General features: G+C 40.4%; 1 protein-coding gene and 1 long non-coding RNA gene across 2 annotated transcripts in view; one reads left to right on the top strand and one right to left on the bottom strand.

Annotated features, from left to right (window-relative positions):
* The first annotated feature begins 27625 nt into the window (after positions 1 to 27625).
* LOC139757576 (cytochrome P450 3A31-like) lies at positions 27626 to 93631 on the top strand. The gene is made up of 7 exons (XM_071678185.1): positions 27626 to 27760; positions 40022 to 40205; positions 47315 to 47996; positions 63123 to 63341; positions 63479 to 63539; positions 74553 to 74743; positions 93306 to 93631. The coding sequence occupies exons 2-7, from the start codon at positions 40023 to 40025 to the stop codon at positions 93473 to 93475; spliced, it is 1506 nt and encodes a 501-aa protein (XP_071534286.1). The 5' UTR covers positions 27626 to 27760; position 40022; the 3' UTR covers positions 93476 to 93631.
* Positions 93632 to 140325: 46694 nt separating this feature from the next.
* LOC139757482 (uncharacterized) overlaps positions 140326 to 144179 on the bottom strand; it is an 85954-nt gene continuing 82100 nt past the window's right edge. The window contains exons 2-3 of the long non-coding RNA XR_011714641.1: positions 140761 to 140978; positions 140326 to 140546 (exon numbers count right to left, since the gene is read on the bottom strand). This is a non-coding gene — a long non-coding RNA (uncharacterized lncRNA). The remainder of the gene's footprint in view (positions 140547 to 140760; positions 140979 to 144179) is intronic.

Raw genomic sequence — 144179 nt, 5'->3', positions numbered from 1 at the left:
TACCTACACAGCTTTCCATGGTTTACCCCACACGCTTCACATGCCCTAGTTCAATCCACTGATAGCACGTCAACCCCGGTATACCACATCGATCCAATTCACTCTATTCCTTGCACTCTTTTCGCCCTCCTGCATGTTCAGGCCCCGATCACACAAAATCTTTTTCACTCCATCTTTCCACCTCCAATTTGGTCTCCCACTTCTCCTCGTTCCCTCCACCTCCGACATATAAATCCTCTTGGTCAATCTTTCCTCACTCATTCTCTCCATGTGCCCAAACCATTTCAAAACACCCTCTTCTGCTCTCTCAACCACGCTCTTTTTATTTCCACACATCTCTCTTACCCTTACGTTACTTACTCGATCAAAGCACCTCACACCACACATTTTCCTCAAACATCTCATTTCCAGCACATCCATCCTCCTGCGCACAACTCTATCCATAGCCCACGCCTCGCAACCATACAACATTGTTGGAACCACTATTCCTTCAAACATACCCATTTTTGCTCTCCGAGATAATGTTCTCGACTTCCACACATTCTTCAAGGCTGCCAGGATTTTCGCCTCCTCCTTCACCCTATGATCCACTTCCGCTTCCATGGTTCCATCCGCTGCCAGATCCACTCCCAGATATCTAAAACACTTTACTTCCTCCAGTTTTGCTCCATTCAATCTTACCTCCCAATTGACTTGACCCTCAACCCTACTGTACCTAATAACCTTGCTCTTATTCACATTTACTCTTAACTTTCTTCTTTCACACACTTTACCAAACTCAGTCACCAGCTTCTGCAGTTTCTCACATGAATCAGCCACCAGCGCTGTATCATCAGCGAACAACAACTGACTCACTTCCCAAGCTGTCTCATCCCCAACAGACTTCATACTTGCCCCTCTTTCCAAAACTCTTGCATTTACCTCCCTAACAACCCCATCCATAAACAAATTAAACAACCATGGAGACATCACACACCCCTGCCGCAAACCTACATTCAATGAGAACCAATCACTCTCCTCTCTTCCTACACGTACACATGCCTTACATCCTCGATAAAAACTTTTCACTGCTTCTAACAACTTGCCTCCCACACCATATATTCTTAATACCTTCCACAGAGCATCTCTATCAACTCTATCATATGCCTTCTCCAGATCCATAAATGCTACATACAAATCCATTTCCTTTTCTAAGTATTTCTCACATACATTCTTCAAAGCAAACACCTGATCCACACATCCTCTACCACTTCTGAAACCACACTGCTCTTCCCCAATCTGATGCTCTGTACATGCCTTCACCCTCTCAATCAATACCCTCCCATATAATTTACCAGGAATACTCAACAAACTTATACCTCGGTAATCTGAGCACTCACTCTTATCCCCTTTGCCTTTGTACAATGGCACTATGCACGCATTCCGCCAATCCTCAGGCACCTCACAATGAGTCATACATACATTAAATAACCTTACCAACCAGTCAATAATACAGTCACCCCCTATTTTAATAAATTCCACTGCAATACTATCCAAACCTGCTGCCTTGCCGGCATATATATATATATATATATATATATATATATATATATATATATATATATATATATATATATATATATATATTCCCTGCGTGTCGTAGAAGGCGACTAAAAGGGAAGGGAGCGGGGGGCTGGAAATCCTCCCCTCTCGTTTTTTTTTTTTTTTTTTTTTTTTTTTTTTTCCAAAAGAAGGAACAGAGAAGAGGTCCAGGTGAGGATATTCCCTCAAAGGCCCAGTCCTCTGTTCTTAATGCTACCTCGCTATCGCGGGAAATAGCGAATAGTATGAAAAAAAAAAAAAAAAAAAATATATATATATATATATATATATATATATATATATATATATATATATATATATATATATATATATATATATATATATATATATTCTATATTTATATTTATGTTTTATAAATGAATAAATATACATATATGTATATATATATATATATATATATATATATATATATATATATATATATATATATATATATATATATATACATATATATATTTTTCTTTTTTTTTTTTTTTTTTTTTTTTTTTTTTTATAATTTGTCGCTGTCTCCCGCGTTTGCGAGGTAGCGCAAGGAAACAGACGAAAGAAATGGCCCCCCCCCCCATACACATGTACATACACACGTCCACACACGCAAATATACATACCTACACAGCTTTCCATGGTTTACCCCAGACGCTTCACATGCCTTGCTTCAATCCACTGACAGCACGTCAACCCCTGTATACCACATGACTCCAATTCACTCTATTTCTTGCCCTCCTTTCACCCTCCTGCATGTTCAGGCCCCGATCACACAAAATCTTTTTCACTCCATCTTTCCACCTCCAATTTGGTCTCCCTCTTCTCCTCGTTCCCTCCACCTCCGACACATATATCCTCTTGGTCAATCTCTCCTCACTCATTCTCTCCATGTGCCCAAACCATTTCAAAACACCCTCTTCTGCTCTCTCAACCACGCTCTTTTTATTTCCACACATCTCTCTTACCCTTACGTTACTTACTCGATCAAACCACCTCACACCACACATTGTCCTCAAACATCTCATTTCCAGCACATCCATCCTCCTGCGCACATCTCTATCCATAGCCCACGCCTCGCAACCATACAACATTGTTGGAACCACTATTCCCTCAAACATACCCATTTTTGCTTTCCGAGATAATGTTCTCGACTTCCACACATTTTTCAAGGCTCCCAAAATTTTCGCCCCCTCCCCCACCCTATGATCCACTTCCGCTTCCATGGTTCCATCCGCTGACAGATCCACTCCCAGATATCTAAAACACTTCACTTCCTCCAGTTTTTCTCCATTCAAACTCACCTCCCAATTGACTTGACCCTCACCCCTACTGTACCTAATAACCTTGCTCTTATTCACATTTACTCTCAACTTTCTTCTTCCACACACTTTACCAAACTCAGTCACCAGCTTCTGCAGTTTCTCACATGAATCAGCCACCAGCGCTGTATCATCAGCGAACAACAACTGACTCACTTCCCAAGCTCTCTCATCCCCAACAGACTTCATACTTGCCCCTCTTTCCAGGACTCTTGCATTTACCTCCCTTACAACCCCATCCATATTATATATATATATATATATATATATATATATATATATATATATATATATATATATATATATATATATTTGTACGCAAGAGGATGGATGTGCTGGAAATGAGATGTTTGAAGACGATATGTACTGTGAGGTGGTTTGATCGAGTAAATAATGTAAGGGTAAGAGAGATGCGTGGAAATAAAAAGAGCGTGTTTGAGAGAGCAGAAGAGGGTGTTTTGAAATGGTTTGGGCACATGGAGAGAATGAGTGAGGAAAGATTGACCAAGAGGATATATGTGTCGGAGGTGGAGGGAACGAGGAGAAGTGGGAGACCAAATTGGAGGTGGAAAGATGGAGTGAAAAAGATTATGAGTGATCGGGGCCTGAACATGCAGGAGGGTGAAAGGCGTGCAAGGAATAGGGTGAATTGGATCGATGTGGTATACCGGGGTCGACGTGCTGTCAATGGATTGAATCAGGGCATGTGAAGCGTCTGGGGTAAACCATGGAAATTGTTTTGGGACCTGAATATGGAAAGGGAGCTGTGGTTTCGGGCGTTATTGGATGACAGCTAGAGACTGAGTGTGAACGAATGTGGCCTTTGTTGTCCTTTCCTAGCGCTACCTCGCACATATGAGTGGGGAGGGGGATGTTACTCCATGTGTGGCGAGGTGGCGATGGAAATGAATAGAGGCAGACAGTGTGAATTGTGTGCATGTGTGTATATGTATGTGTCTGTGTGTGTATATATATGTGTACATTGAGATGTATGGGTATGTATTACTTGCGTGTATGGACGTGTATGTATATACATGTGTATGGGGGTGGGTTGGGCTATTTCTTTCGTCTGTTTCCTTGCGCTACCTCGCAAACGCGGGAGACAGCGACAAAGCAAAATAAATAAATAATAAATAAATATATACCTTAACCCTGAAGACTGGGAGAAAGATTACTGACCATGTATTTCCTGCGTGTCGTAGAAGGCGATTAAGTGGGGTGGGTGCAGGTGCCTGGAAATTCTCTTTCCGTATTACTTTCTAAAAGCAGGAACAGAGTACGAAGTCAAGCGAGCAATTCTACCCTTAAGGCTCAGTAATCTGTTCTTGCTGGTTCCTTGCTCACACGGGAAGTGGCGAGCATGTTTGAAAAAATATACACTTACCTTCCCCATTTTCCATTTTGTCGGAATGGGAAACATATTTCATGATATAACAGACCGGCTGTTAAAGCTCCAGGAGTTTATCTTTACAACGCCACTATAAAGGTCATTCAAGATAGAAAAGAATCCGTATCCTTCCTTCATATTGCTTTCGAAGAAAAAATCTATCCGGAGGAAGAAATTGTGCGCCGTTAGCAGGCGTCTCAGCGTGACGTATATCTGTGATATATGTTTTCATACTGTCCTCGGGTCATGCAATACGAGGGCGAAGCCGGCCACCAATATTACATCTGTATCTGAGGAAGGACAGCCAGCGAGTCCTTCACTGCAGTTTGTGAGGCACTGCTGGAAAATAGCTTGATATTGTATCATCTTTTCCCGTAATGGCAAAGACAGATACAAAGATGTATATATATATATATATATATATATATATATATATATATATATATATATATATATATATATACATTATCCCTGGGGATAGGGAAGAAAGAATACTTCCCACGTATTCCCTGCGTGTCGTAGAAGGCAATTGAAAGGGAAGGGAGTGGGTGGCTAGAATGCCTCCCCCCTCGTTTTTTTTTTTTTAATTTTTCAAAAGAAGGCACAGAGAAGGGGGCCAGGTGAGGATATTTCCTCAAAGGCCCAGTCCTCTGTTCTTAACGCTACCTCACTAACGCGGGAAATGGTGAGCAGTATGAAAGATTGACCAAATGCCTTGTTTAATCACGTTAAAAACTATGATCATTGTATAGACTGGAGTAATGCCATCACATTTTTTTTTACTCTAACTCTATTACCAAGAGAAATTTCATTGCATCTTCTATTATTGAATACACAGAATTATAACCTTAATATTAGTGATGGTCTATATAAATTAGATAACTTTATTGTTGATAAAAATTGTAAAATGATAGGTTTATGAACACTCGTTGTGTGGTTTGGACAATCACTTGTTTACCAAAACAGCGTCCTAGCTTCGTCTCTTCGATGTATATCAACTAATTTATATTTCTCTCTTGTGTCTCCCCTGATGATGTGATTATTACACGAAAGTGCACTTGGGAACTTATCGTGTTCGATTTTCCCCGTGGACTCATTGGAATATCTAGATAACGCGCAAAATTGTGATCCTTTCCAACATATATATATATATATATATATATATATATATATATATATATATATATATATATATATATATATATATATATACTTATTTATTTATTTTGCATTGTCGCTGTCTCACGCGTCAGCGAGGTAGCGCAAAAAAGCAGACGAAAGAATGGCCCAACCCGCCCACATGCACATGTATATATATACACGTCCACACACGCAAATATACATACCTATACATCTAAATGTACACATATATATACACACACAGACATATACATATATACACATGTACATAATTCATACTGTCTGCCTTTATTTGTTCCCATCGCCACCTCGCCACACATGGAATAACAATCCCCTCCCCACTCATGTGTGCGAGGTAGCGCTAGGAAAAGATAACAAAGGCCACATTCGTTCACACTCAGTCTCTAGCTGTCATGTAATAATACACCGAAACCACAGCTCCCTTTCCACATCCAGGCACCACAGAACTTTCCATGGTTTACCCCAGACGCTTCACATGCCCTGGTTCAATCCACTGACAGTACGTCGACACCAGTATACCACATCGTTCCAATTCACTCTATTCCTTGCCCTCCTTTCACCCTCCTGCATGTTCAGGCCCCGATCACACAAAATCTTTTTCACTCCATCTTTCCACCTCCAATTTCGTCTCCCACTTCTCCTCGTTCCCTCCACCTCCGACATATAAATCCTCTTGGTCAATCTTTCCTCGCTCATTCTCTCCATGTAACCAAACCATTTCAAAACACCCTCTTCTGCTCTCTCAACCACACTCTTTTTATTTCTACACATCTCTCTTATCCTTACATTACTTACTCGATCAAACCACCTCACACCACATATTGTCCTCAAACATCTCATTTCCAGCACATCCACCCTCCTGCGCACAACTCTATCCATAGCCCACGCCTCGCAACCATATAACAATGTTGGAACCACTATTCCTTCAAACATACCCATTTTTGCTTTCCGAGATAATGTTCTCGACTTCCAAACATTCTTCAAGGCTCCTAGAATTTTCGCCCCCTCCCCCACCCTATGATTCACTTCCGCTTCCATGGTACCATCCGCTGCCAGATCCACTCCCAGATATCTAAAACACTTTACTTCCTCCAGTTTTTCTCCATTCAAATTTACCTCCCAGTTGACTTGACCCTCAACCCTACTGTACCTAATAACCTTGCTCTTATTCACATTTACTCTTAACTTTCTTCTTTCACACACTTTACCAAACTCAGTCACCAGCTTCTGCAGTTTCTTACATGAATCAGCCACCAGCGCTGTATCATCAGCGAACAACAACTGACTCACTTACCAAGCTCTCTCATCCACAACAGACTGCATACTTGCCCCTCTTTCCAAAACTCTTGCATTCACCTCCCTAACAACCCCATCCATAAACAAATTAAACAACCATGGAGACATCACACCCCTGCCGCAAACCTACATTCACTGAGAACCAATCACTTTCCTCTCTTCCTACACGTACACATGCCTTACATCCTCGATAAAAACTTTTCACTGCTTCTAACAACTTGCCTCCCACACCATATATTCTTAAAACCTTCCACAGAGCATCTCTATCAACTCTATCATATGCCTTCTCCAGATCCATAAATGCTACATACAAATCCATTTGTTTTTCTAAGTATTTCTCACATACATTCTTCAAAGCAAACACCTGATCCACACATCCTCTACCACTTCTGAAACCACACTGCTCTTCCCCAATCTGATGCACTGTACATGCTTCACTCTCTCAATCAATACCCTCCCATATAATTTACCAGGAATACTCAACAAACTTATACCTCTGTAATTTGAGCACTCACTCTTATCCCCTTTGCCTTTGTACAATGGCACTATGCAAGCATTCCACCAATCCTCAGGTACCTCACCATGAATCATACATACATTAAATAACCTTACCAACCAGTGAACAATCCAGTCACCCTCTTTTTTTAATAAATTCCACTGCAATACCATCCAAACCTGCTGCCTTGCCTTTCTTTCATCTTCCGTAAAGTTTTTACTACCTCTTCTCTATTCACCAAATCATTTTCCCTAACCCTCTCACTTTGCACACCACCTCGACCAAAACACCCTATATCTGCCACTCTATCATCAAACACATTCAACAAACCTTCAAAATACTCACTCCATCTCCTTCTCACATCACCACTACCTGTTATCACCTCCCCATTAGCCCCCTTCACTGCAGTTCCCATTTGCTCCCTTGTCTTACGCACTTTATTTACCTCCTTCCAAAACATCTTTTTATTCTTCCTGAAATTTAATGATACTTTCTCACCCCAACTCTCATTTGCCCTCTTTTTCACCTCTTGCACCTTTCTCTTGACCTCTTGCCTCTTTCTTTTATACCTCTCCCACTCATTTGCATTTTTTCCCTGCAAAAATCGTCCAAATGCCTCTCTCTTCTCTTTCACTAATAATCTTACTTCTTCATCCCACCACTCACTACCTTTTCTAATCAACCACCTCCCACGCTTCTCATGCTACAAGCATCTTTTGCGCAAGCCATCACTGCTTCCCTAAATACATCCCATTCCTCCCCCACTCCCCTTACCTCCTTTGTTCTCACCTTTTTCCATTCTGTACTCAGTCTCTCCTGGTACTTCCTCACACAAGTCTCCTTCCTAAGCTCACTTACTCCCACCACTCTCTTCATCCCAACATTCTCTCTTCTTTTCTGAAAACCCCCACAAATCTTCACCTTCGCTTCCACAAGATAATGATCAGACATCCCTCCAGTTGCACCTCTCAGCACATTAACATCCAAAAGTCTCTTTTTCGTGCGTCCCTCCCCTCCTTGTATTTTAACTTTCTAAAAGGGGAAACAGAAGAAGGAGTCACGCGAGGAGTGCTCATCCTCCTCGAAGGCTCAGATTGGGGTGTCTAAATGTGTGTGGATGTAACCAAGATGAGAAAATAGGAGAGATAGGTAGTATGTTTGAGGAAAGGAACCTGGATGTTTTGGCTCTGAGTGAAACGAAGCTCAAGGGTAAAGGGGAAGAGTACTTTGGGAATGTCTTGGGAGTAAAGTCAGGGGTTAGTGAGAGGACGAGACCAAGGGAAGGAGTAGCACTACTCCTGAACCAGGAGTTGTGGGAGTATGTGATAAAATGTAAGAAAGTAAATTCTAGATTCATATGGGTAAAACTGAAAGTTGATGGAGAGAGATGGGTGATTATTGGTGCATATGCACCTGCGCATGAGAAGAAAGATCATGAGACTCAAGTGTTTTGGGAGCAGCTGAATGAGTGCGTTAGTGGTTTTGATGCACGAGACCGGGTTATAGTGATGGGTGATTTGAATGCAAAGGTGAGTAATGTGGCAGTTGAGGGAAAAATTCGTATACATGGAGTGTTCAGTGTTGTAAATGGAAATGGTGAAGAACTTGTAGATTTATGTGCAGAAAAAGGACTGGTGATTGGGAATACCTGGTTTAAAAAGCGAAATATACATAAGTATACGTATGTAAGTAGGAGAGATGGCAAGAGAGCGTTATTGGATTACGTGTTAATTGATATATATATATATATATATATATATATATATATATATATATATATATATATATATATATATATATATATATATATATATATATATATTTATATATATATATATATATATATATATATATATATATATATATATATATATATATATATATATATATATATATATATATATATATATATATATATATGAGAGAGAGAAAGACAGAGAGACAAAGAGAGATGAAGTTAAAATTTCAATTCAGTAGTACATATGATTTTATTTAACATAATTTTTCTTTAAATGTAACGCTATAATTTTCCCGGAGACAATCCGCGTCATCAGATGCAGACATTTCATTAAGTGTTTTTGTGTGTGTGTGTTTGTGTATATGTGTGTGTGTGTGTGTGTGTGTGTGTGTGCGTATCAATTGCCAGTGCGTATTAGATAAAATAAATAATCTAGACAGACGAGGATAGTTTTTATTGTAGGTTAAGACAGGTTGAGAATTTCAACACTTCTTTGACACCCTGTCTTGTTGAAATTGATGACAAAGCTTTGATAAAAAACGACGTAAAGTCATAAAGCAATGCCTTGACTGATTACCTATCAAAGCCTTCAAGTTGTGTATATTCAATGTAACTGTTCGCTATTGATCACCATACCTCTATAGGTGACACAGTTGGAGAACAAACGAGAGGAAAAAATTGAAGAATTGATTTTGCCAGAAAATTGCGAAGAAGATGGTAGCGAGGCAAACCCAATCTATTATATATCACTTTTCTAAAGGCAATCAAACTCTATTTAGTAACCCAACAGCATGGGAAGTGAAGGTAATTCAATTTGTCCGAAGAGGAATACAACACCTCTGAGTCTATACCAACTAATCCAAATGAGAGGCAAGTGACAGATGTTTCAATCCGACTCGAGTGGAATCGACCCAAGCCTGTACCTATAAAGCCTAATGAAATGCGAGCAGCAAATGCACAGATAAGTCCATCTACACGCGCTTACAGGCTCCTGACAGAATCATTTCAGGCTTGGAGTGGAGAATCAATATGAAGAACATTTAGCGTTCATTGACCCAATTAGTCATGGATATGATAGATGTCTTGGATGTATCTATCATATCATATCTAAGATACATAGTGTAATGTATAAGTTTGGATACGAGACGAAAATACATAGTTGCAGATTGTTATATTTCCAAGGACTTGAGGACATGATTGATATCACTGACACCTTGAAGGAGGATGAAACAATGTTCGTCTTCTGTATCAATTACTCGATTGAGTAAAGAATTTATGAACCCAAAATCTTAATAGAATATTGGAAAGGTCAACTACTACTAAAAAAATACCTTTAAGACCTATTGGGTTAGTAATAGTAAGAAGGATTTCCAACCGTTTGATATTGGCCACCAGGTATTCAGGTTCTTTAAGACATGTGTCAAGATGTCGTCTATAGATAAAACTTTGGTGTGTTCAGGATGTATAACTGAACGGTTAGGCTCAGGTATCTACAAAGCCAGAAGTTGTCCAGCCAGGGTTCTATCAGGTAGCTAGCTACATATACTCTGTGTTACAGCCAAAATAAACCATCACGAATGTTAGAAAGGCTGGTCGTGTTAAAACCTTGGCGTGGTCGTGGAAACATTAGCTGCGATAGAGGCAGTGGGAGCAGGAGAGAGAGAGAGAGAGAGAGAGAGAGAGAGAGAGAGAGAGAGAGAGAGAGAGAGAGAGAGAGAGAGAGAGAGAGAGAGAGAGAGAGAGAGAGAGAGAGGAGGTCTTATGGCTCCCCATTTGGTATGACAATATTGTCCATAATAAGATTAATGGGATCAAAAGTCATGTTGGAGGAAATAGAAGAATCTGAAGAGAGTTAGTCGCCTCCTTAGCTTTGCTTGTTCATTTGTCAGATAACAAGAGATGTAAACAGCTATAGAAGGGGTTGAAATTTTCTATTATAACGACGCACCTGACAATCTAAAGATTTGAGGATAATATATAAAATGATGTCGCTCATAAACTGTAGCGTAGTGACAATAAAAAGCGACCCTTAGGAGAATGCATCCAGTAATATGCTATAGACCTCAGTCTGCAGTCCATACCATGACAAGCTAGTGATCCGAATATGATTGCTCCTTCAGTTAATCCGTAATGGCAGTGGCTCCTAAGCTAATATGGAAGATTTTGCATGTTCTGTGGATAACTGTTATTGTAAATGAAAAGAAAATAAATTCCAGAGGACATTTTTCCAGCATCGAAGAATTAGAGATTTTCATGATTACGATGAGAAATAGAGTGTTGCTGGTTGCTGCTAAGGCTTGCAATTGCAAGAGCAGATGTCCAGTAGAATGTGTAGGTCTCCCTTGTGTTAATTCATGTGCCTGATGAAGTCAGTGTTACTGAATTTGTAACCGCTAGAGTTAGCGTGTTATACTTAGTTCAATTACTGAATCTGTAATGTTAGAGTTAGCATGTTATATTTAGTTCATGCTGGTGATCCCAGTAAACTGTGACTTTACATACGAAGCTTAAATGATTGAAGGCGGCATATGATTAACTGTGGTGAATGAAAATTCCTTATTACTTATTACCGACAGATCTTTATCAGTTTCTGAAAGAGTTCAGATAATTCCTGTAGATTTTAACCTTTAAACCGACCAAAAAAATGTTTAAGGATCACACAGCAACTACTGACAATTGATAATTTACTGAAGTGGAACAAACAAACCCCCTGTAACATATGAAAATGAAGTCGATAAATCTAGAATGACACGTACTTGACTGCCAAGTGACGCAACCTCAGCATTAGCATTATCAGAAGTCTTTGAAGCAGAAGACCCGTTTACCCCGCCTGTTGGGAGTCACAGACACGATCAGGTACAGAAAGGCTTATTTTACTTATTAAAACTTTTAATGGGGTCCAGATCATATACTCAGCTCAAGGCAACGAACCGGAAACTTTGTTTCTAGCCATATGATATTTCCCATAAATAGTGACTTCAGGTTTTACCTGAAGAATTGGTCCCTTAGGCCAAAGGTGGTTTATTGATACGGATAATAGTAACAAGACCTGAGTAAGTTTCGAGGCTCCTGCAGCCAGAAAATCGGAGGTATGTTCCAATGTGAACAGTGGAACATGATTTAAATGATACTTGTTCAAGGGATCCCGTCCTACAGGAAGAAGAATTAACATTTATAGTTACCGGATTAACAGTGACCATTTGTACACCATTCTCGAAAACTCTTGTGAAATCTTATCTCAGGGTATGAATGAAAATTATTGTCACTGGATAAGACACAAGCAAAAGAATCTATGATGAAGGATAAAATTCTACTCACGTAAAACCCTTGGACGTTCGCTGGTTTATCAGTGAATATATCGGTCAGTTATTTGCTTATATAATATATGACGGGTTTAATAGCCATGGCACTGGACATGGAAGAATCACAGCAGTCAGTGGCCACCTTCTCTTTCCTTGATCATTTTTTAAGTTAAAGGCTACACTATGAGGCATCATGAAAGTCTGTAGGCCTCTAGCAACATTACGTCTTATCAGCAAGAGAGAGTTACAATACAAGTAGAATATGTAGACCTGTAATGGTACATGGAGTCTTAAGACTGGAGGGAGTAGATTGTCTGTCAATTAGGCATTGTAAACAAGGTATCTAAGGAACTCGCTTCTGGTATGCTGTCCATGATGAGGTTCAGGCTAGAACAGGAGTTGGGTCTCTGTGATTATTTACCAGATCCCAAGCCGTCCAGTGTTCTATCACACAGACGTATATAACTCCAGTGTAAATCTGTATTAACAGAGTCCTAGAAGAAAGGTAATGGTATGTAAACATAAGCAAAGTTGTTGCAGAGCAAAAGCAGCGATGGTATTAGTATCAAAACCAACTCTTCATATGTATGATTTAAATACTCTGAAATTTCCCAGAAAATTACAACTTCAAATAAAAGTAAAAGTTGTGATTTTGTTGGAGCGTGATGATATGACACGAGTCGATATAGAAACTCAACATTACCATTCCAATAATCATGTCTATTTGAGAATTCGGACTGAAACTGGTTTGCCCTACAGGATAAAAGACTACCTCTGAGTTGTCACTTCCAGTGTAGATATCCAGTAACAGTAGTATAGTGCAGGCAATAACGTCAGTGTTGGGTAAGAACGATGTGGTCTCCTTCGTAATGTCCAGAAGACCTTGACTGATTAGAGGCACACAAAACCCTCAAAACTATCACCAAATTTCACCTCCGGCTTCAAGATGAAATACCAGAGAAATTGGAGTAGATGCATCCTAAATCATCTGTGGTATGTGACCAATACAGAACGAAAAGACATCTCCAGACCTGCCATTTGATTCTGCAGGGTTCAGAGGGAAAGGAAAGTCGTCTTACCACCCCTGCTCTCAAATAGACTGAGTGAAGGTAAGGCCTGCATGAACTCACACTTCACTGTTACTTCGTTCTTGTGCTAACAGGCGATATGACTAAAGCAGTCAGTTGAGAAAATATATATTTTTTTTCATTCACTTGACTCTTTATTGTCCTCATACATCTTTCCCTTGAATATCCCATGCCCTAATCACTTCTTTTACTGCATAACTTCTACAGTATATCTCATCTTCCTTGTTCCTTCTTCTGAACAAGACTACTGTGTTAAGATGAGCGTCAGTGTTAAGCAATTTCATATACAGACCAGATATCGACCTACAGACCCCTGAGGTTAGATATACTGATCAGGAAAGTCCGTAATCAGGAAACTAACAGCCAAGCAAAAAAACACCTTGATGTGAAGGCGATGCGGTTCCATAAGACGATACCTAGTTCTCGAAAGATGACATGGAACCTCAGACGCTATCTGTGCATAGATTTAAGTACCCATCCTAAAGCTCAAAATTATTATGGATAATACTGATACATCATGGAAAATGGAACAGCGAGAACGTTCAGTGTCACAGCCTTCAAAAGGAGAGGAAGTATTTTGTAAATCCTTTACACTGACAACGTTAGAAACAGCCTGTATTACCTTCTCAAGCACCAGAACAGGAACAAGTTGTAGAAAATATGGCGAGACAGATGTACTGCAGTCTATTCCAGACCGACATAATAATTCAGTTCTCATGAGATGTCATATTTGTAGTTAAACATTTGATAGCCACCATAACGATGCCTTGGCATGTGGTAGTCAGCATATCCTTGTATCATGATGAATGAGACTCATATAATTTACTTCAACATATAGATCGTAGAAATTATATGTCACCTGGTTTACGTTGAACACACTCTTAGTTAGTCCAACTTCACCTACAGATGATGGATGTTATCCACGAATAGACGAATGCTACATTCTAAAGGTCTTTATATCTTTATTCTCAGATGATCATTTCCATTCGAATACTTTTAACAAGGCTGTACTCGGCTACGGTTCAGTCAACGCTGAAAAGCCTAAGTCAAATTTTGTCGACGTTAAACAAACCAGTAATTGTATAGTCGGAGTTACAGTTTTCATCGCAGTCTTTCTGGTTCTATGAACAAAAAATGAATCATGCTTGACTCAAGCTTCTCTGATATTTGCTGCTTCTTTCACTGAGAAGGGAAAGGTAATAGATCTTAATATCATTTTCTACCCTATAGTTTGCAGTAGTACCGTGATTATGAAAATCCTTTCTTGCCAAACAATAATATTCAGTTTTTTTTTCTTGGTGATTTTACAGGTTAACACTCCATGTGCAAATAGCGTTTGCACAGAAAAGAAAATTCTCTGTATAAGTCTTAGAATGTCTCCATATCGACGACTAGTTTTTTAAAAATATAAAGTCATTTCATTGACGCGTTTGTGCAAATGGAAGCGAATGAGATTTTTTTTTCATCGACAGAGAGTGGTCAGTTTTTATACTATATCCATAATAACACACACACACACACACACACACACACACACACACACACACACACATACAGATGAGTGAAGTAGGAGGTATTTTTTTCTTTCACGTTGACGACTGCAATCACGGCGGAAATTTCTCATGAAGCTTCGCCTCAAACGGGCGGGAATAAAGAAGATTGATATATAAATGTGTTATGAGAAGAAAAAAACTTCTCATAGAAAGGGAAAGATCATAGCCGTGAGGGAAGATAAATAAGAGAACTGCCACTTAATAAGGAAATGACTCTCAGCATGGTTTACGACGAAATTTTTCATGTCTGACAAATATGTCTGATTTCTTTAAGGATATCAGCAATGTGTATAATGAACGTAAAGCAGTTGATGTCATCTATTCAGATTTTCAAAAAAACATTCGATCAAGTTCCACATCAAAGGTTATTAACTAAAGTTAAGTCTCATGGTATAGATGGGTTATACTTCGTTGGTTAGGAAATTGGTTAACTGTCCCTAAACAAACGGATGTGATTAATGGTCAGCCCTTGGGAATATTAAGCGTAACAAATCGTGTGCGACAAGGGTCAGTCTTGGGGCTGGTTCTCTTTTACGTATATATCATTGATACTGATTAGGGGCTGCATTGTAAGATATTGAAAGTCTGCAACTGAACGTCTGAAACCTCAAACTAATACAAACTGATGGTATGGGCTCATAGATGGCGAATGAATTTTAATATAGATAAATGCAAAATTGTACATGTCGGTACTAGAAATGAGAAGGCGAGCTACATCATAAATTCTGTTGAATTACAAAAGGTAAATGAGGAAAAAGACCTGGGTGCAATAATCTCTGATGATCTAAGGCCAAGTGAACAGTGCACAGAAGCAGTGAAATAGAAACAGAATTCCTGGATTCATAGGTAGGGCCATCGAATTTGTCCAGGGAATTATCCTTACTCTGTACAAGTCACTCGTTCGTCTCGGTCTTGAATAATGTGCTCAGTTTTGATCACCTTACTTAAGGAAAGACATAGAATGGAGAGAGTACAGAGACGAACAACAAAGCTGATTCCCAGTCCGAGAAACAAATTCTATGAAAGCTGACTAAACGACTTATATCTATTTATTCAGAAAAAAGATCAACGGGTGATCTGTTCTAAAAGACTTATATTTGTCTGATTTCACTCGTTGTGATGGGTTCAAACTCGTGGGCAAACTTCTTACCTTGAATGAGACGAAATACTTTTTCCTCAACAGGATTGTTAACATATGGAATGATTCACCAATTAGATTGGTTAAAAATAGTACTGTAGATAAGTTTAAGAATAGACTTTATAAATATTTCTATTCATATCTACGATTGACATTATTTCCTCCTTAGCTAAATGGAAAGTTTATAATAGTCTTCATTGCTTAGTATCACACTGATCTATGATCTTCATATCTCTTCCACTATTACAAACAACCTCGAAGACATCGATTGGTCTGTAGTTGTTTGAATTCCTTTGTAATCCTTTGATAGTTCCGGACACCACTTCAACACTCCGAAATCAGGACGTGAGCAATTCCCAGAGCTACTGTCCATAGTCCATATCCTGGTAGCAAAGGGTCTGAGAAGATAAGCATGTTAAGGCATTGAATATTGACAATGATTTGTGGCGTAAGAAAACCAATAGAAAGGCGAATGTATGAAAGCCATTGAGGTGCAATGAACATTCAGATCGTAAGACATGAGATGCTAGAGATGTCCTATGAAAATAAAGGAAGGAAATACGTACATCATCCCAGAGATGGACCGGGTCTTTCACATAGTGTTGCTAAAGAAACTACCTCATGACCGTGTATGGTGAAATGGGTGACTTTGAAGGTAAACCTTACGGTAAGTGTTTGCCTAGAGAAGCACTCTAACAGATTTAAACTTCTTGCAGTGCAAAAAATGCAGTAGGAAACGTTGTAACTGGCATAACAACTCCTCACAGTGTAAGAAAAGCAGTTGAATACGCTCCAGGCAACTAAGAATACGTAAGAGTTGATATCACAATTTTCAGCAGAATGGTCGAACGTGATGTAGAGCAAGAGCTGACTGAAGGAGAGGAAATAAAGAAGGGAGAGAAGTGTTCCCGGAGGAGGTCTTAAGACGCAACAAGAACGGGAATTCCGTACATCTGCCAACAACGAGCTTCTCAGACTCTTCAGGGCCGACTACAATCTTTAACTCACCAGATGAAGGAGTAAAGTGTAGAAAAGTAAACACATTTTATGTACATTTTGCGCTGGAGACCAGGATCTCAAATATTGATTGATAACATGAACAAACGAAGAGACGCTTCACATGTTGACATCCAATAATAAAGAAGGGAATAACTATCTTCCTCTGTGAACCACAGGAAATTAATGAAAATCAAATCTCTCTCTCTCTCTCTCTCTCTCTCTCTCTCTCTCTCTCTCTCTCTCTCTCTCTCTCTCTCTCTCTCTCTCTCTCTCTGAAAAAAAATTCATTTGCTGCATCATGCTGTATGTCTCTGCATGAAGTAAGAAGCGCCAGTATGATCCAGTTTTACCAGACGAAAAGTTATGGCAACTCGTGTTAATGTGGGGCCTCATATAGAGTTACATACTACTGAGAGACGCAGACTGTTTATCACGAGCGGGTATTATCGTAAAAATACTATACTACTCTACACTAACCTATACATTATAAGATGGCTGTTATAATCGTGAAATGTTATTTATCTATTTATTATTTCTTTGTCGCTGTCTCCCGCGTTAGCGAGGTAGCGCAAGGAAACAGACGAAAGAATGGCCCAACCCACCCACGTACACATGTATATACATACATGTCCAAACACTCACATATACATACCTATACATTTAAACGTATACATATATATATATACACAGACATGTACACATATACACATGTACATAATTCATACTTGCTGACTTTATTCATTTCCGTCGCCGCCCCGTCACACATGAAATGACAACCCCTTCCCCCCGTGAAATGTATTGCATAATATTTTTCTTTCTTTACGACGGAAAATGAAGGGAGAATGTATACATTTCTCTCCCCATATTTCTTTTCTTTTCTTGTTGCCCTGCTACTAAATATGGAATTGTGGCCCATCGACATATTTCTCTAACTTCGTGAGAAACGGTATGGCTTATCCTGTGAGAGAGAGAGAGAGAGAGAGAGAGAGAGAGAGAGAGAGAGAGAGAGAGAGAGAGAGAGAGAGAGAGAGAGAGAGAGAGAGAGAGAGAGAGAGAGAGAGAGAGAGAGAGAGAGAGAGAGAGAGAGAGAGAGAGAGAGAGAGAGAGAGAGAGGAATAGATGTACGTGGAGGGTGAAGGGCTGTAGAACCATGATCTCCACTACACTAAAAGAAAAAAAAACTTGAAGGCTCGCTTTCCTATGGACGGACATAGGCGTCGCTTTTCTTCATCATCGTATTTCAGCAGATCAGTTTAGTTTGTGAGTTGTTATAGAGGCGGAGAATCTCAACAACAACAGAAAATGCTGTTATTGTAATGCATAACATCGTTTGATGCGCGGGGTGTAATGAACAATTGATTTTTATATCTGATCCCACTGATTCACATACACATGCATCATTCGTAACGTAGGTTAAGCAGAACAAGAATATTCTCATATTTGGTTACCGTATATAAAAAGACATTAAGAGGAACACAACAAACATGCACCTGAAATTACGAGAGCTGAGTTATTGTGAGATGTTAGAAGAGAGAAGGATAGAGTGACGCTATCAACATTCAACGCCCTTAGCCAGATTGGACGAGATCGTCAGTTTTTCGGAAAAAAACAAAAATGCGAGGCTATGACAAGACACAAATCAAGAATCTTATTACAAAAGTTGTAAAGAGGTACGTTTACAGACTCAGAGTTGTGGAGGCATGGAACGAGCGAAAGCAAAACTTGTCAGTCTTGTTAGTATAAGAAAAATTAAAAAGAGCTGTATGGCGTTGAAGAAAGTTCAGGAAATTGGGCCACAAGACAGAGAGATGTGTAAGGATAGTATGGTTGTGTAAGCTAAAATGTGTGTCGGAGGTGGACCAGTCAAGGAATAACAAGAATAATGAAGATTCTAAGTGCTCGGAGCCTGAACATGCAAGAATAATCTTCCAGTAAGTGAATAAAGGCGCAAGAAAGTTATGAGACTTCACGAAGAACTGAAAAGTTGATTGGCCTGATATTATTATGGCTGCATCAACAGAGGTGCCAGGCGTTGTGTCATAATGTGACTATCTCTACGCTCCGCCTCGTTCTCTGGAATGCCTTGGACTGGACTTTTGAGACATTTAACTTTGCTCATTACGTTGAGGCCTCTATCGCTCGAATTCTCGATGTGAAATGATAACTGGTGTTTACAACTCTGTTAGATTTAAAACTCTAACACTAGGCTCAGGAGTTCGTTCAAATCTATGGCTTAGGCTCACAAAGTTTGAATTAAAGCGAAGTCGTTTTGGTTTAGATTTACTGATGTAGTTAGTAGTATGTTCCACAATGACACTAGGTCGGCAAGAAGGGCTTTCAGTGTTAAGGCCCAACTGACTTGAATGGCTGACACTCTCAGCCTTGGTATGTGGTACTGACAGCATCCGGTGAGTGCCTCATTTTATGTAGTAAAGACGCTGGTCTTCCCTTTTTCATCACTATGACATGTCAATACTTTGCTTGGTAAAACAGTCAAAAGAAGTCATGTGTTTATAACTCAGGAATACAACTTGAATGACTGGTATATCAGACCAGGAGACTTCAACTTACTCCACAGCCAATGGTTAAACTCCAACCATACAGATGGCAGGACGACCGAAACTCACTTCCATTCTACGTTGCATAAAGTATCACCCACTCCACCCATAACCCTGACCGCTTGACTACTCTCCTTACGCTCTGGATCTATTTTCTACTAATAATCCTACGTGCTGTAGATACACAGTCTCATCCTATTTCATTCATCTTTCCACTCTTTCTTAAGTGTATCTGCATCAACTGCAGATTCTCCTCTAACAGCACCTTCTAAACGTTAATGCTGGCATCTTGATAACGCAGACTGGTATACCTTGCTTAAATTCTTTTTTTGACTTCCCTCGGTTAGGTTATTGTCTTCTTTGTAATGTTCCTGCCAATGCCGAGGTTATTAGAGCGGGAATAGATACATATATCCTCTTTTCCTCTACCATTTCCTTATTTCCAGCCCGTGATTCAACCATGCCTGGTCTCGGCCATTCAGGCAAGTAACCCTGCACTTTGGGCAAGGAAAATTACTAAAGCCTAACTAAAATCACAATAGCTTTGTTTATTCTTCATTGTTAGTTATAATGGGTTTGTTCTTGTAGGACAGGAGGGACTGTAGTATTAACAAATCAGTGTTTGATGAGCCACTGGCCGGAACAGAAAAGCTCGTTACCAACATTGGGTAGTCATTTGTTGGCCAAACAAAAAGACATCGTCTTTGTGTTTGGCCAACAAATGAAAATTTACAAATATTTCTCCCCTTAACAATTTAGTGCCTCCCATCAATTTTACTGTAGAAAATGAAAATGATGGTATGTTACCAATCTTAGATTGCATGATCCATAGACAAGGAAACAAGTTTAAGTTTAGCATATACAGAAAACCCACCAATGTATGCTCATATATCCATTATTACTTATCTCAACATGACAGAGTTAAATTATCATCATTTCAATCAATGTTCCTTAGGGCATTATGTATTTGCAGTCCAGAGTTTATTGATGATGAGTTTGAGAAGATATATTCTATTGGATCTAAGTTAAAGTACACTAGATCTTTCATTGATAAATCCCTTAAGTTAGCAAAGAAATCATTTTATATAGTTGAGCCCAAACCTCCCATTGACACCAAGAATCTTTTAGTTCTCCCTTTTGATAATAATTTTACTTTACTTCCCATGTTGCTTACATCCTTTAATGTAAATGTTGCCTTCAGCAACAATATTACTTTAAAAACATCTTAATCAGGAATTCACCAGAAAATTTTCTTGGATGCATTTATAAAGTGCCATGTGGAAATTGTGATAAATTTTATCTTGGGCAGACTGGTAAGGATCTTTCTGTTAGACTTAAGCAACATAAGCATAATATAAGAACGAGCCTTGATTAATCACGTTAAAAACTATGATCATTGTATTGACTGGAGTAAAGCCATCTCAGTTATCAACTCTAACTCTATTACCGCGAGAAATATCATTGAATCTTCTATTATTAAATACACAAAGAATTATAATCTTAATATTGGTGATGGTCTATACAAATTAGATAACTTTATTGTTGATAGAATTTGTAAAATGATAAGTTTATGAACGCTCATTGTATGTCTTGGACAATCGCATGTTTACTAAATGGCGTCCTAGCTTCTTCTCTTCGATGTATATCAACTGACTTATATTTCTCTTTTGTGTCTCCCTGATGATGTGATTATTACACGAAAGTGGAATTGGGAACTTATCGTGCTTCATTTTCCCCGCGGACTCATAGGAGTATATATATATATATATATATATATATATATATATGCGCCTGTTGGGAAATAATCGGTGTAGACCCTGTTGCTCACCAACGTGAGACGAAGGGTATGCAAAGGGAATAAAAGTGAGTGCCCAAATTACATAGGTATAAGTTTGTTGAGTATTCCTGAGAAATTGTATGGGAGGGTATCAAATGAGAGGGTGACGTCATGTACAAAGCATCAGATTGGGGAAGTGCAGTGTGGTTTCAGAAGTTGTAGAGGATGTGTGGATCTGGTGTTTGCAATGAATGGATGCGAGAAATACTTAGAAAAGCAAATGGATTTGGATGTAGCACCTATGGATCTGGAGAAGGTATATGATAGAGTTGATAGAGATGCTCTGTGGAAGTTATTGAGAATATATGGTGTGGAAGGCAAGTTGTTAAAAACAGTGTAAAGTGTTAGTCGAGGATGTAAGGCATGTGTACGTGTAGGAAGAGAGGAAAGTGATTGGCTCTCAGTGAATGTTGGTTTACGGCAGGTCTATTCCTAGCGCTACCTCGTTGCAATTCACTCTATTCCTTGCACGCCTTTCACCCTCCTGCATGTTCAGGCCACGATCACTCAAAATGTTTTTCACTCCATCTTTCCACCTCCAATTTGGTCTCCCACTTCTCGTTCCCTCCACCTCTGAAACATATATCCTCTTCGCCAGTCTTTCCTCACTCATTCTCTCCATGTGACCAAATCATATCAAAACACCCTCCTCTGCTCTCTCAACCACACTCTTTTTATTGCCACACATCTCTCTTACCTTATTATTTCTTACTCGATCAAACCACCTCACACCAGATATTGTCCTCAAATATCTCATTTCCAGCACATCCACCCTCCTTCGCACAGCTCTATCCATAGCCCACGACTCGCAACCATACAACATTGTTGGAACCACTATTCCTTCAAACATACCCATTTTTGCTTACCGAGATATCGTTCTCGACTTCCACACATTCTTCAAGGCTCCCAGAATTTTCGCCCCCTCCCCCACCCTATGATTCACTTCCGCTTCCATGGTTCCATTCGCTGCCAAATCCACTCCCAGATATCTAAAACACTTCACTTCCTCCAGTTTTTCTCCATTCAAACTTACTCCCAATTGACTTGACCCTCAACCCTACTGTACCTAATGGCCTTGCTCTTATTCACATATACTCTCAACTTTCTTCTTTCACACACTTTACTGAACTCAGTCACCAGCTTCTGCAGTTTGTCACATGAATCAGCCACCAGCGATGTATCATCAGAGAACAACAACTGACTCACTTCCCAAGCTCTCTCATCCACAACAGACAGCATACTTGCCCCTCTTTCCAAAACTCTTGTATTCACCTCCCTAACAACCCCATCCATAAACAAATTAAACAACCATGGAGACATCACACACCCCTTCCGTAAGCCTACATTCACTGAGAACCAATCACTTTCCTCTCTTCCTACACGTACACATGCCTTGCATCCTCGAAAAAAACTTTTAACTGCTTCTACCAACTTGTCTTCCATACCGTATATTCTTAATAACTTTCACAGAGCATGTCTATCAACTCTATCATATGGCTTCTCCAGATCGATAAATGCTACATACAAAAATCCATTTGCTTTTCTAAGTATTTCTCACATACATTCTTCAAAGCAAACACCTGATCCACACATCCTCTACCACTTCTGAAACCACACTGTTCTTCCCCAATCTGATGCTCTGTACATGCCCACACCCTCTCAAGCAATACCCTCCCCTATAATTTCCCAGGAATACTCAACAAACTTGTACCTCTGTAATTTGAGCACTCACTATTAACCCCTTTGCCTTTGTACAATGGCACTATGTAGGCATTCCGCCAATCCTCAGGCACCTCACCATGAATCATACATACATCAAATAACCTCACCAACCAGTCAACAATACAATCACCCCCTTTTTAAATAAATTCCACTGCAATACCATCTAAACCCGCTGTCTTGCCGGCTTTCATCTTCCGCAAAGCTTTTACCACCTCTTCTCTGTTTACCAAATCATTTTCCTTTACCCTCTCACTTTGCACACCACCTCGACGAAAACACCCTATATCTGCCACTCTATCATCTAACACATTCAACAAACCTTCAAAATACTCATTCAATCTCCTTCTCACATCACCACTACTTGTTTTCACCTCCCCATTAGCCCCCTTCACTGAAGTTCCCATTTGTTCCCTTGTCTTACGCAATTTATTTACCTCCTTCCAAAACATCTTTTTATTCTCCGTAAAATTTATTGATACTCTCTCACCCCAACCGTGCTCAAACTCTTGGACCTGTAAACAACCATCATAGACCCCAATAAATAAATCTCTACCGGACGCCAATCTCTCGTTATGAAGTTTATATTGATACGGTATGACACGAAAATAGTCAGTAATGGATGAAACTGTTTTGAAATGTACACTTGGTCAAGAGAAAATTATCCAACGGGTACTGAGATATTTGTATCTGACCTACTGCATGTTGATCGCACTGATGTCATGAGGGTGCCATGTTGAATACTACTGATATATCCTGTCAAATGTTTAGGGACGATTATATGTTATATGAATGATGTAATGTTTTTATACGCATTTTGTATATGATGCGTAATGTTTTTATACGCATTTAGGCTGTCTTCTGCAGCATGTCGCCTAATCCATCTCCCCGCTGTGTTTCAGTGAACACGGAGCTGCTGGGGAAGATCACAAACGATGTAGCTCTCATTATGGACAGCTACAATAGCCCCGCGTGTTGACTGATGTTTTCATGGAGACTGGCACGACCAAGACACTGGTGGCCGACGATGACTAAGTTTTCTGCTATACACAATGTGTCGTGTTCCAAAACTGTGAACCTTATGTCAGGTTTGGCAACGTTGGCAATGTGGTTCAAGACTGACGGACATGCCACAGCCAGGTATGCCAATTCTCCCACTAAATCAGAAACTGATCAAATCGGTACGGAAGGCATCGGACCCATTGAGCACTGATACTTTTTTTTTCTTTACGAAGTACACCACATCACTAGATAGTTATGCTTGAGCTTTGTGTCACCTAAAAATCTAAGAGTTAAAGGAAACGTTTTTAATGTCCAATAATGAACTGATCCTAATTGGGGTATAGAATGCATTAAGTGAAGAGTAATGAATGCTTCCTTGTAATGTTTATCTCTCCATTTGTATCATGTATTTAAGAAGGATAGTGCAGTGTTTTAATGACGCATCCTTTGTAACTGCAGTGCAGCGAAGACTGGCCCTTCCCTGACAGAAAGACTGAAAGACTTCCTTTCAAATTCTATGAGAAGAAATTTTGCTGATACAGCAAGAAGCCTTCCTTAAAGTTGGCCCCTGTTAACGTGAAGATATTTCCGAGGATGTTCTGGTATACGGATCCGTGTCTTGAAAACTCGTATCTCATTCCTTATAGATTCGAATCGATGCTATTTGGCGCATCAAGTAGTACATTCTCACTTCAAAGCACAACATAAACACACCTGAGTTAAGAATTTGCCACAACCTTTATGTGGATAATTTTCAAGGGACAGCATCACACCACTGAAATCTATTCCCTGAAATCTATAAGAAAGCAGACGCACAGATGACTAAGGCCATCCTACCATTATTAAAGATTGAACTATAATGACAAAAATATTAAGGAAGAAAAGGGAGCAGGTCTTCCCTGACTGTGAGGTTCTTGACTCAAAATCTATTTTCAGGTATACCTTGGAATGTAGGCGAAGTGAAGCTGAGTGTGAAGCCTTCTGCTTTTGTGGCCCATCGTACTCTGAGGAGGAGAAAGTTGTTGTAGTTGTGTCCACATCTGAAGGAAGTCTACAGATTGAAGTAAAGCTGAGACGAGCCATACTTTCCTTCCTTTCTCAGTGATTGATCTGAACTAATCGAAAATATCTAGAGCTTGATCCATACAGGATTCCTTAAAATGGAAGATTAGAATAATGTAGATTCTAAGTTTCTTATCATTTCGGAATGCATCTTCACATGCTTCTCATACTGTTACTTATCTCGCAACTATCAATATCTAGTTCATACTATCCTTCTTAACTAGAACTCGCTCTATTCCAAGAATGCACACGTCTGGCCAATAAATCTTGTTTCTTTTAAATGTCACTTTCCAATAGGTGAGGAGTGACAAACGCAAAATTCATTACATCAAGAACCGGGCAGGAGATAATCATATGAGCACATCTTACTGTCACTTTTTTCAAATGCAAAATAGTAAATATCCTACATATTTGTTTTCTACGGATGCATGCTGAAAGATCTTCAGTATCGTGAAGTTCGTTTTACCACAACCTCCTGGTTTTGACAATATTTGCCATATTAAGCATTTTTCTCGATGTACTCTCCCTTAAATAATTGCTTGCCATTCTTTTCCTAAGAAAAATTCATCTAAAATTAATACATGGTAGTGTAACTGGCACTCTACAGTTACTCTATGAATACTATCCATTCCTTAAGGGCCGTCAAGTGATGAAAGTTGTCTAGGGAGGACTGGATCCTCTTTCTTTCCTTGGCAAATGTATCACCAGAATTGAAGTAAATTATAGCTGGGATTGATTACGTTGTTCTGTCACTATCACCAACACTCGCGACAATGTTCCAGGTCGAAATTTCATATCTGTCCAGTTGTGGAGCCATACGTGCAGTGCATCTAAAACTTAGCTAATACTTTCCTTGATCTTCTTATACTTATCTTGGGGCTTTGTCTGTAAGCGTCCTTGTCATTGACTCAAACTGGATAATGGCATACGTCTACAGCCCCTACTAAATCATCTCATGACGTCCGAGTCTCTAGCTGAAGCTGATATGGACAGTCATGAACCTGAATGGAAAGTTATCCCACCAAGAGTACCTTTGGCGGGTGGGTTTTATGAAAGAATAACACGGGATGTCCAAAACTGCTATTGCAATGTTATGTTCGAAAGAAGATAAACGAACAACTAAGGTGAAAGTAAATAATCGTCTCTTGTGAGGGTCAGTGCAGAGGTTAGTTGTGTCAAGAAGGCAATAAAGACGAGGTTTTGGTGAAGGTGGCCCTTCAGTGGATCAGGTCAAAGGCCAGTGGCATTGCGGTTGTTAGTATTCAAAGATTCATTCTATAAAAGTAAAGTGGAAATGCATTTGTCGTGGGTAAAGTGAACTTAAGTTTTCCAATGGTGTATTGGCGTTGTCTTTCTCTCTGAAACATGACATTATTACTGCTGAGAGAGATATGATGCATTCGCTTCTATATATTTGTTCCATGTTTACACAATCTTCTCCGTCAACGACAATCTTATTTTTCTAATATGTTTAAACACAATCTTCTCCATCAACGGATGAAACAATCATTTTTTTCTATCATGTTTAAACACAATCTTCTCCATTAACGGAAGTAACATTTATTTTCTAACATGTTTAATCACAATCTTTTCCCTCAACGGATGTATAATTTTTTCTAGCAAGTAGGTATTCATCAGTTATTGACGCATTGATTTGACCTTTTCTAGAAAACTTTTGTTTTGGTAGAAATTCAAGTACCAGCCCTTGATAGGCCTAACGAACTGCAAGGGCCATGTACCCTTTAAAGCAACAATCTATCTCAGAAATGACAAGTATGGCCTCTGGATACAGGTTGCAGCAGCTGCAAAGAATAATGAATATAGATTGTACGAAAAAGAATAAAATGGAGTATAATAAAGATTGATATTATTAAACTTTTAACTGTCTAAATTACACTCATCCTCTCTCGTCCCTAATACATCAATAAAAAGACACTTTGACTTATAAAGAACGGAAATGGTACTTCCAGGAAAAGTGTTTACCGTAACAACACCTTTATATGGACGCATCAGACGTAGTGCCTAATATGATAATTACCAGCACGCACTTTATAACAATCAGGCAGAGAGACCGAAACGCTATCAGAGAATCGGTGATAACAACCAGACTTGCTTACAGGTTATATGACAGAGCAACAACTGTAACTTGTGGAAGGCGAGACCTGGCAACTGAACATTAAACACATGGCAACAGTCGGTAGAATGTAGAACGCTCGTGAATTATGACTTTCAGTGTAAGTTAGTTACTGACAGCATGTAATTTTGTTCATATTGAAAATGACATTGAAAACACATCCTTCTAGCTGGAGAAATTTGATTCATCATTTTATATCTGGTCTCCATTTCTTATCAAATCTCCTTTAGCTGGCTACCATGATAAACACTAGCTTGTAACTCACACTCGAGAGGGTTAGCGGGGTCCAAGTGTGCTAGTGTTACTGTGTCAAGGAAGAATCTCTGACAAAAGTTGTTCACGCTGAAGTTGTCGTTCACGTCGCATTCTTCCCTGGTAAATCAAGTAAGTGATCGCATGTTAACTGAGTTTCCCTTAACAGTATATGGTTTGGTAATCATTATTTTTTTTTTCCCAAACCGAAATATTTCATCACCAGGGATACAATCTCTGAAGTGCTGGGTTATAGGGGCACTAAGTTAATAGCGTGCTAAGGCGATGTGTCTACTGCTGTATGTTATCAGTAGACGTGTTATTAGGGCCTGTAGAATACTTCTCTGACTTAGCAGATCAAAAGTCTTCCCTTTAAACCTTACAAATTTTTGGTTGTCTACAATTTTTTTCTTAAATGTATGAACACAGTAAGGATGCATTTGGTATTTAAAAGTTCTCAATTTGGAATAGTTTCTTTTATCGAGAAATAAAAAAAGAATGTAAATAATCTGTATCAACTACAAAATGCGATCTGGTTCGTAATGCAATTTCGAGGCTGGTGAGCATGCTTTCAGTTGGGTGTATTTCTGGTGGGATGGTACTTAGACTGAGTTAAGAGCGTGTTTGTTTTTTGCTTTTCCGGTGGTTCAGATGTGTATGTGTTCTTTTCGTAATTTGTTTATTGTTGTTGTTGTTGGGGGAGGGGGTGGAAGGTGGGGATTAAGAGCGGGGATTGTCAAATGAGGCAAGTCTAAGTCTAATTTCATCTTGGGGGATGGTGGTTACTAACGGAATGGCTTAGGCGGGAGGTGTTTAGCGCTGTCATAAAGGGTTGAGTGTCAAGCATATTGAAATGGGATTGTATTTAGAGGATTTATGTTTCATTGTCTAGGCTTTGGTTGTTTTTCTTCACCAGGTAGCCATTGACTGCTCTGAGTGCTCTATTTTTCGTGACATGCAGGTTTTATTATGTTCGTTTTTGAGAGTGGATGACTAAATTGGTGAGGCGTAGTTTTGGGTGGAACATGAATTGTTTGTAGAGGGTGATTAGGAATTCTTCTCTCCAAAGCCGATGCCAGTTACCGTTGTGAGGGCATTTGATTTATGTGTTGCTTTCCTGCTGATGTTATTGGTGTGGGGAGTGAATGTCTTATGTGTATCAAAGGGACTGACTGTCCATACAAGGTGACTAGATGGTGAGTTGGAATCGTGTTTGTTAGGGGTTGCAAGAGTGACGGTAGGGGTGCAACAGTGATGGAGGACATCTGTGATGATGCATATAACGTATTGTTTTAGATGTTGCTACTGTGGTGTCGCAGTGTTGTGTGATCGTGAATTCATCCGCTTATGAGGGGACTTTCATATTATTGTTCGATGATGTTAATGGGAGATAGTGCAGGAAGAGAGTTAGAGAAAGAACTGTTCCTTTGGGAACTCCTTATGTGTTTTGAGGAGAAACCACTGTTAGTGGCTCTCCTATGGCGTGTTGGTATGATAGTGGCCAACCAGTTTTTGCTATTGTTGTGGAAGTTGGCGTCAGTTACCTTTTGCATGTGAATATGTTGAGGACAGTGGCAAATGTTTTGTTACATGGGTACGGGTGGGATATCCTGCCTGACTTTGTTGATTATCAGATTTTTCACCGACTTGGACAATGAACATAGAATTGATATAGGAGACAGGAGGAGTTGGGGGGGGATCTATTAATGGTATCATGTTGGCATGTTTCCAGATGATAGGAATATTGTTGTGTAGCCAAAAATGGTTTTCTTAGCAAGTTTACTTTTTTATGGTATTTTGTAACTTGTAGTGGAAAGTTTTGGTTATATTTCTTTCTATGCCTGTGTGGTATGTGCTTTAAGCTGGCTTGGAGATGTTGATGGAGTGTGAGACTGCATGAATTACTGATAGAATATTTTATAGCTTCAGTGTTTCGGAAGTTTGTATCCACGTACAGAGCAAAAGCTAGCCAGTTTGTTTTCTTGCAGTCTGTGTAGATTTTTGGTTGTGTGGGTTTGGCAGCCCAGGATAAGAAAGTGGTCAGCAGACACTTCATGCTGTGTGCTTCAGGTGGTTTTCGTGTGTCGTGCTAGTGTTACCGGACTACTCCTGTCTGAGGTTACACCGCAAGTAAAAAGTCACTTTTGGCGGAGCTGTATGATCGTAAGTTAACGAAACACATTAGACTTTCGTTAAAGAACTTCTCACTGCAAGGGAATCTACCCTGTCCCTGCTACTGAGTGTAGAGCAACCTTCAACCTGCAGGGGTCCCTGTATGAGCGATCCTGGGGCTATAGATCGAGAATAACCATTTGTAAAAGGGATCCTGGGGATGATTAATGATGTATTGTGTGTGTGTGTGTGTGTGTGTGTGTGTGTGTGTGTGTGTGTGTGTGTGTGTGTATGGTATTGAACAAATTATATACTTGCGATTATTGAATAATTTATAAGCCGTTAAAGCACCAGTGTACTGCCAGAGATGAGAAGGCGGGACGCAGGGAGTCACGATGACTGTAACATTGTAGTGGTCCTTCATCTTTACTCACCGTGACTCAGTGGTTTCTTTCGCCTCTGTGGCCCTTGCCATAGTCACTGCCAACGAAACATACTGAAAATACGATACATTTCACCATCTGTCATTGGTTGCTTCTCAACTTTGGTCTAAAATGTTCACATCGTTTAAATGTATCTTTACACAACCAATGATGTCAGTGGTTGTGAAGTCATAGTCATGATCACTTCACAATCATCATGACGACACTCTTCAATGTTTTCTGCACTTATAAACACACTTTAAAAATTTATCATGATGTATATTCATGCCATCTATTGTAGATGGATATTAAAAAGTGTGAGAGTTACAGCACAAATGACTGACTTGGGACGAGTTTACCACGGCAGAGATAAGATCAGTTTGATGTGTTCAGGTCTGAAAATTGAAGGAGTGACATCTACATCCACCACTGGATGAGACAACATGAAATGTGACGAAGTAATATCATGTACCACGCCTGATGGAGGCTATCCTGTGCCCTGTTTCAACGGGTAGAGACTACTGTCTCATACATCTACGACCTGAGAAGCGCCTGCTACTACCAGAGTCGTAGTGAGGATTCAAGTGTATCTTAGGACTTTTGTCGCGACTGTCCAGAGTGATCATTTATCAATCAAACGTTCCTGGATGACTTACATTATGCTTAAAGCCATCTTGCCAGATATATTCAAAAGCTTTCTACCATTCCAGAACGCCGCGTGACACAATTTAGGTTGGTAATCTTTTTTTTGTGTTTGTGTGTGCGTGTCTCTGTGACCAGTGCTCTTGCCCGGGTGGTCTATCTTCTTTTGTTTTGTTTTCTCTATGATAGCTGAGAGGGCACGGGCAACTGAATACTCAATTCAAGGCCGTTTCAGTAATCCACTCTCTCTCTCTCTCTCTCTATCTCTCTCTCTCTCTCTCTCCCTCTGTATATATATATATATATATATATATATATATATATATATATATATATATATATATATATTATCCCTGGGGATAGGGGAGAAAGAATACTTCCCACGTATTCCCTGCGTGTCGTTGAAGACGACTAAAAGGAGAGGGAGCGGGGGGCTGGAAATCTTCCCCTCTCGGTTTTTTTTTAATTTTCCAAAACAAGGAACAGAGAAGGGGGCCAGGTGAGGATATTCCCTCCAAGGCCCAGTCCTCTGTTCTTAACGCTACCTCGCTAAAGCGGGAAATGGCGAATAGTTTGAAAGAAAAAAAAGATATATATATATATATATATATATATATATATATATATATATATATATATATATATATATATATATATATATATATATATATATATATATATGGTAGCGTTAAGAACAGAGGACTGGGCCTCTGAGGAAACATCCTCATCCAGCCCCCTTCTCTGTTCCTTCCTTTGAAAAAAAAAAAAGAGAGAGGGGAGGATTTCCAGGGGAGGATTTTCGCGGGAAATGGCGAATAGTATGAAAGAAAAAGAAAAGAAAATACATATATATTTATATATATATATATATATATATATATATATATATATATATATATATATATATATATATATATATATATATATATATATATATATATATATATATGTATGTACATATATAAATAATTTTTTTTTTCTTTTTGCTTGAAGGGAAATAGTGCAAATGACTGTGATGTGTATATATGAAAGAGGCAGGAGGTCAAAACAAAAGATGCAAGAGGTGAAAGAAAGGGCAAATAGAGTTGGGGTGAGAGAGTAACATTAAATTTTGGGGAGAATATAACGATGTTTTGGAAGGAGGTAAATAAAGTGCGTAAGACAAGAGACAAATGGGAACATCGGTGAAGGGGGCTACTAGGAGGTAATAAAAAGCAGTGGTGATGTGAAAGGGAGATGAAGTGAGTATTTTGAAGGTTTCTTGAATGTGTTAGATGATAGAGTGGCAGATATAGGATATTTTGGTCGAGGTGGTGTGCGAAGTGAGAGTGTCAGGGAGAATGATTTGTTAAAAAGAGAAGAGGTAGTAAAAGCTTTGCGGATGACGAAAGCCGGCAAGGCGGTGGGTTTGGATGGTGTTGCAGTGGAATTTATTTAAAAAGCGGGTGACTATGTTGTTGACTGGTTGGTGAGGATATTCAATGTGTGCATGGCTTATGGTGAGGTGCCTGAGGATTGGCGGAATGCATGCATAGTGCCATTGTATAAAGGCAAAGGAGATAAGAGTGAGTGCTCAAATTACAGAGGTATAAGTTTGTTGAGTATTCCCGGGAAATTATATGGGAGGGTATTGATTGAGAGGGTGAAGGCACGTACAGACCATCAGATTGGGGAAGAGCAGCATGGTTGCAAAAGCGGTAGAGCATATGTGGATCAGGTGTTTGCTTTGAATAATGAATGTGAGAAATACTTAAAAAAACAAATGGATTTGTATGTAACATTTATGGATCTGGAAAAGGCATATGAGTTGATAGATATGCTCTGTGGAAGGAATGAAGAGTTAATGGTGTGGGAGGCAGGTTGCTAGAAGTAGTGAAAAGTATTTATAGAGGATGTAAGGCATGTTAACAAGTAGGAAAAGAGGAAATTGGTTGATTCTCATTGAATGTCGGTTTGCGGCAGGGGTGTGTCATGTCTCCAAAGTTGTTTAATTTGTTTATGGATAAGGTTGTTAGGTGGTGAATGCAAGAGTTTTAAAGAGAGGTGCAAGTATGTAGTCTGTTGTGGATGAGAGGGCTTGTGAAGTGAGTCAGTCGTTCGCTGATGATAGGGCGCTGATGGCTGATTCGGGTGAAACTACAGAAGCTGGTGAATGAGTTTCGTAAAGTTTGTGAAAGAAGAAAGCTGAGAGTAAATGTGAATGAGAGCAAGGTTATTAGGTACAGTAGGGTTGAGGGACAAGTCAATTGGGAGGTAAGTTAGAATAGAGAAAAACTGGTGGAAGTGAAATATTTTAGATATCCTGGAGTGGATTTGGCAGCAGATAGAACCATTAAAGTGGAATTGAGCCACAGGGTGGGGAGGGGGTGAAGGTTCTGGGAGCATTAAGAAATGTGTAGAAGGTGTGAACATCATCTCGGAAAGCAAAAATGGGTATGTTTGAAGGAATAGTGGTTCCAAAAATGTTATAAGGTTGCGAGGCGTGGGCTATATATAGAGTTGTCCAGAGTAGGGTGGATGTGTTGGAAAAGACATGTTTGAGGACGATATGAGGTGTGAGGTGGTTTGATTAAGTAAGTAATGAAAGGGTAAGAGAGATGTGTGATAATAAAAAGAGTGTGGTTGAGAGAGCACAAGAATGGTGCGTTGATGGTATATATATATATATATATATATATATATATATATATATATATATATATATATAGAAGCAGTGAAAAGTTTTTATCGAGGATGTGGGGCATGTGTACGTGTAGGAAGAGAGGAAAGTGATTGGTTCTCAGTGAATGTAGGTTTGCGGCAGGGGTGTGTGATGTCTCCATGGTTGTTTAATTTGTTTATGGATGGGGTTGTTAGGGAGGTGAATGCAAGAGTTTTGGAAAGAGGGGCAAGTATGAAGTCTGCTGGGGATGAGAGAGCTTGGGAAGTGAGTCAGTTGTTGTTCGCTGATGATACAGCGCTGGTGGATGATTCATGTGAGAAACTGCAGAAGCTGGTGACTGAGTTTGGTAAAGTGTGTGAAAGAAGAAAGTTAAGAGTAAATGTGAATAAGAGCAAGGTAATTAGGTACAGTAGGGTTGAGGGTCAAGTCAATTGGGAGGTAAGTTTGAATGGAGAAAAACTGGAGGAAGTAGTGTTTTAGATATCTGGGAGTGGATCTGGCAGCGGATGGAACCATGGAAGCGGAAGTGGATCATAGGGTGGGGGAGGGGGCGAAAATCCTGGGAGCCTTGAAGAATGTGTGGAAGTCGAGAACGTTATCTCGGAAAGCAAAAATGGGTATGTTTGAAGGAATAGTGGTTCCAACAATGTTGTATGGTTGCGAAGCGTGGGCTATGGATAGAATTGTGCGCAGGAGGATGGATGTGCTGGAAATGAGATGTTTGAGGACAATGTGTGGTGTGAGGTGGTTTGATCGAGTAAGTAACGTAAGGGTAAGAGAGATGTGTGGAAATAAAAAGAGCTTGGTTGAGAGAGCAGAAGAGGGTGTTTTGAAATGGTTTGGGCACATGGAGAGAATGAGTGAGGAAAGATTGACCAAGAGGATATATGTGTCGGAGTTGGAGGGAACGAGGAGAAGTGGGAGGCCAAATTGGAGGTGGAAAGATGGAGTGAAAAAGATTTTGTGCGATCGGGGCCTGAACATGCAGGAGGGTGAAAGGAGGGCAAGGAATAGAGTGATCGGATCGATGTGGTATACCAGGGTTGACGTGCTGTCAGTGGATTGAATCAGGGCATGTGAAGCGTCTGGGGTAAACCATGGAAGCTGTGTAGGTATGTATATTTGCGTGTGTGGACGTATGTATATACATGTGTATGGGGGTGGGTTGGGCCATTTCTTTCGTCTGTTTCCTTGCGCTACCTCGCAAAACGCGGGAGACAGCGACAAAGCAAAAAAAAAAAGAAAAAAGAAAAAAGAAAAATATATATATATATATATATATATATATATATATATATATATATGTATATATATATATACATATATATATATGGAGGAAGGAGAGGGTCCAGTTTTTTGATATAGTTTATATATATATATATATATATATATATATATATATATATATATATATATATATATATATATATATACATATATATATATATATATATATATATATATATATATATATATATATATATATATATATATATATATATATATATATATATATATATATATATATATGTATATATGTGTGTATATGTATGTGTGTGTGTGTGTATATGTGCGTATGTGTGTGTATGTGTGTGTATGTGTATATGTATATATATATGTATATTATCCCTGGGGATAGGGGTGAAAGAATACTTCCCACGTATTCCTCGCGTGTCGTAGAAAGCGACTAGAGGGGACGGGAGCGGGGGGCCAGAAATCCTCCCCTCCTTGTATTAACTTATATATATATATATATATATATATATATATATATATATATATATATATATATATATATATATATATATATATATATATATATATATATATCCCTGGGGATAGGGGATTAAGAATACTTCCCACGTATTCCCTGCGTGTCGTAGAAGGCGACTAAAAGGGGAGGGAGCGGGGGGCTGGAAATCCTCCCCTCTCATTTTTTTTTTAATTTTCCAAAAGAAGGAACAGAGAATTGGGCCAGGTGAGGGTATTCCCTCAAAGGCCCAGTCCTCTGTTCTTAATGCTACCTCACTAACGCGGGAAATGGCGAATAGTTTAAAAGAAAAGAAGAAAAGATATATATATATATATATATATATATATATATATATATATATATATATATATATATATATATATATATATATATATATATATATATATATATATATATATATATATATATATATATATATATATATGTAGATATATATATATATATATATATATATATATATATATATATATATATATATATATATATATATATATATATATATATATATATATATATATCTTTCAAACTGTTCGCCATTTCCCGCGTTAGCAAGGTAGTGTTAAGAACAGAGGACTAGGCTTCTGGGGGAATATCCTCACTTGGCCCCCTTTTCTGTTCCTTCTTTCGGAAAAATTAAAGAAAAAAAAAACAAGAGGGGAGGATCTCCAGCCCGACGCTCCCTCCCCTTTTAGTCGCCTTCTACGACAAGCAGGGAATGCGTGGGAAGACGAAAGAATGGCCCAACCCATCCCACTTACACATGTATATACATACACGTCCACACACGCAAATGTACACACCTATACATCTCAATGTACACATATATATACACACACAGACATATACATATATACACATGTACACAGTTCATACTGTCTGCCCTTATTCATTCACATCGCCAACCCGCCACACTTGGAATAACAACCCCCTCCCCCCTCATGTGCGCGAGGTAGCGCTAGGAAAAACATAACAAAGGCCACATTCGTTCACACTGAGTCTCTAGCTGTCATGTAATAATGCACCTTAACCACAGCTTCCTTTCAACATCCAGGCCCCACAGAACTTTCCATGGTTTACCCCAGACGCTTCACATGCCCTGATTCAATCCATTGACAGCACGTCAACCCCGGTATACCACATCGATCCAATTCACTCTATTCCTTACCCTCCTTTCACCCTCCTGCATGTTTAGGCCCCGATCACACAAAATCTTTTTCACTCCATCTTTCCACCTCCAATTTGGTCTCCCACTTCTCCTCGTTCCCTCCACCTCCGACACATATATCCTCTTGGTCAATCTTTCCTCACTCATTCTCTCCATGTGCCCAAACCATTTCAAAGCACCCTCTTCTGCTCTCTCAACCACGCTCTTTTTATTTCCACACATCACTCTTACCCTTACGTTACTTACTCGATCAAACCACCTCACACCACACATTGTCCTCAAACATCTCATTTCCAGCACATCCATCCTCCTGCGCACAACTCTATCCATAGCCCACGCCTCGCAACCATACAACATTGTTGGAACCACTATTCCTTCAAACATACCCATTTTTGCTTTCCGAGATAACGTTCTCGACTTCCACACATTCTTCAAGGCTCCCAGGATTTTCGCCCCCTTCCCCACCCTATGATTCACTTCCGCTTCCATGGTTCCATCCGCTGCCAGATCCACTCCCAGCTATCTAAAACACTTTACTTCCTCCAGTTTTTCTCCATTCAAACTCACCTCCCAGTTGACTTGACCCTCAACCCTACTGTACCTAATAACCTTGCTCTTATTCACATTTACTCTTAACTTTCTTCTTTCACACACTTTACCAAACTCAGTCACCAGCTTCTGCAGTTTCTCACATGAATCAGCCATCAGCGCTGTATCATCAGCGAACAACAACTGACTCACTTCCCAAGCTCTCTCATCCCAACAGACAGCATACTTGCCCCTCTTTCCAAAACTCTTGCATTCACCTCCCAAACAACCTCATCCATAAACAAATTAAACAACCATGGAGACATCACACATCCCTGCCACAAACGTACATTCACTGAGAACCAATCACTTTCTTCTCTTCCCACACGTACACATGCCTTACATCCTCGATAAAAACTTATCACTGCTTTCCACTGCTTCTATGTATATATATATATATATATATATATATATATATATATATATATATATATATATATATATATATATATATATATTCCTATGGGTCCACGGGGAAAATGAAACACGAAAAATTCCCAAGTGCACTTTCGTGTAGTAATCACATCATCAGGGGAGACACTAGAGAGGAATATAACAGTCAGTTGATATACATCGAAGAGACGAAGCTAGGACGCCATTTGGTTCATAAACTTATCATTTGACAAATCAAATCATCAATAAGATTATCTAATTTGTATAGACCATCACTAATATTAAGATGATAATTCCTTGTGTATTTAATAATAGAGGATTCAATGATATTTCTCTTGGTAATAGAGTTAGAGTTAACAACTGAGATGGCGTTACTCCAGTCAATACAATGATCATAGTTTATTAACATGATTAAACAAGGCATTTGATTCTTGTCCCGTTCTTATACTATATTTATGCTGCTTAAGTCTCACAGAAAGATCCTTACCAGTCTGACCAACATAAAATTTATCAGATTCCACAAGGAACTTTATAGATGCAACCAAGAGAATTTTCTGGTGAATTCCTGATTAAGATATTCTTTATAATATCATTGTTACTAAAGGCAACATTTACATTAAAGGATTTAAGCAACATGGGAAGCAAAGTGAAATTATTATCAAAAGGGAGAACTAAAAGATTCTTGGTGTCAATGGGAGGTTTGGGCTAAACTCTATAAAATGATTTCTTTGCTAACTCAAGGGATTTATCAATGAAAGATCTAGGGTACTTTAATTTAGATCCAATAGAATATATCTTCTCAACTCATCATCAATAAACTCTGGACTGCAAATACGTAATGCCCTAAGGAACATAGATTGAAATGATTATAATTTAACTGTCATGTTGAGATGAGTAATAATGGATATATGAGCATACATTGGTGGGTTTTGTGTATATGCTAAACTTAAACTTGTTTCCTTGTCTATGTATCATGCAATCTAAAAATGGTAACATACCATTATTCTCATTTTCTACAGGAAATTTGATGGAAGGTACTAAATTGTTAAGTAAGGGGAGAAATATTTGTAAATTTTCATATGTTGGCCAAACACAAAGAACATCATCTACATACCTAAACCAAATTGCATTAGAAGGTAAGATATCCTTTAGTAATTTTGTTTAAAAAAATTCAATATAAATATTGCTTAGTACAGGTGAAAGAGGGTTACCCATTGCCATACCAAATTTTTGAGCATAATAATGTCCATTAAATTGAAATACACAGTCTTTTATACACAATTTTATCAGTTCAATGAAATTATGCTTAGAAACAGGTAAATGAATATCATCCAAGACATCAAATAAATAATCTAAAAGGTCATCAACTGGAACTCTAGTGAAAATTGAGGAGACATCAAAGCTAACTAGTTTGAAATCAAAATTAATATTGATATTGTTTAACTTGTTGACTAAATCTACATTGTTCATGATATTAGTATTTGCAGTCCAGAGTTTATTGATGATGAGTTTGAGAAGATATATTTCATTGGATCTAAGTTAAAGTACCCTAGATCTTTCATTAATAAATCCCTTAAGTTAGCAAAGAAATCATTTTATAGAGTTGAGCCCAAACTTCCCATTGACACCAAGAATCTTTTAGTTCTCCCTTTTGATAATAATTTCACTTTGCTTCCCATGTTGCTTAAATCCTTTAATGTAAATGTTGCCTTTAGCAACAATAATACTATAAAGAATATCTTAATCAGGAATTCACCAGAAAATTCTCTTGGTTGCATCTATAAAGTTCCTCGTGGAAACTGATAAATTTTATGTTGGTCAGACTAGTAAGGATCTTTCTGTTAGACTTAAGCAACATAAATATAGTATAAGAACGGGACAAGAATCAAATGCCTTGTTTAATCATGTTAAAAGCTATGATCATTGTATTGACTGGAGTAACGCCATCTCGGTTGTTAACTCTAAGTCTATTACCAAGTGAAATATCGTTGAATCTTCTATTATTAAATACACAAAGAATTATAATCTTAATATTAGTGATGGTCTATACAAATTAGATAACTTTATTGTTGAGAAGATTTGTAAAAATGATAAGTTTACGAAGGCTCGTTGTATGTTATGGACAATCACATGTTTACCAAATGGCGTCCTAGCTTCGTCTCTTCGATGTATATGAACTGACTGTTATATTTCTCCCTTGTGTCTCCTCTGATGCTGTGATTAATACACGAAAGTGCACTTGGAACTTTTCGTGTTTCATTTTTCCCGTGGACTCAGTAATATCTTGATCACGCGGCAAAATTGTGATCCTTTCCAATATATATATATATATATATATATATATATATATATATATATATATATATATATATATATATATATATATACATATATATATATATATATATATATATATATATATATATATATATATATATATATATATGTATATATATATATATATATATATATATATATATATATATATATATATATATATATATATATATATATATATATATATATATATACTCTCTGGGACTTGAGGATGTACAAAGAAGGAAGATCATAAGAAAGAAATACTTACGAACATCAGTTACATAATGGCAATAGTCTTAAAAAATTTTTCTTCCAGGATGGGCGTGGAGACGTGGTTGCTGTTGGTGAGCGTTGTGGTGTTAGCGGCGTTGGCGTACTCCAGGTGGCGCCTCAGCTATTGGTCCTCAAGGGGCGTACCAACCCCGCCTTTTCATCAATTTCTTGGCCACACATATAAAATAATTACCGCGTCTCCAGGACCTTGGGTTTTTGTCGAAGAGGTGAGCAACGTTACCCTCACTTGATCCCGGTATATATGACCTTTACATGGGATGTCAAACGTCATCATACGGTCTATGTTAACAATACCATTTTTGGGACAAAGCTCCTAATAGAAATCATTTACGTAACTAATGTAATCAACTTGAACCTCTTAGTCAATTTGTGATTTCCAATCATTATATTTATTATTATGTTATAGCCTGTATTTGATAATTTGTGACTCCGAAGCAGCGCCATCACAAGAATTCTGAAACAAATGAGTCAGAAAAGGATTACGAGAGTTTATAACGGTGATGTTGACTATGAGGTCCTGACAGGTTAAGGTGTGCTGCCCTGATAAATGTGCAATATACTATTTTTTTGTTAGCCAAGATGTTACAGGCAGTTGAGGGACTGGTCAAGCCCATCCCCTTAAGCTATATATATATATATATATATATATATATATATATATATATATATATATATATATATATATATATATTTATTTATTTGTTTTGCTTTGTCGCTGTCTCCCGCGTTTGCGAGGTAGCGCAAGGAAACAGACGAAAGAAATGGCACAACCCACCCCCATACACAATGTACACACACACACGCCCACACACGCAAATATACATACCTATACATCTCAATGTACACATATATATACACACACAGACACATACATATATACCCATGCACACAACTCACCCTGTCTGCCCCTATTCATTCCCATCGCCACCTCGCCACACATGGAATACCATCCCCCTCCCCCCTCATGTGTGCGAGGTAGCACTTGGAAAAGACAACAAAGGCCCCATTCGTTCACACTGTCTCCCGCAGTCACGCAATAATGCCCGAAACCCCAGCTCCCTTTCCACATCCAGGCCCCACACAACTTTCCATGGTTTACCCCAGACGCTTCACATGCCCTGATTCAATCCAGTGACAGCACGATAACCCCGGTATACCACATCGATCCAATTCACTCTATTCCTTGCCCTCCTTTCAACCTCCTGCATGTTCAGGCCCCGATCACACAAAATCTTGGTCTCCCACTTCTCCTCGTTTCCTCCACCTCCGACACATATATCCTCTTGGTCAATCTTTAATCACTCATTCTCTCCATGTGCCCAAACCATTTCAAAACACCCTCTTCTGCTCTCTCAACCACGCTCTTTTTATTTCCACACATCTCCCTTACCCTTACATTACTTACTCGATCAAACCACCTCACACCACACATTGTCCTCAAACATCTCATTTCCAGCACATCCACCCTCCTGCGCACAACTCTATCCATAGCCCACGCCTCGCAACCACACAACATTGTTGGAACCACTATTCCTTCAAACATACCCATTTTTGCTTTCCGAGATAATGTTCTCGACTTCCACACATTCTTCAAGGCTCCCAGGATTTTCGCCACCTCCCCCACCCTATGATTCACTTCCGCTTCCCTGGTTCCATCCGCTGCCAGATCCACTCCCAGATATCTAACACACTTTACTTCCTCCAGTTTTTCTCCATTCAAACTTACATCCCAATTGACTTGACCCTCAACCCTACCATACCTAATAACCTTGCTCTTACTCACATTTACTCTTAACTTTCTTCTTTCACACACTTTACCAAACTCAGTCACCAGCTTCTGCAGTTTCTCACATGAATCAGCCACCAGCGCTGTATCATCAGCGAACAACAACTGACTCACTTCCCAAGCTCTCTCATCCACAACAGACTTCATTCTTGCCCCTCTTTCCAAAACTCTTGCATTCACCTCCCTAACAACAAGATCCATAAACAAATTAAACAACCATGGAGACATCACACACCCCTGCCGCAAACCTACATTCACTGAGAACCAATCACTTTCCTCTCTTCCTACACGCACACATGCCTTACATCCTTGATAAAAACTTTTCACTGCTTCTAACAACTTGCCTCCCACACCATATATTCTTAATACCTTTCACAGAGCATCTCTATCAACTCTATCATATGCCTTCTCCAGATCCATAAATGCTACATACAAATCCTTTTGCTTTTCTAAGTATTTCTCACATACATTCTTCAAAGCAAACACCTGATCCACACATCCTCTACCACTTCTGAAACCACACTGCTCTTCCCAAATCTGATGCTCTGTACATGCCTTCACCCTCTCAATCAATACCCTCCCATATAATTTACCAGGAATACTCAACAAACTTATACCTCTGTAATTTGAGCACTCACTCTTATCCCCTTTGCCTTTGTACAATGGCACTATCCACGCATTCCACCAATCCTCAGGCACCTCACCATGAGTCATACATACATTAAATAACCTTACCAACCAGTCAACAATACAGTCACCCCCTTTTTTAATAAATTCCACTGCAATACCATCCAAACCTGCTGCCTTGCCGGCTTTCATCTTCCGCAAAGCTTTTACTACCTCTTTTCTGTTTACCAAATCATTTTCCCTAACCCTCTCACTTTGCACAACACCTCGACCAAGACACCCTATATCTGCCACTCTATCATTAAATACATTCAACAAACCTTCAAAATACTCACTCCATCTCCTTCTCACATCACCACTACTTGTTATCACCTCCCCATTAGCGCCCTTCACTGAAGTTCCCATTTGCTCCCTTGTCTTACGCACTTTGTTTACCTCCTTCCAGAACATCTTTTTATTCTCCCTAAAATTCAATGATACTCTCTCACCCCAACTCTCATTTGCCCTCTTTTTCACCTCTTGCACCTTTTTCTTGACCTCCTGTCTCTTTCTTTAATACATCTCCCACTCAATTGCATTTTATCCCTGCAAAAATCGTCCAAATGCCTCTCTCTTCTCTTTCACTAATAATCTTACTTCTTCATCCCACCACTCACTACCCTTTCTCATCAACCCACCTCCCACGCTTCTCATGCCACAAGCATCTTTTGCGCAATCCGTCACTGATTCCCTAAATACATCCCATTCCTCCCCCACTCCCCTTACTTCCATTGTTCTCACCTTTTTCCATTCTGTACTCAGTCTCTCCTGGTACTTCCTCACACAAGTCTCCTTCTCAAGCTCACTTACTCTCACCAACCTCTTCACCCCAACATTCATATATATATATATATATATATATATATATATATATATATATATATATATATATATATATATATATATATATATATATATATATATATATATATATATATATATACATATATATATATAGATATATTTATATATATTTCTTTCTTTTTCTTTCAAACTATTCGCCATTTCCCGCATTAGCGAGGTAGCGTTAAGAACAGAGGACTGGGCCTTTGAGGGAATACCCTCACCTGGCGCAATTCTCTGTTCCCTCTTTTGGAAAAAAAAAAAAAAAAAAAATATATATATATATATATATATATATATATATATATATATATATATATATATATATATATATATATATATATATATATAGAGCTATATTTATATATATATATATATATATATATATATATATATATATATATATATATATATATATATATATATATATATATATATATACAGCTATATTTATATATATATATATATATATATATATATATATATATATTTTTTTTTTTTTTTTTTTCTTCAAACTATTCACCATTTCCCGCGTTAGCGAGGTAGCGTTAAGAACAGAGGACTGGGCCTTTGGGGAATATCCTCACCTGGCCCCCTTCTCTGTTCCCTCTTTTGGAAAATTGAAAAAAAAATAAACGAGAGGGGAGGATTTCCAGCCCCCCGCTATATATATATATATATATATATATATATATATATATATATATATATATATATATATATATATATATATATATATATATTCATATATATATATATATATATATATATATATATATATATATATATATATATATATATATATATATATATATATATATTCATATATATATATATATATATATATATATATATATATATATATATATATATATATATATATATATATATATATATATTATATTATTATTTATTTCATTTTGCTTTGTCGTTGTCTCCCGCGTTTGCGAGGTAGCGCAAGGAAACAGACGAAAGAAATGGCCCAACCCACCCCCATACACATGTATATACATACACGTCCACACACGCAAATATACATACCTATACATCTCAATGTACACATATATATATACACACACAGACACATACATATATACCCATGCACACAATTCACACTGTCTGCCTTTTATCATTCCCATCGCCACCTCGTCACAAATGGAATACCATCCCCCTCCCCCTCATGTGTGCGAGGTAGCGCTAGGAAAAGACAACAAAGGCCTCATTCGTTCACACTCAGTCTCTAGCTGTCATGCAATAATGCCCGAAACCACAGCTCCCTTTCCACATCGAGGCCCCACACAACTTTCTATGGTTTACCCCAGACGCTTCACATGCCCTGATTCAATCCACTGACAGCAAGTCAACCCCGGTATACCACATCGATCTAATTCACTCTATTCCTTGCCCGCCTTTCACCCTCCTGCATGTTCAGGCCCCGATCACTCAAAATCTTTTTCACTGGGATATATGTGCTGGAGGTGGAGGGAACGAGGAGAAGTGGGAGACCAAATTGAAGGTGGAAAGATGAAGTGAAAAAGATTTTGAGTGATCGGGGCCTAAACATGCAGGAGGGTGAAAGGCGGGCAAGGATTAGAGTGAATTGGATCGATGTGGTATACCGGGGTCGACGTGCTGTCAATGGATTGAATCAGGGCATGTGAAACATCTGGGGTAAACCATGGAAAGTTCTGTGGGGCCTGGATGTGGAAAGGGAGCTGTGGTTTTGGGCATTATTGAATGACAGCTAGAGACTGAGTGTGAACGAATGGGGCCTATGTTGTCTTTTTCTAGCGCTACCTCGAACATGAGGGGGAGGGGATGTTATTCCATGTGTTGCGAGGTGGTGATGGGAATGAATAAAGGCAGACAGTGTGAATTGTGTGCATGTGTATATATGTATGTGTCTGTGTGTGTATACATATGTGTACATTGAGATGTATGGGTATGTATATTTGCGTGTGTGGACGTGTATGTATATACATGTGTATGGGGGTGTGTTGGGCCATTTCTTTCGTGTGTTTCCTTGCGCTACCTCGCAAACGCGGGAGACAGCGACAAAGCAAAATGAAAAAAAATGAATATATATATATACATTTGGGAATAATCCTGCCCTGTCAAAAACATACGATGCCCTTCTGACAGTAAGATTCGAACCACTACCATCTGTTTGAGAGTTTGAGATGCTAGAAACTAGGATATATCTGATGGACATATCTAGGCCATATTTTTTTTTTTGGTGAAGAATAAAAAAAAGTCTTATTTCCATTATTATTGTTATTATTATTTATTCTATTATTATTATCATTATTATTATTGTTATTATTATCATTATTATTATTATTATTATTATTATTATTATTATTATTATTATTATTATTATTATAATAATAATTATTATTATTATTATTATTATTATTATTACTACTATTATTGTTATCATTATTGTTATCATTATCATTATTATGATCAACATTACTATATCTGATATATACAAGTATTTCAAGTATATCTGGTGTGGTGTTGGGGTGTGGACCGAGCATGAAACCGAGGAGAAGCAGTGTTACTGAACTGGTCGAGAACATGCGACATGTATGTAGTATATATGGTCTGCGAGCAATCGTATGAGACATAGAGGTCTCGTGGTAAGGGCCACGAATAAATGAATTGGAAGGAGTATTATTAGATGCACTGAGGAGTTTCCTTTTCATTTTGAAAGTAATGCATGTCTCTGCGAACAAGTTGGGAGGAACGTTGATTTACTCCAAATGAAAGTGGATCTGCGTCATGGGTGTGTTATGTCTCCATGGCCAGGGTGGTAAGGGTAAGGGAGGTAAATATAGTGTCTTGGAGAGAAGGACGCGTTTACAATGAACTTAGGATGTTTAGAACCTAGGAGGTGGATTAATAGCCGCTTGTAGATGACATGGCTCTAGTCGTAAAGTCAAAGAAACACCTGTAGAAGCGTGTGTGTGAATTTGGTACGGTTGTGAAAGGAAGAAGTTTAGAGTGAACGTGAACAGAATAATATCGAAATTTAGTTGGAAGTGGTAGACATGTTCGTTTGAGTATTATGAGTCTGAATGGCAAGAACCAGGAAGAAGATGTGTGCTTATAAGTTATATAGACGTGAACATAGTAGTGGATGGAGCTACGGGGACTTTCGTGAATCATAGTTTAGGAGAGGGAATAAAAGTGCTGGGTTATTCATGTACGTCTGAGGGAGGTCACCGCTTGTAGAGACAAGCGTAAGTTTGATGATGCATTAGTCTAGACAGTGTTTTTAGGGTGTACGAGTTCTGGAACCTTGATCTAAAAGATGGAAGAGTGTGTAGGTGTTGGTAAGGAAATGCCAGAGAACAATATATATTGGGAATAGTGTTGATTGTATATGGAGGGATTGCTTAAAAGAAATCCGTCTCAAAAACTGGAGTATGATTGTGAGAGCTGACCAGGGTGTGCCGAAATGTTTTGGACATACGGCGAAGATTAGCGAAGAGGAATTGAGTGAAAAGTAATACATGTCGGAAGTGGGGAGTAACTAGGGGTAGGGGAGACCAAGAAAGTGATTGCAGGATGGAGGGAAGGATCCTTTTCAGTTATGGGAGGGTGAGAGGCGTGTATGGTAGACAGCCAAGTAGAACATTATGGTATTCACAGGATGACGTATCAACTGGGCTGAACCAGGAAATATGAAGTAATCGAGGAATTCCACGTAACGGTGGATTGAGGCTTTGGTTTCCACGACAGTGTGTGGATTTGAGCAAATGAGGCCATTTCTCGTCTATTCTTGACCTTATATTGCTGACCTGGGAAACTGCGAACAAGTGTAGCAAATGTTTCTCCTTTCTCATTTTGTTGATGCTAGATTTCATTATCCCGTCTTCTTTCACTAACAGGTAGGGGTAGTGTGCTTTGGTTTTAATCGATCATTTCTTATGTAGTGAATTAGGAAAGTCATGCAGAAGTGCATTGAAAGTTTCATGTGTATTTACATGTTAAACACATCTTCTCTTCCTGAAGGCTTACACCAAGTATGGAGGATCGAGCTTCTGTGGGATATACGAAATACTCACCCCAGTTCTGATGATCGGTGACCCAGATATTCTCAAGCATATCTTTGTGAAGGACTTTGACCACTTCACAGATCGTCGGACATTTAAATTACCAAACGAACCTGATAAATTAATGAACGATATGCTGAGTGTGAAGGCAGGAGAAGACTGGAAGAATCTACGAAACATTATGTCGCCAACATTTACTTCGGGCAAGATACGTGGTATGTTCCCTCTAATCTGTGACAATGCCGACGTCCTCGTGTCTTTCTCACTTAAACAGGCAGCTACACAACCATACGTTGATTTGAAGGACAACTTCGGACGGTTTACTATGGACACCATCGCCATCTGTGCGTTTGGAATTGAATGTAACTCTTTTGAAGACCAGAATGCCGAATTTGCGAAGATTGCTTCAACCTTCTTTGCGTTCCCCGCTACGAAAATAATAAAAATGATGGTTTCATTAAACTTCCCAACTTTATCCAGAATACTAAATCTAAATTTAAACCCTTCTGAAACGATTTTCTTCAAGGAAGTGGTTGAAGAAACGATTGCTGCCAGACTGAAGGGCCATTCACGTGGAGATTTCCTTGACTTGTTGTTGGAGACGCGCGCCAGCTTGGACAGCTCCAGCAACAAGAGAAAATGTAAGTATTAATTACCCTCCTGTAGACGACTCGCAGATTTGACATTTGACCATTCTCCATTGCTGGACAGGGTAGTTTTAACCACTTTATTAGAAATTCTGGGGATGTTGATGTTAGGGTTATTAAGACCTGCACAATATATGATATCTCTATAAGCGACCTGTTTTCAGGAAGAACGCAGCTGAAGAAGAACACAGCTGAACCTGAAATAATCTCAAAGGTTCAAAAAAATACTGCAACATGCAACTTCTTTTATAAATTTTCTTTCAATCGAGAAATATGAAGGATTTAGAAAAATAAAAGATGGGAGACGAAACAGTTAGTCATGTAACCTAAACAACACTAAATATGTTAAGAATAAACATGGATTTAATGACTCTATATGAATTGAATGACGCAGCTCTTGGCTTAATGACGTTTCAAAATTCGATAACTATTAACGTTTACAAAAAGATTTTGGCTAAACAACTTTCTTGCATTTGTCAGGTTAAATGATGCCGACACTGTTCATTCGATAATCTCATTTACACACACACACACACACACACACACACACACACACACACACACACACTATATATATGGAAAAAGGTGAGAACAATGGAAGTAAGGGGAGTGGGGGAGGAATGGGATGTATTTAGGGAATCAGTGATGGATTGCGAAAAAGATGCTTGTGGCATGAGAAGAGTGGGAGGTGGGTTGATTAGAAAGGGGTAGTGAGTGGTGGGATGAAGAAGTAAGATTATTAGTGAAAGAGAAGAGAGAGGCATTTGGACGATTTTTGCAGGGAAAAAATGCAATTGAGTGGGAGATGTATAAAAGAAAGAGACAGGAGGTCAAGAGAAAGGTGCAAGAGGTGAAAAAGAGGGCAAATGAGAGTTGGGGTGAGAGAGTATCATTGAATTTTAGGGAGAATAAAAAGATGTTCTGGAAGGAGGTAAATAAAGTGCGTAAGACAAGGGAGCAAGTGGGAACTTCAGTGAAGGGCGCAAATGGGAGGTGATAACAAGTAGTGGTGATGTGAGAAGGAGATGGAGTGAGTATTTTGAAGGTTTGTTGAATGTGTTTGATGATAGAGTGGCAGATATAGGGTGTTTTGGTCGAGGTGGTGTGCAAAGTGAGAGGGTTAGGGAAAATGATTTGGTAAACAGAGAAGAGGAAGTAAAAGCTTTGCGGAAGATGAAAGCCGGCAAGGCAGCAGGTTTGGATGGTATTGCAGTGGAATTTATTAAAAAAGGGGGTGACTATATTATTGACTGGTTGGTAAGGTTATTTAATGTATGTATGACTCATGGTGAGGTGCCTGAGGATTGGAGGAATGCGTGCATAGTGCCATTGTACAAAGGCAAAGGGGGTAAGAGTGAGTGCTCAAATTACAGAGGTATAAGTTTGTTGAGTATTCCTGGTAAATCATATGGGAGGGTATTAATTGAGATGGTGAAGGCATGTACAGAGCATCAGACTGGGGAAGAGCAGTGTGGTTTCAGAAGTGGTAGAGGATGTGTGGATCAGGTGTTTGCTTTGAAGAATGTATGTGAGAAATACTTAGAAAAGGAAATGGATTTGTATGTAGCATTTATGGATCTGGAGAAGGCATATGATAGAGTTGATAGAGATGCTCTGTGGAAGGTATTAAGAATATATGGTGTGGGAGGCAAGTTGTTAAAAGCAGTGAAAAGTTTTTATCGAGGATGTAAGGCATGTGTACGTGTAGGAAGAGAGGAAAGTGATTGGTTCTCAGTGAATGTAGGTTTGCGGCAGGGGTGTGTGATGTCTCCATGGTTGTTTAATTTCTTTATGGATGGGGTTGTTAGGGAGGTAAATGCAAGAGTTTTGGAAAGAGGGGCAAGTATGAAGTCTGTTGGGGATGAGAGAGCTTGGGAAGTGAGTCAGTTGTTGTTCGCTGATGATACAGCGCTGGTGGCTGATTCATGTGAGAAACTGCAGAAGCTGGTGACTGAGTTTGGTAAAGTGTGTGAAAGAAGAAAGTTAAGAGTAAATGTGAATAAGAGCAAGGTTATTAGGTACAGTAGGGTTGAGGGTCAAGTCAATTGGGAGGTAAGTTTGAATGGAGAAAAACTTGAGGAAGTAAAGTGTTTTAGATATCTGGGAGTGGATCTGGCAGCGGATGGAACCATGGAAGCGGAAGTGGATCATAGGGTGGGGGAGGGGACGAAAACCCTGGGAGCCTTGAAGAATGTGTGGAAGTCGAGAACATTATCTCGGAAAGCAAAAATGGGTATGTTTGAAGGCATAGTGGTTCCAACAATGTTGTATGGTTGCGAGGCGTGGGCTATGGATAGAGTTGTGCGCAGGAGGATGGATGTGCTGGAAATGAGATGTTTGAGGACAATGTGTGGTGTGAGGTGGTTTGATCCAGTAAATAACGTAAGGGTAAGAGAGTTGTACGGAAATAAAAAGAGCGTGGTTGAGAGAGCAGAAGAGGGTGTTTTGAAATGGTTTGGGCACATGGAGAGAATGAGTGAGGAAAGATTGACCAAGAGGATATATGTGTCGGAGGTGGAGGGAACGAGGAAAAGTGGGAGACCAAATTGGAGGTGGAAAGATGGAGTGAAAAAGATTTTGTGTGATCGGGGCCTGAACATGCAGGAGAGTGAAAGGAGGGCAAGGAATAGAGTGAATTGGATCGATGTGGTATACCGGGGTTGACGTGCTGTCAGTGGATTGAATCAGGGCATGTGAAGCGTCTGGGGTAAACCATGGAAAGGTGTGTAGGTATGTATATTTGCGTGTGTGGACGTATGTATATACATGTGTATGGGGGTGGGTTGGGCCATTTCTTTCGTCTGTTTCCTTGCGCTACCTCGCAAACGCGGGAGACAGCGACAAAGCAAAAAAAAAAAGGAAAAAAAAAGAAAAAAAAAAAATATATATATATATATATATATATATATATATATATATATATATATATATATATATATATATTAATTCATTTATTCTTGTTATACATAATCGCTATATTCCGCGTCAGCGAGGTAGCGCCAGAAAAAAGACGAAGTCTGGCTTATTCACTCATATACACATATATGTACATGAGCGTCAACATACGCACATATACAGAGATATACGTATCAAGAGATACATACATATGCGTACACATACGCGGACATTACATACATACACATGTACATATTCATACTTGCCTTCGTCCATTCCTGTCGCTACTCCGCTTCACAGGGAAACAGTATCGCTAACCCCTTCTTCAGCGAAGCAGCGCCAAGAATAAAGACATAAAGACCACATTCGTTCACACTTAGTCTTTAACTGTCATGTGTAGCGCTCTAAAACCACAGCTCCCTATCCACCTCCAAGCCCTACAGACATTTCCATGGTTCACACCAGACGTTTCACATGCCCTGGTTCAGTCCACTGACAGCACGTCGACCCGGGTATACCACATCGTTTTATTCCTTGCACGCCTCTCACCCATTTGTATGTTCAGGTCCCGATCACTCAAAATCATTTTCACTCCGTCCTTCCACCTCCAATTTCGTCTCCCGCCTCGCCTTGTTCACTCCGCTTCTGACACATATATCCTCTTTGTCAATATTTCCTCACTCATTCTTTCCAAACTATTTTACCACACCCTCTACTGCTCTCTCAACCATACTTTTTTTTATTTCCACACATCTCTATTACCCTTACATTAGTTATTCGAACAAACCACCTTACACCACATATTGTCCTCAAACTTTCATTTTCAACACATCCACCCTCCTCCGAACAACCCTATCTATGGCCCATGCCTCGCAACAATATACCATTTTCGGAACTACTATTCCTTCAAACATACCCAGTTTTACTCTCCGAGATTACATTCTCTCCTTCCTCACATTCTTCATCGCTCCCAGAACCTTCGCCTCCAGCCCCACCCTGTGACTCACTTCCGCTTCCATGGTTCCATCTGCTGCTAAGTAAACTCCCAGATATCACAAACGCTTCTTTTCCTCCAATATTTCTCCATTCAAACTTACATCCCAGTTAACTTGTCACTCAGCCCTGCTGAACCCAATAACCTTGCTCTTATTCACATCTTTCTCCTTACACGCACTTTTCCAAACTCAGTCGTCATCCTCTGCGGTTTCTCACACGAATCATCCACTAGAGCTGTATCTTCGGCGAACAACAAACTGCTCAGTTCCCAGGCCCTCTCATCCACAACAGACTGCATACTTACCCCTCTCATGAAAACTCTTGCATTTACCTCACTAACCACCCCATCCATAAACACATTGAACAACCACGGGGACATCACACACCCCTGCCGCAGACGAACATTTACTAGGAACGAATCACTTTCCTCTCTTCCTACTCGTACACATGCGTTACATCCATGGTAAAAACTTTTCACTGCTTCTAGTAACTTACCTCCCACACCATATACTCTTAAGGCCTTCCACAAAGTGTCTCTATCGACCCTATCATATGCCTTCTCCAGATACATAAATCCTACATACAAATCCATTTGTTTTTTTAAGTATCTCTCACATTTTTCAAAACAAACGCTTGATTCACACATCCTCTTCCACTTCGGAAACCACACTGCTCTTCCCCAATCTGATGCTCTTTGCATGCCTTTAACCTCTCAAGAAGTACGCTTCCATATAGTTTCCCAGGTATACTCAACAAACTTATATCCCCTTATATACCCTTTGACTCTGTACAATGGCAATATGCATGCATTTCGGCAATCCTCGGGCACTTCACCATGGTCCTTAAATATATTCAATATCTTACCAATCACTCCACAACACAGTCACCCCTTTTTTTTAATAAGTTCCACTGTAATACCATCCAAACCCGCCGCCTTGCCAGCTTTCATCTTCTGCAAAGCTTTCGCTATCTCTTCTCTGTTTGTCAAACCATTCTCCCCGACCCTCTTACTTCGCACACCACCCCTGACCAAATGACCCTGTATCTGCCACTCTATCATCAAACATATTCACCAAACCTTCAAAATACTCATTCCATCTCCTTCTCACTACAACACTACTTGTTACTGCCTCCCCATTTACCCCCTTCAAAGATGTCCCCATTTGTTCTCTTTTCTTATGCGCGTTATTTTCCTCCTTCCAGAACATATTTCTATTCTCCCTAAAATTTAATGATACCCACTCACCTCAACTCTCATTTGTCCTCTTTTTCACCTCTTGCATCTGTCTCTTGACCTCTTGCCTCTTTTTATACATCGTCCAGTCATTTGCCCTATATCCCTGTAAAAATCTCCCAAATGGCTCTCTCTTCTCTTTCACTAACAATCTTGCTTCTTCATCCCACCACTCACTACCCTCTCTAATCTACCCACCTCCCATCTTTCTCATACCACAGGCATCTTTTGCGCAAGCCACCACTGCTTCCCGAAATATATTTATCCCATACGTCATTTGCTCTTACCTTTCTCCATTCTGCTTTCAATCTTTTTTGGTACTTCCTCACTCAAGTCTCCTTACCAGCTCACTTACTCTCACAGCTCTCTTCACCCCAACATTCTCTTTTCTTTTCTGAAAACTTCTACATATCATCACCTTCGTCTCCACAAGATGATGATCAGACATCCCTCCAGTTGCTACTCTCAGCACATTAACATGCAAAAGTATCTCTTCCACGCGCTTATCAATCAACGCGTAATCCAATAACGCTCTCAGGCCATCTCTTATACTTACATATGTATACGTATGTATATCTCTCTTTTTGAATAAGGTATTCCCAATCACCAGTCCTTTTTCAGCGCACAAATCTACAAGCTCTTCATTTCCATCTACAACACTGAACACCTCAGGTACACCAATCATACCCTCACATGCCACATTACACACCTTTGCATTCAAATCACCCATCACTATAACCCGGTCTCGTGCACCAAATCTGCTAACACACTCACTCAGCTGCACTCAAAACAGTTGCTTCTCGTGATCTTTCTTCTCATGCCCAGGTGCATAGGCAACACTAATCACCCATCTCTCTCCATTCACTTTCAGTTTTATCCATTACTTTCTTGCACTCTATCACATACTTCTACAACTCCTGCTTCAGAGGGGTGCTACTGCTTTCTTTGCTCTCGTCATCTCGCCTACCCCTGACATTACTCCCAAGACATTCCCAAACCACTCTTCCCCTTTACCCTTGAGCTTCCTTTCACTGAGAGCCAAAACATCCAAGTTCCTTTCTTCAAACATACTACCAATCTCCTCTTTTTTCTCATCTTGGCTACATCCACACACATTTAGACACCCCCAATCTGAGCCTTCGAGGAGGATGAGCACTCCCCGTATGGCTCCTTCTGTTTCCCCTTTTAGAAAGGTGAAATATAAGGAGGGGATGCTTTCTAGCCACCCGCACCGTCCCCTTTAGTCGCCTTCTACGACACGCGGGGAATTCACGGGAAGTATTCTATCTCCCCTATCCCCAGGGATATAAATGCATATATGTATATATGTATATAATGAGAGTTGGGGTGAGAGACTATCAGTAAATTTTAGGGAGAATAAAAAGATGTTCTGGAAGGAGGTAAATAGGGTGCGTAAGACAAGGGAGCAAATGGGAACTTCAGTGAAGGGCGTAAATGGGGAGGTGATAACAAGTAGTGGTTATGTGAGAAGGAGATGGAATGAGTATTTTGAAGGTTTGTTGAATGTGTCTGATGACAGAGTGGCAGATATAGGGTGTTTTGGTCGAGGTGGTGTGCAAAGTGAGAGGGTTAGGGAAAATTATTTGGTAAACAGAGAAGAGGTAGTAAAAGCTTTGCGGAAGATGAAAGCCGGCAAGGCAGCAGGTTTGGATGGTATTGCAGTGGAATTTATTAAAAAAGGGGGTGACTGTATTGTTGACTGGTTGGTAAGGTTATTTAATGTATGTATGACTCATGGTGAGGTGCCTGAGGATTGGCGGAATGCGTGCATAGTGCCATTGTACAAAGGCAAAGGGGATAAGAGTGAGTGCTCAAATTACAGAGGTATAAGTTTGTTGAGTATTCCTGGTAAATTATATGGGAGGGTATTGATTGAGAGGGTGAAGGCATGTACAGAGCATCAGATTGGGGAAGAGCAGTGCGGTTTCAGAAGTGGTAGAGGATGTGTGGATCAGGTGTTTGCTTTGAAGAATGTATGTGAGAAATACTTAGAAAAGCAAATGGATTTGTATGTAGCATTTATGGATCTGGAGAAGGCATATGATAGAGTTGATAGAGATGCTCTGTGGAAGGTATTAAGAATATATGGTGTGGGAGGCAAGTTGTTAGAAGCAGTGAAAAGTTTTTATCGAGGATGTAAGGCATGTGTACGTGTAGGAAGAGAGGAAAGTGATTGGTTCTCAGTGAATGTAGGTTTGCGGCAGGGGTGTGTGATGTCTCCATGGTTGTTTAATTTGTTTATGGATGGGGTTGTTAGGGAGGTAAATGCAAGAGTCCTGGAAAGAGGGGCAAGTATGAAGTCTGTTGGGGATGAGAGAGCTTGGGAAGTGAGTCAGTTGTTGTTCGCTGATGATACAGCGCTGGTGGCTGATTCATGTGAGAAACTGCAGAAGCTGGTGACTGAGTTTGGTAAAGTGTGTGGAAGAAGAAAGTTAAGAGTAAATGTGAATAAGAGCAAGGTTATTAGGTACAGTAGGGTTGAGGGTCAAGTCAATTGGGAGGTGAGTTTGAATGGAGAAAAACTGGAGGAAGTGAAGTGTTTTAGATATCTGGGAGTGGATCTGTCAGCGGATGGAACCATGGAAGCGGAAGTGGATCATAGGGTGGGGGAGGGGGCGAAAATTTTGGGAGCCTTGAAAAATGTGTGGAAGTCGAGAACATGATCTCGGAAAGCAAAAATGGGTATGTTTGAAGGAATAGTGGTTCCAACAATGTTGTATGGTTGCGAGGCGTGGGCTATGGATAGAGTTGTGCGCAGGAGGATGGATGTGCTGGAAATGAGATGTTTGAGGACAATGTGTGGTGTGAGGTGGTTTGATCGAGTAAGTAACGTTAGCGTTAGCGAGGTAGCGTTAAGAACAGAGAACTGGGCCACTGAGGGAATATCCTCACCTGGCCCCCTTCTCTGTTCCTTCTTTTGGAAGATTAAAAAAAATTGCGAGGGGAGGATTTCCAGCCCCCCCCCTCCCTCCCCTTTTAGTCGCCTTCTACGACACGCAGGGAATACGTGGGAAGTATTCTTTCTCCCCTATCCCCAGGGATACAATATATATATATATATATATATATATATATATATATATATATATATATATATATATATATATATATATATATATATATATATATATATATATATATATATATATATATACATATCCCTGGGGATAGGGGAGAAAGAATACTTCCCACGTATTCCCTGCGTGTCGTAGAAGGCGACTAAAAGGGGAAGGAGCAGGGGGCTGGAAATCCTCCCCTCTTGTTTTTTTTTAATTTTCCAAAAGAAGGAACAGAGAAGGGGGCAGGGTGAGGATGTTCCCTCAGAGGCCCAGTCCTCTGTTCTTAACGCTACCTTGCTGATGCGGGAAATGGCGAATAGTTTGAAAAAAAAAAAAATATATTTATTTATATATATATATTTTTTTTTTTTTTCATACGATTCGCCATTTCCCGCATTTGCGAGGTAGCGTTAAGAACAGAGGACTGGGCCTTAGAGGGAAAATCCTCACCTGGCCCCCTTCTCTGTTCCTTCTTTTGGAAAATTAAAAAAAAACGAGAGGGGAGGATTTCCAGCCACCCGCTCCCTCCCCTTTTAGTCGCCTTCTACGACACGCAGGGAATACGTGGGAAGTATTCTTTCTCTCCTATCCCCAGGGATATATATATATATATATATATATATATATATATATATATATATATATATATATATATATATATATTGTATCCCTGGGGATAGGGGAGAAAGAATACTTCCCACGTATTCCCTGCGTGTCGTAGAAGGCGACTAAAAGGGGAGGGAGGGGGGGGGGGCTGGAAATCCTCCCCTCGCAATTTTTTTTAATCTTCCAAAAGAAGGAACAGAGAAGGGGGCCAGGTGAGGATATTCCCTCAGTGGCCCAGTTCTCTGTTCTTAACGCTACCTCGCTAACGCGGGAAATGGCGAATAGTTTGAAAAAAAAAAAAAAAAAATGTATATATATATATATATATATATATATATATATATATATATATATATATATATATATATATATATATATATGTATGTATATTTATGCATTTATTTATTTATTTTGCTTTGTCGCTGTCTCCCGCTTTAGCGAGGTAGCGAACGGAAACAGACGAAAGAATGGCCCAGCCCACTCACATACACATGTATAGACATACACGTCCAAACACGCAAATATACATACCTATACATCTCACTGTATATATATATATATATATATATATATATATATATATATATATATATATATATATATATATATATATATATATATATATATATATATATATATATACACACACACACGCATATACATATATACACATGTACATGATTCATACTGTCTGCCTTTATTCATTCCCATCACCACCTCGCCACACATAGAATAACCAACCCCCTCCCTCCCTCATGTGTGCGAAGTAGCGCTAGGAAAGACAACAAAGGCCCCATTCGTTCACACTCAGTCTCTAGCTGTCATGTAATAATGCAACGAAAGCACAGTTCCCTTTACACATCCAGGCCCCACAGAACTTTCATGATTTACCCCATAAACTTCACATGCCCTGGTTCAATACAATGACAGCACGTCGACCCCGGTATACTACATCGTTCCAATTCACTATATTCCTTGCACGCCTTTCACCTTCCTGCATTTTCAGGCCCCGATCACTCAAAATCTTTTTCACTACATCTTTCCACCTCCAGTTTAGTCTCCCACTTCTCCTCGTTCCCTCTACCTCTGACACATACATCCTCTCGGTCAATCTCTCCTCACTCATTCTCTCCATGTGACCAAACCATTTCAAAACACCCTCTTCTGCTATCTCAACCACACTCTTTTCATTACCACACATCTCTCTTACCCTTACATTACTTACTCGATCAAACCACCTCACACCACGTATTGTCCTCAAACATCTCATTTCCAGCACATCCACCCTCCTGCGCACAACTCTATCAATAGCCCACGCCTCGCAGCCATACGACATTGTTGGAACCACTATTCCTTCAAACATACCCATTTTTGCTTTTCGAGATAATGTTCTCGACTTCCAAACATCCTTCAAGGCTCCAAGAAATTAAGCCCGCTCCCCCCACCCTATGATTCACTTCCGCTTCCATGGTTCCATCCGCTGCCAAATCCACTCCCAGATATCTAAAACACTTTACTTCCTCCAGTTTTTCTCCATTCAAACTTACCTTCCAATTCACTTGACCATCAACCCTACCATACCTAATAACCTTGCTCTTATTCACATTTCCTCTCAACTTTCTTCTTTCACACACTTTACCAAACTCAGTCACCAGCTTCTTCAGTTTCTCACATGAATCAGCTACCAGCGCTGTATCATCAGCGAACAACAACTGACTCACTTCCCAAGCTCTCTCATCCACAACAGACTGCATTCTTGCCCCTCTTTCCAAAACTCTTGCATTCACCTCCCTAAAAACCCCATCCATAAACAAATTAAACAACCTTGGAGACATCACACACCCCTTCCGCAAACCTACATTCACTGAGAACCAATCACTTTCCTCTCTTCCTACACGTACACATGCCTTACATCCTTGATAAAAACTTTTCACTGCTTCTAACAACTTGCCTCCCACACCATATATTCTTAATACCTTCCAGAGAGCATCTCTATCAACTCTATCATATGCCTTCTCCAGATCCATAAATGCTACATACAAATCCATTTGATTTTCGAAGTATTTCTCACATACATTCTTCAAAGCAAACACATGATCCCCACATCCTCTACCACTTCTGAAACGACACTGCTCTTCCCCAATCTGATATATATATATATATATATATATATATATATATATATATATATATATATATATATATATATATATATATATATATATATTTATCTGTCTCCCGCGTTAGCGAGGTGGAGCAAGGAAACAGACGAAAGAAATGGCCTAACCCACCCACATACACATATATATACATACACGTCCACACACGCAAATATACATGCCTATACATCTCAATGTACACATATATATACACACACAGACATATAAATATATACACATGTACATAATTCATACTGTCTTCCTTTATTTACTCCCATCGCCACATGGAATAACAACCCCCTCCCCGCTCATGAGTGCGAGGTACGGCTAGGAAAAGACAAGACCCTATTCCTTCACACTCAGTCTCTAGCTGTCATGTAATAATGCACCGAAACCACAGCTCCCTTTCCACATCCAGTCCCCACAGAACTTTCCATGGTTTACCCCAGACGCTTCACATTCCCTGGTTCAATCCATTGACAGCACGTCGACCCCGGTATACCACATCGTTCCAATTCACTCTGTTCCTTGCAAGCCTTTCACCCTCGTGTATGTTCAGGCCCCGATCACTCAAAATCTTTTTCACTCCATCTTTCCACCTCCACTTTGTTCTCCTACTTCTCCTCTTTCCCTCCACCTCTGACACATATAACCTCTTGGCCAATCTTTCCTCACTCATTCTCTCAATGTGACCAAACCATTTCAAAACACCCTCCTCTGCTCTCTCAACCACACTCTTTTTATTTCCACACATCTCTCTTACCCTTACATGACTTACTCGATCAAACCACCTCACACCACATATTGTCCTCAAACATCTCATTTCCAGCACATCCACCCTCCTGCGCACAACTCCATCCATAGCCCACGCCTCGCAACCATACAACATTGTTGGAACCACCATTCCTTCAAACATACCCATTTTTGCTTTCCGAGATAATGTTCTCGACTTCCAAACATTCTTCAAGGCTCCCAAAATTTTCGCCCCCTCCCCCACACTATGATTCACTTCCGCTTCCATGGTTCCATCCGCTGCCAGATCCACTCCCAGATATCTAAAACAATTTACTTTCTCAAGTTTCTCTCCATTCAAACTTACCTCCCGATTGACTTGACCCTCAACCCTACTGTACCTAATAACCTTGCTCTTATTCACATTTACTCTTAACTTTCTTCTTTCACACACTTTATCAACCTCAGTCACCAGCATCTGCAGTTTCTCACATGAATCAGCCACCAGCGCTGTATCATCAGCGAATAACAACTGACTCATTTCCCAAGCTCTCTCGTCCACAACAGACCTCTTACCTGCCCATCTTTCCAAAACTCTTGCATTCACGTCCCTTACCACCGCATCCTTAAAGAAATTAAACAACCATGGAGACATCACACACCCCTGCCGCAAACCTACATTCACTGAGAACCAATCACTTTCCTCTCTTCCTACACGTACACATGCCTTACATCCTCAATAAAAACAAAGGAGGTAAGGGGATTGGGGTAGGAATGGGATGTATTTAGGGAAGCAGTGATGGCTTGTGCAAAAGATATTTGTGGCATGAGAAGAGTGGGAGGTGGGCAGAATAGAAAGGGTAGTGAGTAGTTGGATGAAGAAGTAAGATTGCCAGTGAAGGAAAAGAGATAGTCATTTGGACGATTTTTGCAGGGAAATAATGAAAATGACTGAGAGATGTATTAAAGAAAGAGGCAGGAGGTCAAGAAAAAGGTGCAAGAGTTGAAAAAGAGGGCAAATGAGAGTTGGGGTGAGAGAGTATCATTAAATTTTCGGGAGAATAAAAAGATGTTTTGGAAGGTAAATAAAGTGCGTAAGACAGGGGAACAAATGGGAACTTCAGTGAAGGGGGCTAATAGGGAGGTGATAACAAGTACTAGTGATGTGAGAAGGAGATGGAGTGAGTATTTTGAAGGTTTGTTGAATGTGTTTGATGATAGAGTGGCAGATATAGGGTGTTTTGATCGAGGTGTTGTGCAAAGTGAGAGGGTTAGGGTAAATGATTTGGTAAACAGTGAAGACGTAGTAAAAGCTTTGCGGAAGATGAAAGTTGGCAAGGCAGCGGGTTTGGATTGTATTGCAGTGGAATTTATTAAAAAAGGGCGTGACTGTATTGTTGACTGCTTGGTAAGGTTATTTAATGTATGCATGACTCATGGTGAAGTGCCTGAGTATTGGCGGAATGCTTGCATAGTGCCATCGTATAAAGGCAAAGGGGATAAAAGTTAGTGCTCAAATTACATAGTTATAGGTTTGTTAAGTATTCCTGGTAAATTATATGAAGGGTATTGATTGAGAGGGTGAATACATGTACAGAGCATCAGATTGGGGAAGAGCGGAAGAGCAGTGTGGTTTCAGAAGTGGTAGAGGATGTGTGGATCATGTGTTTGCTTTGAAGAATGTAGGTGAGAAATACTCAGAAAACCAAATGGATTTGTATGTAGCATTTATGGATCTGGAGAAGGCATATGATAGAGTTGATAGAGATGTTCTCCGGAAGGTATTAAGAATGAATGTTGTGGGATGCAAGTTGTTAGAAGCAGTGAAAACCTTTTATCGAGGATGTAAGGTATGTTTACGTGTAGGAAGAGAGGAAAGTGATTGGTTTTCAGTGAGTATAGGCTTGCGGCAGGGGTGTGTGATGTCTCCATGATTGTTTAATTTGTTTATGGATGGGGTTGTTAGGGAGGTGAATGCAAGAGTTTTGGAAAGAGGGGCAAGTATGCAGTCTGTTGTGGATGAAAGAGCTTGGGAAGTGAGTCAGTTGTTGTTCGCTGATGATACAGCGCTGGTGGCTGATTCATGTGAGAAACTGCAGAAGCTGGTGACTGAGTTTGGTGAAGTTTGTGAAGTAAGAAAGGTGAGAGTAAATATGAATGAGAGCAAGGTTATTACGCACAGTAGGGTTGAAGTTCAAGTCAACTGGGAGGTAACTTTGAATGTAGAAAAACTGGAGAAAGTGAAGTGATTTAGATATCTGGGAGTGTATCTGGCACCGGATGAAACTATGGAAGTGGAAGTGAACCATAGGGTGGGGAAGGGGGGCGAAAATTCTGAGAGCTTTGAAGAATGTGTGGATGTCGAGAACATTATCTCGTAAAGGAAAAATGAGTATGTTTTAAGGAATAGTGGTTCCATAAAAGTTATATGGTTGCGAGGCGTGGGCTATGGATAGAGTTTTGCTGAGGAGGGTGGATGTGCTGGAAATGAGATGTTTGAAGACAATATATGGAGTGAGGTGGTTTGATCGAGTAGATAATAATAGGGTAAGAGAGATGTCTGGTAATGAAAAGAGTGTGGTTGAGAGAGCAGAAGAGGGTGTTTTGAAATGGTTTGGTAACATGGAGAGAATGAGTGAGGAAAGATTGACCAAGAGGATATATATTTCCGCGGTGGAGGGAACCAGGAGAAGTGGGAGACCAAATTGCAGGTGGAAAGATGGAGTGAAAAAGATTTTAAGTGATCGGGGCCTGAACATGCAGGAGGGTGAAAGGAGGGCAAGGAATAGAGTGAATTGGATCGATGTGGTATACCGAGGTTGACATGCTGTCAGTGGATTGAATCAGGGCATGTGAAGCGTCTGGGGTAAACCATGGAAAGCTGTGTAGGTATGTATATTTGCGTGTGTGGACGTATGTATATACATGTGTATGGGGGTGGGTTGGGCCATTTCTTTCGTCTGTTTGCTTGCGCTAATATATATATATATATATTCTTTCTTTCTTTCAAACCATTCGCCATTTCCCGTATTAGCGAGGTAGCGTTAAGAACAGAGGACTGGGCCTTTGAGGGAATACCCTCACCTGGCCCAATTCTCTGTTCCTTGTTTTGGAAAAAAAAAAAAAAAAAAAAAAAAAAAAACCGAGAGGGGAGGATTTCCAGCCCCCCACTCCCTCCGCTTTTAGTCGCCTTCTACGACACGCAGGGAATACGTGGGAAGTATTCTTAATCCCCTATCCCCAGGGATGATATATATATATATATATATATATATATATATATATATATATATATATATATATATATATATATATATATATATATATATATATATATCTTAGTTTACCCATCTAGGAGCCATGTCTTTGCATCAACTCTTGAATTTCATATCCCTAATCTATATCCTCGCTCATTCAGTGCTCGACAACCGCAGTCTGGTGGCTCAGGGCGTCATGTTCCTGGTTGCTGGCTATGACACCACAGCTTCCACCCTGGCATTCTCATCGTATCTGCTGGCCAAGAACCCAAAAGAACAACAGCGACTCCGTCAGGAGTTGCAGGAGATGGTCCAGAATCACGGTGACATTACTTATCAGGGCATAATGGAGGCCAAGTTCTTTGATGCTTGTCTTATGGGTAAGTGGTTCCTAGAGCCATCAATATAATTTATGATATTCAGACTCAAACGGCTAAATTTTCCTTTCAATGGCTTAAGTTACTTTTAATGGTTGACTTATCAAGTCAAAAATCTCATGAATTTTATGCATTTCCAGAAACTCTTCGACTGTACCCGGTAATACCTCAAGTAGAGCGAGCGTGTACAAAGACCTACAGGTAAGTAGTATATTGTACAGTGATATAAATATATGATGACCTTTTTCTGATGTGGAACGCAATTTAGCTTTGACCTCTACACTATGAGGCTGTTTAGCTGACAACAGAACAAATATATATATATATATATATATATATATATATATATATATATATATATATATATATATATATATATATATATATATATATATATATATATGTATATATATATATATATATTTAATTTATTTATTTTATTTATTTTACTGTGTCGCTGTCTCCCGCGTTTGCGAGGTAGCGCAAGGAAACAAACGAAAGAAATGGCCCAACCCACCCCATACACATGTATATACATACACGTCCACACACGCAAATATACATACCCATACATTTCAATGTACACATATATATACACACACAGACACGTAAATAAAAAGAGTGTGGTTGAGAGAGCAGAAGAGGGTGTTTTGAAATGGTTTGGTCACATAAAGAGAATGAGTAAGGAAAGATTTACCAAGAGGATATATGTGTCATAGGTGGAGGGAACGAGGAGAAGTGGGAGACCAAATTGAAGGTGGAAAGATGGAGTGAAAAAGATTTTGAGTGATCGGGGCCTGAACATGCAGGACGGTGAAAGGCGTGCAAGGAATAGAGTGAATTGGAACGATGTGGTATACCGGGTCGACGTGCTGTCAATGGATTGAACCAGGGCATGTAAAACGTCTGGGGTAAACCATGGAAACTTCTGTGGGGCCTGGATGTGGAAAGGGAGCTGTGGTTTCGGTGCATTATTACATGACAGCTAGAGACTGAGTGTTAACGAATGGGGCCTTTGTTGTCTTTTCCTAGCGCTACCTCGCACACATGAAGGGGGAGGGGGTTGTTATTCCATGTGTGGCAAGGTGGCGATGGGAATGAATAAAGTCAGACAGTATGAATTATGTACATGTGTATATATGTATAAGTCTTTGTGTGTATATATATGTGTACATTGAGATGTATAGGTATGTATTTTTGCGTGTGTGGACGTGTATGTATATACATGTGTATGTGGGTGGGTTGGGCCATTCTTTCGTCTGTTTCCTTGCGCTACCTCGCTAACGCGGGTACCACTTCAAAACACCCTCTTCTGCTCTCTCAACCACACTCTTTTTATCACCGTACATCTCTCTTACCCTATTATTACTCACTCGATCAAAACACCTCACACCACATCTTGTCCTCAAACATATCTTTTCCAGTACATCCAGCCCCCTGCTCACAACTCTATTCGTATCCCACGCCTCGCAACCATACAACATTGTTGGAACCACTATTCCTTCAAACATACCCATTTTTGCTTTCCGAGATAATGTTCCCGACTTTCACACATTCTTCAAAGCTCCCAGAATTCTCGCCCCCTCCCCCACCCTATGATTCACTTCCGCTTCCATGGTTCCATCCGCTGTCAAATCCAATCCCAGATATCTAAAACACTTCACTTCCTCCAGTTTTTCTCCATTCAAACTTACCTCCCAACTGACATGACCCTCAACTCTACTGTACCTAATAACCTTTGTCTTATTCACCTTTCAGTCACCAGCATCTGCAGTTTCTCGCATGAATCAGCCACCAGTGCTGTCATCAGCGCACAACAACTGACTCACTTCCTAAGCTCTCTCATCCACAACAGACTGCATACTTGCCCTTGTTTCCAAAACTCTTGCACTCACCTCTCTAACAACCCCATCCATAAACATATTAAACAACCATGGAGACATCACACACCCCTGCCGCAAACCTACATTCACTGAGAACCAATCACTTTTCTCTCGTCCTATACGTATACATGCCTTACATCCTCGATGAAAACTTTTCACTGCTTCTAACATATATATATATATATATATACATATATATATATATATATATATATATATATATATATATATATATATATATATATATATATATATATATATATATATATATATATATATATATATATATATTTTTTTTTTTTTTTTTTATACTTTGTCGCTGTCTCCCGCGTTTGCGAGGTAGCGCAAGGAAACAGACGAAAGAAATGGCCCAACCCCCCCCATACACATGTACATACACACGTCCACACACGCCAATATACATACCTACACAGCTTTCCTTGGTTTACCCCGGACGCTTCATATGCCTTGATTCAATCCACTGACAGCACGTCAACCCCTGTATACCACATCGCTCCAATTCACTCTATTCCTTGCCCTCCTTTCACCCTCCTGCATGTTCAGGCCCCGATCACACAAAATCCTTTTCACTCCATCTTTCCACCTCCAATTTGGTCTCCCTCTTCTCCTCGTTCCCTCCACCTCCGACACATATATCCTCTTGGTCAATCTTTCTTCACTCATTCTCTCCATGTGCCCAAACCATTTCAAAACACCCTCTTCTGCTCTCTCAACCACGCTCTTTTTATTTCCACACATCTCTCTTACCCTTACGTTACTTACTCGATCAAACCACCTCACACCACACATTGTCCTCAAACATCTCATTTCCAGCACATCCATCCTCATGCGCACATATATATATATATATATATATATATATTTATTTTTTTTTGTTATACTTTGTCGCTGTCTCCCGCGTTTGCGAGGTAGCGCAAGGAAACAGACGAAAGAAATGGCCCAACCCCATACACATGTATATACATACGTCCACACACGCCAATATACATACCTACACAGCTTTCCATGGTTTACCCCAGACGCTTCACATGCCTTGATTCAATCCACTGACAGCACGTCAACCCCGGTATACCACATCGCTCCAATTCACTCTATTCCTTGCCCTCCTTCCACCCTCCTGCATGTTCAGGCCCCGATCACACAAAATCTTTTTCACTCCATCTTTCCACCTCCAATTTGGTCTCCCTCTTCTCCTCGTTCCCTCCACCTCCGACACATATATCCTCTTGGTCAATCTTTCCTCACTCATTCTCTCCATGTGCCCAAACCACTTCAAAACACCCTCTTCTGCTCTCTCAACCACACTCTTTTTATTTCCACACATCTCTCTTACCCTTACGTTACTCACTCGATCAAACCACCTCACACCACACATTGTCCTCAAACATCTCATTTCCAGCACATCCATCCTCCTGCGCACCACTCTATCTATAGCCCACGCCTCGCAACCATACAACATTGTTGGAACCACTATTCCTTCAAACATACCCATTTTTGCTTTCCGAGATAATGTTCTCGACTTCCACACATTCTTCAAGGCCCCCAGAATTTTCGCCCCCTCCCCCACCCTATGATCCACTTCCGCTTCCATGGTTCCATCCGCTGCCAGATCCACTCCCAGATATCTAAAACACTTCACTTCCTCCAGTTTTTCTCCATTCAAACTCACCTCCCAATTGACTTGACCCTCAACCCTACTGTACCTAATAATCTTGCTCTTATTCACATTTACTCTTAACTTTCTTCTTCCACACACTTTACCAAACTCAGTCACCAGTTTCTGCAGTTTCTCACATGAATCAGCCACCAGCGCTGTATCATCAGCGAACAACAAGTGACTCACTTCCCAAGCTCTCTCATCCCCAACAGACTTCATACTTGCCCCTCTTTCCAAAATTCCTGCATTTACCTCCCTAACAACCCCATCCATAAACAAATTAAACAACCATGGAGACATCACACACCCCTGCCGCAAACCTACATTCACTGAGAACCAATCACTTTCCTCTCTTCCTACACGTACACATGCCTTACATCCTCGATAAAAACTTTTCACTGCTTCTAACAACTTTCCTCCCACACCATATATTCTTAATACCTTCCACAGAGCATCTCTATCAACTCTATCATATGCCTTCTCCAGATCCATAAATGCTACATACAAATCCATTTGCTTTTCTAAGTATTTCTCACATACATTCTTCAAAGCAAACACCTGATCCACACATCCTCTACCACTTCTGAAACCACACTGCTCTTCCCCAATCTCATGCTCTGTACATGCCTTCACCCTCTCAATCAATACCCTCCCATATAATTTACCAGGAATACTGAACAAACTTATACCTCTGTAATTTGAGCACTCACTCTTATCCCCTTTGCCTTTGTACAATGGCACTATGCACGCATTCCGCCAATCCTCAGGCACCTCACCATGAGTCATACATACATTAAATAACCTTATCAACCAGTCAACAATACAGTCACCCCCTTTTTTAATAAATTCCACTGCAATACCATCCAAACCTGCTGCCTTGCCGGCTTTCATCTTCCGCAAAGCTTTCACTACCTCTTCTCTGTTTACCAAATTATTTTCCCTAACCCTCTCACTTTGCACACCACCTCGACCAAAACACCCTATATCTGCCACTCTATCATCAAACACATTCAACAAACCTTCAAAATACTCACTCCATCTCCTTCTCACATCACCACTACTTGTTATCACCTCCCCATTTGCGCCCTTCACTGAAGTTCCCATTTGCTCCCTTGTCTTACGCACTTTATTTACCTCCTTCCAGAACATCTTTTTATTCTCCCTAAAATTTAATGATACTCTCTCACCCCAACTCTCATTTGCCCTTTTTTTCACCTCTTGCACCTTTCTCTTGACCTCCTGTCTCTTTCTTTTATACATCTCCCACTCAATTGCATTTTTTCCCTGCAAAAATCGTCCAAATACCTCTCTCTTCTCTTTCACATAACACATATACATACATGTTCATAAACATACGCATTTACAATTTCGTACTTGCTTTGCTTCATCCAGCCCCGGTGTTTCCCCACTCCACGGAAAACAGCATCGCTACCCCTTGCTTCAGCAAGGTAGCGTCAGGGAAACACAAAATATGTCACGTTTGTTCACACTGTCTCTCACTGTCATGTGTAATGCACTGAAACCACAGCTCCCTATCCACATCCAGGCCCTACATACTTTTCCATGGTTTACCCCACACGTTTAAAATGCCCTGGTTCAGTCTATTGACAGCATGTTGACCCCGGTATACCACATCGTTCCGATTCACTTTATATCTTGCATGCCTCTTACCCTTCTGTATGTTCACGTCCCGATCGTTCAAAATCTTTTTCACTCCATCCTTCCACTTCCAATTTGGTCTCCCGCTTCTCCTTGTTCCCTTCATCTTTAACACTTATGTCCTCTTTGTCCACCTCTCCTCACTCATTCTCTTTATATGTCCAGAACATTTCTACACTCCCTCTTTTGCTCTCTCTACCACACTTTTTATTTCCACGCACCTCTCGTAACCTTTCATTACTTACTTGATCAAACCACCTCACACAACATATTGTCCTCAAACATTTCGTTTCCAACACATCCACCCTCCTCTATACAACCTTATCCATAGCCCATACCTTGCAACATACTCATTTTTGCTCTCAGAACCTTCGTCCCCTTCCCCATCCTGTGACTCACTTCCGTATCCATGGTTCCATTCGCTGCCAAATCCAACATCCTGATATCTAAAACTATTTGCTTTCTCCGATCTTTTTCCATTCAAACTTACATACCATCTAACTTGACTCGCAACCCTACTGAGCCTAATAACCTTGCTCGTTTAACATTCTCCTTTCACACGCTTTTCCAAACATGCCCTTCGTTTCTCGAAGTAACGAAGTAGCGCCATGATCATATGAAGACAGGCCGCATTCGCTCCCATTCATTTTGAAAATGTCAGCTGCAATACACCAAAACCACAGCCCCCTGTCCACAGTCAGACCCTACTGACCTCATATGGTTTTCCCAGGCTGTTTCACATAACCTAGTTCAGTCCTCTGTATACCACAAGTTTCCAATTCCCTGGATCACGTGCACGCCTTTCACCCTTCTCCATGTTCAGGTAACAGCCTCTCAAAAATTCTCATTCCATCCTTCCATCTCCAGTTTGGTTTCGCCTTCTTTTCCACTCCACTTCTCATGCATATATTCTCTTCGTCGACCTTTCCTCTCACACATTCTTTTCCCAATTCCCACAACTCTCTCAAACCCTATCATATATGATCAACGCTCTTCTACCACATATTGTCCTCAGACACTACGCTTCCAACACAACCACCCTATTCTATACATTTTGATCTAGAGCTCTTGCGTCTCATTCATATAACGCCATCAGCACTATACATTATTATACATATTTATTTTTACCCTCGTAAACAGTGACCCTTGTTTCCATACACCACTCAAAGCTCCTGGAGTAAATGGAATTGTAGTTGAATTTCTTAAGAAATGGGCTGGTATTGTTGTAGGCTACTTAGGATTTTCACCATATGCATCGCTCGAGGTTACATGTGTGACGACGGGGGAATATCTGTTTCTTATCATTATATCACAGGCACGTTTGACAAAAGTGAATGTTCTAATTACAGAGGGGCAAGTCTTAGGTATACGTAGTAAATTGTATGAGAGAATCGTGAATAGGATGGTGGTATAGACATAGCATCAGACGGGAGGACCTCTGTGGTTTATGGAGGGCAGAGGGTGTGTGGATCAGGTGTTTGCTATAGATATATTGTGAAAGAATAGAGAACGAGAGAGATTTGTATGTCTCATGAATAGAATTCGAAAAATCATATGATAGTTCTGATGGAGATGGTTTATAGGAGGAATGCAACTAAAGGCATGAGGTTTTGTTCACAAGGAAGGCGTGTGTTTGGGTAGAGACGAAAGATTAACTCCATGTGAAGGTAAGTCTCCATCAAGGTTGTGTGATAAGTCCCTGGCTATTTGTTTATGTAGGGGATGACGAGGCGGTAAAAGTGAGGTTCTTAGAGATAGGATCGGGTCTACTGTATCCTGTCGGAGTGCGAGGTGGATTAGCTGCTGTTTGCAGATGACACAGCTCTGGTGGGGCAGACTCAATTGAAATTGGGAAAGTGTGTCATAGGAGGAAGTTGAGATCTTATATGAGTAGAAGTAAGGGTGTGAAGTGTAAAAGTGGAGAGAGAGAGAGAGAGAGAGAGAGAGAGAGAGAGAGAGAGAGAGAGAGAGAGAGAGAGAGAGAGAGAGAGAGAGAGAGAGAGAGAGAGAGAGAGAGAGAGAGAGAGAGAGAGAGAGAGAGAGAGAGAGAGAGAGAGAGAGAGAGAGAGAGAGAGAGAGAGAGTTCGATTATGAAATTGATTGGAGAGAACCTGTAGGAACTGAAATGTTTTCGATACCTGGGAGCGGACATGGCAGCGAAATGACAATGGGATCAAGTGAACGATGGAGTGGAGGAGGAGGCAAACGTCATGGTTGCCCTGCAGAGTGTGTGGAAACAGTTCATTGTTTGTGAGGGAAAATGAGTGTTTCAGTATATAATAGTCCCGACCGTGCTCTATAGATTCGAGTCGTGGGCTTTACATGTGAAAGTAAAGAAGAGAGCAGATATGTTGCAAATGAAATTCTCGTGGACAGTGTATTGTGTGAGAAGGTTTGATCGAGGAAGGAATGACTGGGTGGGAGGTTGGCGAGGTGGTAAGCTGAGTATGTCTGAGCGTTGAAGAAGTGAGTTGAAATGGTTTGGATTTATGGAGAAGACGAATGAAAAGAGAATGGCTAAGAGAATATATGTGACAGAGGTGGAGGAAACGAGGGGGAGGAGACCAAACACGAGACAGAATAATGGAAAGAAAGATATTTTGATTTATCAGGGCGTGAATATGCAGGAGGGTGTGGGGGTTGAATGGAAAAGAACGAACTGAAGCGATGTGATATACTGGGGGCAGAGTGCTGTCAGTGAACCTGTTCAGGTCACTCGAAATTCATAGGAAACCATGGGAAGGTCTCTGAAGCTAGGCTGTGAATAGCTCTGACGCATTATGCGTGATAACTAGGAAGTGTATATGTGCAAATGAGGTCATTCTTCGCTACCTCACTATCGAAGGAAACGGTAAACAAGTATGGAAAATACCACTGTATACTGTCAACATGCGTTATGTTAACCCAGCCTCTATGATTTGCCTTTTATACTGGTTACCCAACTTTCTGGTGTATCGGATACGTAGGACTTTTTGCCCTCCTCTTTACCCTGTATTGTCCATATATGTGTGTCCTGAGTTGTAAGTTTATTGACATAGGACTGTGTTGACATATATACGTATGTCCGTATTCAGTGTTTTGTATGTGCTGTCACCCTTCCTCTGTACTTTTGCTGTATACTGTCTCGAATTCATCCATGTTCCTGTATGTAAATGATTAATATGCGAAGCCCTCAGCCTATCTCTGTAAATCATCTTTTTTATCTCTGTTATCTATATACGTCTATATTGAGAGAAGGTTACGTGCATTTGTGCACCTACTGCAAGGGGCACTCAGCCGAACTTCACGACCAGATACATACATATGTTTACTTACCCATCCTGTATGGTGCTTGTAGTCGTGGTCTGAATATATAGGGCCCTTAGCCCACCACCGTAACTTACTCGCATATCGCAATGCTATCTACATATGTTTGTTCTGATTGAACAAGTATTTTGTATATGTCTATGTATTGCATACAGGTTGTCTACCTCCCACCTGTGAGACCTAACTCACACATTACTGTGTATATAAATGATGATTATGACCCATCATTTATGTCTACCTATGCACTGAACATTGGAAGCCTTCAGCCTGCATTTGTAACTTCCTACTCATTCACACATGTGGCGCTGTAGATTAGCTGACTACCTGTCTTGCTCACGCCACAGTGAACAAAGTGACTGACTGGCACAAAATTGGGGTTGCTCGTACCGCTCCCACTCGTGAGCTACCTGGACTCACATTGTTCCCGCAGGGGATTGGGTGGTGATCATACAGCCTCCGCATGTCAGCTTGGTAGTCGCCAATGCTGCTCCCATAGGGAACCGGTTAGGTGGTGCTCACACCACTCCAGCATGTGGAATTGATGGTGAAGATACCGGTTCTACATGTCAGCTAGATAGTGCTCATACCACCTTTACATGTCGGATGGGTGGTCGCTCATACCGCTAATGCGCGTGACTGGGTGGTCGCTCATACCGCTAATGCGCGTGACTGGGTGGTCGCTCATACCGCTAATGCGCGTGACTGGGTGGTCGCTCATACCGCTAATGCGCGTGACTGGGTGGTCGCTCATACCGCTAATGCGCGTGACTGGGTGGTCGCTCATACCGCTAATGCGCGTGACTGGGTGGTCGCTCATGCCGCCTTCTGGATGTAGGTACTTGTGGTGCTCTAACATCGCTGGTGATTCACCAGGAGGTGTCCACCGGAAGTCAGGATCATTGTTAACCTGCCGGACCTCTTTCTGGTGAACATCACCTGTATGGCCCACATGGTCATCGTAAACGATGCTCACAACAGTTGCCTGGCGTATTATGAAAGCCAGAGTCCACCTAAGTAGTAGAATACGGTAGTTTGCTTGCAGATACGCCTCTCTCTCTCTCTCTCTCTCTCTCTCTCTCTCTCTCTCTCTCTCTCTCTCTCTCTCTCTTTCACACACACACACACACACACATACAGTAGATGCGAGTCATACACAAGCTGCAAGACATGTTATGTCAGAGATCGAACTATGCAGTAAAATTTTGCATCACACTTTATTGAACACTGAACTGCTTCATGGGTTGCAGTTTGTTAACCTGTGATAAAAGTATCAGATATAACGATACATGATGTAGTAGTGTGCCGAAGGACACATTTGTACTGTAAGGAGACTCTCCTGTCTGTCCCGCGGTCTGTGGTCGCGGTCAGGTAGTTGCCAGTGCACGATGACTAACCCCCATGTCGCTCGTGTTTCACTGGCAAGATGAAAATGAATGATTGCTAAGGTGAAATATTTCGGAAACTATCTTCCTGTTGAGAGGAAAGACTGTAGCAGCAGTTAGGAGGTATGGAGAAGGAGAGATGGACATGAGAGTGCTTGGAACCACTGAACAGTGCTAATATCCGTTCAGGGTGTGGTGGCTAGGGATAAAGGGAGTAGTGTTGGTGGTGAGGTAAAGTGTATAGGGCGAAAGGAAATTGAGGGTGAGGGAGGTGAAGGGGAAGGGATGGAGGGAGTGGTGGTGGTGAAGGAGAGTATGGTGGCCAGGGAAAGAGGACTTGGTCCTGGTGGGGGAGGATGTAGTAGCCAGGGATGGAGGGACTATTGGTGGTGGTAAGGTAGGTTGTGGTGGCTAAGGACGCGGTGGTTGTGAGGTAAGATCTTGTAGCTAATGAGAGAGGGATTACTGGTGGTGGTGAGGTAAGATGTGGTGGAAAGGTTTGGGGGACCAAGATAAAAGTGAAGGAGAGTGGTGTTGCATCCTTGCACGAGCGAGCAGACTAGGGTCCTGAAGGCCTGCACTTGCTAGTACCACTTATGACTGTCAACCGCCGTTGAGGATATGGTGGCCAAGGAAGCAGGGATTTCTTGTGGTTAGGGAGGCTGTAATGACGAGGGAGGGAGGGCATGGTCACGATGAGGGCGTGTGTAGTAGCCAGGGAGGGAGTGGTGGTGGTGAGGTAGAGTGCGGTGGCTAGGGTAAGAGGGCGTACTCGTCAGCAGGAGCAGACAGGCGAGGGACTATATCTACCAGCAGAACTTAAATCATCGGAAAGAAGATGGTCCCTCTGGCAGTGCAGTGGCCACGATCAGGTTGAAGATGGAAGTCTGCTACACCAAGGTTATTTACGGATAAATTATCACCTCATGATTTTGGCTTTACTCTCATTTTCTGTCAAAAACTTCAGATTACATAAATGTGAACAATCAATGATGACGAAGAGACAACATTAATTAAACTATATGTCTTAACAGAAATACCCGTATCTAAGAGCAAACGCTTCTCCGTCACAAATAATAAGTGTATGAAGGGAAATATCCTATACTTCTGTTTCTAGTATAATTCAGTCTAAAAGATATTATTTGCGGAGAATACATTATTTTCATAGCAGTGTAACACGGAGGAAATCCATTATCGTCTTAGACGTTCCAGATGTGAGTTTTATCTAGTACCAATGATAGCACGACTATGACTCATTAACACCTGAGGCCTTTAAGGTACCGGTCTAACACAGTTTTTACCACAGGATACCTGGGACAGACTTGGTCCTATCTCCTGGTAACATCGTAATTGTACCAGTCTGGAGCCTGCACCACGACCCTCGCTACTGGCCAGAGCCCGAGCAGTTCCGTCCAGACCGCTTCATGCCGGAGAACAGAGGCAACATCAAACAGTTCACGCACATTCCTTTCGGAATGGGGCCCAGGAACTGCTTAGGTAAATACACTTGACAAATTTCCGTATTCTATTCTAGATTCATCATTCTGTTCATATGTGCAATTATATATATATATATATATATATATATATATATATATATATATATATATATATATATATATATATATATATATATATATATATATATATATATTCATATATATATATATATATATATATATATATATATATATATATATATATATATATTTTGCTTTGTCGCTGTCTCCCGCGTTAGCGAGGTAGCGCAAGGAAACAGACGGAAGAATGGCCCAACCCACCCACATACTCATGTATATACATACACGTCCACACACGTAAATATACATACCTATACATCTCAATGTACACATATATATACACACACAGACATATATATATATATATACACATGTACATAATTCATACTCTGCTTTTATTTATTCCCATCGCCACCTCGCCACACATGGAATAACAACCCCCTCCCCCATCATGTGTGCGAGGTAGCGCCAGGAAAAGACAACAAAGGCCCCATTCGTTCACACTCAGTATCTAGCTGTCATGTAATAATGCACCGAAACCACAGCTCCCTTTCCACATCCGGGCCCCACAAAACTTTCCATGGTTTACCCCAGACGCTTCACATGCCTTGGTTCAATCCATTGACAGCACGTCGACCCCGGTATACCACATCGTTCCAATTCACTCTATTCCTTGCACGCCTTTCACCCTCCTGCATGTTCAGGCCCCGATCACTCAAAATCTTTTTCACTCTGTCTTTCCACCTCCAATTTGGTCTCCCACTTCTCCTCGTTCCTTCCACCTCTGACACATATATCCTCTTGGTCAATCTTTCCTCACTCATTCTCTCCATGTGACCAAACCATTTCAAAACACCCTCTTCTGCTGTCTCAAGCACACTCTTTTTATTTCCACACATCTCTCTTACCCTTACATTACTTACTCGACCAAACCACCTCACACCACATATTGTCCTCAGACATCTCATTTCCAGCACATCCATCCTCCTGCGCACAACTCTATCCATAGCCCACGCCTCGCAACCATACAACATTGTTGGAACCACTATTCCTTCAAACATACCCATTTTTGCTTTCCGAGATAATGTTCTCGACTTCCACACATTCTTCAAGGCTCCCATAATTTTCGCCCCCTCCCCCACCCTATGATCCACTTCCGCTTCCATGATTCCATCCGCTGCCAGATCCACTCCCAGATATCTAAAACACTTCACTAAAGAGGACGGTAGCGGGGGGGCTGAAAACACTCCCCTCCCGGTATCTTAACTGTCTAAAAAGGGAAACAGAAAAAGGAGTCTCGCGGGGAGTGTTCATCCTCCTCGAAGGCTCAGACTGGGGTGTCTAAATGTGTGTGGATGTAATCAAGATGAGAAAAAAGGAGAGATAGATAGTATGTTTGAGGAAAGGAACCTGGATATTTTGGCTCTGAGTGAAACGAAGTTCAAGGGTGAAGGGGAAGAGTGGTTTGGAAATGTCTTGGGAGTAAAGTCAGGGATTAGTGAGAGGACTAGAGCAAGGGAAAGAGTAGCACTACTCCTGAAACAGTAGTGGAGGGGGTATATGATAAGAGTGCAAGAAAGTGAACTCTAGATCGATATGGGTAAAACTGAAAGTTAATGGAGAGAGATGTGTGATTTTTGGTGCATATGCACCTGGGCATGAGAAGAAAGATCATGAGAGGCAAGTGTTTTGGTAGCAGCTGAGTGAGAGTGTTAGTAGTTTTGTAGTTTCGATGCACAAGACCGGGTTATAGTGATTGGTGATTTGAATATAAAGGTAAGTAATGTGGCAGTTGAGAGAATAATTGGTGTACATGGGGTATTCAGTCTTGTAAATGGAAATGGTGAAGAGCTTCTAGATTTATGAGCTCAAAAAGGACTGGTGATTGGGAATTCCTGGTTTGAAAAGAGAGATATGCATAAGTATACGTATGTAAGTAAGAGAGATGGCCAGAGAGCGTTATTGGATTACGTGTTAATTGGTAGGGTCGCGAAAGAGAGACTTTTGGATGTTAATGTGCTGAGAGGTGCAACTGGAGGGATGTCTGATCATTATCTTGTGGAGCCGAAGGTGAAGATTTGTAGAGGTTTTCAGAAAAGAAGAGAGAATGTTGGGGTGAAAAGAGTAGTGACAATAAGTGAGCTTGGGAAGGAGACTTGTGTGAGGAAGTACCAGGAGAGACTGAGTACAGAATGGAAAAAGGTGAGAACAAAGTACGTAAGGGGAGTGGAGGAGGAATGGGATGCTTGTGGCATGAGAAGCGTGGGAGGTGGGCAGATTAGAAAGGGTAGTGAGTGGTAGGATGAAGAAGTAAGAGTATTAGTGAAAGAGAAGAGGGAGGCATTTGGACGATTTTTACAGGGAAATAATGCAAATGAGTGGGAGATGTATAAAAGAAAGAGGCAGGAGGTCAAGAGATAGGTGCAAGAGGTGAAAAAGAGAGCAAAGGAGATTTGGGGTGAGAGAGTATCATTAAATTTTAGAGAGAATGATAAGATGTTTTGGAAGGAGGTAAATAAATTGCGTAAGATAAAAACAAATGGGAACTTCAGTGAAGGGGGCTAATGGTGAGGTGATAACAAGTAGTGGTGATGTGAGAAGGAGATGGAGTGAGTATTTTGAAGGTTTGTTGAATGTGTTTGATGATAGAGTGGCAGATATAGGGTGTTTTGGTCGAGGTGGTGTGCAAAGTGAGAGGGTTAGTGAAAATTATTTGGTTAACAGAGAAGAGTTGGTAAAAGCTTTGCGGAAGATGAAAGCCGGCAAGGCAGCGGGTTTGAATGCTTTGCAGTGGAATTTATTAAAAAAGGGGGTGACTGTATTGTTGACTGGTTGATAAGGTTATGTAAAATATGTATGACTCATGGTGAGGTGCCTGAGGATTGGCGGAATGCTTGCATAGTGCCATTGTACGAAGGCAAATGGGATAAAAGTGAGTGCTCAAATTACAGAGGTATAAGTTTGTTGAGTATTCCTGGGAAATTATATGGGTGAAGGCATGTACAGAGCATCAGATTGGGGAAGAGCTATGTGGTTTCAGAAGTGGTAGAGGATGTGTGGATCAGGTGTTTGCTTTGAAGAATGTATGTGAGAAATACTTAAAAAAGCAAATGGATTTGTATGTAGCATTTATGGATCTGGAGAAGGCATATGATAGAGTTGATAGAGATGCTCTGTGGAAGGTATTAAGAATATATGGTGTGGGAGGCAAGTAGTTAGAAGCAGTGAAAAGTTTTTATCGAGGATGTAAGGCATGTGTACGTGTAGGAAGAGAGGAAAGTGATTGGTTCTCAGTGAATGTAGGTTTGCGGCAGGGGTGTGTGATGTCTCCATGGTTGTTTAATTTGTTTATGGATGGGGTTGTTAGGGAGGTAAATGCAAGAGCGTTGGAAAGAGGGGCAAGTATGAAGTCTGTTGGGGATGAGAGAGCTTCGGAAGTGAGTCAGTTGTTGTTCGCTGATGATACAGCGCTGGTGGCTGATTCATGTGAGAAACTGCAGAAGCTGGTGACTGAGTTTGGTAAAGTGTGTGAAAGAAGAAAGTTAAGAGTAAGTGTGATTAAGAGCAAGGTTATTAGGTACAGTAGGGTTGAGGGTCAAGTCAATTGGGAGGTAAGTTTGAATGGAGAAAAACTTGAGGAAGTAAAGTGTTTTAGATATCTGGGAGTGGATCTGGCAGCGGATGGAACCATGGAAGCGGAAGTGGATCATAGGGTGGGGGAGGGGGCGAAAATCCTGGGAGCCTTGAAGAATGTGTGGAAGTCGAAAACATTATCTCGGAAAGCAAAAATGGGTATGTTTGAAGGAATAGTGGTTCCAACAATGTTGTATGGTTGCGAGGCGTGGGCTATGGATAGAGTTGTGCGCAGGAGGGTGGATGTGCTGGAAATGAGATGTTAGAGGACGATGTGTGGTGTGAGGTGGTTTGATCGAGTAAGTAACGTAAGGGTAAGAGAGATGTGTGGAAATAAAAAGAGCGTGGTTGAGAGAGCAGAAAAGGGTGTTTTGAAATGGTTTGGGCACATGGAGAGAATGAGTGAGGAAAGATTGACCAAGAGGATATATGTGTCAGAGGTGGAGGGAACGAGGAGAAGTGGGAGACCAAATTGGAGGTGGAAAGATGGAGTGAAAAAGATTTTGTGTGATCGGAGCCTGAACTTGCAGGAGAGTGAAAGGCGGGCAAGGAATAGAGTGAATTGGATCGATGTGGTATACCGGGGTTGACGTGCTGTCAGTGGATTGAATCAGGGCATGTGAAGCGTCTGGGGTAAACCATGGAAAGCTGTGTAGGTATGTATATTTGCGTGTGTGGACGTATGTATATACATGTGTATGGGGGTGGGTTGTGCCATTTCTTTCGTCTGTTTCCTTGCGCTACCTCGCAAACATATACTTATATATACATGTACATAATTCATACTGTCTGCCCTTATTCATTCTCGTCGCCACCCCGCCACACATGAAAGGACAACCCCCTCCCCCAGAGTGTGCGCCCCAGAAAACTATCCATGGTTTACCCCAGACCCTTCACATGCATAGGTTCAATCCATTGACAGCACGTCTACCCCGGTATACCACATCATTCCAATTCACTCTATTCCTTGCACACCTTTCACCCTCCTGCATGTTCAGGCCACGATCACTCAAAATCTTTTTCGCTCCATCTTTCCACCTCCAATTTGGTCTCCCACTTCTTGTTCCCTCCACCTCTGACACATATATCCTCTTTGTCTATCTTTGCTCACTCATTCTCTCCATGTGTTTAAACCGTTTCAAAACACCCTCTTCTGCTCTCTCAACCACACTCTTTTTATTACCACACGTCTTTCTTACCCTTTCATTACTTACTCGATCAAACCACATCACTCCACATATTGTCCTCAAGCATCTCATTTCCAGCACATCCACCCTCCTCCGCACAACTGTATCTATAGCCCACGCCTCGCAACCATAGTTGGGCCCAATATTAGTTCCAACATACCCATTTTTGCTTTACTCACATTCTTCAACGCACCCAGAACTTTCGCCCCCTCCCCCACCGTATGATTCAATTCCACTTCCATGGTTCCATCTTCTGCCAAATCCACTCCCAGATATCTAAAATACTTCAATTCCTCCAGTTTTTCTTCATTCAAACTTACCTCCCAAATGACTTGTCCCTTAACCCTACAGTACCTAATAACCTTGCTCTTATTCACATTTGCTCTCAGCTTTCGTCTTTCACACACTTTACCAAACTCAGTCACCAGTTTTTGCAGTTTCTCACCCGAATCATCCACCAGCGCTGTATCATCAGCGAATAACAACTGAATCACTTCCCAAGCTCTCTCATTCACAACAGACTGCATAATTGCCCCTCTTTCCAAGACTCTTGTATTATCCTCCCTAACAACCCCATCCATAAACAAATTAAACAACCATGGAAACATCACGCACCCCTTGCCGCAAACCAACATTCACTGAGAACCAATCACTTTCCTCTCTTCCTGCACGTACACATGCCTTACATCCTCGATAAAAACTTTTCACTGCTTCTAACAACTTTAATACCTTAATACCTTTCACAGAGCATCTCTATTAATTCTATCATATGACTTTTCCATATCCATAAATTTTACATACAAATCCATTTGCTTTTCTAAGTATTTCCCACATACATTTTTTCAAAGGAAACACCTGATCCACACATCCTCTACCACTTCTGAAACCACACTGCTCTTCCCCAATCTGATACTCTGCACATACCTTCACCCTCTCAATCAATACCCTCCCGTATAATTTCCCAGGAATAGTCAACAAAGTTATACCTCACTAATTTGAACAGTTAATCTTATTCCCTTTGCCTTTGTACAATGGCACCATGCAAACATTCTACCAGTCCTCAGGCACCTCACCGTCAGTCATACATACATTAAATAACCTTACCAACTAGTCAACAATACAATCACTCCCTTTTTTAAGATATTCCACTGCAGTACCATCCAAACCATTGACGGCTTTCATCTTCCGCAAAGCTTTTACTACCTCTTCTCTGTTAACCAAATCATTCTCCTTAACCCTCTCACTTTGCACACCACCTCGACCAAAATACCCTATGTCTACTACTCTATCATGAAACACATTCAACAAACCTTCAAAATGCTTACTCCACCTCCTTCTCACATCACCACTTATTTGTTATTACCTCCCCATTAGCCTCCTTCACTGATGTTTTCATATGTTCCCTTGTCTTACGCACTTTATTTGCCTCTTTTCAAAACATCTTTTTATTCTTCCTAAAATCTAATGATACTCTCTCATCCCAACTCTTATTTGCACTCTTTTTCGCCTCTTGCACCTTTGTCTTGACCTCCTGCCCCTTTCTTTTATACATCTCCATGTCTTTTGCATTATTTTCCTGCAAAATCGTCCAAATGCCTCTCTCTTCTCTTTTAATAATAATCGTACTTCTTCATCCCACCACACGTTCTAATATGCCCACGTCACACCCTTCCCATGCCACAATCATCTTTCACACAAGCCATCACTGCTTCCCTAAATACATCCCATTCCTCCCCGACTCCCCTTACGTCCTTTGTTCTCACCTTTTTCCATTCTGTACTCAGTCTCTCCTGGTACTTCCTCACACAAGTCTCCTTCCCAAGCTCACTTACTCTCACCACTCTCTTCACCCTAACATTCTCTCTTCTTTTTTGAAAACCTCTTCAAATCCTAACCTTCGCCTCCATAAGATAATGATCAGACATCCCTCCAGTTGCACCTCTCAGCACATTAACATCCAAAAGTCTCTCTTTCGGGCGCCTATCAATTAACACGTAATCCAATAACTCTCTCTGGCCATCTCTCCTACTTATATACCTACACTTATGTATATCTTTCTTTTCAAACCAGGTATTCACAATCACCAGTCTATTTTCAGCACATAATCTACAAGCTCTTCACCATTTCCATTTGCAACACTTAACCCCCCATTTACACCAAATATTTCTTCAATTGCTATATTACTCACCTTTGCATTTAAATTACCCATCACTTTAACCGGGTCTCGTGCATCAAAACTACTAACCCACTCAATCAGCTGCTCCCAAAACACTGGCCTCTCATGATCTTTCTTCTCATGCCCAGGTGCATATGCACCAATAATCACCCATCTCTCTCCATCCGCTTTCAGTTTTACCCATATCAATCTGGAGTTTACTTTCTTCCAATGTTTTACATACTCCCACTATTCCTGTTTCAGGAATAGTGCTACTCCATCTTGTCCTCTCACTAACCCCTGACTTTACTCCCAAGACATTCCCAAACCACTCTTCCCCTTTACTCTTGAGCCTCTTTTCACTCAGAGCCAAAACATCCAGGTTCCTTATCTCAAACATACAACCTTTCTCTCCTTTTTTCTCATCTTGGTTATATCCACACACATTTAGACACCCCAATCTGAGCTTTCGAGGAAGATGAGCACTCCCCGCGTGACTTTTTCTTCTGTTTCCCCTTTTAGAAAGCTGAAATACAAGGAGGGGAGGGTTTCTAGTCCCCAGCTGCCGTCCCCTTTAGTTGCCTTCTACGACACGTGAGGAATGCGTGGGAAGTATTCTTTCTCCCCAATCCTCAGGGATGATATTCACACACATACACACACACACACACACACATATATATATATATATATATATATATATATATATATATATATATATATATATATATATATATATATATATATATATATATATTTTTTTTTTTTTTTTTTTGTCGCTGTCTCCCGCGTTTGCGAGGTAGCGCAAAGGAAACAGACGAAAGAAATGGCCCAACCCACCCCCATACACATCTATATACATACGTCCACACACGCAAATATACATATATATATATATATATATATATATATATATATATATATATATATATATATATATATATATATATATATATATATATATATATATATATATATATATATATATATTTTTTTTTTTTTTTTTTTTATACTTTGTCGCTGTCTCCCGCGTTTGCGAGGTAGCGCAAGGAAACAGACGAAAGAAATGGCCCAACCCCCCCCATACACATGTACATACACACGTCCACACACGCAAATATACATACCTACACAGCTTTCCATGGTTTACCCCGGACGCTTCACATGCCTTGGTTCAATCCACTGACAGCACGTCAACCCCTGTATACCACATCACTCCAATTCGCTCTATTTCTTGCCCTCCTTTCACCCTCCTGCATGTTCAGGCCCCGATCACACAAAATCCTTTTCACTCCATCTTTCCACCTCCAATTTGGTCTCCCTCTTCTCCTCGTTCCCTCCACCTCCGACACATATATCCTCTTGGTCAATCTTTCCTCACTCATTCTCTCCATGTGCCCAAACCATTTCAAAACACCCTCTTCTGCTCTCTCAACCACGCTCTTTTTATTTCCACACATCTCTCTTACCCTTACGTTACTTACTCGATCAAACCACCTCACACCACACATTGTCCTCAAACATCTCATTTCCAACACATCCATCCTCCTGCGCACAACTCTATCCATAGCCCACGCCTCGCAACCATACAACATTGTTGGAACCACTATTCCTTCAAACATACCCATTTTTGCTTTCCGGGATAATGTTCTCGACTTCCACACATTTTTCAAGGCTCCCAAAATTTTCGCCCCCTCCCCCACCCTATGATCCACTTCCGCTTCCATGGTTCCATCCGCTGACAGATCCACTCCCAGATATCTAAAACACTTCACTTCCTCCAGTTTTTCTCCATTCAAACTCACCTCCCAATTGACTTGACCCTCAACCCTACTGTACCTAATAACCTTGCTCTTATTCACATTTACTCTTAACTTTCTTCTTCCACACACTTTACCAAACTCCGTCACCAGCTTCTGCAGTTTCTCACATGAATCCGCCACCAGCGCTGTATCATCAGCGAACAACAACTGACTCACTTCCCAAGCTCTCTCATCCCCAACAGACTTCATACTTGCCCCTCTTTCCAAAACTCTTGCATTTACCTCCCTAACAACCCCATCCATAAACAAATTAAACAACCATGGAGACATCACACACCCCTGCCGCAAACCTACATTCACTGAGAACCAATCACTTTCCTCTCTTCCTACACGTACACATGCCTTACATCCTCGATAAAAACTTTTCACTGCTTCTAACAACTTGCCTCCCACACCATATATTCTTAATGCCTTCCACAGAGCATCTCCATCAACTCTATCATATGCCTTCTCCAGATCCATAAATGCTACATACAAATCCATTTGCTTTTCTAAGTATTTCTCACATACATTCTTCAAAGCAAACACCTAATCCACACATCCTCTACCACTTCTGAAACCACACTGCTCTTCCCCAATCTGATGCTCTGTACATGCCTTCACCCTCTCAATCAGTACCCTCCCATATAATTTACCAGGAATACTCAACAAACTTATACCTCTGTAATTTGAGCACTCACTCTTATCCCCTTTGCCTTTGTACAATGGCACTATGCACGCATTCCGCCAATCCTCAGGCACCTCACCATGAGTCATACATACACTAAATAACCTTACCAACCAGTCAACAATACAGTCACCCCCTTTTTTAATAAATTCCACTGCAATACCATCCAAACCTGCTGCCTTGCCGGCTTTCATCTTCCGCAAAGCTTTTACTACCTCTTCTCTGTTTACCAAATCATTTTCCCTAACCCTCTCACTTTGCACACCACCTCGACCCAAACACCCTATATCTGCCACTCTGTCATCAGACACATTCAACAAACCTTCAAAATACTCATTCCATCTCCTTCTCACATCACCACTACTTGTTATCACCTCCCCATTTACGCCCTTCACTGAAGTTCCCATTTGCTCCCTTGTCTTACGCACCCTATTTACCTCCTTCCAGAACATCTTTTTATTCTCCCTAAAATTTACTGATAGTCTCTCACCCCAACTCTCATTTGCCCTTTTTTTCACCTCTTGCACCTTTCTCTTGACCTCCTGTCTCTTTCTTTTATACTTCTCCCACTCAATTGCATTTTTTCCCTGCAAAAATCGTACAAATGCCTCTCTCTTCTCTTTCACTAATACTCTTACTTCTTCATCCCACCACTCACTACCCTTTCTAAACAGCCCACCTCCCACTCTTCTCATGCCACAAGCATCTTTTGCGCAATCCATCACTGATTCCCTAAATACATCCCATTCCTCCCCCACTCCCCTTACTTCCATTGTTCTCACCTTTTTCCATTCTGTACACAGTCTCTCCAGATACTTCTTCACACAGGTCTCCTTCCCAAGCTCACTTACTCTCACCACCTTCTTCACCCCAACATTCACTCTTCTTTTCTGAAAACCCATACTAATCTTCACCTTAGCCTCCACAAGATAATGATCAGACATCCCTCCAGTTGCACCTCTCAGCACATTGACTTCCAAAAGTCTCTCTTTCGCACGCCTGTCAATTAACACGTAATCCAATAACGCTCTCTGGCCATCTCTCCTACTTACATAAGTATACTTATGTATATCTCGCTTTTTAAACCAGGTATTCCCAATCATCAGTCCTTTTTCAGCACATAAATCTACAAGCTCTTCACCATTTCCATTTACAACACTGAACACCCCATGCATACCAATTATTCCCTCAACTGCCACATTACTCACCTTTGCATTCAAATCACCCATCATAGCAGCTAAATGAGTGTGTTAGCGGTTTTGATGCACGAGACCGGGTTATATATATATATATATATATATATATATATATATATATATATATATATATATATATCTTTTATACTATTCGCCATTTCCCGCATTAGCGAGGTAGCGTTAAGAACAGAGCACTGGGTCTTTGAGGGAATATCCTCAATTGGCCCCCTTTTCTGTTCCTTCTTTTTGGGAGAAAAAAAAAAGAGAAGAGAATGAGAGGGGAGGATTTCCAGCCCCCCGCTCCCTTCCCTTTTAGTCCCCTTCTACGACACGCTGGGAATATATATATATATTATATATATATATATATATATATATATATATATATATATATATATATATATATATATATATATATATATATATATATATATATATATATATATATATATATATATATATATATATAATCTCCTGTCAGAAATCGTCACACTGCTCTGACACATCATGATGACACATCATGAGGGATTATAACATCAGCATATACAAGAATATTTATATCAATAATAATGATAACAATAGATGATGCCAGTAAATGCCATTAAAACTGATAGAGTATAACACATATTCTAGAATAACAACAGCTGAAGAGAAGAAAACAGCTGTTACCTACACTGGAAAATTAGTTAGACAACTGCATTCTTGGCAAGGTCCTTTAACAGTATCCTCCTTTAGCAATCTTCACATTTAACAGCTTCAGCTGAATACATAAATTACATTAATTGAATTATCCATGTATGTATTTTACTAATAGAAATATTAAATTATGTTTAAAGGATTACTTCAGGTATTAGAATTAGTTTATGTGCAACATAATTGAGATTTCAGTTTAGCATGTCTCTCTTATATATTCTGGTACGCACATCAGAAATGATTAATAACGCCTCTGGTGTCATACTAAACGCAAGAAAGAACAATGTTTACTCTAAATTTACATACATTTCGTGCAACACTTACTATTGTTTTAACTAAAACTTTATTCCGAGAATCAAGGAGCTATGCTAAGACTAAAAACTTAAAGTGGATTATGAGAGATGGGCAATCATTATTAGTGCTTATGTGCCTGACCACAAGCAAGGCATGATATGAATGTGGGGAGGGTGGTGAAAGCAAGTGAGCTTGGAAAATGGACTTAAATGAAGAAATAACAGGAAAGAGAGAGAGAGGGTAGCAGCAAAATTTTTTAAAGTAAATAAAGCTAGGGGAATGGGTGAGGAATAGGAAGTATTTAGAGAAACAGTGCTTGCACGTGTGAGAGAAGTGTTGTTTGCAGAAAGTGGGAGGTGGGCTGATAGGAGAGGGTAGAAGGAGGTGGAATGACGTAGGGTTGTTTGGGAAAGAAAACAGAGGTATATATGGATGTTACTTACAGGAAAGTAGTGTGAATGATTGGGAGATGTACAAGGGATAGCAGCAGGTCAAGGAGCAAGGGCTGAAAAAAAAGGCAAATGAGAATTGGGGTTAGTGAGTAACAGCAAACTTCAGGGAGAATATGTTTTGGAAGGAGATTAACAGTGTGAGAAAAACAAGAAAATAAAAAGGGAAGATAAGTGTAGTGGGTAAAGGGGAAGTGGTAAGAGGCAGTCATCAGGTGAAGAGATGGAGTGAGTATTTTGAAGGATTGTTAAAAGTCCTTGATAACAGGGTGGTATATGTAGGGCATGTAGGCTGGGGAGGTATGTGAAGTGAGAGAGTCATTGCAAATGGTTCAGTGATGAGGGCAGAGGTTGTGAAAGCCTTGCGTAAGATAAAATGTAGCAAGGTTACTGTAGTGAATAGTATTACAATCAGGATTTTCAATGTATGTATGGAGCACAGTGAGGTGCCTGAGCATTGGCAGAATGCATGTATTGTGCCACTGTTTAAAGGCAAGGGGATATAAGTTCGTTGAGTGTACCTGTCACGTTGTATGGGAAAGTGGTAACTGAAAGAGTGGTGGCATGAATAGAACATCAGATAGGGAAGGAACAATGTGGTTTCAGGAGTGGTAGAGGTTGTATTGATCAGGTCTTTACACCATATATATATATATATATATATATATATATATATATATATATATATATATATATATATATATATATATATATATATATATATATATATATATATATATATATATATATATATATATATATATATATATATATTTTCCCGTTGGATAGGGGAGAGAGAATACTTCCCACACATTCCCTGTGTGTCGTAGAAGGCGGTTAAAGGGGACAGGAGTGGGGGGCTAGAAACCCTCCCTCCTTGTATTTCAACTTTCTAAAACGGGAAACAGAGAAGGAGTCACACGGGGAGTGCCCATCTCCCCCTCAAAGGCTCAGACTAGGGTGTCTGAACGTGTGTGGATGTAACTAAGATGAGAAGAAAGGAGAGATAGTTAGCATGTTTGAGGAAAGAAATCTGGATGTTCTGGCTCTGAGTGAAACGAAGCTCAAGTGTAAAGTGGATGAGTGGTTTGAGAAAGTCTTGGGAATAAAGTCAGGTGTTTGTAAGAGAACAAGAGCAAAGGAAGGAGTATCGATACTCCAGAAGCAGGAGTGTTGGGAGTATGTGATAGAATGTAATAAAATAAATTTTAGATTGATCTGGGTGAAACTGACGGTGGATGGAGAGAGGTAGGTGATTATTGGTGTCTATACACATGGTCATGAGAAGTATCATGAGAGGCAAGTGTTCCAGGAATAGCTGTGTGAGTGTATTAGGAGCTTTGATGCACGAGATCGGGTTACAGTGATGGGTGATTTGAATGCAAAGGTAAGTAATGTGATAGTTGAAGTATGATTGGTGTCCATTGGGTGTTCAGTAATGTGAATGGAAATGATTAAGAACTTGTGGATTTGTTTGCTGAAAAAAGACTGCTGATAGGGAATACCTGATTTAAAACGTGGGATATACACAAGTATACGTATGTAAGCAGGATATACTATCAAAGGGCATTATTGGACTACGTGTTAAATGATAGGCGTGTAAAAGAGAGACGTTTGGAAGTTAATATGCTGAGAGGGGGCGGCTGGTCACTATCTTGTGGCGGCGAAGGTGAAGATTTGTACAGGTTTTCAGAAAAGAAGAGAGAATGATGGGGAGAGGAGAGTGGTGAAAGTAAGGGAGCTTGGAAAGAAGAATTGTGTGAGGTCGTATCAAATGCCGTGAGGGGAGTGGGTGAGGAATTGGATGTATTTAGGGAAGCAGTGATGTCTTGCGCAAAAGATGCCTGTGGTATGAGAAGGGTGGGATGTGGGCTTATTAGAAAGGGTAGTGAGTGGAGGGATGAAGAAATAAGATTGTTACTGAAAGAGAAAGGAGAGGCGTTTGGACGATATTTGCAGGGAAGTAATAGAAATGACTGGGAGATTAAAAAAAAAGTTGCAAGAGGTCAAGAGAAAGGTTGAAGTTGAATGTAGAAAAAGAGGGCAAATGAAAGTTGGATTGAAAGAGTATCATTAAACTTTAAGGAGAATAAAAAAGATGTCTTGGAAGTAGGTAAATAACGTGCATAAGACAAGAGAACAAGTGGGAAAATCGGTGAAGGGAGCAAATGGGGAAGTGATGGAGCGAGGAGATGGAGTGGGTATTTTGAAGGTCTGTTGAGTGTGTTTGACGATAGAGTGGCAGATATATAGTGTTTTGGTCGGGGTTGTGTACGAAGTGAGAGGAATGGTTTGATGAAGAGAGAAGCGTTAGTGAAAGCTTTGCGGAAGATGAAATCTGGCAAAGCGGCGGATTTTGATGTTATTGCAGAGAAATCTATTTAAAAGAAGGGGGTGGCTATGTTGTTGATTGATTGGTAAGGATATTCAGTGTATGTATGTACCATGGTGAAGTGCCTTAGGATAGGCATAGTGCCATTGTACAAAGGCAAAGGGAATAAAGGTGAGTGTTCAAACTACAGACATACGTTTTTTGAGTAATCATCTTAAATTATAGAGGATGGTATTGATTGAGAGGATGAAGGCACGTACAAAGCATCAGACTGGGGAGAAGCAGTGTGATTTCCGAGGTGGTAGAGGATGTGCACTTAGAAAAACAAATGGATCTGTATGTAGCATTTATGGATCTGGAGAAGACATATGATAGGACTGATAGAGATGCTTTGTGGAAGGTTTTAAGAGTATATGGTGTGGGAGGTAAGTTGCTAGAAGCAGTTTGAATTTTTTTTTACCATGGATGTAAGGCAGATGTACGGGTAGGAAGAGAGGGGAGCGTTTGGTTCCCAATAAATGTCGGTCTGCCGCAGACCGACATTTACTGGGAACCAAACGTGTGTGATGTCTCCATGGTTGTTTAATTTGTGCAAGGATGGGGTGGTTAAGGAGGTAAATGCAAGAGTTTTGGAGAGAGAGGCGAGTATGCAGTCTGTTGTGGATGAGAGGACCTGGGAAGTGAGTCAGTCGTTGTTCGCCGATAATAGAGTTCTAGCGGCTGATTCGTGTGAGAAACTGCTGAGATTGGTGACTGAATTTGGAAAAGTTTGTGAAAGGAGAAAGTTGAGAGTAAATATGAATTTGAGCAAGACTGTTAGGTTCAGGATGGTTGGGGGAGAAGTTAATTGGGAGGTAAGTATGAATGAAGAAATTGGAGGAAGTGAAGTATTTTAAACATCTGGTAGTTGACTTAGCAGCGGATGGAACCATGGGAGCGGAAGTAAGTCAAGAGGGTGAAGGAGGGGGCGAAGATTCTAGAAGCGATGAAGATTGTGTGGAAGGAGAGAACGTTATCTCGGAGAGCAAAACTGGGTATGTTTGAAGGAATAGCAGTTCCAACAGTGTTATATGGTTGCGAGGCATGGGCTATAGATAGGGTTGTGTGGAGAAGGGTGGATGTGTTGGAAATGAAATCTTTAAGGACAATACTTGGTGTGAGGTGGTTTGATCGATTAAGTAATGTAAGGGTCAGAGAGATGTGTGGAAATAAAAAGAGTATGGTTGAGAGAGCAGAAGAGGGTGTGCCGAAATGGTTTGGACATATGGAGAGAATGGGTGAGGAAAGATTGACAAAGAGGAAATATGTGTCAGAGTTGGAGGGAACAAGGAAAAGCGGGAGTCCAAATTGGATATGAAAGTATGGAGTAAAAAAGATTTTGAGCGATCGGGGCCTGAACATACAGGAGTGTAAGAGGCGTGTGACGCGTCTGAAAAGGTCTGTGGGGCCTGGATGTGGATAGGAAGCTTTGGTTTCGGTCCTTTCACATGACAGCTAGAGACAGTGTGAATGAAGGTGGCCTTTTTGTTTGTATTCTTGGCGCTGCCTCGCTGAATCATGGGATAGTGATGCTGTTTTCCTGTGTGGCAGAGTAGGGACAGGAATGGATGGAGGCAAACAAGTATGAATATGTACATGTGTATGTATGTAATGTCTGCGTATGTGTATGTATATTTATGTATATTTTGATATGTATATGTATGTATATGTGCGTGTGTGGGCATTAATGTACATATATGTGTGTATGAGTGGATGGACCATTCTTCGTCTGTTTCTTAGCGGTACCTTGGTGACGCGGGAAACAGCGATTATGTATGATGAATAGATAAATAATATGTATATCATACTTAATTATCCATGTTCCCGAGACTTCATTGCTATTTGGATTGTCTGATATAGTTTATGATATTAGCTCATCCCATTTTGATGTAATGCTCCCTGCATTTCATATCTTAAGTTAATTTTGCTTTGCAGTTTATGAGGGCAAGAAAAGTGTTCAGATCATTGCTATCATGTCAGTGTGCATGACCGAGAATGGAAAAATGTCTGCCTGCACTTGGGCTGTGACCTCACTTTTATCTGTCCTGTCCTGTTCTCTGTCTCCCCTGCTCCCTGTTTCTGAAAGTAGCCTCCATCTGTGCTACTTAACCTATCGCCTACCGGCCTCATTTCCAACGTGTGATTAGGTAGTGACCTTAAGCAAACCTGTTCTCTTTTCAATCTCTATATGGAAAGTGACTCAAGCTTTCATACTCTGTCTTGTTCTCTGCCTGCCCCTGAATTGTGAAATATAGTTGACATATCCTGCCTGTTTATCTCAATGCATAGAGTGAGCCTAAAGATTACTGCATAGTACTAGGAATCTAATAAAGGTGCAGTGATTCACGTCATATCTAAGAAGAGCTAAGATGTAACTTTAGAGTGATAAAGAAAAGTTATCCTGCTCTCTACAGTGACCCTCAACCCTCCTGTTTATCGGCAGCATTCTACTGATGGTGTAATGTTTTGCCTCACATCTGGGCAGAAACTCTGATATGACTTTGTATGGCTCTCTCTAATGTTATAAGTTAGACTTCCCTGTATCATCCTCTGATGTACAACTGATGGCTACTTTACCTGTTCTTATCTGAATAGTAAACGTCGTGCGGGACTGTTCGAGACTGTCATCAAACTTCCTTAGAAGATTCTTCATCCTGGCCTCAGAAAAGCTCAAACATTTTCTTCAAGAACGCTCACCACAAAAGTTTTGGTATTGATCTTTCACTAAGGAATCCCTACAAAAAATGATACTATGATTTCCCGACATTTTGCCCATAACTACAGTGAAGTGCTTTGGGCAGGTATCTCTCAGGCCTAAGCTATTACACGCTAGCAAATCTTCTTATCTGGTTCGAAGTTACAACTGTCCTCTGAAGTTGTCTCCATAATCACAATCCTAGTTAGCATACAAGGTGCCTGCCTACCTTACCTGTTACTGATGTTTCCCTCTGTTGAATATCCAGTGCTTTTGCAGTAACCAAGCTGCTTGCATCACTTTCCTTCCTAACTTCTGTTGTCAACATCTCATAAAGAAACGTAGAACTTAAGAGAAAGAATCTTTTCTTGCTCACTGAGAAGGATTTTTTGAATAAAACCTCTCATGTAACGTGGACAGGCAAAATGCTTTACAGGTGCTGTACTGCGTTGAGCTAGGGAGCTTCTGTAGACATGCCCACTCGCAAGAGAGTGAAGAAAACCGAGAGAGAGAGAGAGAGAGAGAGAGAGAGAGAGAGAGAGAGAGAGAGAGAGAGAGAGAGAGAGAGAGAGAGAGAGAGAGAGAGAGAGAGAGAGAGAGAGAGAGAGAGAGAGAGAGAGAGAGAGAGAGAGAGAGAGAGAGAGAGAGAGAGAGAGAGAGAGAGAGAGAGAGAGAGAGAGAGAGAGAGAGAATGTAGAATATTTGATTGAGTCGTAATTAGGAGGCTTTTAAACTTAAATATGAATACGTAAAAAGACAATGAGTGGAAGACATTCATACAACCACACACTACAGCAGCAGTTCAGGAGGTGAGGCCCATCTTTTGGTAGAGCAGCTCGCAGGAAGTAAGAGCAGAGGAAGAACACTGAGACCCATGTCTTCCTACGGCAGCTCAGAGAGACAAAGGAGGCCCATCACTTCCTGTAGCAACTGAGAGTGAGATGACTGGGATACATCGCTAACAACAGCCCAGAGGGCGAAAACAGGAGCCCATCCTTTCTGCAGTGGCTCATAGGAAGATATTGTACGCCTATTACGTACGGCAGGAGCTCACTTGGAGGATACAAGGCACATACATCACTTGATGTAGCAGGAGGAAGATAAGAAAGGCTCATCCCTTGCTGTAGAAGCTTGACGGAACACTGTGTGGCTCCATCATTTCCTGCAACAATTCTGAGGGATATGACGGAGGCCTGTCACTTTCCTGCTCGTCTTTTTATGCGTTTTCTTGTTTTTTGTTTTTTGTGTGCTTGTTTTTGTCCTATATCATTTTATGTGTGTATTGTTCTCTGTTCGTTACAAGAATTTCTGTTTGTCTGTTTTGCACTCTAAGGAAGTAAATAATTGCCGCTCATCACTCGTTATTCTCCTTTCAGCAATGCGGTTTGCCCTAATGGAGACAAAGGTAGCCTTGGCAAAGATGATATTAGCAGCAGACCTGCAGTTGTCACCAGGGTATGAAGAGATTGAGCTGGAGTTTGGTTTTGGAGTCATTAGGCCCAAGAAAGGTGTCAAACTGGCACTCACACCATTAAATAAAGAGTGAGACATGTGAGACAGACTTACATAAGTGTCATCTGCGAAAGCGGAATGTAAATATGAACAAAATTTACTAATTACGCCCTTCATAATGAAACAGATGCTCTGAAACAGAACATTATTGTATGCCATATATTTTAATGTGAATAAAAGAAAAAAAAAATTAAGGTCTGTTAAGGTGGGATGGTCCAATGATAAGTTCGTCTTTCGTTCTTGGTGGTCAGGGTTCGAGTCTCCGGCTCGCAATACCTTCTTTTTTTCAGAATGATTTCCATGTGAACATTCCACAGACAACACCGAGATGCCTGTGAGTCTATTTGCTGCATTCTCGGGATCAGAGTGTGGGTTCCCTGTCTCACCGCAGTGACTTGAGAGACATATGTTTTTGTTTCATCTGTGGTCCAGTCCGCCTACTGTTCTTGATGGCTAGGGTTCGACTCTCAGGCGTATGATTACAAAATTTTTTAGAATGATTTACAAGTGAACATTATCGAGATGCATGCTAGTCAATTTGAGGAGTCCTTGGTAGAAGGGAATGGAGGACCTGCCGCATTCTACAGGCCCACAGTGTTTGGGCGGTGATCCTAGAGTTGTAGTATAGCAGCTTTAGAGAGAGATTTTGTTCCATCGATGGCTCAGGCCGCGTACCATCCTCGGTGGCGCTGTAGTAAATTTAGATAAATTTTTTTTTTTTTTTTTTTGCTTTGTCGCCGTCTCCCGCGTCTGCGAGGTAGCGCAAGGAAACAGACGAAAGAAATGGCCCAACCAACCCCCATACACATGTATATACATGCGTCCACACACCCAAAAATATACATACCTACACAGCTTTCCATGGTTTACCCCAGACGCTTCACATGCCTTGATTCAATCCACTGACAGCACGTCAACCCCGGTATATCACATCACTCCAATTCACTCTATTCCTTGCCCTCCTTTCACCCTCCTGCATGTTCAGGCCCCGATCACACAAAATCTTTTTCACTCCATCTTTCCACCTCCAGTTTGGTCTCCCTCTTCTCCTCGTTCCCTCCACCTCCGACACATATATCCTCTTGGTCAATCTTTCCTCACTCATTCTCTCCATGTGCCCAAACCATTTCAAAACACCCTCTTCTGCTCTCTCAACCACGCTCTTTTTATTTCCACACATCTCTCTTACCCTTACGTTACTTACTCGATCAAACCACCTCACACCACACATTGTCCTCAAACATCTCATTTCCAGCACATCCATCCTCCTGCGCACAACTCTATCCATAGCCCACGCCTCGCAACCATACAACATTGTTGGAACCACTATTCCTTCAAACATACCCATTTTTGCTTTCCGAGATAATGTTCTCGACTTCCACACATTCTTCAAGGCTCCCAGAATTTTCGCCCCCTCCTCCATCCTATGATCCACTTCCGCTTCCATGGTTCCATCCGCTGCCAGATCCACTCCCAGATATCTAAAACACTTTACTTCCTCCAGTTTTTCTCCATTCAAACTCACCTCCCAATTGACTTGACCCTCAACCCTACTGTACCTAATATTCACATTTACTCTTATTCACATTTACTCTTAACTTTCTTCTTTCACACACTTTACCAAACTCAGTCACCAACTTCTGCCGTTTCTCACATGCATCAGCCACCAGCGCTGTATCATCAGCGAACAACAACTGACTCACTTCCCAAGCTCTCTCATCCCCAACAGACTTCATACTTGCCCCTCTTTCCAAAACTCTTGCATTCACCTCCCTAACAACCCCATCCATAAACAAATTAAACAACCATGGAGACATCACACACCCCTGCCGCAAACCTACATTCACTGAGAACCAATCACTTTCCTCTCTTCCTACACGTACACATGCCTTACATCCTCGATAAAAACTTTTCACTGCTTCTAACAACTTGCCTCCCACACCATATATTCTTAATACCTTCCACAGAGCATCTCTATCAACTGTATCATATGCCTTCTCCAGATCCATAAATGCTACATACAAATCCATTTGCTTTTCTAAGTATTTCTCACATACATTCTTCAAAGCAAACACCTGATCCACACATCCTCTACCACTTCTGAAACCACACTGCTCTTCCCCAATCTGATGCTCTGTACATGCCTTCACCCTCTCAATCAATACCCTCCCATATAATTTACCAGGAATACTCAACAAACTTATACCTCTGTAATTTGAGCACTCACTCTTATCCCCTTTGCCTTTGTACAATGGCACTATGCACGCATTCCGCCAATCCTCAGGCACCTCACCATGAGTCATACATACATTAAATAACCTTACCAATCAGTCAGTAATACAGTCATCCCCTTTTTTAATAAATTCCACTGCAATACCATCCAAACCTGCTGCCTTGCCGGCTTTCATCTTCCGCAAAGCTTTTACTACCTCTTCTCTGTTTACCAAATCATTTTCCCTAACCCTCTCACTTTGCACACCACCTCGACCAAAACACCCTATATCTGCCACTCTATCATCAAACACATTCAACAAACCTTCAAAATACTCACTCCATCTCCTTCTCACATCACCACTACTTGTTATCACCTCCCCATTTGCGCCCTTCACCGAAGTTCCCATTTGCTCCCTTGTCTTACGCACTTTATTTACCTCCTTCCAGAACATCTTTTTATTCTCCCTAAAATTTAATGATACTCTTACTACGCATTCCCCGTGTTTCGTAGAATGCGACTAAAAAGGACGGTAGCAGCGGACTAGAAACCTACCCTCCTTGTATCTAACTTTCTAAAAGGGGAAACAGAGGAAGGAGTCATGCGGGGAGTGCTCATCCTCCTCGAAGGGTCAGACTGGGGTGTCTAAATGTGTGTGGATATAACCAAGATGAGAAAAAAAGGAGAGATAGGTAGTATGTGTGACGAAAGTAACCTGTATGTTTTGGCTGAGTAAAACGAAGGTCAAGTTTAAAGGGGAAAAGTGGTTTGGGGATGTTTTGGGAGTAAAGTCAGGGGTTGATGAGAGGACAAGAGCAAAGGAAGGAGTAGCACTACTCCTGAAGCAGGACCTATGGGAGTATGTGATAGAGTGTAAGAAAGTAGAGTGTAACTTATGGGTAAAACTGAAAGTGGATGGAAAGAGGTGTGATTATTGGTGCCTATGCACCTATTCAAGAGAAGAAAGATCATAAGGGGTAAGTGTTATGGGAGCAGCAGAGTGAGTGTGTTAGCAGCTTTTATGCACGAGATCGGGTTATATTGATGGGTGATTTGAATACAAAGATGAGTAATGTGGCAGTTGAGGGTATAATTTGTGTACATTGGGTGGTCAGCGCTGTAAATGGAAATGGTGAAGAGCTTGTAGATTTTTGTGCTGAAGAAGGACTGATGATGAGGAATACCTGGTTTAAAAAGAGAGATATACATAAGTATACGTATGTAAGTTGGAGAGATGGCCGGAGAACATTAATGGATTACGTGTTAATTAATAGGCGCGTGAAAGAGGGACTGACTTCTGTTATGTGGTGATCCCTCTGCACTACACATTCCTTCTCATCAGCTCCTTGCGTCCCTGTAGAAAAGAGGGGTAAGAAATAAAGGAATTTACATAGTAACTGTAAAAGAAGCAGGTGGTTACCTTTAAATCAAAACTTGTAAGCTAAAGGGTAATGAGATATGCCCTGACCAGGAATGGTCCCTAAATCTGTCAATATAACTTTGCAGAAAACAATTATCCTAAAAAGATAAACGTAGAAAAAGAAACTGTCAATGAATTGTGAACATAAATTGTTCATGCAGTGCCCAGCTTCACAAGGTTTGCTCAACTCGCTTCATCACATTAACTGCAACTTTAGTTAAGAATAACGGTTAATGACCGGTGTTGTGGAACTATCCTTGTTGCGGAGAGCAGCCTAGGGGAAATGACAGTCTTTGAAATGTCGCTCACATACACACACACACACACACACAAGCGGCCAATTGTAAAACACGTGAGTCTCATATTTTCTGACAAGACGCTCCATCAAGAGATGCTGGGTAGTTTCTCTCACTGGCACGGTCATGCTTTCTTGTTTCGAAGAGATATACGGCATAAATACTGCCCACAAACATACTTATTGGTCCATATTCTCCTCAAAGGATTTCAACACTTTAAAAGCATTACGAACAAACCCCTGAGTGTGATATAGAGAGTGTTAAAGCTGGTGAATCACACTGCTGGAGATAGAATATCCTGTAGGAAACTACATTAATTCCTCTGACTATACATGGTTATGGTAGGATCTGCACAAAAACATTTGTAGTACCAGCCTACGTGGCCTCGTAAGAACCTGGGGTGAAATGTTCAGGAGCAGTTCATCGTCATATTCAGCCTGTGTGAATCCCCAAAAGGGCATCCTATTGTTTGGTTATAAAAGGACTAGCTACACAGCTGGGGTTATCTATACTGGTAAAAGAATTGGGAAACCACCGTCGTCGTGACAAACAAGTCAGTGTCCGGGAGAGGACATGAATGTGCAATTCAAGTTAAAGAGGTAGGACAACCGATTGGAAAAAAAAAATGCCGTTCCCTTAAGGTTGTCCTTCCTCTGGATTCAGATCGAATCATATGGTAAGAAAGCAATAAGTATATTTATCAATACGTGGTCACAGAAGAGGAAAGTCTACAGGACGATGCAACTTCAAAGTATTTATCAAAATGTGGGCTTTTATATAATGAGGAAAGTGTTTCACCTGTTATGTTCATGGCACCTGGTAACAGCTGTGCTGTGTCCTGAACTGAACCCAACGGTGAAAGCTGGTCATTACTGAAAATTACCAAGAAATGTACCTCTTGCTCCAACGTGAAGCCTTCGTTTCTTAAGAATGTTTAAGATGCAACTTAAACATATAAAATGATTTCTTTGCTAACTTAAGGGATTTATCAATGAAAGATCTAGGGTACTTTAACTTAGATCCAATAGAATATATATCTTCTCAAACTCATCATCAATAAACTCTGGACTGCAAATACGAAATTCCTTAAGGAACATAGATTGACATGATAATTTAACTCTGTCATGTTGAGATGAGTAATAATGGATATATGAGCATACATTGGTTGGTTTTCTGTCTATGCTAAACTTAAACTTGTTTCCTTGTCTATGGATCATGCAATCTAAAAATTGTAACATGCCATTATTTTCATTTTCTATAGTAAATTTGATGGAAGGTACTAAATTGTTAAGTAAGGGGAGAAATATTTGTAAATTTTCATTTCTTGGCCAAACACAAAGAACATCATCTACATACCTAAACCAAATTGCATTAGAAAGTAAGATATCCTTTAGTAATTTTGTTTCAAAAAATTCCATATAAAGATTACTTAGTACATGTGAAAGAGGGTTACCCATTGCCATACCAAATTTTTGAGCATAATAATGTCCATTAAATTGAAATACACAGTCTTTTATACACAGTTTTATCAGTTCAATGAAATTAGACTTTGAAACAGGTAAACGAATATCATCCAAGACATCAAATAAATATTCTAAAAGGTCATCAACTGGAACTTTAGTGAACAGTGAGGAAACATCAAAGCTAACTAGTTTGAAATCAAAATTAATATTGATATTTAACTTGACTAAATCTACATTGTTCATGATATTAGAATTTGATACCTTACCCGCTAAAGGGCTTAATAAGGAAACTAACCATTTTGATAATTTGTATGTGATGGAGCCTACTGAACTCACTATAGGTCTTGCTGGAAAATTTTGTTTATGTGTTTTGATAAGTCCATATATATATGGCAATGAAGTTAGCAAAGAAATCATTTTATAGAGTTGAGCCCAAACCTCCCATTGACACCAAGAATCTTTTAGTTCTCCCTTTTGATAATAATTTCACTTTGCTTCCCATGTTGCTTAAATCCTTTAATGTAAATGTTGCCTTTAGCGACAGTAATACTATAAAGAATATCTTAATCAGGAATTCACCAGAAAATTCTCTTGGTTGCATCTATAAAGTTCCTTGTGGAAACGGTGATAAATTTTATGTTGATCAGACTGGTAAGGATCTTTCTGTTAGACTTAAGCAACATAAATATAGTATAAGAATGGGACAAGAAACAAATACCTTGTTTAATCATGTTAAAAACTATGATCATTGTATTGACTGGAGTACGCCATCTCAGTTGTTAACTCTGAGGGCGCAAATGGGGAGGTGATAACAAGTAGTGATGTGAGAAGGAGATGGAGTGAGTATTTTGAAGGTTTGTTGAATGTGTTTGATGACAGAGTGGCAGATATAGGGTGTTTTGGTCGAGGTGGTGTGCAAAGTGAGAGGGTTAGGGAAAATGATTTGGTAAACAGAGAAGAGGTAGTAAAAGCTTTGCGGAAGATGAAAGCCGGCAAGGCAGCAAGTTTGGATGGTATTGCAGTGGAATTTATTAAAAAAGGGGGTGACTGTATTGTTGACTGGTTGGTAAGGTTATTTAATGTATGTATGACTCATGGTGAGGTGCCTGAGGATTGGCGGAATGCGTGCATAGTGCCATTGTACAAAGGCAAAGGGGATAAGAGTGAGTGCTCAAATTACAGAGGTATAAGTTTGTTGAGTATTCCTGGTAAATTATATGGGAGGGTATTGATTGAGAGGGTGAAGGCATGTACAGAGCATCAGATTGGGGAAGAGCAGTGTGGTTTCAGAAGTGGTAGAGGATGTGTGGATCAGGTGTTTGCTTTGAAGAATGTATGTGAGAAACTCTTAGAAAAACAAATGGATTTGTATGTAGCATTTATGGATCTGGAGAAGGCATATGAAAGAGTTGATAGAGATGCTCTGTGGAAGGTATTAAGAGTATATGGTGTGGGAGGCAAGTTGTTAGAAGCGGTGAAAAGTTTTTATCGAGGATGTAAGGCATGTGTACGTGTAGGAAGAGATGAAAGTGATTGGTTCTCAGTGAATGTAGGTTTGCGGCAGGGGTGTGGGATGTCTCCATGGTTGTTTAATTTGTTTATGGATCGGGTTGTTAGGGAGGTGAATGCAAGAGTTTTGGAAAGAGGGGCAAGTATGAAGCCTGTTGTGGATGAGAGAGCTTGGGAAGTGAGTCAGTTGTTATTCGCTGATGATACAGCGCTGGTGGCTGATTCATGTGAGAAACTGCAGAAGCTGGTGACTGTGTTTGGTGAAGTGTGTGAAAGAAGAAAGTTAAGAGTAAATGTGAATAAGAGCATGGTTATTAGGTACAGTAGGGTTGAGGGTCAAGTCAATTGGGAGTTAAGTTTGAATGGAGAAAAACTGGAGGAAGTAAAGTGCTTTAGGTATCTGGGAGTGGATCTGGCAGCGGATGGAACCATGGAAGCGGAAGTGGATCATAGGGTGGGGGAGGGGGCGAAAATCCTGGGAGCCTTGAAGAATGTGTGGAAGTCGAGAACATTATCTCGGAAAGCAAAAATGGGTATGTTTGAAGGAATAGTGGTTCCAACAATGTTGTATGGTTGCGAGGCGTGGGTATGGATAGAGTTGTGCGCAGGAGGATGGATGTGCTGGAAATGAGATGTTTGAGGACAATGTGTGGTGTGAGGTGGTTTGATCGAGTAAGTAATGTAAGGGTAAGAGAGATGTGTGGAAATAAAAAGAGTGTCGTTGAGAGAGCAGAAGAGGGTGTTTTGAAATGGTTTGGGCATATGGAGAGAATGAGTGAGGAAAGATTGACCAAGAGGATATATGTGTCGGAGGTGGAGGGAACGAGGAGAAGTGGGAGACCAAATTGGAGGTGGAAAGATGGAGTGAAAAAGATTTTGAGTGATCGGGGCCTGAACATGCATATATATACATATATATTTATATATGTATATATATATATATATATATATATATATATATATATATATATATATATATATATATATATATATATATATATATATATATATATATATATATACATATATATATATATATATATATATATATGTATATATATATATACCACCCTCTTCACCCCAACATTCGCTCTTCTTTTCTGAAAACCCATACAATCTTCACCTTAGCCTCCACAAGATAATGATCAGACATACCTCCAGTTGCACCTCTCAGCACATTAACATCCAAAAGTCTCTGTTTCGCGCGCCTCTCAATTAACACGTAATCCAATAACGCTCTCTGGCCATCTCTCCTACTTACATACCTATACTTATGTATATCTCGCTTTTTAAACCAGGTATTCCCAATCACCAGTCCTTTTTCAGCACATAAATCTACAAGCTCTTCACCATTTCCATTTACAACACTGAACACCCCATGTATACCAATTATTCCCTCAACTGCCACATTATTCACCTTTGCATTCAAATCACCCATCACTATAACCCGGTCTCGTGCATCAAAACCACTAACACACTCATTCAGCTGCTCCCAAAACACTTGCCTCTCATGATCTTTCTTCTCATGCCCAGGTGCATATGCACCAATAATAACCCATCTCTCTATCAACTTTCAGTTTTACCCATATTAATCGAGAATTTACTTTCTTGCATTCTATCACATACTCCCACAACTCCTGTTTCAGGAGTACTGCTACTCCCTCCCTTGCTCTTGTCCTCTCACTAACCCCTGACTTTTCTCCCAAGACATTCCCAAACCACTCTTCCCCTTTACCCTTGAGCTTCGTTTTACTCAGAGCCAAAACATCCAGGTTCCTTTCCTCAAACATGTTACCTATCTCTCCTTTTTTCGCATCTTGGTTACATCCACACACATTTAGATACCCCAGTCTGAGCCTTCAAGGAGGATGAGCACTCCCCGCGTGACTCCTTATTCTGTTTCCCATTTTAGAAAGTTAAAAAAATACATACATACATATATATATATATATATATATATATATATATATATATATATATATATATATATATGTATATATATATATATATATATATATATATATATATATATATATATATATATATATATATATATATATATATATATATATATATATATATATATATATACATATATATATATATATATATATATATATATATATATATATATATATATAGTGATGGGTGATTTGAATGCAAAGGTGAGTAATGTGGCAGTTGAGGGAATAATTGGTATGCATGGGGTGTTCAGTGTTGTAAATGGAAATGGTGAAGAGCTTGTAGATTTATGTGCTGAAAAAGGACTGATGATTGGGAATACCTGGTTTAAAAAGCGAGATATACATAAGTATACTTATGTAAGTAGGAGAGATGGCCAGAGAGCGTTATTGGATTACGTGTTAATTGACAGGCGTGCGAAAGAGAGACTTTTGGATGTTAATGTGCTGAGAGGTGCAACTGGAGGGATGTCTGATCATTATCTTGTGGAGGCTAAGGTGAAGATTAGTATGGGTTTTCAGAAAAGAGGAGTGAATGTTGGGGTGAAGAAGGTGGTGAGAGTAAGTGAGCTTGGGAAGGAGACCTGTGTGGGGAAGTACCAGGAGAGACTGTGTACAGAATGGAAAAAGGTGAGAACAATGGAAGTAAGGGGAGTGGGGGAGGAATGGGATGTATTTAGGGAATCAGTGATGGATTGCGCAAAAGATGCTTGTGGCATGAGAAGAGTGGGAGGTGGGCTGTTTAGAAAGGGTAGTGAGTGGTGGGATGAAGAAGTAAGAGTATTAGTGAAAGAGAAGAGAGAGGCATTTGGACGATTTTTGCAGGGAAAAAATGCAATTGAGTGGGAGAAGTATAAAAGAAAGAGACAGGAGGTCAAGAGAAAGGTGCAAGAGGTGAAAAAAAGGGCAAATGAGAGTTGGGGTGAGAGACTATCAGTAAATTTTAGGGAGAATAAAAAGATGTTCTGGAAGGAGGTAAATAGGGTGCGTAAGACAAGGGAGCAAATGGGAACTTCAGTGAAGGGCGTAAATGGGGAGGTGATAACAAGTAGCGGTGATGTGAGAAGGAGATGGAATGAGTATTTTGAAGGTTTGTTGAATGTGTCTGATGACAGAGTGGCAGATATAGGGTGTTTTGGTCGAGGTGGTGTGCAAAGTGGGAGGGTTAGGGAAAATGATTTGGTAAACAGAGAAGAGGTAGTAAAAGCTTTGCGGAAGATGAAAGCCGGCAAGGCAGCAGGTTTGGATGGTATTGCAGTGGAATTTATTAAGAAAGGGGGTGACTGTATTGTTGACTGGTTGGTAAGGTTATTTAATGTATGTATGACTCATGGTGAGGTGCCTGAGGATTGGCGGAATGCGTGCATAGTGCCATTGTACAAAGGCAAAGGGGATAAGAGTGAGTGCTCAAATTACAGAGGTATAAGTTTGTTGAGTATTCCTGGTAAATTATATGGGAGGGTATTGATTGAGAGGGTGAAGGCATGTACAGAGCATCAGATTGGGGAAGAGCAGTGCGGTTTCAGAAGTGGTAGAGGATGTGTGGATCAGGTGTTTGCTTTGAAGAATGTATGTGAGAAATACTTAGAAAAGCAAAAGGATTTGTATGTAGCATTTATGGATCTGGAGAAGGCATATGATAGAGTTGATAGAGATGCTCTGTGGAAGGTATTAAGAATATATGGTGTGGGAGGCAAGTTGTTAGAAGCAGTGAAAAGTTTTTATCGAGGATGTAAGGCATGTGTACGTGTAGGAAGAGAGGAAAGTGATTGGTTCTCAGTGAATGTAGGTATGCGGCAGGGGTGTGTGATGTCTCCATGGTTGTTTAATTTGTTTATGGATGGGGTTGTAAGGGAGGTAAATGCAAGAGTCCTGGAAAGAGGGGCAAGTATGAAGTCTGTTGGGGATGAGAGAGCTTGGTAAGTGAGTCAGTTGTTGTTCGCTGATGATACAGCGCTGGTGGCTGATTCATGTGAGAAACTGCAGAAGCTGGTGACTGAGTTTGGTAAAGTGTGTGGAAGAAGAAAGTTGAGAGTAAATGTGAATAAGAGCAAGGTTATTAGGTACAGTAGGGGTGAGGGTCAAGTCAATTGGGAGGTGAGTTTGAATGGAGAAAAACTGGAGGAAGTGAAGTGTTTTAGATATCTGGGAGTGGATCTGTCAGCGGATGGAACCATGGAAGCGGAAGTGGATCATAGGGTGGGGGAGGGGGCGAAAATTTTGGGAGCCTTGAAAAATGTGTGGAAGTCGAGAACATTATCTCGGAAAGCAAAAATGGGTATGTTTGAGGGAATAGTGGTTCCAACAATGTTGTATGGTTGCGAGGCGTGGGCTATGGATAGAGATGTGCGCAGGAGGATGGATGTGCTGGAAATGAGATGTTTGAGGACAATGTGTGGTGTGAGGTGGTTTGATCGAGTAAGTAACGTAAGGGTAAGAGAGATGTGTGGAAATAAAAAGAGCGTGGTTGAGAGAGCAGAAGAGGGTGTTTTGAAATGGTTTGGGCACATGGAGAGAATGAGTGAGGAGAGATTGACCAAGAGGATATATGTGTCGGAGGTGGAGGGAACGAGGAGAAGAGGGAGACCAAATTGGAGGTGGAAAGATGGAGTGAAAAAGATTTTGTGTGATCGGGGCCTGAACATGCAGGAGGGTGAAAGGAGGGCAAGAAATAGAGTGAATTGGAGTCATGTGGTATACAGGGGTTGACGTGCTGTCAGTGGATTGAAGCAAGGCATGTGAAGCGTCTGGGGTAAACCATGGAAAGCTGTGTAGGTATGTATATTTGCGTGTGTGGACGTGTGTATGTACATGTGTATGGGGGGGGGGGGGGTTGGGCCATTTCTTTCGTCTGTTTCCTTGCGCTACCTCGCAAACGCGGGAGACAGCGACAAAGTATAAAAAAAAAAAAAAAAAAAAAATATATATATATATATATATATATATATATATATATATTTTTTTTTTTTTTTTTTATACCTCGTCGCTGTCTCCCGCGGTTGCGAGGTAGCGCAAGGAAACAGACGAAAGAAATGGCCCAACCCCCCCATACACATGTACATACACACGTCCACACACGCAAATATACATACCTACACAGCTTTCCATGGTTTACCCCGGACGCTTCACATGCCTTGATTCAATCCACCGACAACACGTCAACCCCTGTATACCACATCGCTCCAATTCACTCTATTCCTTGCCCTCCTTTCACCCTCCTGCATGTTCAGGCCCCGATCACACATATATATACACATATATATATATATATATATATATATATATATATATATATATATATATATATATATATATATATATATATATATATATATATATATATATATATATATATATATATATATATTTCAACGGAAATGGAAGCATGAGAAAAAATGATAATAATTGAAATGTTTAAAACAACCGCAAGGAATTCTTCAGTTAAGTAAGACTAAGAAGGTATCGAAAGAGAGACAACAGGACTAACAAGCAAGCATGATGAAGTACTGACGATGAGAAAGTAAATAGTCATAAATGAATCCTTCAAACTCTCATAAACGGTTAAGGTGAAAAAATATCCCAAGGGTCTGATGATGATAAGCCAAATGGTTACGGAAATGAGGAGATATGAAGGACATAGATCAAGCAAATCCAAACATATCGACTGGCCATGATAGCCTAGCCCTAGTGTTTTTGAAGAGGATCAACAACGACTGGTATTTCCCATGAGGGCAATATTTAACAACTCACCAAGGAGAGGAAAGGTGAGTAGATAATACGATGGGGAAAAGGAAAAAAAAAAGTAGATCGACACAAATTGGACATTTTTAGACCACCAAATGATATCAGACAACCAGCATGGTATTCGCTACAAAACATCCTACCAAATTTGCTGAAATTTTTCAATGTTATACATGTAATATACCTTATGATGTAATATACCTTAACTTCAAGGTATTCAGTAAAATCCCACGCAAGACGCTGTTATTCAATTTAGTATCATCTCGTGTAGGGAGCATGAATTAGTGAGTGACCGACTGACAGAAAGCAACGCGCAGTTTTGAAATGGTGAAGCCTCAGGCTGGCTGAACGTGACGCGTGGTCTATCACAAGGGTCGGTCCTTAGCCGTGTTCTACTTATGATATACACTGATGATCTGGAATTGGTTTTCATGCTTAAGATCCCCTAACTTTCGGATGACACAAAAGCAGGAAGTAGAGCTGTGTAAATTAGCAGAAGTATGAAATGACACAAAGGTCTTAACAAATTATAAAAGTGATCAGACAAACGGCAGATGAAATTTACTGTGGACAAATGTAAGATTATGCACGTTGGAGGTGAATTTATGAAATACGACTATGAAATATTTGAAAACCTGCTAACTAAAGTAAGTGAAGATAAGGGACTTGGGGTAATCATTGTGAGTTATTGATGTATACCAAACAGCGTTTCGCAGCAAATAAAGAAAAAATAGATTCTAGGTGTCATAGCTTGGAATATCGATTACAATTCACCAGACACAATCTCGACCCTTTTCAAAGCTAAGTAAGACTATACCTTAAGTATGACCTCCTGACCTTTCCATCATTTGCAGACGTATTCAGTCCGCTGGTGATCTCTACTTATTTATTATCAGAAGGCTCCTCAAATACCTTCTTCGTCCCCTTCCACTAAGATAAAATATCCATTGAAGGAGCTTTCCCTTATTTCAACCGGTGAACCGGCTTCTTAATTAGCCTTTCATACAGTTTAGTGTCAAATGCTTTCTGGTATTCCAGATACAAGCAATCCATCTATTCATCTCCTTTCTCATGGAGAGAGCTTACTCTCCCGTAAACATCTGAGTTCTGTTACACACAAGCTTCTTTCCCTAAAATCGTGCTGTTTCTCACTTAGGTAATGTCTCCGTGTAAAGTCAGCCATTTGCCTCAGTATGTGTGTGTGTGTGTGCAGCGAAAATGAACACATATGAGAACACAGGTGATCTCAGGGATAGTGTTGTGTTGCATTAACGAGATGAGAAGCGGGACCTGAATGGTGCTGGGTATGGACACGAGGCAGCCGACCACCATTTCGTAGTTTGGTATGTATTGTTGTTGGTATGATTACCTCTGCACTCCAGTGTCACTAACCCTTGTGATCATTCGATATAAAGTTAAGATGAGCGTATAAACCTTGTTAGCAGTAAAACTTTGCTTGCTGCATCCCCCATACTGTATTGTGATTAGCATATTGATTGGTTAGACAAAGTTCCGTGTGATGTAAAAAAGAAAGAGAAAGCCTTGTCCTCCTGCCTGACACTAACAGTTCTTTGGCCAAACTCACGCTAAGGCACATCTAATTATCTGTGTGCTGTCCATCTGTGTTCCCGAGTCCTCGTTGTTTACCCTAACTTCAGCACCGTGAGCTAACTCAAGCCTTCTTCTTCCCAGGGCAGCCCTCATTCTATTCTCTATTTCTCCTCTGGTTCAAGTAGGCAGCATCTCCTCCACTTGGCAAACAAAGCGACAAGTAATATTAGTCCGCCGAATTCCTTTACTGTCACATGCTGTGTCTTGGAACTCACAGATACAAATGAACTCAAACAGCAACAGACCTTTGAGTTGTAAAGAGGCTCTTTGCGATATTGGAAGAGAAAAGAAAATCATGGACAAGTGTGGCAGGAGTGGAAAGACATACAGATTATTCAAAGAAGAAAACTTATATAGTTGGCCTCCAAAAGACCTTGCTCCATCCTGATGTGTCAGAGGATGAGTGAATACTCTATCTGAGAGTCCTTGTTTTTGTGGTGAGTATTACTCATTCTTTTAGGAAATATTTTCATTTTGAGGGGTTGAGGGCGCGGACATATGGTTCTTGTTCACTTATCATTCATCCTATTTATCATCACCGTACGTTTTATCAAATTGCATGAGAAGACTGAACAATCAACCAAAACTTGAAAAGATAATTTTTCATATGGATTCTTTTTTCTTTTTTCATCACAGCTAGAAGAGCTAACGAACTGCAGCGTTAAAGATGATCGCTATAATTCCTCAAACTCCAGTCACCAAGGTTATAGAAATCTCTCCTTAACTTCCGTTGCCGTAAGAGTATTGGTCGTGGCTTTCGGAGAACAAAATCCACCGGTGATGTGCCTCCGGTCAGGTCATCCTTTCAGAAAACCTTTAGGGAACCGTCTCTTGTGGTCTTTGATATCCTGAAAGTCTTTGATATTTTTTGGCACTGGGGCCTGGTCTCCCAGCTCCCTTCCTTCTGTCCTCGCTCCTCACTCTCATAGCTCATACCCACCTTTACATCTTACTGGTCCAATTTCCGTAATCATTTATGAGTCAAGTCCTTTCCCATATCAACAGTGGCGTTACTTATGGCGTTATTGTCATCCTCGTTTTTTGTCAAAGAATATCCAAAATATTGATTATAACTTCCACTATAATGTTGCTGGTATTCATGATTTCCAAGATCAAAATTATGGTTTTGATAGTGGTGAGGTAGTAATTAGTTCTGACGATGGGGTCTTTGGTAATCATGGACTGATAATGATGAGAACTGCACTGATGAAATGGCATTAGTGGTGTTGCGAAGCTGAAACAGATCATTCTTGCAGAGTTGCACAAGGCATTACTGGCGTTGTGGCGAGTTTTTCAAGTCGTTAGACTTTTGAATAATGTCTTGGTGCAAGACGATACATAAGAATGTGTCATAATACTACGTTTGGCAGATTCCGTCACAGTAATGTAATTGTTCGCCAATATGAATGTCAATACTTTTATCAGTATTACAAAAACAAACATGTGTTTGTTAGTTTGGTTTTCATACTTGGAAATTTTAGTTTTCGGTTCATACATAATCCGTGACGACTTTATAAAAAGTTATCATTTTTCCCTTCTATTCTCCCAGAAAAATGTCATAATGCAGCTAGAAAATCTCACAAGGCGTTACGAAAGCTTTATTTTTTGAGTATAAAACCCTCACGTAGATATCTACATCGTATATGTTGAAAGATTAATGCATTCACGAAGCTGCTATAAAATCTATCGGAAACTTATGTATGTGATCTTTACCTTTCTCTCGAAGACAAATCTAGCGCTGAGGTATCATCAATAAGTTAGATCCAGTTGGATTATTAGATACTCTCTCAGAGAATGATGAAGCATGTCATCTTCTGGGTCATATTAGAGAAAGGATTGTAGAAAGAGAATTTAGGTTAACTTGCCTCCTGTGGATGGATGTATAACGGTGAATGAAAAATACAGGCAAGGTAACGAGGATAAATTGAAGAAGAAACAAACAGGAGGAGGAGCTCATAACCAAGGAAAAAAAAAGTTATTGCAGGGGATGGGAGGATAAATGAACGTGATACGAGGGGTTGCTGAACACCTGACACTGTGAAGGGCAGGTAAAGAGACGGTATAATACAAGTGGACATGGATGTCCTGAGTGGATGATGAGAGGGTACTATACAATGAACATAGATGTCCTGAGTGGATGATGAGAAGATGTAATACAGTGGACATGGATGCCCTAAGTGGGTGATGAGAGGGTGTGATACAGTGGACATGGATGTCCTGAGAGGATGATTAGAGGGTGTAATACGGTGGACATGGATGTCCTGAGCGAATGATGTGGGCGTGTGATACAAGTGGACATGGGTATCCTGAGTGGATAATGAGAATGTGTAAAACGGTGGACATGGATATCCTAAGTGGATGATGAGGTGTGATACATTGGATGTGGATGTCCTCAGTGGATGATGAGAGGGTGTAACACAGCAGACAATAAATATCCTGAGTGAATGATGAGAGGGTGTAATACAAGTGGACATGGATGTCCTGAGTGGCTGATGGTAGGATGTGATTCAGTGGACATGGATGTCGTGAGTGGATGATGAGAGGGTGTAATAGAAGTGGAAATCAATGTCCTAAGTGGAAGATGACAGGTGGTGATATAGTGAACATGAATACACTAAGTGGATGATGAGAGGGTGTGATACAGTTTAACATGGATGTAATAAAAGTGGACATGGATGCCCTAAGTTCATGATGAGGGGGTGTGATGCAATGGATATGGATGTCCTGAGTGGATGAAGAGAGGGTGTAATACAGTGGACATGTGTGTCCGAAGTGGATGATTACAGGGTGTAATACAGTGGACATAGATATCTTGAGTGGATAATTAGAAGGTGTGTTACATTGGACATTGATGTCCTCAGTGGATAATGAGAGGGTGTAACACAGGAGACAATAAATATCCTGGGTGGATGATGAGAGGGTGAAATACAAGTGGACATGGATGCCCTAAGTAGATGATGAAAGGATGTGATACAGTGGACTTGAATGTCCCAAGTGGATGGCGGGAGGGTGTGATACAGGTGGACATGGATGTCCTGAGTGGATAATGAGAGGGTATGATACACGTTTCATGTGTGGCGGGGAGGCGGCGAAAATGGATGAAGGCAGCATGTGTGAATATGTACATGTGTATATATGTATATGTATGTGCATGTATATGTATGTATATATCCATATGTGGGCGTTTAAGTATATGCATGTGTATGTGGGTTGGTTGGGCAGTTCTTTCGTCTGTTTCCTTGCGCAACCTCGCTAACGAAAGAATGACCCAACCCACCCACATACACATGTATATAAATAAACGCCCACACACGCACATATACATACCTATAGATTTCAAAGTATACATACATATACATGCACAGGCACATACATATATACACATATATATAATTCATACTTGCTGCCTTTATTCATTCCCGTCGCCACACCACCACACATGAAATGACACCCCCCCCTCCTCCCCGCACGGACGCGAGGTAGCGCTGGGAAAAGACAACACAGGCCACATTCGTTCACACTCAGTCTCTAGCTGTCGTGTATAATGCACCGAAACTACAGCTCCCTTTCTACATCCAGACCCCACAGAACTTTCCATGGTTTACCATAGACGCTTCACATGCCCTGGCTCAGTCCATTGACAGCACGTCGACCCCAGTATGCCACATCGTTCCAATTCACTCTATTCCTTGCACGCCTTTGACCCTCCTGCATGTTTATGTTCCGTTCAAAATCTTTTTCACTTCATCCTTCCACCTCCAATTTGGTCTCCCGCTTCTCATCGTTCCCTCCACCTCTGACACATATATCCTCTTTGTCAATCTTTCCTCACTCATTCTCTCCATGTACCCAAACCATTTCAAAACACCCTCTTCTGCTCTCTCAACCACACTCTTTTTATTACCACACATCTCTCTTACCCTTTCATTACTTACTCGATCAAACCACCTCACAAAACATATTGTCCTCAAACATCTCATTTCCAACACATCCACACTCCTCCGCACAACCCTATCCATAGCTCACGCCTCGCTTCCATATGACATTGCTGGAAACACTATTACTTCAAATATACCCATTTTTGCTTTCCGAGATAATGTTCTCGCCTTCCACACATTCTTCAATGCTACCAGAACTTTCGCCCCCTCACCCACCCTGTGACTCACTTCCGCTTCCATGGTTCCATCCGCTGCCAAATCCACTCCAAGATATGTGAAACACTTCACTTCCTCCAGTTTTTCTCCATTCAAACTTACCTCTCAATTGACTTGTCCCTCAACCCTATTGTACCCAATGACCTTGCTCTTATTCACATTTACTCCCAGCTTTCTTCTTTCACACACTTTACCAAACTCAGTCACAAGCTTTTGCAGTTTCTCATCCGAATCAGCCACCAGCGCTGTATCATCAGCAAAAAACAACTGACTCACTTCCCAAGCCATATCATCATCCACAACAGAATGCATACTTGCCCTTCTCTCCAAAACTCTTGCATTCACCTCCCTAACAACCCTATCCATAAACAAATCAAACAATCATGGAGACATCACGCACCCCGACCGCAAACCGACATCCACTGAGAACCAATCACTTTCTTCTCTTCCCAATCGTACATATGCCTCACATCCTCGATAAAAACTTCACTATTTCTAGCAATTCGCCTCCCACACCACATATTCTTAATACCTTCCACAGAGTATCTCTATCAACCTATATCATATGCCTTCTCCAGTTCTCCAGATCCATGAATCTATTTGTTTTTCTAAGTATTTCTCACATAAATTTCTGAAACCACACTGCTCTTCCCCAATCTGAAGCTCTGTTACATGCCTTCACCCTCTCAATCAATACCCTCCCATATAATTTCCCCAGGAATACTCAACAAACTTATACCTCTGTAATTTGAACACTTACCTTTGTACAATGGCACTATACATGCATTCCGCCAATCCTCAGGTACTTAACCATGAGCCATACATTGAATATCTTCACCAAATAGTCACCAACACAGTCATCCCCTTTTTTCAATAAATTCCACTGCAATACCATCCACACCCGCCGTCTTGCCGGCTTTTATCTTCTGGAAAGCTTTCACTCCCTCTTCTCTATTTACCAAATCATTCTCCCTGACCCTCTTACTTCGCACACCACCTCGACCAAAACATCCTATATCTGCCACTCTATCATGAAACATTCAACAAACCTTCAGAATACTCACTCCATCTCACATCACGACTACTTGTTATTACCTCCCCATTAGCCCCCTTCAACGATGTTCTATTTGTTCTCTTGTCTTACGCATTATATATATATATATATATATATATATATATATATATATATATATATATATATATATATATATATATATATACATTTTTTTCTTTTCTTTTAAACTATTCCCCATTTCCCGCGTTAGCGAGGTAGCGTTAAGAACAGAGGACTGGGCCTCTTTTTTTCATCCTCACCTGGCCCCCTCTGTTCCTTCTTTTGGAAAAAAAAAAAAAAACAAATGGCCCAACCCACCCCCATACACATGTATATACATACACGTCCACACGCAAATATACATACCCATACATCTCAATGTACACATATATATACACACACAGACACATACATATATACACATGCACACAATTCACACTGTCTGCCTTTATTCAGTCCCATCGCCACCTCGCCACACATGGAATAACATCCCCCTCCCCCCTCATGTGTGCGAGGTAGCGCTAGGAAAAGACAACAAATGCCCCATTCGTTCACACTCAGTCTCTAGCTGCCATGCAATAATGCCCGAAACAACAGCTCCCTTTCCACATCCAGGACCCACAGAACTTTCCATGGTTTACCCCAGACGCTTCACATGCCCTGATTCAATCCATTGACAGCACGTCGACCCCGGTATACCACATCGATCCAATTCACTCTATTTCTTGCACGCCTTTCACCCTCCTGCATGTTCAGGCCCCGATAACTCAAAATCTTTTTCACTCCATCTTTCCACCTCCAATTTGGTCTCCCACTTCTCCTCGTTCCCTCCACCTCTGACACATATATCCTCTTGGTCAATCTTTCCTCACTCATTCTCTCTATGTGCCCAAACCATTTCAAAACACCCTCTTCTGCTCTCTCAACCACGCTCTTTTTATTTCCACACATCTCTCTTACCCTTACATTACTTACTCGATCAAACCACCTCACACCACATACTGTCATTAAACATCTCATTTCCAGCACATCCACCCTCCTGCGCACAACTCTATCCATAGCCCACGCCTCGCTACCATACAACATTAAAAATATCTATGTTTGAAGGAATAGTGGTTCCATATATATATATATATATATATATATATATATATATATATATATATATATATATATATATATATATATATATATATGTATATATATATATATTGGAAAGGATCACAATTTTGCGCGTGATCAAGATATTCATACGAGTCCACGGGGAAAATCAAACACGAAATGCTCCCAAGTGCACTTTCGGGTAATAACCACATCATCTGGGGAGACACAAGAGAGAAATATAACAGTCAGTTGATATACATCGAAGAGACGAAGCTAGGACATCATTTGGTAAACATGTGATTGTCCAAAACATACAACGATCGTTCATAAACTTATCATTTTACAAATCTTATCAACAATAAAGTTATCTAATTTGTATAGACCATCACTAATATTAAGACTATAATTCTTTGTGTATTTGATAATAGAAGATTCAATGATATTTCTCTTGGTAATACAGTTAGAGTTATTGAAGTTGTTGTTGAAAGGTAACATTTCTCTTATCAAAAGTTTGTCATCTTTGTCCCCTTCATTGCCATATATGTAAGGACTTATCAAAACATATAAACAGAATTTTCCAGCAAGACCTATAGTGAGTTCAATAGGCTCCATCACATATAAGTTGTCAAAATGGTTAATTTCTTTATTAAGCCCTTTAGTGGGTAAGGTATCAAATTATAATATCATGAACGATATAGATTTAGTCAACAAGCTAAACAATATTAATGTTAATTTTGATTTCAAACTAGTTAGCTTTGAAGTTTCCTCATTTTTCACTAGAGTTCCAGTTGATGACCTTTTAGAATATTTATTTGATGTCTTGGATGATATTCACTTACCTGTTTCAAAGTCTAATTTCATTGAACTGATTAAATTGTGTATAAAAGACTGTATTCCAATGTAATGGAGATTATTATGCTAAAAAAATTTGGTATGGCAATGGGTAATCCTCTTTCACCTGTGCTAAGTAATCTTTATGTGGAATTTTTCAAACAAAATTACTAAAGGATATCTTACCTTCTAATGCAATTTGGTTTAGGCATGTTGATGTTCTTTGTGTTTGGCCAACAATTGAAAATTTACAAATATTTCTCCCCTTACTTAACAATTTAGTACTCTCCATCAAATTTACTGTAGAAAATGGAAATAATGGTACGTTACCATTTTTAGATTGCATGATCCATAGACAAGGAAACAAGTTTAAGTTTAGCATTTACAGAAAACCCACCAATGTATGCTCATATATCCATTATTACTCATCTCAACATGACAGAGTTAAATTATCATCATTTCAATCTATGTTCCTTAGGGCATTACGTATTTGCAGTCCAGAGTTTATTGATGATGAGTTTGAGAAGATATATTCTATTGGATCTAAGTTAAAGTACCCTAGATCTTTCATTGATAAATCCCTTAAGTTAGCAAAGAAATCATTTTATAGAGTTGAGCCCAAACCTCCCATTGACACCAAGAATCTTTTAGTTCTCCCCTTTAATAATAATTTCACTTTGCTTCCCATGTTGCTTAAATCCTTTAATGTAAATGTTGCCTTTAGGAACAATAATACTATAAAGAATATCTTAATCAGGAATTCACCAGAAAATTCTCTTGGTTGCATCTATAAAGTGCCTTGTGGAAACTGTGATAAATTTTATGTTGGTCAGACTGGTAAGGATCTTTCTGTTAGACTTAAGCATCATAAATATAGTATAAGAACGGGAAAAGAATCAAATGCCTTATTTAATCATGTTAAAAACTATGATCATTGTATTGACTGGAGTAACGCCATCTCAGTTGTTAACTCTAACTTTATTACCAAGAGAAATATCATTGAATCTTCTATTATTAAATACACAAAGAATTATAATCTTAATGTTAGTGATGGTCTATACAAATTAGATAACTTTATTGTTGATAAGATTTGTAAAATGATATGTTTATGAACGCTCGTTGTATGTTTTGGACAACCACATGTTTACCAAATGATGTCCTAGCTTCGTCTCTTCGATGTATATCAACTGACTGTTATATTTCTCTCTTGTGTCTCCCCTGATGATGTGATTATTACACGAAAGTGCACTTGGGAACTTTTCGTGTTTCATTTTCCCCGTGGACTCGTAGGAATATATATATATATATATATACACAAACACACACACACACACATATATATATATATATATATATATATATATATATATATATATATATATATATATATATATATATATATATATATATATATATATATATATATACATGTATATATATATATATATATATATATATATATATATATATATATATATATATATATATATATATATATATATATATATATATATATATATATATATATATATATATATATATGAAAGTGTAGGTGGAAGGAGGAGGACTACGAGGAGTAATGGGACAATTTTACTCATTCAATTGTTTGACCCCCAGTGTCGTGCACACAAAGCTGACATCTAGTGACCCAGCGTGGCCTTAAATACAAGCGCGCGTAAGCGCCCACGCGGGCTGCCTGAGAATTCTTTTTTGATTGACTGTTGCGCCCCCTACTCTGCACCTCGTTATAACCAACGAACCTGCTGCTTTCGTTATATACACAATGTTTCCCTACGGTTTATGTTATCTACATTGATGTATGCAACTTCAATTGTTTTTCTAATTCTCTTTGTAGAGCGTTTATTCAATATTACAGCACCGTTTTAGTTAGGAAGGTGTCCATACCTGTGAACATGACCACTAGAGGACATCTAGTTCTATAGTTTTGAAGAGTTTTGTTTATAGAGAGATGGTAAAGACTTTTTCTTGGATGCATTAAACTCAATTAGATTTCATCTAACCCACTGGAATATCTTGTCCAAGTGTGAGTGCATTTGAAGAAGCTGTGTCAAGACGAGATGCAGATCGAGCGAAAAACAAGGAGCACAATTGAAGGGTGTGGATAAATCAGTATTGAGTCGTCAGCGTATGAGCGCATTAGATTATTTGTGAAGAGGAAAACATTGGAGAAAAGGAGGGTGGATGATCCATCAATAACTACAGAGATCGACTGGTCGGAGAAGAAGCTAGATATTAGGGGGCAATGTGAGAGTGGGAAGAAAAGAAGGGGTGCTAAGAGATGAGGTCCCGATGCCAAATCCTGTCAAAAGCTCTAGATATATCAAGGACAACTACACATGTCTCCTAAATTTTTCAGGGAGGATGACCAGACAGTAGTGCGAAACAAAATATTATTACCAGTGGATATCGCCTTTCGGAAGCCATATTGGCGATCAGAGAGAAGACTGTGATGTTGTAGCCGTCTAAAGACATGGGAGTTGAAGTCAGTTTCAAAGACTTTGAAAATTGTAGATGTCAAAGCACTACTGCTCTAACGATAGTTAGAGGGGTCACAACCGTCACCCATCTTAGTGATGAGATGGTTCGATGCATGCTTCCAAGGAGAAGGAAAAGTTTTGGTTTTAAAACAGAAACAGAACAGACGAGTAAGCACAGGTGCAAGTTCGGAGGCACGCTCCTTCAGTACACGGGGATGGATGCCATTGTGTCCATAGAGAGAGAAGCGCTTTTCGGACAGTCTGAAAAGAGATTACAAGTAGGGGTATAGGATTAGTAAGAGGAACATCATGGGGAGAAGAATTATTATTCATCCAAGTGGAGTTAGAGTAGAAAGTGGAACCAAAAAGAGTTGCTTTGTCTATGGGAAAAACAGCTATAGCCCTATATGCCTGATCCCTGAATGGCTTCAGAGTAAGATTTGATGTACCATAAATTGGATAAGGAAGTCGTCTTGGGGGAAGAGGGGATGAATGCTTCCATGTCCACAAGAATATCTTCGCTATGCGTTTGGCAGGGACAGTTATTTACCCAAGGAAACATAGAAAAGAAGTTACGTAAGTTGTTGAGGAGCCAGTATTTACGTTTAGAAGAGGCTGCTAAAGAGTGAGGTACCGTTACAATAGATACATTCATAAGGGCGTGATCAGATGAACCTAATGGGGGCGAGATTGTGTACTTATAGGGGGGTCAACTTGAGGTAAAAAACAAATCCATAATATTAGGAGAGTGGTCACAATGGTCATGAATATGGGTAAGGTGGGAGATGATTTGTTCGAAATATTGAAATATGCATAAGAAAGATTCTGTGTTTCCCTTACGTAGCCAAGACGACTAATATTAGATGAATAGTATTCCTGGGCTCCCCAAGGAGTGTAAAACTGATGAGACGAATGTCTGCAAAGAGCAAGTAGGCGGGAGTGGAAAAATTAGAGTGTGATGGTTATCACTTAATGCTGTGCTATCTAAGTTGTTGAATGTTTTGCTGAATTAGGTCAAGTTTAAAGGTGATGAGTTCCACTGAATGTGTGGGCATCAGAAAGCAAAGTATAGAAGTATCATTTATAAAAGCAAAATAAGTCGAACAAGATAAGTTTCTGTTTGAACCCAAGATCATTACTCTTCTCCAATACTCTTTTCCCAGATCTCTATGCCCTTTCCCAATTCTGATCCGAACACAGTACAAAGAGCTACAAATAAATACAAGGGAATGCAAACAGCAACAGACCACCAGATTCTTTTCGAGGCTGTTTGTGACAGCGGAAGACATCAGGAACACGGATTAGTTACTATGATAAAAGTAGGAATGCATACAGATTATTCAGAGATAAAAACCTGTAAATTGTCAAAGTGCCTGCGTAGGCTCAAATCGTGTGATTCTTGGACTAAAGCGAAATAGAAATAAAGTTTAATAAAAGTATGTACATTATTGCTTTCAAACATTCTAATTGGTATCTCATATATCAATATTCCTGTTGAAGAAAATGTACTTCACCTCATTCTAGATGAAACGTTTGTCCACGAGTTTGTATCCATTACTAAGAGTGAAATTAGTAGGATCAAATCTTGATTAACTTTTTACACCGAGATTATCAAAGCCTTTGATAATTTAAGGATTTGTTTCCCACACTTGGAATCATTTTGGTGGCTGGACGCTGCGAAACTCCATTTTGTCTTTATTTTTCTTTAAGAAAGATGTCCAAAACTGAACACTATTCAAGATGGGGATGCACTAGTGAACTGGAAAAAGTACTAAATTCGAAAGCACCTTCATAGGTGCGCGTTCATATGCACTTTATTCGTATTCATATACCTCCGCGTTGTACAGTTAGATTCGGTAAAACGCTATCAGCTGGCTATGTGCGTCTGTTCGGAAATAACCGGTATAGACCCCGTTGCTCACAATTGTGAGACGAAGGGTATTCGAGTACTTAGTATTTCGAATAGTTGTTTCCTATTATACAGTCCCATAGCCTAGCGGTTACATGCCTGCCTCTTGCACAGGGGTCCCGGGTTCGATCCTGGCTGTTGGAGGTTTGTATGTTCTATGAAGGTGCGCGTTCATATGCACTTTATTCGTATATATATATATATATATATATATATATATATATATATATATATATATATATATGTATATATTCATTTATTTTATTTTGCTTTGAATTTACTTTCTTACACTCTATCACATACTCCCGCAACTCCTGTTTGAGGAGTCGTGCTACTCCTTCCCTTGCTCTTGTCCTCTTACTAACTCCTGACTTTACTCCCAAGACATTACCAAACCACTCTTCCCCTATACCCTTGAGCTTCGTTTCACTCAGAGCCAAAACATCGAGGTTCCATTCCTCAAACATACTACCTGTTTTACCTTTTTTCTCATCTTGGTTACATCCACACACATTTAGACACCCCAATCTGAGACTTCGAGGAGGTTGAGCACTCCTCGCGTGACTCCTTCTGTTTCCCCTTTTAGAAAGTCAAAATACAGGGAGGGGAGGATTTCTGGTCCCCCGCTCCCGTCCCCTTTATCGCCTTCTACGACACGTGAGGAATTTTTTTTTATTTTCATTTTGCTTTGTTGCTGTCTCCCGCGTTTGCGAGGTAGCGCAATGAAAAAATGGCTCAACCCACCACCATACACATGTATATTCATACACGTCCACACACGCAAATATACATACCCATACATCTCAATGTACACATATATATATACACACACAGACACAAACATATATACACATGCACACAATTCACACTGTCTGCCTTTATTCATTCCCATCACCACCTCACCACACATGGATTAACATCCCCCTGCCCCCTCATGTGTGCAAGGTAGCGCTAGGAAAAGATAACAAAGGCTCCATTCGTTCACACTCAGTCTCTTGCTGTCATGCAATAATGCCCGAAACCACAGCTCCCCTTCCACAACCAGTCCCTACAGAAGTTTCCATGGTTTACCCCAGACGCTTCACATGCCCTGATTCAATCCATTGACAGCACGTCGACCCCGGTATACCACATCGTTCCAATTAACTCTATTCCTTCCACGCCTTTCACCCTCCTGCATGTTCAGTCCTCGATCACTCAAAATCTTTTTCACTCCATCTTTTCCACCTCCGATTTGGTCTCCCACTTCTCCTCCTTCCCTTCACCTTTGACACATATATCCTCTTGGTGAATCTTTCCTCACTCATTCTCTCCATGTGCCCGAACCATTTCAAAACACCCTCTTCTGCTCTCTCAACCACGCTCTTTTTATTTCCACACATCTCTCTTACCCTATTATTACTTACTAGATCAAACTATCTCACACCACATATTGTCCTCAAACATCTCATTTCCAGCACATCCACCCTCCTGCGCACAACTCTATCCATAGCCCACGCCTCGCAACCATACAACATTATTGGAACCACTCTTCCATCAAACATACCCATGTCTGCTTTCCGAGATAATGTTCTCCACTTCCACATTCTTCAAGCCTCCCAGAACTTTCAACCCCTCACCCACCCTGTGATTGACTTCCACTTCCATGGTTCCATCCACTGCCAAATCCACTCCCAGATGTCTAAAACACTTCACTTCCTCCATTTTTTCTCCATTCAAACTTACCTCCAAATTTACTTGACCCTCAATCCTACTCTAACTAATAACCTTGCTCTTATTCCAGTTAGCTCTCAACTTTCTTCTTTCACACATTTTACCAAACTCAGTCACCAGCTTCTGCAGTTTCTCACATGAATCAGCCACCAGCGCTGTGTCATCAGCGAACAACAACTAACTCATTTCCCGAACTCTCTCATCCACAACAAACGGCATATTGCCACTCTTTCCAAAACTCTTCCATTCATCTCCCTAACAACCCCATCCATAAACAAATTAAACAACCGTGTACACATCACACAACCCTGCCGCAAACCTATATTCACTGAGAACCAATCACTTTCCTTTCTTCCTAAGCTTACACATGCCTTACATCCTCGATAAAAACTTTTCACTGCTTCTAACATATTTACTCCCACACCATATATTCTTAATACCTTCCACAGAGCATCTCTATCAACTCTATCATATGTTTTCTCCAGATCCATAAATGCTACATACAAATCCATTTGCTTTTCTAAGTATTTCTCACATATACTCTTCAAAGCAAACACCTAATCCACACATCCTGTACCACTTCTGAAACCACACTGCTCTTCCCCAATCTGATGCTCTGTACATGCCTTCACCCTTTCACTCAATACCGTCCCATATAATTTCCCAGGAATACTCAACAAACTCATACCTCTGTAATTTTAGCAATCACCTTTGTCCCCTTTGCCTTTGTACAATGGCACTATGCAAACATTTCGCCAATCCTCAGGCACCACACCATAAATCATACATACATTAAGTAACCTTACCAGCGAGTCAACAATACAGTCACGCCCTTTTTTATTAGATTCCACTGCAATACCATCCAAACCCGATGCCTTGCCGGCTTTTATCTTCCGCAAAGCTTTCACGACCTTTTCTCTGTTTACCAAATCACTTTCCCAAACCCTCTCACTTTGCACACCATCTCGATCAAAACACCCTATATCTGCCACTCTATCTTCAAACACATTCAACAAACCTTCAAAATACTCACTCCATCTCCTTCTCACATCACCACTGCTTGTAATCACCTCTCCATTAGCCCCACTCACTGTAGTTCCCATTTTTCCCTTTGTCTTACGCACTTTATTTACCTCCTTCCAAGACATCTTTTATTCTCCCTAAAATTTAATGATACTCTCTCACCCCAACTTTCATTTGCCCTGTTTTTCACCTCTTGCACCTTTCTCTTGGCCTCCTATGTCTTCTTTTTTATACATCTCCCACTCATTTGCATTATCTTTTGCATTTTGCATTCTCTTTTACTAATAATCTTATTCTTCATCCCACCACTCACTACCCTTTCTAATCTCCCCACCTCCCACGCTTCTCATGCTACAAGCATCTTTTGCGCAAACCATTACTGCTCCTCTAAATACATTCCATTCCTCCCCCACTGCCCTTATCTCCTTTGTTCTCACCTTTTCCCATTCTGTACTCATTCTCTCCTGTTACTTCCTCACACAAGTCTCCTTACCAAGCTCATTTACTCTCACCACTCTCTTCACCCAACATTCTCTCTTCTTTTCTAAAAACCTCTACAAATCTTCACCTTCGCCTCCACAAGATAATGATGAGACATCCCTCCAGTTGCACCTCTTAACACATCAACATCCAAAAGTCTCTCTTTCGCGCGCCTATCAATTAACACGTAATCCAGTAACGCTCTCTGGCAATCTCTCCTACTTACATACGTATACTTATGTATATCTCTCTTTTCAAACCAAGCATTCCCAATCACCTGTACTTTTTCAGCACATAAATCTAGAAGCTCTTCACCATTTCCATTTACAACACTGAACACCCCATGTATGCCAATTATTCCCTCAACTGCCACGTTACTCACCTTTGCATTGAAATCACCCATCACTACAACCCTGTTTTGTTCATCAAAACCACAAACACACTCATTCAGCTGCTCCCAAAACTCTTGCCTCTCATGATCTTTCTTCTCATGCCCAAGTGCATATGCACCAATAATCACCCACCTCTCTCCATAAACTTTCAGTTTTACCCATATCAATATAGAGATTACTTTCTTACACTCTATCACATACCTCACCACTCCTGGTTCAGAAGTAGTGCAACTCCTTCCCTTGCTCTTGTCCTCCCACAAACCCCTGCCTTTACTCCCAAGACATCCCACACCACGTTTCCCCTATACCCTTGAGCTTCGTTTCACTCAGAGCCAAAACATCCAGGTTCATTCTCTCAAACATGCTACCTCTCTCTTCTTTTTTCTCATCTTGGTTACATCCACACACATTTAGACGCCCCAATCTGAACATTCGAGGAGGATGAACACTCCACGCGTGACTCCTTCTTCTGTTTCCCGTTTTAGAAAGTTGAAATACAAGGAGGGGAGGATTTCTAGCCCCCCCGCTCCCGTCCCTTACAGTCTCCTTCTACGACACGTGAGGAATGCGTTTGAAGTATTCTTTCTTCCCTATCACCAGGGATATATATATATATATATATATATATATATATATATATATATATATATATATATATATATATATATATATATATATATTTTTTTTTTTTTTTTTTTTTTCTTTCTTTTACACTATTCGCCATTTCCCGCGTTAGCGAGGTAGCGTTAAGAACAGAGAACTGGGCCTTTGAGGGAATATCCCCACCTGGCCCCCTTCTCTGTCCCATCTTTTGGAAAATTAAAAAAAAACGAGAGGGGAGGATTTCCAGCCCCCCGCTCCCTTATATATATATATATATATGTGTGGGGACGTATGTATATATATATATATATATATATATATATATATATATATATATATATATATATATATATATATATATATATATATATAGATATATATATATATATATATATATATATATATATATATATATATATATATATATATATATATATATATATATATATATATATATATATATATATATATATATATATATATATATATATATATATATATATATATATATATATATATATATATATATATACTTTCTTTTTTTTTTTTTTGCTTTGTCGCTGTCTCCCGCGTTTGAGAGGTAGCGCAAGGAAACAGACGAAAGAAATGGCCCAACCCACCCCCATACACATGTATATACATACGTCTACACACGCAAATATACATACCTACACAGCTTTCCATGGTTTACCCCAGACGCTTCACATGCCTTGATTCAATCCACTGACAGCACGTCAACCCCGGTATACCACATCGCTCCAATTCACTCTATTCCTTGCCCTCTTTTCACCCTCCTGCATGTTCAGGCCCCGATCACACAAAATCTTTTTCACTCCATCTTTCCACCTCCAATTTGGTCTCCTTCTTCTCCTCGTTCCCTCCACCTCCGACACATATATCCTCTTGGTCAATCTTTCCTCACTCATTCTCTCCATGTGCCCAAACCATTTCAAAACACCCTCTTCTGCTCTCTCAACCACGCTCTTTTTATTTCCACACATCTCTCTTACCCTTACGTTACTTACTCGATCAAACCACCTCACACCACACATTGTCCTCAAACATCTCATTTCCAGCACATCCTTTCCTCCTGCGCACAACTCTATCCATAGCCTACGCCTCGCAACCATACAACATTGTTGGAACCACTATTCCTTCAAACATACCCATTTTTGCTTTCCGAGATAATTTTCTCGACTTCCACACATTCTTCAAGGCTCCCAGAATTTTCGCCCCCTCCCCCACCCTATGATCCACTTCCGCTTCCATGGTTCCATCCGCTGCTAGATCCACTCCCAGATATCTAAAACACTTCACTTCCTCCAGTTTTTCTCCATTCAAACTCACCTCCCAATTGACTTGACCCTCAACCCTGCTGTACCTAATAACCTTGCTCTTATTCACATTTACTCTTAACTTTCTTCTTTCACACACTTTACCAAACTCAGTCACCAGCTTCTGCAGTTTCTCATATGAATCAGCCACCAGCGCTGTATCATCAGCGAACAACAACTGACTCACTTCCCAAGCTCTCTCATCCCCAACAGACTTCATACTTGCCCCTCTTTCCAAAACTCTTGCATTCACCTCCCTAACAACCCCATCCATAAACAAATTAAATAACCATGGAGACATCACACACCCCTGCCGCAAACCTACATTCACTGAGACCCAATCACTTTCCTCTCTTCCTACACGTACACATGCCTTACATCCTCGATAAAAACTTTTCACTGCTTCTGACAACTTGCCTCCCACACCATATATTCTTAATACCTTCCACAGAGCATCTTTATCAACTCTATCATATGCCTTCTCCAGATCCATAGATGCTACATACAAATCCATTTGCTTTTCTAAGTATTTCTCACATACATTCTTCAAAGCAAACACCTGATCCACACATCCTCTAGATTTTTTTTATTATACTTTGTTGCTGTGTCCCACGTTAGCGAGGTAACGCAAGGAAACAGACGAAGGAATGGCCGTACCCACTCACATACAAATGTATTTACATACGCGTCCACATACGCACATATACATACCTACATATTTCAACGTATACATATACATACATACATGCACAGACATATACATATATACCCATGTACATAATTCATACTTGCTGCCTTTATTCATTTCCGTCGTCACCCCGCCACACATAAAATGACAACATCCTGTCTCCGCACGCGCGCGAGGTAGCGCTAGGTAGACAACAAAGGCTACATTCGTGGTGTGGTGCCTGAGGATTGGCGGAATGATTGCATAGTGCCATTGTACAAAGGCAAAGGGGATAAGAGTGAGTGCTCAAATTACAGAGTTATAAGTTTGTTGAGTATTCATGGTAAATTATATGGTAGGGTATTGATTGAGAGGGTGAAGGCATGTATAGAGCATCAGATAGGGGAAGAGCAGTGTGGTTTCAGAAGTGGTAGAGGATGTGTGGATCAGGTGTTTGCTTTGAAGAATGTATATGAGAAATACTTAGTAAAGCAAATGGATTTGTATGTATCATTTATGGATCTGGAGAAGGCACATGATAGAGTTGATAGAGATGCTCTGTGGAAGGTACTAAGTACATATGGTGTGGGAGGCAAGTTGTTAGAAGCAGTGAAAAGTTTTTATCTAGGATCTATGGCATGTGTACGTGTAGTAAGAGAGGAAAGTGATTGGTTCTCAGTGAATGTAGGTTTGCGGCAGGGGTGTGATATATATATATATATATATATATATATATATATATATATATATATATATATATATATATATATATATATATATATATATATATATATATATATATATATATATATATATATATATATATATATATATGGAAAGAGGGACAAGTATGAAGTCTGTTGGGGATGAGAGAGCTTGGGAAGTGAGTCAGTTGTTGTTCGCTGATGATACAGCGCTGGTGGCTGATTCATGTGAGAAACTGCAGAAGCTGGTGACTGAGTTTGGTAAAGTGTGTGAAAGAAGAAAGTTAAGAGTAAATGTGAATAAGAGCAAGGTAATTAGGTACAGTAGGGTTGAGTGTCAAGTCAATTGGGAGGTAAGTTTGAATGGAGAAAAACTGGAGGAAGTAAAGTGTTTTAGATATCTGGGAGTGGATCTGGCAGCGGATGGAACCATGGAAGCGGAAGTAGATCATAGGGTGGGGGAGGGGGCGAAAATCCTGGGAGCCTTGAAGAATGTGTGGAAGTCGAGAACATTATCTCGGAAAGCAAAAATGGGTATGCTTGAAGGAATAGTGGTTCCAACAATGTTGTATGGTTGCGAGGCGTGGGCTATGGATAGATTGTGCGCAGGAGGATGGATGTGTTGGAAATGAGATGTTTGAGGACAATATGTGGTGTGAGGTGGTTTGATCGAGTAAGTAACGTAAGGGTAAGAGAGATGTGTGGAAATAAAAAGAGCGTGGTTGAGAGAGAAGAAGAGGGTGTTTTGAAATGGTTTGGGCACATGGAGAGAATGAGTGAGGAAAGATTGAACGAGAGGATATATGTGTCGGAGATGGAGGGAACGAGGAGAAGTGGGAGACCAAAGTGGAGGTGGAAAGATGCAGTGAAAAAGATTTTGTGTGATCGGGGCCTGAACATGCAGGAGGGTGAAAGGAGTGCAAGGAATAGAGTGAATTGGATCGATGTGGTATACCGGGGTTGACGTGCTGTCAGTGGATTGAATTAGGGCATGTGAAGCGTCTGGGGTGAACCATTTAAAGCTGTGTAGGTATGTATATTTGCGTGTGTGGACGTGTGTGTGTATACATTGTGTATGGGGGTGGGTTGGGCCATTTCTTTCGTCTTGCGCTACCTCGCAAACGCGGGAGACAGCGACAAAGCAAAAAAAAAAAGAAAAATAAATGGTACGAACATCCTTTCTCTTCAGAACCGTTCTCAGATTTCTATTCAGGCTTCTGGATTCGCCTTGAGTTTGGGCTGACTCCAGATCGAATGCCCTTACCGTGGTATTTAGATCTTTATTATAAGAGGAAGGAGCATCTGAATATAATCATCTTCTCTCAGAAGGAGCACCACTTTAAAGTAGTTCTCTTTTCAAGCAGATATGGCATTTAGAAGAATTCCTTTCCCTACAAGTGACGCAATTGGACGACTTCATCTACATTTTTCTTTAGGGGAGGAGCCGTCTCGGTGACATTTTGCCATGAACAACACTCTTTTCGGAAATTACTTCTGCTATGGCCAACATGCAATTCATGGCATCGGTCGAAATTTAAGTCATATCAGAAATCTAGCAGTCTTCCTTTGGTCTGTTTCTTCATTGTTATATCTACATTAAGAGCATGTGCAATCACGCTGGAAGGTTGCGACAGCTCCCCCGTGATCAGTGACAGACATTACATAAACCGCTCGTGCTAAGAAAGTGTTCCTTAATCTATTAATTTACTAGCTAATGTTGATATATTCTCACTAGGTAATAGCTTGTCTGAAAGGACCAGAAAAACAAAGTATCTAGAGATTTGCCGTTGAACCAACAGACCTGTCTTTATTTCCTTGGAATTTCCTTAGAATGTTAGACAATGCGGAACGCAGAGGACATCCACAGTTCATGGAAAAATTTGACATCAATAGACTGGATTTAGAATATCTGGAGTTAGATTGTTTGTTCGAAGAGAAATGAAGTAAAGCTCTGTATCCCAGACGTTCAAATTACCAGATGATGAAAGAAATGACAATGAATATTTTGTTATCACCTGAACACCTCCCCCCGCCCCATTCCCCTGTGATTTATAGCAATATCTGAATCTGCTAAACAAAATATCGGAGAATCAGAAGACTATTTACCCCTTGGGTTCCCTGAGGCAATGATTGGCAAGAGGTTCAGCAAGCCCTGTCGCCCCGTATGAAATGTTGAGACTTTAATGTATCCATCACTAAACTCTGAAGAAAGTTTTAATCTTCTGATCATTAAGCTGACAGGCTGAGTTAACCTGGAGATTATGTAGATGGATACACTTCTCAGCAACTTTTGATGGTTTTACAAGAAACTAGTTTGAAATGAGCTCGATTTCCATGGTAAAAGTTTTATAAACATTGAAACAAAATGATTTCGTTATGAGTCGTAGACCATATGCATAGGCATGTAATTAGATACATTACGTTATTTCAATTAATCATGGTATTACACCTACACTATGTACAGAAAAGATTTAAAGAAGAAACCATTTTTAATGCAAGCGTTCATGACTGAAGTACACAGTGACGACTTGACTTTGCTTAAGGTTTGCTTTAAAAAGATACGAACGAGAGTAATACACAGGGAAAATATAGGTACTATAATTGGAGTGATGTTGTTTACAGGTAGCAACGTATGGGCATATGAAGCGACCGAGAAAAGCACGGAGAGGTCTGTTGGAGGTGGCTGTAAAGAGGGAGCTCCAGCTTTGGTGCAAATACATGCAAATATATATATATATATATATATATATATATATATATATATATATATATATATATATATATATTTTTTTTTTTTTTTTTTCCGCTGTCTCCCACGTTTGCGAGGTAGCGCAAGGAAACAGACGAAAGAAATGGCCCAACCCACCCCCATACACATGTATATACATACGTCCACACACGCAAATATACATACCTACACAGCTTTCCATGGTTTACCCCAGACGCCTCACATGCCCTGATTCAATCCACTGACAGCACGTCAACCCCGGTATACCACGTCGCTCCAATTCACTCTAGTCCTTGCCCTCCTTTCACCCTCCTGCATGTTCAGGCCCCGATCACACAAAATCTTTTTCACTCCATCTTTCCACCTCCAATTTGGTCTCCCTCTTCTCCTCGTTCCCTCCACCTCCGACACATATATCCTCTTGGTCAATCTTTCCTCACTCATTCTCTCCATGTGCCCAAACCATTTCAAAACACCCTCTTCTGCTCTCTCAACCACGCTCTTTTTATTTCCACACATCTCTCTTACCCTTACGTTACTTACTCGATCAAACCACCTCACACCACACATTGTCCTCAAACATCTCATTTCCAGCACATCCATCCTCCTGCGCACCACTCTATCCATAGCCCACGCCTCGCAACCATACAACATTGTTGGAACCACTATTCCTTCAAACATACCCATTTTTGCTTTCCGAGATAATGTTCTCGACTTCCACACATTCTTCAAGGCTCCCAGAATTTTGGCCCCCTCCCCCACCATATGATCCACTACCGCTTCCATGGTTCCATCCGCTGCCAGATACACTCCCAGATATCTAAAACACTTCACTTCCTCCAATTTTTCTCCATTCAAACTCACCTCCCAATTGACTTGACCCTCAACCCTACTGTACCTAATAACCTTGCTCTTATTCACATTTACTCTTAACTTTCTTCTTTCACACACTTTACCAAACTCAGTCACCAGCTTCTGCAGTTTCTCACATGAATCAGCCACCAGCGCTGTATCATCAGCGAACAACAACTGACTCACTTCCCAAGCTCTCTCATCCCCAACAGACTTCATACTTGCCCCTCTTTCCAAAACTCTTGCATTCACCTCCCTAACAACCCCATCCATAAACAAATTAAACAACCATGGAGACATCACATACCCCTGCCGCAAACCTACATTCACTGAGACCCAATCACTTTCCTCTCTTCCTACACGTACACATGCCTTACATCCTCGATAAAAAACTTTTCACTGCTTCTAACAATTTGCGCAGGAGGATGGATGTGCTGGAAATGAGGTGTTTGAGGACAATGTGTGGTGTGAGGTGGTTTGATCGAGTAAGTAACGTAAGGGTAAGAGAGATGTGTGGAAATAAAAAGAGCGTGGTTGAGAGAGCAGAAGAGGGTGTTTTGAAATGGTATGGGCACATGGAGAGAATGAGTGAGGAAAGATTGACCAAGAGGATATATTGTCGGAGGTGGAGGGAACGAGGAGAAGAGGGAGACCAAATTGGAGGTGGAAAGATGGAGTGAAAAAGATTTTGTGTGATCGGAGCCTGAACATGCAGGAGGGTGAAAGGAGGGCAAGGAATAGAGTGAATTGGAGCGATGTGGTATACCGGTGTTGACGTGCTGTCAGTGGATTGAATCAGGGCATGTGAAGCGTCTGGGATAAACCATGGAAAGCTGTGTAGGTATGTATATTTGCGTGTGTGGACGTATGTATATACATGTGTATGGGGGTGGGTTGGGTCATTTCTTTCGTCTGTTTCCTTGCGCTACCTCGCAAACGCGGGAGACAGCGACAAAGCAAAATATATATATATATATATATATATATATATATATATATATATATATATATATATATATATATATATATATATATATATATATATATCATTTACTATTTTATTTATTTTGCTTTGTCGCTGTCTCCTGCGTTTGCGAGGTAGCGCAAGGAAACAGACGAAAGAAATGGCCAAATCCACCCCAATACACATGTATATACACGCATGTCCACACACGCAAATATACATACCTATACATCTCAATGTACACATATATATACACACACAGACACATACATATATACTCATGCACACAATTCACACTGTCTACCTTTATTCATTCCCATCGCCACCTCGCCACACATGGAATACCATCCCCCTCCCCCCTCATGTGTGCGGGGTAGCGCAAGCAAAAGACAACAAAGGCCTCATTCGTTCACACTCAGTCTCTAGCTGTCATGCATTAATGCCCGAAACCACAGCTCCCTTTCCACATCCAGGCCCCACACAGCTTTCCATGGTTTACCCCAGACGCTTCACATGCCTTGATTCAATCCACTGACAGCACGTCAACCCCGGTATACCACATCGATCCAATTCACTAAATTCCTTGCCCGCCTTTCACCCTCCGGCATGTTCAGGCCCCGATCACTCAAAATCTTTTTCACTTCATCTTTCCACCTTCAATTTGGTCTCCCGCTTCTCCTCGTTCCCTCCACCTCCGACACATATAACCTCTTGGTCACTCTTTCCTCACTCATTCTCTCCATGTGGCCAAACCTTTTCAAAACACCCTCTTCTGCTCTCTCAACCACGCTCTTTTTATTTCCGCACAACTCTCTTACCCTTACATTACTTACTCGTTCAAACCACCTCACACCACACATTGTCCTCAAACATCTCATCTCCAGCACATCCACCCTCCTGCGCACAATCCTATCCATAGCCCACGCCTCGCAAGCATACAACATTGTTGGAACCACTATTCCTTCAAACATACCCATTTTTGCTTTCCGAGATAATGTTCTCGACTTCCACACATTCTTCAAGGCTCCCAGAATTTTCGCCCCCTCCCCCACCCTAAGATTCACTTCCGCTTCCATGGTTCCATCCGCTGCCAGATCCACTCCCAGATATCTAAAACACTTTACTTCCTCCAGTTTTTCTCCATTCAAACTTACCTCCCAATTGACTTGACCCTCAACCCTACTGTACCTAATAACCTTGCTCTTATTCACATTTTCTCTTAACTTTCTTCTTTCACACACTTTACCAAACTCAGTCACCAGCTTCTGCAGTTTCACACATGAATCAGCCACCAGCGCTGTATCATCACAGAACAACAACTGACTCACTTCCCAAGCTCTCTCATCCACAACAGACTTCATTCTTGCCACTCTTTCCAAAACTTTTGCATTCACCTCCCTAACACCCCATCCATAAACAAATTAAACAAACATGGAGACATCACACACCCCTGCCGCAAACCTACATTCACTGAGAACCAATCACTTTCCTCTCTTCCTACACGTACACATGCCTTACATCCTCGATAAAGATTTTCACTGCTTCTAACTACTTGCCACCCACACTATATATTCTTAATACCTTCCACAGAGCATCTCTATCAACTCTATCATATGCCTTCTCCAGATCCATAAATGCTACATAGAAATGCATTTGTTATTCTAAGTATTTCTCACATACATTCTTCAAAGCAAACACCTGATCCACACATCCTCTACCACTTCTGAAAAAACACTGCTCTTCCCAAATCTGATGCTCTGTACATACCTTCACCCTCTCAATCAATACCCTCCCATATAATTTCCCAGGAATACTCAACAAACTTATACCTCTGTAATTTGAACACTCACTCTTATAGCCTTTGCCTTTGTACAATGGCACTATGCACGCATTCCGCTAATCCTCAGGCACCTCACCATGAGTCATACATACATTAAATAACCTTACCAACCAGTCAACAATACAGTCACCCCCTTTTTTAATAAATTCCACTGCAATACCATCCAAACCTGCTGCCTTGCCGGCTTTCATCTTCCGCAAAGCTTTTACTACCTCTTCTCTGTTTACCAAATCATCAGATTGGGGAAGAGCAGTGCGGTTTCAGAAGTGGTAGAGGATGTGTGGATCAGGTGTTTGCTTTGAAGAATGTATGTGAGAAATACTTAGAATAACAAATGCATTTCTATGTAGCATTTATGGATCTGGAGAAGGCATATGATAGAGTTGATAGAGATGCTCTGTGGAAGGTATTAAGAATATATAGTGTGGGTGGCAAGTAGTTAGAAGCAGTGAAAATCTTTATCGAGGATGTAAGGCATGTGTACGTGTAGGAAGAGAGGAAAGTGATTGGTTCTCAGTGAATGTAGGTTTGCGGCAGGGGTGTGTGATGTCTCCATGGTTGTTTAATTTGTTTATGGATGGGGTTGTTAGGGAGGTAAATGCAAGAGTCCTGGAAAGAGGGGCAAGTATGAAGTCTGTTGGGGATGAGAGAGCTTGGGAAGTGAGTCAGTTGTTGTTCGCTGATGATACAGCGCTGGTGGCTGATTCATGTGAGAAACTGCAGAAGCTGGTGACTGAGTTTGGTAAAGTGTGTGGAAGAAGAAAGTTAAGAGTAAATGTGAATAAGAGCAAGGTTATTAGGTACAGTAGGGTTGAGGGTCAAGTCAATTGGGAGGTGAGTTTGAATGGAGAAAAACTGGAGGAAGTGAAGTGTTTTAGATATCTGGGAGTGGATCTGTCAGCGGATGGAACCATGGAAGCGGAAGTGGATCATAGGGTGGGGGAGGGGGCGAAAATTTTGGGAGCCTTGAAAAATGTGTGGAAGTCGAGAACATTATCTCGGAAAGCAAAAATGGGTATGTTTGAAGGAATAGTGGTTCCAACAATGTTGTATGGTTGCGAGGCGTGGGCTATGGATAGAGTTGTGCGCAGGAGGATGGATGTGCTGGAAATGAGATGTTTGAGGACAATGTGTGGTGTGAGGTGGTTTGATCGAGTAAGTAACGTAAGGGTAAGAGAGATGTGTGGAAATAAAAAGAGCGTGGTTGAGAGAGCAGAAGAGGGTGTTTTGAAATGGTTTGGGCACATGGAGAGAATGAGTGAGGAAAGATTGACCAAGAGGATATATGTGTCGGAGGTGGAGGGAACGAGGAGAAGAGGGAGACCAAATTGGAGGTGGAAAGATGGAGTGAAAAAGATTTTGTGTGATCGGGGCCTGAACATGCAGGAGGGTGAAAGGAGGGCAAGGAATAGAGTGAATTGGAGCGATGTGGTATACAGGGGTTGACGTGCTGTCAGTGGATTGAATCAAGGCATGTGAAGCGTCTGGGGTAAACCATGGAAAGCTGTGTAGGTATGTATATTTGCGTGTGTGGACGTGTGTATGTACGTGTGTATGGGGGTTGGGCCATTTCTTTCGTCTGTTTCCTCGCGCTACCTCGCAAACGCGGGAGACAGCGACAAAGTATAAAAAAAAAAAAAAAAAAAAAAAAAAAAAAAAAATATATATATATATATATATATATATATATATACATATATATATATATATATATATATACATATATATATATATATATATATATATATATATATATATATATATATATATATATATATATATATATATATATATATATATATATATATATATATATTTTTTTTTCTTTTAAACTATTCGCCATTTCCCGCGTTAGCGAGGTAGCATTAAGAACAGAGGACTGGGCCTTTGAGGGAATACCCTCACCTGGCCCAATTCTCTGTTCCTTCTTTTGGAAAAAAAAAAAAACGAGAGGGGAGGATTTCCAGCCCCCCGCTCCCTCCCCTTTTAGTCGCCTTCTACGACACGCAGGGAATACGTGGGAAGTATTCTTAATCCCCTATCCCCAGGGATATATATATATATATATATATATATATATATACTTTCTTTTTTTCTTTTCCTTTCTTTCTTTTTTGCTTTTTCGCTGTCTCCCGCGTTTGCGAGGTAGCGCAAGGAAACAGACGAAAGAAATGGCCCAACCCACCCCCATACACATGTATATACATACGTCCACACACGCAAATATACATACCTACACAGCTTTCCATGGTTTACCCCAGACGCTTCACATGCCCTGATTCAATCCACTGACAGCACGTCAACCCCGGTATACCACATCGATCCAATTCACTCTATTCCTTGCCCTCCTTTCACCCTCCTGCATGTTCAGGCCCCGATCACACAAAATCTTTTTCACTCCATCTTTCCACCTCCAATTTGGTCTCCCTCTTCTCCTCGTTCCCTCCACCTCCGACACATATATCCTCTTGGTCAATCTTTCCTCACTCATTCTCTCTATGTGCCCAAACCATTTCAAAACACCCTCTTCTGCTCTCTCAACCATGCTCTTTTTATTTCCACACATCTCTCTTACCCTTACGTTACTTACTCGATCAAACCACCTCACACCACACATTGTCCTCAAACATCTCATTTCCAGCACATCCACCCTCCTGCGCACAACTCTATCCATAGCCCACGCCTCGCAACCATACAACATTGTTGGAACCACTATTCCTTCAAACATACCCATTTTTGCTTTCCGAGATAATGTTCTCGACTTCCACACATTCTTCAAGGCTCCCAGAATTTTCGCCCCCTCCCGCACCCTATGATCCACTTCCGCTTCCATGGTTCCATCCGCTGCCAGATCCACTCCCAGATATCTAAAACACTTTAGTTCCTCAAGTTTTTCTCTATTCAAACTTACCTCCCCAATTGACTTGACCCCCAACCCTACTGTATCTAATAACCTTGCTCTTATTCACATTTACTTTTAACTTTCTTCTTTCACACAATTTACCAAACTCAGTCACCAGCTTCTGCAGTTTCTCACATGAATCAGCCACCAGCGCTGTATCATCAGCGAACAACAACTGACTCACTTCCCAAGCTCTCTCATCCCCAACATATATATATATATATAAATGTATATATATATCTTTCTTTCTTTCTTTCAAACTATTCGCCATTTCCCGCATTAGCGAGGTAGCGTTAAGAACAGAGGACTGGGCCTTTGAGGGAATACCCTCACGTGGCCTAGCTCTCTGTTCCTTCTTTTGGAAAAAAAAAAAAAAAAAAAAATCCAGGCTCCTTTCCTAAAACATCTTACCTACCTCTCCTTTTTTCTCATCTTCGTTACATCCACACACATTTAGACACCCCAATCTGAGAATTCGAGAAGGGTGAGCACTCCTCGCGTGACTCCTTCTTCTGCTTCCCTTTTTAGAAAGTTAGAATACAAGGTGGGGAGGGTTTCTGGCCCCCCCGCTCCCGTCCCCTTTAGTCGCCTTCTACGACACGTGAGGAATGCGTGGGAAGTATTCTTTCTCCCCTATCCCCAGAAGTAAAGGGGAAGAGTGGTTTGGGAATGTCTTGGGTGTAAAGTCAGCGGTTAGTGAGAGGACAAGAGCAAGGGAAGGATTAGCACTACTCCTGAATCAGGAGTTCTGGGAGTATATGATAGAGTGTAAGAAAGTAAATTCTAGATTGATATGGATAAAACTGAAAGTTGATGTAGAGAGATGGGTGATTATTGGTGCATATGCACCTGTGCATGAGAAGAAAGATCATGAGAGGCAAGTTTTTTGAGAGCTGCTGAATGAGTGTGTTAGTGGTTTTGATGCACGAGACCGGGTTATAGTGATGGGTGATTTGAATGCAAAGGTGAGTAATGTGGCAGTTGAGGGAATAATTGGTATACATGGGGTGTTCAGTGTTGTAAATGGAAATGGTGAAGAGCTTGTAGATTTATGTGCTGAAAAAGGACTGGTGATTAGGAATACCTGGTTTAAAAAGCGAGATATACATAAGTATACGTATGTCAGTAGGAGAGATGGCCAGAGAGCGTTACTGGATTATGTGTGAATTGATAGAAGCACGAAAGAGAAAATTTTGGATGTTAATGTGCTGAGAGGTGCAAATGGAGGGATATCTGATCATTATCTTGTGGAGGCGAAGGTCAAGATTTGTGTGGGTTTTCAGAAAAGAAGAAAGAATGTTGGGGTGAAGAGAGTGGTGAGAGTACGTGAGCTTGGGAAGGAGACTTGTGTGAGGAAGTACCAGGAGAGACTGACTACAAAATGGAAAAAGGTGAGAACAAAGAAGGTAAAGGGAGTGGGGGAGGAATGGGATGTATTTAGGGAAGCAGTGATGGCTTGCGCAAAAGATGCTTGTGGCATCTGTTGCGCAAGCATGGGTGGGTTGATTAGAAAAGGTAGTGAGTGGTGGGATGAGGAAGTAAGATTATTAGTGAAAGATAAGACAGAGGCATTTGAACGATTTTTGCAGGGAAAAAATGGAAATGAGTGGGAGAGGTATAAAAGAAAGAGGCAGGAGGTCAAGAGAAAGATGCAAGAGGTGAAAAAGAGGGCAAATGAGAGTTGAGGAGAGAGAGTATCATTTGATTTCAGGGAGAATAAAAAGATGTTTTGGAAGGAGGTAAATAAAGTGCGTAAGACAAGGGAGCAAATTGGAACTTCAGTGAAGGGGGCAAATGGGGAGGTGATAACAAGTAGTGGTGATGTGAGAAGGAGATGAAGTGAGTATTTTGAAGGTCTGTTGAATGTGCTTAATGATAAAGTGGTAGATATAGGGTGTTTTGGTCGAGGTGGTGTGCAAAGTGAGAAGGTTAGGGAAAATGATTTGGTAAATAGAGAAGAGGTAGTAAAAGCTTTACGGAAGATGAAAGCCGCCAAAGCAGCAGGTTTGGAGAGTATTGTAGTGGAATTTATTAAGAAATGGGATGACTGTATAGTTCACTGGTTGGTAAGATTATTTAATGTATGTATGATTCATGGTGAGGTACCTGAGGATTGGCGGAATGCGTGCATAGTGCCATTGTACAAAGGCAAAGGGGATAAGAGTGAGTGCTCAAATTACAGAGGTATAAGTTTGTTGAGTATTCCTGGGAAATTATATGGGAGAGTATTAATTGAAAGGGTGAAGGCGTGTACAGAGCATCAGATTGGGGAAGAGCAGTGTGGTTTCAGAAGTGGTAGAGGATGTGTGGATCAGGTGTTTGCTTTGAAGAATGTATGTGAGAAATACTTAGAAAAACAAATGCATTTCTATGTAGCATTTAAGGATCTGGAGAAGGCATATGATAGAGTTGATAGAGATGCTCTGTGGAAGGTATTAAGAATATATGGTGTGGGAGGCAAGTTGTTAGAAGCAGTGAAAAGTTTTTATCGTGGATGTAAGGCATGTGTACGTGTAGGAAGAGAGGAAAGTGATTGGTTCTCATTGTATGTAAGTTTGCGTCAGGAGTGTGTGATGTCTCCATGGTTGGTAATTTGTTTATGGATGGGGTGTTAGGGAGGTGAATGCAAGAGTTTTGGAAATAGGGGAAGTATGCAGTCTGTTGTGGAAGAGAGAGCTTGGGAAGTGAGTCAGTTGTTGTTCGCTGATGATACAGCACTGGTGGCTGATTCATGTGAGAAACTGCAGAAGCTGGTGACTGAATTTGGTAAAGTGTATGAAAGAAGAAAGTTAAGAGTAAATGTGAATAAGAGCAAGGTTATTAGGTACAGTAGGGTTGAGGGTCAAGTCAATTGGGAGGTAAGTTTGAATGGAGAAAAACTGGAGGAAGTAAAGTGTTTTAGATATCTGGGAGTGGATCTGGCAGCGGATGGAACCATGGAAGCGGAATTCAATCATAGGGTGGGGGAGGGGGAGAAAATTCTGGGAGCCTTAAAGAATGTGTGGAAGTCGAGAACATTATCTCGGAAAGCAAAAATGGGTATGTTTGAAGGAATAGTGGTTCCAACAATGTTGTATGCTTGCGAGACGTGGGCTATGGATAGAGTTGTGCGCAGGAGGGTGGATGTGCTGGAAATGAGATGTTTGAGGACAATATGTGGTGTGAGGTTGTTTGATCGAGTAAGTAATGTAAGGGTAAGAGAGATGTGTGGAAATAAAAAGACTCGTTGAGAGAGCAGAAGAGGGTGTGTTGAAATGGTTTGGTCACATGGAGAGAATGAGTGAGGAAAGATTGACCAAGACGATATATGTGTCAGAGGTGGAGGGAAGAAGGATAAGTGGGAGAGCAAACTGTAGGTGGAAAGATGGAGCGAAAAAGATTTTGAGTGATCGGGGCCTGAACATGCAGGAGCGTGAAAGGCGTGCAAGGGATAGAGTGAATTGGAACGATGTGGTATACCGGGGTCGACGTGCCGTCAATGGATTGAACTAGGGCTTGTGAAGCGTCTGGGGTAAACCATGGAAAGTTGTGTGGGGCCTGGATGTGGAAAGGGAGCTGTGGTTTCGGTGCATTATTACATGACATCTAGAAGCTGAGTGTGAACGAATGGGGCCTTTGTTGTCTTTTCCTAGCGGTACCTCGCACTCATGATGGGGGAGGGGTTTGTTATTCCATGTGTGGCGGGGTGACGATGGGAATAAATAAAGGCAGACAGTATGTCTGTGTGTGTATATATATGTGTATACTGAGATGTATAGGTATGTGTATTTGCGTGTGTGGACGTGTATTTATCTACATGTGTATGTGGGTGGGTTGGGCCATTCTTTCGTCTGTTTCCTTGCGCCACCTCGCTAACATGGGAGACAGCGATAAAGCAAAATAAATAGATAAATAAATATGTGTGTGTCCGTGTGTGTGTGTGTGTGTGTGTGTGTGTTTGTGTGTGTGTGTGTGTGTATGAGTCAATTGGCCATTCTTCGTCTGTGTCCTGGCGCTACCTCGCTGACGCGGAAGACGTCGATCAAGCATAGTGGATTATATAAATGGAAAGATGGAGTGAAAAGATTTTGTGTGATCGGGGCCTGAACATGCAGGAGGGTGAAAGGAGGGCAAGGAATAGAGTGAATTGGAGCGATGTGGTATGCTGGGGTTGACGTGCTGTCAGTGGAGTGAATCAAGGCATGTGAAGCGTCTGGGGTAAACCATGGAAAGCTGTGTAGGTATGTATATTTGCGTGTGTGGACGTATGTATATACATGTGTATGGGGGTGGGTTCGGCCATTTCTTTCGTCTGTTTCCTTGCGCTACCTCGGAAACGCGGGAGACAGCGACAAAAGAAAAAGAAAAAAAAAAAAAAAAATATATATATATATATATATATATATATATATATATATATATATATATATATATATATATATATATATATATATATATTTTTTTTTTTTTTTTTTTTCTTTTAACTATTCGCCATTTCCCGCGTTAGCGAGGTGGCGTTAAGAACAGAGGACTGGGCCTTTTTTGGAATATCCTCACCTGGCCCCCTCTGTTCCTTCTTTTGGAAAACTAAAAAGAAAACGAGAGGGGAGGATTTCCAGCCCCCCGCTCCCTCCCCTTTTAGTCGCCTTCTACGACACGCAGTGAATACGTGGGAAGTATTCTTAATCCCCTATCCCCAGGGATAATATATATACATATATATATATATATATATATATATATATATATATATATATATATATATATATATATATATATATATATATATATATATATATATATATATATATATATATATATATATATATATATATATATATATATATATATATATATATATGTGGGGAGGTGATAACAAGTAGTGGTGATGTGAGAAGGAGGTGGAGTGAGTATTTTGAAGGTTTGTTGAATAGATAATGTTAAGTTGTAAATCATTTTAATGAATTTTTTAATCATGCACCTGAGAGTTCACCCTAGCCATCAAGTACAGTAGGCGGACCGGACCGCCGATGAAACAAAAACATATGTCTCTCAAGTCACTGTGGTGAGACAGGCAACCCACACTCTGATCCCGAGAACGCAGCAAATCGACTCACAGGCAACTCGGTGTTGTCTGTGGAATGTTCACATGGAAATCATTCTGAAAAAAAAAAAATTATTGCGAACCAGAGACTCGAGCCCTGACTATGAAGAACGAAAGACGAACTTCTTATCATTGGACTATCCCACCCTAATAGACCTTAAAACTTTTTTTCTTTTGTTCAAATTAAAACATATGGCATACAATAATCTTCAGTTTCAGAGCATCTGCTTCATTATGAAGGGCGTGATTAGTAACTTTTGTTCATATTTACATTCCGCTCTCGCAGATGACACTTATGTAAGTCTGTTAGTCACATGTTGCACTCCACTTTCAATGGTGTGAGTGCCAGTTTGACATCATTCTTGCGCCTGATGATTCCAAAACCAAACTCCAGCTCAGTCTCTTCATACCCTGGTGCCAACTGCAGGTCTGCTGCTAATATCATCTCTGCCAAGGCTACCTTTGTCTCCATTAGGGCAAACCGCATCGCTGGAAGTAGAACAACCAGTGATGAGTAGCATTTATTTACCTTCTTAGAGTGCAAAACAGACAAACAAAAATTGTTGTAAAGATCAGAGAACAATACACACATAAAATCATACAGGACAAAAACAAACAAACAACAAACTAAAACAAGAAAGCTCATAAAAAGACTAGCAGGAAGATGACAGGCCTCCGTCACATCCCTCAGAATAGTTGCAGGAAATGATGGACCCACACAGTGTTCCGTTAACCTTCGACATTAAGTGATGAGCCTTTCTCATATTCCTCCTGCTACACCAAGTGATGTATGGTTATTTGTGTCCTCCAAGTGAGCTCCTGCAGTAGGTAATAGGCGTACAATATCTTCCCATGAACCGCTACAACTGATGAGCCTCCATTTTTTTTTCCATTGGAGCCTCTGTACAAAGCATGGGCTCCTGTTTTCTCCCTCTGAGCTGTTTTTAGCGATGTGTCTCAATCATCTCCTTCTTAGTTGTTACAGGAAATGATAGGCCTCCTTTGTGTCCCTCCTTTGTGTTACTGCAAAAGCACTGGATATTCAACAGAGGGAAACATCAGTAACAGGTAAGGTAGGCACCTTGTATGCTAACTAGGATTGTGATTATGGAGAAAACTTCAGAGGACAATTGTAACTTCGAAACAGATAAGAAGATTTGCTAGCGTGTAATAGCTTAGGCCTGAGAGATACTGGCCCAAATTACTTTCACTGTAGTTATGGGCAAAATATAAGGAAATCAGAGTATAATTTTTGGGGGGATTCCTTAGTGAAAGATGAATACAAAAATTTTTGTGGTGAGCGTTCTTGAAGAAAATGTTTATGCTTTTCTGAGGCCAGGATGAAGGATCTTCTAAGGAAGTTTGATGACACTCTCGAACAGTCCCGCACGACCTTTGCTATTCAGATAAGAACAGTTAAAGTAGCCATCAGTTGTACATCAGAGGATAATACAAGGAAATCTAACTTATAAAATTAGAGAGAGCCATACAAAGTCATATCAGAGTTTCTGCCCAGATATGAGGCAAAACATTACACCATCAGTAGAATGCTGCCGATAAATAGGAGAGTTGAGGGTCACTGTAGAGAGCAGGATTTCTTTTCTTTATCACTCTAAAGTTACATCTTAGCTCTTCTTAGATATGACGTGAATCATTGCACCTTTAATAGATTCCTAGTAATATACAGTAATCTTTAGGCTCACTCTGTGCATTGAGACAAACGTATTTTTTATCGCTATATTAAAACAATTTCGCTGTAACAAAAGCTTCTTTGCTAAGGATGGTCTACAATCGAACTGAACTGGGAGAACCCAGCTTAGCAGAGTGTAGGACGAGAATGATAGGTTCTTTATGTATACAAAATTGTCTAGATAGTTACCTAGTACGAGGAAAAGTGACTGAGGAAATCAGGATGATAGGGAACTTAGGCAGGTTATGTCAACTTTATTTCACAATTCAGGGGCAGATAGAGAACAAGACAGAGTATTGAAACTTGAGTCACTCTCCAGGTAGACATTGGAAACAGAACAAGTCTGCTTAGGGTTACTACCAAATCACAGGTTGGAAATGAGGCCGGTAGAGGATAGGTTAAGTAGCACAGATGGAGGCTGCTTTCAGAAACAGGAAGCAGGGGAGACAGAACAGGACAGGACAGAACAAAGTGAGGTCACAGCCCAAGTGCAAGCAGACATTTTTCCATTCTCGCTAGTGCACACTGACATGACAGCAATGATTTGAACACACTTCTTGCCAGGACAGACAAACAACTAAACTAGATTTAGACAACCGATTCCTAAAGCCCCCATAAACTGCAAAGCAAAATTACCTTAAGGTATCGAAATGTAGGGAGCATTACATCAAAATGGAACGAACTAATATCATACACTATATCAGAGAATCTAAATAGCAATGCAGTCTCGGGAACATGGATAAGTTTTTATGATATATATATATACTCGCCGAATTAACAAAAACTGGAAGAAAGCTCCTTACAAATCATACAAGGCAGCAGGTCGTGTGTCAATGGTGAAAGCAGCCTACCTAGATCTGGAATACGCAAAATAGAAACCGATACTTATGGTCCCGGTATATTCACATAGACGGCAAGAATTAAGGTAAACTGGGTTTTGGCAACATTTTAAAGTAGGTGTCCTTAACAATCGGGTATAAGCTGGAAAGGGTTAACAGGTGATAAAGAAGGAAATACTCTAAGAAATCTGAATTAATATTTTCTTTATGTCCACGAATTATAAAGCATTTAAACAAAAAGATATCCATAACCCTGCCTTCACCACTGAAAGACACGTCAGCCATTACAGATGATAAAAATAATGGAATTACAGATAATAAACACATGATCTTAAATCAAAGAAATGAGAACTAGAATTATAGAATTGTATTTTAACTTTCTAAAAGGGGAAACAGAAGGAGTCACGCGGAGAGTGCCCATCCTCCTCGAAGGCTCAGATTGGGGCGTCTAAATGTGTGTGGATGTAACCAAGATGAGAAAAAAGGAGAGATAGGTAGTGTTTGAGGAAAGGAACCTAGATCTTTTGGCTCTGAATGAAACGAACCTCAAGGGTAAAGGGGAAGAGTGGTTTGGGAAAGTCTTGGGAGTAAAGTCAGGGGTTAGTGAGAGGACAAGAGCAAGGGAAGGAGTAGCACTAATCCTGAAACAGGAGTGGTGGGAGTATGTGATAGAGTGTCAGAAAGTAAACACTAGATTGATATGGGTAAAACTGAAAGTTGATGGAGAGAGATGGGTGATTATTGGTGCATATGCACCTGGGCATAAGAAAGATCATGAGAGGCAAGTGTTTTGAGAGCAGTTGAAGGAGAACAAATGAGGTAAGGGGAGTGGGGGAGGAGTGGGATGTATGTAGGGAAACAGTGTTAGCTTGCGAAAAGGATGCTTGAGGCATGAAAAGCGTGGGAGGTAGGCAGATTAGAAAGGGTAGTGAATGGTGGGATGAAGAAGTAAGATTATTAGTGAAACAGAAGAGAAAGGCATTTGGACGATTTTTGCAGGGAAATAATGCAAATGAGTGGGAGATGTATAAAAGAAAGAGGCAGGAGGTCTAGAGAAAGGTGCAAGAGGTGAAAAAGAGGGCAAATGATAGTTGGGGTGAGAGAGTATCATTAAATTTTAGGGAGAATAAAAAGATGTTTTGGAAGGAGGTAAATAAAGTG

The sequence above is a fragment of the Panulirus ornatus genome, chromosome 27, assembly GCF_036320965.1.
Source record: "Panulirus ornatus isolate Po-2019 chromosome 27, ASM3632096v1, whole genome shotgun sequence".
Classification (NCBI taxonomy): domain Eukaryota; kingdom Metazoa; phylum Arthropoda; class Malacostraca; order Decapoda; family Palinuridae; genus Panulirus; species Panulirus ornatus.
Note: the sequence above shows the minus strand (reverse complement) of the source record. Positions and strands in the feature narration are given on the sequence as shown.

Bases quoted from the DNA above. Each gene is read 5' to 3' on its own strand.
- LOC139757576 (XM_071678185.1), top strand. From the start codon at position 40,023: ATGGGCGTGGAGACGTGGTTGCTGTTGGTGAGCGTTGTGGTGTTAGCG. The intron at 63,540-74,552 runs GTAAGTAGTATA...TTTTTACCACAG, and splicing joins GCGTGTACAAAGACCTACAG to GATACCTGGGACAGACTTGG. The intron at 74,744-93,305 runs GTAAATACACTT...TTCTCCTTTCAG, and splicing joins GGGGCCCAGGAACTGCTTAG to CAATGCGGTTTGCCCTAATG.